The 144,179-nt window shown below is 32.5% G+C and overlaps 2 protein-coding genes across 4 annotated transcripts; one reads left to right on the forward strand and one right to left on the reverse strand.

The window, feature by feature from the left end:
- Positions 1 to 17,657: 17,657 nt before the first annotated feature.
- Positions 17,658 to 31,152, forward strand: CLUAP1 (Clusterin-associated protein 1; the record flags this gene model as incomplete). The annotated part of the gene is made up of 4 exons (XM_012944066.3): positions 17,658 to 18,053; positions 22,493 to 22,999; positions 26,079 to 26,516; positions 30,992 to 31,152. The coding sequence occupies 4 exons, from the start codon at positions 17,658 to 17,660 to the stop codon at positions 31,082 to 31,084; spliced, it is 1,434 nt and encodes a 477-aa protein (XP_012799520.2). The 3' UTR covers positions 31,085 to 31,152.
- A 3,143-nt stretch (positions 31,153 to 34,295) lies between these two features.
- On the reverse strand, positions 34,296 to 100,153 carry NAV2 (neuron navigator 2). 3 transcript variants are annotated; one of them, XM_051210749.1, is made up of 15 exons: positions 99,544 to 100,153; positions 69,253 to 71,805; positions 64,676 to 65,772; positions 62,729 to 62,778; positions 60,937 to 61,011; positions 56,523 to 56,606; positions 53,709 to 53,856; positions 51,962 to 52,155; positions 48,940 to 49,037; positions 47,402 to 47,628; positions 44,398 to 44,645; positions 39,742 to 40,283; positions 37,840 to 38,043; positions 36,879 to 36,950; positions 34,296 to 35,426 (listed from the first exon to the last, which is right to left on the reverse strand). In XM_051210749.1, the coding sequence occupies exons 2-15, from the start codon at positions 71,520 to 71,522 to the stop codon at positions 34,541 to 34,543; spliced, it is 6,195 nt and encodes a 2,064-aa protein (XP_051070768.1). In that variant the 5' UTR covers positions 71,523 to 71,805; positions 99,544 to 100,153; the 3' UTR covers positions 34,296 to 34,540. The 3 variants fall into 3 exon arrangements, with proteins under 3 accessions (XP_051070768.1, XP_051070769.1, XP_051070770.1); XM_051210750.1 differs by lacking the exons at positions 34,296 to 35,426; positions 36,879 to 36,950; positions 37,840 to 38,043; positions 39,742 to 40,283 and having other exon boundaries at positions 42,405 to 44,645; positions 47,402 to 47,935; positions 64,703 to 65,772; XM_051210751.1 differs by lacking the exons at positions 34,296 to 35,426; positions 36,879 to 36,950; positions 37,840 to 38,043; ... (9 more) ...; positions 69,253 to 71,805; positions 99,544 to 100,153 and adding exons at positions 55,386 to 55,625; positions 57,494 to 59,018.
- Positions 100,154 to 144,179: the final 44,026 nt, after the last annotated feature.

Genomic DNA, 144,179 nt, shown 5'->3' on the forward strand with positions numbered 1-144,179 from the left:
GAGTTAACTCTAGTAAGAGTGTTCTCATGCACTTCGGACACGGTAATGGTTACAATTACACTATTGATGGCACACCTTTTCCGCGCGTTCAAGAACACAAAAGCTTAGAATTGATAGTGAGTCACGACTTGAAAACAATTACGCATTGCAACGCAGTTGCTGCCAAAGGTTATCGTGCGTTATGTTCACTTCGCCGAGCATTTAAATGCTTTGACGAGGAGATATTTCGAATTTTATATCTCACCTGTGTAAGACCATACTTAGAGTACTGTATCCAAGCAGCTAGCCCATGTCTGATTGAGAATATTAATTCACTTGAGCGCGTTTGGCACATGGGAACAAAATTAGTGAAGGGTCTTTCTAGACTCCCTCACGATGAGCACTTAAGACACCTAAACTTTTTCACTTTGTCGTATCGTAGGGCGCGAGGTGACCATATACTGGCATTTTGTATCTTTAATTATGATTTAGGTGTTGATATAATAATAATAATATATTTCTGCATGTGCAGGTACACACCGTTTTTACAGGCATGATCTATAAATTACAACATTTGTTGGTTCGCAAAATGCTTCCCAACTTATTAAGTTTATAGTTGTTATAAAGTGAAATCGTAGAGCGCTTTCTGTAAACTATGACCTTGAGAGGACGCGTACGTCAAGTTTGCTCCAAACGTCAGAAGTTTCATAGCTGTGCTCTCAGAGCAAGATTCTGAAAAAGGAAAAAAGAGAAACAGAAGAGCAGCAAGGCACTTGGATATGAACGCCAAAGGTTGCTTAACATTGTGTAGTAGTGCGGACAGAGGTAGAATAAATTCATATTGTCTTGTTAGAGTGAAGTGAAGTCAGAGGCTCCATATTAGAGAATGTACTAATAAAGAACAATGAGTTGTGATGTTTAACAAGTTGGAGTAAGCTCACATGAAGGAAGGAAAGTCAAGGTTGGTACAAGGGAAGCGGTTTATTAGAGGGGTGTGTATATAGAGGGTGAAGTGTTAAGAATACTAATGACTTTATCTTTTGTTATCTAACTTTTTTCCTTTTTTTGTTTATCCAATGCCAGCCACACAATCCTAGTGTAAAAGTCCGAGTTAGCATGTTATAGGTTGTCTTAGTAGAATAGCTAATCCAGCATAATATTGGAAACATGAGTCTGAGTGGTGAGCGTCGGAAGACAATCTATATCACAGATTCGTTGACTTATTCTCAATCATGAGGAACCTGATACATACAGAATGTTCTGTCCCCACAAACACGGGTGGATTGGAGTTATCGTCCTCACCGTCAATGCTTGCTGGTCAGTAACTCCACCTTTTTGCTTCCTTCAGCCCTGATAATCTCGGAGGTCATAGCAAGAAGGTTTGTAGTGGCATTGGACCATAACCACACAATCCGCAAAGCTGAACATGAGACAACTCGGAAAATAGATATTCAATATTTAACACGGAGAAATACCTAACGATGGAGAAGGCGCGAACGATGAGTTGAGTGAATTAGAGTTGATCGAACGGCATGGCTCGGCCATGCAAGCGTGGTCCCTGCTGAATGTTATCTTATTTCTTCTATTCATATTAAATATACTGTTCTTTCTCTAGCCTAACCTTGTTCTACATCATGTATTGGTAATTGGTACGATACAGTGAGTTGGCGTAGTCGATGGTGTGACTTCCACGTAAGATCTTATAGATTAGGCAGTTATATCATGACGAATCTACAAATTTAGAATTAGGTCTTTTATTAGAGCAGCACTAATATCATAGTAGACCATAATTCTACAGGTTCACAAACTGTGAAGACTATATTCTGTAATAGTTCGATCTTGCATGTAAACTGGCATGCCTCATTTAGTAAACTGTTATCTGAGAATAAGTTACTATTATTATTGGTGTAGACGGACCTTCGACTTCAAGGAGCTGTAGTCAAAAGTTATGGTTCCTATTACGATGCACAGCTCCCTATAGGTTAAGTGACATGTTTATGATAAGTATCTATTGAAAGAATACTTAGCCGACCAAATTTAACAAAGTATCTGCAGATACCATTTCAAAATAAGAGGAGTGACGGACGTCGGTCTGCATAGTATTAAGTCTCAAAAATACGCAGTTATTGAACTGGTCTTTATAATCTGTGACACAACTGCTCGTTCGGATGTTAGACACACAGGTGATTACACTGGAAAAGCAAGTTTTGGCAGTTGTGTTGTGGCAGATTGTCTCCTTCAAGGAAGAATGACGCTTTTAAGTGGTGGGTATGTATAAAAATAGTCTGAATCGGTATTAGTACTGCTATAATACTAGACCTAACCCTAAAGTTATAGGTTAGTCATGATGCGACTATCTAATCCATAAGATATTACGTGAGAGTCCCATCATTGTCTACAGTGACTTGTCAAATAGTGAGAATCAGCAAAATAACGTTTAATATTTCTGAAGAACACATTGAAGGTGGGAAGTGGTTATGTGTTTGATGCAAAAACAATAAGTTATGCAGAGTGACAACGAATGTATGGTTGAGTCATGCCATTTTGATTAATTCTTCCCTCGTTCACCATTACCGTTCTACTTCAAGTGTTACATTTTGATGGTGAATCTTCTCGGTAATTATATGTTCAGCTTGGAGAATCGTGTGGTTAAGAACCATTACCTCTACACTACTCTCCCACCTGAGCCAATATGACATTGGCTCAATACCAAGTCGAGCGGGATTGTTGCACTCCGTAGGCTACCAAAAGAACAATAAAAATCCTTCGGGTATTGATAAACTGAAGGGTTAATTAAACACAAGGCGACAGCAAACGATCGGAAAATACATGTAACGATTCCAAAGTTTCGGTTAAATTATTAACGTGCAAAATCGAAGTCTACGTGAAGATTGTTTAGGAGTTAGATTAGGTGGGATTATAATGGTTGAGAATGATCTGGTATAGAGATATTTTATCAAGTCACTTTAAGATGTATAGCAACCCCAGTTGATTAAGAGCTGAACATATAGGCTGTAAAAGTATTTTATGCGCATAAGCAGGTAACAATCAATGTTGTGGAAATGTTGATATTGGTATTATCTTTGGTTAAATTAGATAGTCCGTTACATTATATGCCAGTATTCTGCTTGTATAAGTTGACTCCTAATTGCATCAGCAGGCTAATTGAAGGGATAGAAGTAAAACCGCACAGAGAAAAAAATCCACTTATGACCAAACTCTCATGTTTGACATAGTATCTTGAATTTTTTGATCAAACTACCCAGAGAAGAGATGTTGGTCAATCAATGATAATTCTGTACTTCGATTTTAGTATGGCTTTTGATGATGTCTCACAGAAACTTCTTCTTCTGAAACTTTCTTCATTTGACATACAAAATCCCCTATTATCTTAGCTCAAATATTTTTTAGCAGAACGTAGCCAAATAGTCCGATTTGGATCCTGCTACTTCAAGACGGTGAATGTAACCAGTGTGGTTATACAAGGAAGTGTGAATAGTCCATTACTCTGTCTCCTTTTCATCAGTGACGTGTGTTCGCTCTTTCAATATGGTAAACCTTTCCTTTTCGCCCATGACCTAAACGTGGTATATTCATTCTCTTCTCCCACTAAAGAAAACTATATTTCACTAGTAATCCATGAAGAACTGAACAAGCTGTACGAATGGACTGTTTCGTGGAATTTGCCACTTAATGTTGACAAAAGTGGATTTATTCACATTGGCCGCTGCCTTAACCTAAATCTGGCTTTACGCAAACATTCACTGAAACCTCTCAACACTGTTCGTGATTTGGGTTTGAGATATAGCAAGAGTTTGAACTTTTTCGAGCACATTGTATCTCAAGTGTCCAAAGCTAGAAAGCTCACTGGATTCATAATTATTCAGATAATTATACAGAAAATGTATCTTACCCATTTTTGAGTGTGGTATTTTGGTTTACAGTAATTGCAGGCATAATGACCTTATTAAAGCTGAAGGTGTTCAAAGTAGGTTCACTAAGGCTGTTTTGGGGTATTCCAACAACAAGGATTATAACTAAAGATGTGAACAACTCAAATTAGAACCTCTCTGGATCAGACGTATCAAATTAAACCTTGTCTTTATATACTGGCTTATTAACGGTATTTCCTACTCTTCCATATTCACTCTTGCATACTCCATGATATCATCCTACAATCTACACAATAAGGAAAATATTTTAGTGACTGCGAGGGCCTTTGAAAACGTACGTCAGAATTTATTTCGTTATTCGCTACTCAACCATGTGGAACAGACTGCCAGTGAACCTCCGTTGTAGTGAAACTACAACCCGGTTCAGATGTCTCCTTGGTAATTTTTTTCGAAAGTGGATTGTGTCACCTATTGAATATCAATGTGTTTAATAATGATTTATACAAACAAGGTCCATCATCTATCTAATTGACTGAAAAGCAAAGTGTAACCTTTGGAACTTTTTACGTCTAGTTTATTTTGCTTTATTTCTATTCATCGTAATATATGCTTATGTTCATATTTATAATTATTACTGTTATTAATATAATTATTGGTCCCTCAACACATAAGATATTCTTTTCATCTCTTCTTATCCTTCCAAACGTATTTTATTCCTAAACATTCAAAGTCTATAACTAAAAACAAATTATTTCACGGTACACTTAAATGAATTAACTTCTCAGATTCATTTTATTTTCACCACATATACATAAGACATAGAAATTTACATTTGATTATTCTTTGCAATTAATTGTGACTTTCATAGAATCATTCTGAATTATTATTGCATAAATGTTTACACTAATAACCGGTTTTACTCTATGTAAAATTACATAAATCTACATGTATTCATCCGAGTGCACTAAAATATTTTTTTTTAAATTGATGGTTTGCTTCAAAGGCCGATATTCATTATACTATCATTATCTTAGTTGAACCCTTTCACTAGGCTTTCTTTTCTTTTCTCTCTCATTTTTCCTTCTAAATAAATATTATTCTTAAGATTCCGAAGTTTGTAATTAAAACAATAACTTGTGTTACACTAAAATTAACTTCTCAGATTCGTTTTATCTTCACTGTGCATATATGACTCATACATATCAATGTTTGTTTAACCTTTGCTCGTAATTGAGACTTTCATAGTATCACTCCAAGCTATGACTCCACAAACACTCATCCTAACATCATATCTTGCTGCAATAATACGTTATTTTTCTTATTTATTTCGTTTTATTTTATTTTTGTTACTCAGTTGGTGATAGATAAATAGTCGGTTATTGTTGTTCTGTGTTCACAAACACGCTTATGAAACTATTTGCGTATGTCACGTCTCCTTTATTTCTATTCCTTTATTTTCTCCCTTTTCTTTGAAGTCAACTCATCATTCTTCTCAGTTACACAGAACCTGATTTATTATTACCATTCTATTATAATTATCACCTTTTTTTCCCTTTTCAAATATGACAAATATAATGCTAACATTATTGAAACATGTGTATTAATGCATTTTTGAGGAAACCCGAAATAGTTTCTTCACAACACTTATGTACCCATAAGATGTTTGTGAATAATAATAATGATGTGTTTCAGTTAGTCTGTCAAGTTTAATGCGACTTATTTAAGTGTAGGGAGATCTTATTGACATCATTCTTGCATTATGTGAAAGGATTTAGTGAATCTACTAATACATATGAACTACCATCAGAAATTCTCTCAATACGTAAAAAGTGATTATTATGTGAATTGAGGATATATAGCTGATGGTATTTATTTGAACGTGAGTGCATCCACGGAAGGCATACTCTAGACCCAGTGTACTGATGTGCAATGAACCAATTATTTATACACATACATACTGGTTGATAATGTATACAATTCAGTAGAAATTATCAAGTTTAAGATTGTGTGGCGTTGAGACCAACTGAGCTTATGTGTCACAAATATTGGTGACATAGTGTTGTACCATTCTTTTGGTTAAATCAGTTTTCGCAAGATGATAAACCGTGAGTGATGCCCACATGATTATCAGGGAGAACATAAGTTGTTACTATGGGGAGTATAACTCCTAATTAATGTCTATAATAATTACTTGAACCTTTGTCAACGTTGGGGTAAATTCGACAATCATGTTTTCAGTGTGCAGTAGATTTGCTCAACTGTTTATACTGATGATTTGCATAGATGATTGTGTTGCTAAACCTTCAATTAAACTGTCAAGGTTTCAGGATGTTTACTGAATGAGCAAATGATAGGGAAACAAACTGAAACAATTTATGTTGGATAAAGATAACCATGAGGAGATAACGCTACTTAATAATAATTACAAATCAGTTTGTCGACAGAATTGACAAACATTTACATCATACACTTATTTAATATTGTTACTTTTCAAGAGAATAATTAGATAATGAGTGAAATGAAGAGTTGGCTGACTATACTATATTATCATTTTGTGATTTTGAACAATAGGTTAAGGTCAGAAAAATCTTTGTTCTATAGTTTATCAAAGAAATTATTAATGGTGTTAGTTTTGTTATGATACTCAAGAATGTTATTTGAACAATGTGAAAAAATATCCAAAACTTCTAACTTTTCTATGAATAGCTTGAAATCTTATCAATATTAAAGACAGTTTATAAACAATTTTAAGAAGATAAAAAGTAGCAATAACATGTAACTGGAAATTGTCACCTCTTGATGTGAAGATATTTATTTGTATTATTTTATTTTAGTTAGTTACGTACTGATTACAAAAACTCAGAAAGTAGACCTAACATTTCATCCAATTATTATCTTTGTGTTAACAGAAATTCAGTTTGGATTTGCTTGAGAAAACTTTATGGTTGGTAAGCATTTATTTATTATCGTAACTCTCCACGTCCAAGTTCTTAATAAGAGACCATTCTCAATGTTTTGCTGAATAAAGTCAAAAACACTTCAGTTAACATGAAACAACTGTTGATACTAGTGTATTTCTGATTGGGTATGCGAATTCCCACTATTAAAAATCTATCAGGGAGAGATTGATCTAAGTTATTTCGAATCATTAAATAACACCAAAACAGACTTAATTTGAGACATGTGATATTCTGTCCTTCAGTTAGGTCAATGATTTGCTGCTAAAAGTTAGTGTTTTTCCACGTCACTATAAATACGTAATTCTAGTATTTATGTATTAAAGTGGGTGTCACATCTTATAATCAATGTTCATAAAAGTGGATTCAACATTATCACAAGTGTCTTTTTCGACAGCTTCCTCATAGCAAGTAATAGGAATATCAGCCACAGTTGGTTAATAACAATAAGTAGCTCAACGTAGAATTTCTTGATGGATAGAACTGGATCCATTCATTATGGATTACTGATTAGTCCAAAATGAAAGGGAATTTATAGACAGGCTAATAACTTTAATTACTTACTTACGCCTGCGACCTCCAATAGAGCATTGGCCGCCGACCAGCATTCTTCAACCCACTCTGTCCTGGGTCTTCTTTTCTAGTCCTATCCAATTTTTGTTCATTCTTCTCATGTCTGTCTCCATTTCCGGGCATGATATGTTCTTTGTTCTTTCTCTTCTCCTTCGGCCTCGAGGATTCCAAGTGAGGGCCTGCCTTGTGACGCAGTTGGGTGCCTTCTTCAATGTGGGTGCTATCCACTTCCAGCGCTTCTTCCTGATTTCTTCCTCCGCTGGAATATGGTTTGTTCTCTCCACAGTAGGTTGTCACTGATAATGTCTGGCCAACGGATCGAAAGTATTTTGCGTGGACAACTGTTAATAAACACTTGTGTCTTCTGGATGATGGCTTTCGTAGTTCTCCAAGTTTCCGCCCTATACAGTAGAAATGTCTCAACATCTGTATTGAAAATTCTGATCTTGGTTGACGGTTATTTTGAGTTACAGGTTTTTTTCACTTGTAAATATGCTGCTCTTCCTTTACCGATCCGCGCCTTCACGTGTGCATCAGATCCACCGTGCTCATCAATGATGCTGTCCAGTTATGTAAGGGCTTTTACATTCTCCAAAGCTTCTCTGTCAAGTGTGACTGGATTGTTGCATGTTCTGTTGTGTCGGAGAATCTTGCTTCTCCCTTTGTGTATGTTGAGACCTACTGCTGCTGAGGCTACTGCTACACTGGTCGTTTTCTCCTACATTTGTTGTTGCGTGTGCGATAGAGGATCTAGATCATCTGCGAGGTCTAGGTAGTCCATTTTCATCCTAGCTGTTCACTGTATCCTGTGCTTCCCCTCAGATGTTGACGTCTTCTTGATCCAGTTGACTACCGGGAGAAAGAAGAAAGGTCAGAGTAAGCGACCTCGCCTGACACCGGTCTTTACCTCAAACGAGTCTGTCAGTTGTCCTCCAGGCATGACTTTGCATTTTAATCCACCATATGAATTCCAGATGATATTGAGAATTTTCTCAGACACGCAGTAGTGTCGAAGAAGCCTCCATAGTGCCGCCATGTTCACTCTATCAAATGCCTTCTCGTGGTTAATGAAATTGATGTAGAGTGATAAATTCCATTCAGTTGATAGCTCCAAAATGATCCGTAGTGTTGCGATTTGGTCGGTACACGATGGATCCTTATGGAAGCCAGCTTGCTGATCTCGAAGTTGGGTGTCCGCAGAGTCCTTTATTCTGTTAACAACATCCTGTTGCAGAATTTTCCTTGTATTTAAAGAAGAGTGATGCCTCTGTAGTTCTCGCACTTGTTGAGATCGCCGTTCTTCGGTATATTGGCCAGTTTTACTTTTTCCAGCCTGCTGGTACTTGTTCTTCATCACAAATCATGCTGAGGAGAATGTTGGGTATCTTTACAGTCACTGCTACGTCTTCCTTTCCCGCTTTTCACTTGTCATTCCGGTTTACAATAAGTTCCAGAGAGCTTCTTTGTTGTATCACACAATTGTCTCATGTTTCCTCCTCTTGCAGCCTTTTCCGCCCTCACTGCTAAATCTTCGACATATTTGCATTTGTCGGCTCTGATGCTCCGCTACACATACTTGTTTGCTTCTGTACGTTGAGCTTGTGCCTTGACTTTCCCCGCTCTTGTTTGGCTGATATTGATTACTGCCTTCTTGTTCCTCCTTTTCTGAATCTTATCCAGTGTATCATGAGTGATCCATTCCCTTTGATGGTGCTTCCTATGGCCAAGAAACTCATGATATGTTGAAGTGGATGCCTCCTTGGTCCCTTCCCACTTGTTCTCCATGGTAGTTCTCTCTATTGAGTAAAACGTGAAATATCTGAACCTATTGCTGAGAGCCATCTGGAATTCGTCGAGTCTGTCACTATCCCAGAGAAAGACAGTATTAAACTTTTGTAGTTTCGTCCACCCCTCTGTCCACTGCTTCTTGAGTTCCAGTTTCATCTTGGCGACCAGCAAGTAATGATCTGAGGCTCTACCAGCTCCTCTCTTGGTTATCACGTCTTTCATTGTCCTTCTGAACTTTTTATTGGTGCAGGCATAGTCGATTTGTTTCCGTGAAGTGTGATCCAGGGAAGTCTATGTGTATGCGTGTGTGGATTTATGTGGGAATATGATGTCACCTATGAAAAGTTTGTTGAATGCACGTGGGTTTGCTAATCTCTCACCATTTTCGTTCCTTTCTCCCATTCAGTCCTTGTCGTCCCATGATGTCCTCATATCCGGTGTTGTTGTAGTGGCTGTGCTTCCATAACTAATCACCCTCGTACCGTTACCATATAACAATTCAACGGTGTTTGAAATCAAAAGGTAAAAAGAGGCAGCTACTACAGTTTATTATCGGATAATTCGGACCACACTGCAGAAAGGCAAAACGAATGAGCAAGCGAACTGTGATTGTAGTAGTAGTAAGTGCAAATATATATATATATATATATATATATATATATATATAGGGAAATGGATGAGTCAGCGAATAGATTAAGCAGTTAATGAAGTTGGCAGAATGAATATACGCGTAGGCGGTAAACAATGTCCGTTCACACATATTTCATACAAGTACAATAATAATAAAAGTACAACAGGTTGTTACACTGCGAATGACTTTGTCCGCTAAATAAGTTAGCAAAAGGGCTTAACTGAGTTAAATGAGAATAAACTCAATTGCACGTGAGTCGTCATATTGTCTATTCCAACTTTGGCATCTAGGTCTCCCATCAGAATGGTCAAATCCTTTGTTGAGGATTTCTCAACGGCTGACTGCAGCCTATTGTATAATTGATCTTTAACTTCTTCATTGTAATCGTCGGCAGGTGCATAGCATTGGATGGTGTTCATTGTTTTGAAGGGGTCTTTGATGGTCCAGGGTCTATAAGATTCTCATCCTATAACTGCTTTTTGTACTTGTTTGGATAGCATCAGTGTAACTCCCTTTTCTTCATTATGGTCGGAGTGTAACAGAAGGTCTCCTGAAGCTAGTCTTTGTTGTCTAACCTGCGTACAATGTGTTTAACTGATTCCATGCACCTCTATGTCGTATTGCTTCATTTCGAAGGCAACTTAGATGACTCTCCCGGTCTCCCATATTGTACGAGCAATCCATGTACCTAAATTAATGGTTAGTATGGTTGTCGGAAGGGACATCAGCCTTGTGACTTCCTAAGGAACTCGGTTTTCTTCATTAGACGACATAACTCTTCTAAATGACGACATTATAAACTCCAAGGGCAAAATTTAAATGATTTGAACTATTGTTTTTTGACTGGCGTTTTTTGGAGTATTAGTCTTCTGCGGGATGAGATCGCTAACCCCATGCATAGCCCTCCTCATTTTTCCGGGTTTAAGACCGCAGGTAGCTCCAGAGGGACCCCGGGCAGAGTTTTGTTATATAAAGTTGTTAAATATATCTATGTGAAAAACAGTTCTTGGAAGTGGTTTATGTGACATATATATGGATAGTCTTAGCAAAAATATGAACATGTTAAGAGGCGTTATAAGCATAGTAAGTCATTCAGCAAACCTGTAAAACCTGCCTGGAATATTTTCGGGATCTAGATCAATTAATAGACTTGATGTATATAAGACCAGTTGTGACAAGCAGTAATGATCTAAAAGCAACCAGATTGAACACGCGGTACTCTAACTGGTCCCTGGGTGTGAGTGATGCTAATGACTTTGTCACTTGGTTGATTTAGTAAAAATCCAAGAGTCTAGATAAACACTCGGCTTCCAAAGTATAAAAGTCCGAAATGATCCCAAGATTTTAAAAATGTTATAGCTTGAACTCACCGTAGGTTCCCGAAATATTGTCCTTGGTGTTTGGTAAAGAAACTCAGAAATCAGAAATTAGGTAGGCAGTGGTCGAAAAAAGGACATTGGAAGATAGTTCACGGTTTAAAATAGAGTAATATGTCAAATGGGAAAAGTAGACCAAGTATTAGATGCGGATAACGATTTAGCCGGGCATAAAAATGGTCGATTTTGAGAACTTTCCACTGGTAGGGACCGATAACATCCAGAGGCCTTGATGAGACAGGGCAGCCCAATCCACTAAGAGCTAGATCCCCTTTGGTTTTATTGATGATATATCACGCGAACTTAGTTTCTTTTTAAAGTGCAGGCTGGGAGATAGTATTTCACAAAAGGGCAATAAGTGTGCATAAGCAAATAAGCTAGAAATTCAAACGAGAGGAGCTGTCGATCGTTTGGGTTTACTGCAGTCCATGCTGCCAGGTAAATGAGGTCTTGTTCAATAAACTTAACGCTTGGTACTGGTGTTTAATCTTTGGAGGTTTTAATGCACTTACTGTACACTAGAAAAACCTAGTGATAGAATTACCAGAACATTTTTTGCAGATCCAATCCATTCATCATAAAAGCCACTCCAATTTCGAAGCACTTGCCATTAATATGAATCAAAGTTTTTAGAAATGTTGACAAACTAGTTCGATGAAAATAAGAACATGTATGAACTAATTAGTGACTATTCACTTCTGCTCTATAGGTGGTGTTCACTATTAGTAAGCATAATTGCAAATCCCACTTCAGGTTGACAACTGTTTAACAATGTACGACATTTTGACATCATTGTAAAATTTTCGTGTTCACTAGCCTCTAGAATTCACAGAAAGATTATTTTTGTTCGGAATGGTAACACTGCGATTCTAGGAAGACGTACTTTTTGAAATGTTTTTCTTAAACTGAACTATTAATACAGCTTTTACTTACTATGTAATGAATTTCTGACTTGCATTTGAAACTCCTGAACTAATGAAGTGTATGTTGTAGAATCCAAACTACGGTTTGGATAGAAGAATAGCCGACCGGGGACTTTAGACACGCGCCCTTTCCCGTCGAAATCAAAACAAGTAATCGGGTAAATAGCGGTTCTACAGTTCATAAATTTAAATGTAAATCGTTACCTAAACAAATATTACCACCCGGCTATTCAACCAATAATTGTTCAATCAATCAAATCTAAATCACAACAAATGAACGTTATTCTATCCTGACTGGATAGAACACACACAAAAGGAGGAGCAAATCAATATGGCTACCGCCAGGAACAAGTGTCAAGTAAAACAACACAGATGCAGTTCAGGAAGAAACACAAACTTAGTGAATGCGTAAGAAAAACAAAAGCTATAATAAAAAAATACAAGTATTGACAATTCAAATGTAATCAAAATACAACAATGTACAACTATGGGGATCAATAGGAACAAAGTACAAGTATATACATGGGGGGATTTTCACCAACACACAAAACCTTCAAAATGGATCTTACATATGTTGCTTTAGCCCGTTTGATTTTATATGCATGTATCGATAACAGTATATTTCTTATTAACAACCCATTACCTGCAATTCCGATGAAAACGATCTTTCCTCGAGCATCTGTCTGCTAATAATATTCGTGCACAGTATGGTGTTTTTCGTCGTCAACAAATGTCTTCAAACGTACAATTTTTAGCGTAATCCATTGTTGTCGTCGTGTGGTTTTTTATGAAAATAAAAGCAAACATAAGGGACGTTTGAGGTAAGTCAAAAGGTGAATAACAAAGCGTGCAATCAAGCCTGTATTAGAATAGTAGGCGAGTATTTAGGCAAAAAGCAAACAATTCGGGCAAAAGGGTAATCCACATTACATACTAATTTCGAGTTGTGAGTTCGACGTTAGCTGGTTGGTCACACCATTCCCTTCTAACTCGATTAGGTCCTCAGTCATTCTACATGGATCATTTACGTTCGTGATTTACATGCCGTTAATGTATCTAACTGTGTGTAAGTCAGGGAATATCGGCTGCGGCCTTTCAATGGATGATGTGAAAGGCTGGGGGTATATGGAATGTATTTTGCCGCTGTTATTTTCATATATAGTGTTTCGTGTTTTTCTTTAAGTTTGTTGTTTTAGCGTCTAGCTAAAAGGTACTTTGTGTACTAGAAGAGCATGCAGAGTAGAGTGATTGAGGAAGGGTGAGTAAAAGGGGAACAAAAAGGAATATGCATCGATGACCTAGCAAGCTCACACAATCCACCTATAATCGACAACAACCATCAATAACATAGGCCTCAGATTAAGACAATCTTGGAGTCAAAGCTAAAAGCAGATAGTTCAACCCGCCATGCGATTTAGTGATCAAATTATCTACTTAAGTCGAAAATTTCGTACGTTTTCAGTTTAGTTGCTTTTAAGTGCACAATATTTGTGTTTTGGATTCTACATGTCGAGTGAATGGTATCATGGTAGCCACTCATCTGAAATAGTTTTGTTACCCATTAATGTGTAGCGTGGCGTCGAGTTGAGGTTAACTATGAACACCGTTACCAAGAAACACGTGCCAAATAAATCAGAAGGCGAGGGTTGAACGTAACCAAATAAATCCATAAAATCCCCGAGAAGCCAAATATCAGAAGACAGTTAATGGACCAAATAGAGATATATTCGCTGGCGATCTCGTGGCATCGAAAGGATACCGAGATCGTGCCAGGATAGAAGCTTGGTTACAGAACGTAACCGAATTCGCGCGAAGTTACAATCAAAGTGTAAGTATAAGAATGGAAGCACAAAATAGCTGTCATTAGCACAGTCAAACAAAAGCACATTAAAACAAACACTGGTACAGTTGGTTATAATAATGATTGTTTTTAATAAACCAGTCGTGTTCTCGTGATAAATGTGAGTCACTACAAATGTGTCACAATAAACCGCGAGAAAATTATGGCTACCCAGGGAGGGGGATTGAGTGCGTTCAAAGTTTCATGGTTATCAATAGTATCTATGTTAGACAGAAATGAATAAAAGTCATGCTAAGCAAAGTTGAACCCATATGGGCACAAGAGGAAAAAGACATAAACGTGGTACATTCTGGCCCTCCTGCATCATTATCCCGCTGAACTATTCGTTTTCTTGATCATTTGGGATAAGTCGAAAAATAGCACTTTAGTTTAACCCTCTTCACTTACTCATTCCAGACTTATAAAGGTTACTTCTTGCTAGGCTGTCTATTACAAAAAACTATCTTCCTATAAATATAGTTAACTCTTTAGTTGGTTCGTTTAGTTGAGAGAAGCTGATGGGGATAGTATGTAGCGATTTATCAACTGACTTGAATATTTCATGTCTAGATCAAGTTTGTGAGTATTTTCTACACAATTTAACCAGTGCATAATCACATTAAATGCTCAGAGTTGATGATAACATGAGTTGATTTCAGAAGTGTACTGAACTCCACCGGCGATTCACTTTCATCTTACCTGTAGGTTCGATGAAATGGCTCTGAATTTGTGAGATTTAAAACTAAGATGGATATTGGTGCACTCCTTTTTCAACTGAGCTATTGTCGTAGGATGTAGTGTCTAGAAACTTAACCATTTGTTGGGTAATTTTTGAGTTTTTAAAGTGAACTCCTTTCATCATAGGCTTATCAAATAGGTAAATACAACCAAGCGAGAAACATCAGTCTTCAATATTATGTCTGACACAAATCTTTTACAAAGTTTTCGTAAAATATGACCTAATGACCTGCCAATTTCTACAGTTTGATGGAGCAATTAAGGCTGTTGTAGTGATTCGTTCCGTAAGTTACATTGTTAGTAACGAGTATCCAATACATAATCAACCACATTTCCTAGTGTCAGATTGTAATTTCGGTTCTTTGCACCATATGTAGACATTTTTCTAGTTGATAACACTTCCTTTCATCGGCTCTTTTTGAGGTCATGTATATTTTTGTTTTGCTGACAGTGTTTAGATAGTCACCTTGTCAGTATGACGCACCTATGGGGAAGCATTCACATTTGCTGTTGATTTATTTTATAAAGTTACCAATTTAGGACACTTTGTTGAACAGAGCCTCTGGTCATGATGTAGGTGTAAGAGAGTTTTCTTCCATTACTTGGTAGTGATTGGCCAGCAGATACATAAAATTGGGTCAGAGTTGTTATCAAAACTTTGGGGTACCTTTCACATAAATGATTGCCTGTGAACCGACTCGCACTTCGTTATGGACGGTTGGTTACCTAAGTAAGTAGATAAAAACACTCTGTCGAATGAAAACTGAGATCTCACAGCTGTTTCAGTGTATCCATACAACATTGTCTATTAGTCTCAAAACGAGCAATACACATTCGTCAATATAAACCACACATTATAACTGCAATGAGCTTCCTGAACAAAAGACTGTCATTTATCACCAATTTCCGTATATTTTACCCTTTGTGTGGATGAACCCTCGAGAGTGACAATAATGGAACCTGTAGTTTTCACGAGTGATAGGTTTTCAAACTGAACAAAGAAAATGTTTGTGTGCGTCAATCTCAACCGTCGAATGTTGTCAGTATCTTTGTGAAATTCAGATAAAATCGCCGTAAACAAATGGCTTTTACTCATGTGTAACTATTTTAACTCATGTTGACTGTATAAGAAAGTTCGTTTCTAGGCAAGAAGTAGCGAATGCTGTATTTACTTTTAAAAAAAGTAAATCCTTTAGTGAAAATACTGGTGTAAGTTTCGAGCCATGTATCCTTAAAAAAGCCATTTAGGAAAAAAGCACTACAACTTCATTAAGACAGGCAACAAAAGTCATTTTGGCTCATTTTCACCCGAACTCACAGTGTGTTTCCCCACGGAGTACGGCCTTACTTAATCTTACTTTGCCTTTAGTTCCTTTTCTTCATTCGCTTGGAACACGTTAAACGGTGGATTTTTCTTAAGCCCCTAAAGTTTGTCTCACTAGTGATATCTTAACTGTAGGTGCAGTTGCATATCAGTACTCTGTAACTGAGATGAAACCGTTGCAGTGTGTTTGAATTATCGATTAATCCTAGTCAGATTTCTCATCAAATTGGACGCATCCATACACTGGAGAACAGACCGCTGAACTTTTGCTAGCTTATAAAACCTCACCAGGTTCCTAGACGACCAGCGTGAATGGATAGAAAATTTACGTGGCTTGAGTCACGACTTAATGATCATATTACTTGCTTATTTTTGCCGTATGTCAAATATACAAGTCTTCTGATGACATTTCACCCATATCCTATGACCATCAAGAAAACGAAGTAACCTGGCTTCCAGGTTGTGGTGGGTAAGGCTAGACATCTATCGCGTGGTGTGACTCTGAGTTACTGTTGCGGGACTGAAGTAGTCAATTCGTTTACGTTCAACTCCGATAGTTTAGCATCTACACTTTATAGCTAATGCTAAAGAGGCAGAAGTCTCTATCGAGATAACTAAAGGGGAAGCATCACAGTCATCCGTCTGTTATGATTTTTGTGAATTTTCAGGTGAATTTGTTGCTGGGTTATTTGTTTGGACATAAACATATCACAGAAAAAGTGGGTGTAAACCTGCTTTTGATTTTGAGCTAAACAAGAGTTACCTAGAAAACAATATCGGTAACTAAACCACAACAGTACAAAGCTGTTGTGAATATCGTATAAGGAAGACTGACTTGCACAATACAAAACACAATCACCATTCATTTACAGCTAAGAAACGAAGGTCTATCGGGGGTTTCTAGGCAAAATGTCTAATTTCTTCACTAAACTAATACAGAAATACACGATGCACCATGTTTACATCAACAGCAGACAGAATACTCTTGGTATGACTCCAGTCAAGAAATCTAAAAATGTCTCAGATAATAAGGGTTTGACTAAGCTTTTGTTCATAACATCTGTATATTTGAAGAATGTCGACCCAGTCAAATCAGAAGGCATGAACGAAGGAAAACGAAGATATATATATTGTGTAGCGTCTGATATAAGCTGTCTAGTTGAGTAGCATGGCGTAACCAATTGTGATCTGGTGCTGATCCGTGACCCAGAATCCTCAGCTAGGTGTCCAGTAGAACTAATGAGGTCAACATCAACGTCAAAAACTTACCAAAGTATCTATTTTGGGGATTTATGCACCACCACAAACCTATTTAGAGTCACTTAGACTACTGAAGCTAAAAAGGGATTTTATACTTACTGGGCGCGATAAAAAATCTATAGTTGATCTATAACACCAAGAACCCACCTAAGACACGTTACTAGGTTTGTCTCAGCTTGGTTAAAAGAATATTGAATATATCAGAAGAGTTCGAGGTCCTTGATTTGATAACCTCATTGAGATTAAAAATAACTGAATTGACCAACATATACTATCTACCCTCTTACGTTTATACATATTTATGAGTGCTCTTTGTTTTACTTAGTTTAGTGAATATACGGTACTTTTTCGTATCGTGGTAACGACGAAGTTGAGATGTCTTTCCGCGAGATGAGGTTATTTACTGAAATGATGCGTTCCTTGGGATACCCGCGCGTCATATCTTTGGAAAATTTTCGAACTCCGAATTTCCCTTTAGTTGCGGAAATCCTCAGATGGTTGGTTTGTCGGTATGACTCTTATGCTGACTTACCATCACGCCTTGACTCGGAACAAGATCGCGTTTTGTTCATTAAATCAGTAACACGCTTGATTTTTACTAAGGCATGTATTAAACTGAACAGCAAAAGACTTTACCAGGCAGATGGATATGCTGTAAGGGAACTTATAAAAATAACTAGGATCTTATGTGAAGCAATGGAAAATAGCAATTCCGAGTCCAAAGATGAACAACATTGCCTCAATGTAACAGAAATCTTTGATTTTGATAAGGTGAGTAGTTTTGATCCTTTGATATACATAATTATGCGTGTACATATCAGCTAAGTAATGACGTACAGAGGATCTTAGTTATCAGAGCGAGGGCATAAATGTTGGTTCATTCATCGTCAAGCTCTTGGAGTGTTTGAAATGCGCTTCCATGTTTGTGACAGATTTTTCATTTAGAAGTGACCGTATTTCAAACTGGATCTCGAAAAATAAATATTCAGTTGTATGGATTAGAGTCTGCATGGTTTACACGAGACCATTTAAATATCGTAAATTGAGTATATTAATTTTTTTAGAAACAGTTTTAACTATCAGACGGTAATAGATGCCCAGCCGTTGTGATGTAGGCTTTGATGATAATACCTTCGAAATAAAGTAACCAACTGTGAGGCACGACCACTTTCTTTACTAACACTGGGTATTGGTGTATATACTTCCATTACCTTTTACGGACCACTTCCCTGAGTGCATATTTTCTGTTTTTGCCATCATGCTTAGTATATTGTTTAGTCTTACCTTGCTCAGGTTATTATGTTTCATCTTGTAATATATATCCCACAATAATAATAGAATGAGGCTTATCATTTTTCGTTGTGATTATATTAACTAGGCGATGGAACCATGTAATTTTTATCATCAGAAATATATAACGTTATGCATTTTATAGCTTCATTCAAAATTTATTTGTATAGATGAGTGGTGGCTAGCAGTGGAATACAGGAAGCGCGTCTCGCTCTATTTAGGACGATTCAAACAACTAATACAATATGGATTTATTTGAGGTTGCTTAAAGAATTTGCCTTTCACTTTTAAATTTTAGTCTCTAAACCATCTCCAGGTATATGAAGAAGTAGTACTCTTTCCAATAAATTTTCTCTAAGTTCTTCAGTTATGTAAACAAATTAGTAACACTGGAAGTGGTCAGGTTTAAGGCAAATGCATGTATGTCTATTTATGAGACTTTAGCAATAGATATTTTGTGTAACCAATCAGTTGCCTCACATATACATTCTCAAGTTTAGTACTTGGATTTGGTTAGCATTAGTATGTAAGGCTACTCTCTTGTCTTCAGATTCCTATTAAACACGATGCTTCCTAATTAAAATAGATTGTCCTTTAACTTTTACTACTAGCGTTTTAACAAGAATATAGGTTTGGTGATGTTACTGCTCAGCCTGTTTATTTTTTGTGTACATCATGTAGCTGACTTGATACATGATGTTACTTCTTTCTCATTTGCACACAAAGGTGACGATGACTTGTGACTTCAAGTACTCAAAAACTCAAGATTAGTGACACTGGTGAGAGAATGAGCAGGATTGCACTGGTTTACGAGCTCGTGCACTAAAACGAAACAGAAATAGGTCAGAAGAAACGTGTTTTACTATACAACACCACATGTTTGTTATACTGCTCAAAGATGGATAAATATGCTTCCAAAGTCACCATTGAGTCAACGCGTATCTGCGGTTGCAAGTATGTAAGGAAAAGAAAGAAACGAGTTTCTACTATGTTTACTGAACAGAGTCCTACAAACATACGCCTGAAAGGGAGTACAGTCTTCACAAGTGCAATCCCCCATGCATCTTTTGTGTAGTGAACATGAAGTGAATATTAGTAACGGATTTAAATTAGAAGGGAATTTGTTATGAATACAGTGGTCTTGAGTACTGTTAGAAATATGAGAGCGATTATCACTTCCTGGTTTCCTGCATCGTGGAAGGTTTCTTCTAGGGGTACCTGGAAAAGAAATTGAATTAGAGTTGGTCTTAGTGACCTGAGAACGTGACCTTAGTGCCAAAGGGATAACTGTTTGAAACTGGTCACACACGACCTTTTCGCGGGTAACTTTGTGTTAGCTCCGTACTTTTTGGGACCTTACCACCGGAGACAGATATTCGTGTGCATTCTAAGGGTCAATCTTTTCTAACCCCACACTTCCTTTGTGGGAAGGCACCATCGCTGTTATGCTAGTTGCCTGAAGGAAAAATCTTACTGCCGTCACACCTCTGTACAGTCAGCAGTACGACTTCACCATCGAACTTTGGGTTTGCTGCTTTTAGTCTTACCGTACTTCAATCGACCTGTCTAGTATGGTGGGACCTTGAGAAACGATTGTCTCAGCCAATATAGCCCCAATGATTCATCGAGATAGGCAAGCCCGACCACCACGTCAATGTGGCAGTAACGGTTGGCCAGCTATTGTAAGCAATGGTTAGAGACTCTGGGTGACATGGCTCAGAATCGATCACAATGGTGTAGGTGTATACACTTTTTGTCTTCTCTTAAACCGTGAGATTAAAATCACATTGTACTATTCTTTCTGCGAACTAATTTTCTCTCTCTGTATCGTATCCTTATATGAAGTCCTTGTTTTTACTACCACTGAAGTAACTGTTTCTATGGATTTGGTGTTCATTTTGTTGTGCTCATGAGGTATGACAAATTGGACCGATGCATATATGTGCCTGGTTCTACGTTGTAGCCTACTGGCTGTCTGAATAGATTTAAATTCACTAACATACAAATAGCACCAATTTCAATTACTTTTTCAAAGACAATTGTTATTAGACGTTTATTACCTAACCTATGCATACAGATAAAAGTGTGATTGTCCCTTTTCTGGTATGGTGACTGGGTATTCGTCAAATAACCTTTAATAATCTTTTTAACCATTTCTGCATTTTTCGTCTCAATGCTCATCTCTTACATAATATAATTGGTGTTCACAAACTGATTTGGTTTTGTTTTTAATCATGTCGAGTGATTACTTAATTAACAGTTTCATTATCTTCAAATGACCTCTCTTATCTTGATTATGAATAATAGTGACTATATTACCTATTATAATTTTCATTACTACTTCTCAGGATATAAATGCACATCGATTCTAACTGTTTGTTCATTCATTTTGTATCTTCACTTTGTCTTGTGATTTCGGTTATATTTTGAACGTTTATTTAAACTTCGAAAACTAAATTATCTTAAAAATTTGTTTATAAGTTTATTATTAATTGTAGTTTTAGGCTGTATGCAGCTAATAAGGAGTGAGATGGAATGAATTTGTTTTATTCTGTACAATTTGTTGTTCCTACTCATCCTAAATTTATTTATTTTTGTCTCAAGAGTGTACATCTACTCAGAATTTCTCGCAAGCTTTGTAAAATGTCATTCTACTTGTAATTTATTTAGTCGCAAGTTAAACACATTTTTCCTAATCATAGTTCAGCGACTAAGACACATGCATCTTTACATCGCAAGTTTGAATTCATTAAGGTTTACTCTACTTGTTATTCTCTCTAGCCCATACACATTTAACATAATCTACCACATGAGTTTCGTTTGTTTGACTGCTGCTCCTTATAAGAGTTTCTTATATAAAATTTGCAAATTATTTTGAGCTGTACGGTGTCACATATGTAAGAAGTAGGATTTAGATCGTAGCAACAAATTTAATTCCATTTTTATCTGACATAGATGACCTAAAATGTGAATAGAAAAGTATTCCAGCTTCGATTTTAATATAATGAACAAGACTGCTTCTATTTTCTTTATTGCTACCGTCTAACTAGAATAAAAGGTCCGATTTTGTATAAAAGCTTTCCTGATAGATTTTATTCAAATTGTATATCAATCATTAGTGATTGTTATTTACTGAGGAATTGTTAATAAATGTAGAATCATATTGGATTATTCAGTACAACAAAAACCTATTGAAAGTTAAGTGGGCGAAAGTTACTTTAAATAGATATGCGTTGTATTAGAAGATATAACATCTCAAACAAGAATATAGAATTATACTGACTATTTAAGACTCTCAGTAAAGCACATGCTTTCAGTACCCAGTGTTCTTCGTTTCACTTTTTCCGCTTTATTATATGTCTTTTAGTCACTCATGCTAAACAGACATTTATTTTTTGTCTAGAACATTTAAAAATATTTGCATGTAAAACAAACTCAAGTTAATATGAATATCAGTTTGTCAAAAACGTTTTCTTTCACAGTTCCAAAAGAAAATATTGTTCTATAGTACCTTTGTTTGAATTTTAATGTCACTCACTACTAGCAATTAAAATTTCAAACTTTTTCATGACTTAACAATCAAGCTATTTCAAAGAAAACCTCATTGGTCAAATTCGGACAGAGATGCATGAAACAAACAACAACGTAAATAAGTTTTTAGCATTTTGTAACAACAAATAGCTTTATTAACAGAAACGTGTTACCCAAGTCGAAATGATACAAAAAAACCAATAAGCAAAGATATAACAATGACTAACAGAATTAATTTTTATGGAGAGTTGACTAGAAATCATTCAGTCATATTATAGCTATGATAAATTAAAAGTCACATCCAAAAATTTATATTATTCACAACATTATAAAATGTTAATATTCGAGATTTTCATAATTTAACTGAAATCTACTCTTTGTTTCCTCAGGTTCAGCAACTTCAAGAGGCTAGAAATTTATGTAGTCAACTTGCATCATCTGGCGCTTCTTTAAATTCACTATTGAATAAAGAAGTAGATATTAAAGAATTACGTGAGACTTCGTTAAGACGTCAGATAGATCGAGAGTATGTCGAGGAATCTATAAAAACCGCCAAAAGTGCTATCAATGGTCAAATTGAAAAAGTGCAATCATCACTTGTTAATATCACTGCCGATGAAACCAATTTAGATATGAAAATTGAAAAGAAACGCAGTGAATTAGAACGTAATCGTAAACGTTTATCTACATTACAATCTGTACGACCTGTATATATGGAAGAGTATGAACAATTAGAAGAGGAACTATCTTCACTTTATACTACTTACCTGACAAAATTTCGTAATCTTACATTCTTAGAAAGTCAATATGAGTGTCTTCTGGATAATATTAATCAAAATAATGAGGATACAGAAATTACTCTTAAAACTATAGCTGATCAAGTGAAAACATATTCGGTAGGTCTGAATGGTTATGAATTATGTGCTTGCGCGTGTGTGAAAACAATAAACAGTTTTTTTAACAACATTAAGTATATATTTGGATTGAATTATTTCATGGTTATTTAACATGAATATGTAATTAAACAATCATATTAATATATATGTTTCCACCACATTGTGTGAAACTGATATTGTAATGGATCAAAATCTAAATTAACTCAGTTTCGGTGAGTTGAAATTTTGTCAAATCAATTGAATGTTAGCACCAAATATAATAAAATGATTATCCAAAGTCTCCTTTATGAGTTGGCTGGAAAATCTTTCCCAATATTCACAAACCATACGAAGACCATAAGCAACCAGCAGAAAGACTAACACAAAGATAAATAACACTACATTTCTTTTTTTAATTATTTATTTAAATATTTAATATCATACTGCACACTGAATTTCTCACTTCCTTTCCATGTCTAAGGTTAAAGTTGAAATATTAACATTTAGTGAGATTGAATCCAATAGATTTCGATACTCAACTGTAACTAGGAATCCATATATCTTGAACTGGAGGGAACTGAGATGCGTGCAGTCACTGTTCAATAAGTGTATTTAGTGGAAAACGGCAAATTATATGTAAAAAGCAGGAAGAGAAAGGGGGGAATAACAGAACTTTGAGGTAAATCTATCCTGATGAGTGAATAAGGGAAACGCTTTTTAGATGAATATATCGTTGTGCTTCAGAGAAACAAAGAATAACTAGACATTTAGACTGAAGCAGTCTACTATAATTTGGGAATATATGTTTCATATCTCTTACTACTTAATTACGAGACATATCTGCAGCATGGGCTACTTAACATCGTAGCTTGAGATTTGTCAATAAGCTTTTCAGTCTCTGAAAGTTTCGAATGGAAGCGCATAGAATCTGCTGCTGTTACAATAATGATTGATACAGTATTCACTACACTCAACAGTACAATGATTAAAACGGCTGCTGGGATTTAGTCTTTTCACACTGAGTCTTCAACTGTTTACTCTGATTACGTCATAACTCAGTATCTCTGCTGACTACAATTTAGGAAATAATAGCTTTTCGATAATTCTGTGGTAAAAATGCATACACCGTACGACTCACTAATGATACAGTGATGGTTTGTTCAATTTGTTTTAATTTGGGATCAGAATGATATTATTTACTACAATTATAAGCAGTCCTTTAAACATAGATTTTGGCAGCCTGGTTGTCAACATTTACAGGCTTCAGCTGTTTTTGAGTAAATAAAGGTTGGATGCAATTACAAAGTAGACTGAAAATACCAGGCTGTTTGGAAGATACAATAGCTTACAATTCAGATTGCCGAAACCACCACCTTGCTTCATTTTTGCGACACAAAAAATTGGGATAAACCAAAGAAAGGGCGCTGGATAAATTGATTGCTTACTGAACCAATTAGAATTACTCCATGAATCACATGAAGATTTATGAGATTACTAGTTTCTGGTTTAGATTTAAGCTGACTGAAATGTCCCTTCTCAATATGTATTGATTTTAGAGTATTCATAAAACGAATCCAGTATTTATAATTTTTGGTCGTACATTAGGGGAATTATTGACATTTCTATGGGACTGTAGTGTATAGCACTATGTCAAGCACACATGGGTCATTTCAGTTTTCGGGCAGACTAATATACCATTCTTCTTGTGTCACATTTTGACCTTGACAACTATTCGCTTATTAACCTTGATGTTTTCTTCTGAGCGTATGTAAGTATATAGCTTGCCTTATTCGTCACGCGTCTTTAGTATACTTTTATCTAACCATAAATATTCAGTCACACTTCATCAAATGGAGTTATCAAGCTTGCCTGCTCTGCTTTGCTTCGGTTACCTGCTTCTCTTTACGTTAACGTCTGTCTGATTAAACAAGTGTCTGAAATAAATTCTTCCAACTGAACTCGTGCTTGGCTTATTATTACCACCGTCGCATAAACGGTGTCCGCCTAGGTGTAATATACGGGGTTTAAATGGGAGATCAACAGTCCATTAGGGAGCTATCATAGTTTTCATCTAACTGTAAAACCGGGTATACAGTGTGTCAATGAATCCAGTTCTGGTGTTTGACTGTGAGACCTGTCCTCTTCTAGTTGAGGATGTTCAGCGGCCACTATCCTGATCATCACTGTCTCCAAAAGATTGCCGATATCTGACAGCAACAGTGCACATAATATTAGTGCCCGCAAAGTATATTTGGGGACGGTTGTGGAAACTCAATTGGTGCTATAATTTTGAAAAATGGGTACCGTTGGCCTGTGGATGCCTTAATAATGTTATCCCTCAGACCTCCATACTGCGTTATTTGCTTATGCTAGGAGTAGATGGATAAAGTAGAGAGGTGGTTAGTTTATGATGTCGGGCTATGGTATCAAATAAAGCCATACGGAACTAGATTCTGTCTTCCCATCACGGACTCCTTGCTGGATGATCCAAGAAATCACAGAACTTAGTGGCTTTTAGTGTTATCAAACATAGCTCAGAATAGAAGCCAGTTACGATCATGCTAGCTCTTCCTATTGTTTTTTTCATCAAAAGTAGCGTAACCCGTTTTTACTCAACGAAAGTAACCTTGACTGTATTTCTAGCTGAACTATATCTCTTATCGAACACTACTTGTTTGTTTACTTTAATTATTGACCATAAAACTTCTCCCTATTCCACTTCTTTGTGATGTTATCACACATCATGTGAAGCATTTATTTCGATTCCCGATATACCAAAGTGAGTATTTTTATCAGTAGACTTTTATGTCGACTTTTCTTGAATTTGTTCTTCTTCTGCATTTATAAGTTACTTCTTTACAAACGTTCAAACAATAGATACTTCATTAAGTGTAATAATGAAAAAAGTAACTAATGCGTTACAGTAAAGATATACATGACCAAATATCACGTGGAGACTAATGTGATACTACTACTCGTTTTTCCGAAGTCTCTATCCATAGGAAAGGTCCGAATTTGTAACTAGGTAATTCAGATTTTGTTCCATGAACTAATAAATTCTGTGTATATTGATAATCACTGTATTTTTATTTTCGTTTAGTTTAGAGATGAAAAGAATCAGAAAACTGTTTCGTATTGTGAAGATGAAAATACCTTTAAGAATCCATTAAATTTAAAAACTAATGCTGGAGAATATGGTAGCTTTGGTGCTGGGGATGATAACGATACGAGTGATAACGATGATATTGATGAAGATGATGATTCAGTCAATGATCAAGATAATCAAATTGAAAATACTGAAGATATCGTTGCAAATGATAATTCATTTCATCAAAGCAGTAATGGAAATACTATAAAACGTGGACTTGCAAGAAATCAACTCAAACCTGAATGGTCTCCTGGTCGTCAACGTATTTCAGGTGCGAGTTATCATGGTAGAAATCTAAGTTCGAATAACAGTGATGATTTTCAAATAAATGAAGGGAGTTATCGGTCTACAAATATGGATGAACCATTGTTAACAAAACGATCACAGAAAGTAAGTCCAAAATGAACTAAATTTATTTCTAAATATTAACAGTAGAAGTGCCATATTTAAAGAGATTAAAATATCACCTGAACTGGCAAACGGAACGGTTAGCAAGACAACCACAAGATAAGCTAAACTATTCACTGAGCCTCAGTCATTGTGACTAAAGAGGGAAGACCAGATTCAGACGAGGGGAAAGTTAATTACAAAACAGTCCGAAAGGTCGAGCGAACAAGCACACAACTCAAGTGTATATATATAGTACAAAAATGTCCTTGAGAAACGTAACGTCACAAAGTAGCGTACTAAAAGAGGAAACGAACTGGTGATATTTAGGGTCTTCCCAAGTGGAAAATACAAACTGAAGGTAAAAGTGGGTGCTTTCGGCGCGAAAATGAGAAGTTCAAATTTTCAAAATAAAATTACAAAAATGAGACGTTTACCAAGTGATTCATGGAGATCTAGCATCCCCCAAAAAATGTTAGGCTTTTCCTGTCGTCACTTTGGTCGTCATTTGATAGATTACGTAAACAGTGCTAACTATTTCAAGTTGAAAAATGTTTATATTTATCTAAATTACAGTTTGATAATATTGTGTTTATTGTACTATCAAAATTTAGCCATTCGAGTATATAAGGTACATATTATTTTTTTGTAGCTCTGGATTTTCAGTAAATCTAATTGATCATCACTGTTTTAAGTCCTGTTTCACTCACAATTTTTATGCAGTCTACTATCATCCATCAATATATCCTTTAGAAATTACTTATTTAATACTAATATTTTTATTGTCTCTCGATGTGCTAATTTGATGTATTACAACGCTAACCAATCCACATTTGTGTTGAATTGGACATAGTTCCATGAATTTGCCTCTTTTAGAAAACGAATCATTCGAGGTGAGGGTTAACTAGACTCTAATTCGCAACTTTGACTTTGCATCTGACTACAAACAAAAGTGAAGCGGGAATTATTATTTACGCTATCGTAATCCATGATGGAGGGTGTGTTTCGTTCTCTGTCTTTTTTACTGGCATGAATGAAAAATTTAAAGTTTTCTACGATGAAAATACCACTCCATCATGCTACGGACGTGTCAAGTGTAGCTTACTTAGTCATGATGAAAGAGAAATTATAACATCAAAAGTCATACCTCCAATTAATTATATGCTAGAAACTATTCCAAAATATCTACAATTGAGTGACTAAGTCAACGAAAACATAACCATCATTGCGGACTACGATACACTCAGATGATTTGACAACGTAGAGTTTATTGTGAGCCGACTAAGATAAAAAGAGTGTGTACTGTCATCTAAAATTTTATCTAACCTCATCTGGATATAAATCCTGTATAAAATCAGCATTATAATGGACCAGGATCTGAATAAAAATTGTTATTCATAGACTAGAATTTTTAGTCTATTGTTTCTATTGTTTTCGGAAATGAATTATTGATCAGTAAAGTTTATCTTAAATGAAAATGACTAAGAAATTGTGTAGTAATAGTATTTAGTACAATGAAGTCAGTCAAAAGTGGTTAATGACTGAAATTTAAAAACAAACATGTTTTTGGTGAATACTGTAATAATTTTTATGACTGGATAACAAATAGATCAGTATAGGAGAGTGTGAAGATTATAAAATGTTATTAATATCACGAAACAACCTAAGTTAGCTACCCGTTAAAAACTAAGAAGCATTAAACACTTGTTTAATCCTAGTATGGGGCTCCTCGGTTGTGTCCATCTATAACTCCATCAAGGATCGAACTCAGAATTTTTAGTCTCGTGCACTAACACTTAATCTCTAAACCACCTAACCAGGACTCACTGTCGTACATGTTTAACTCCATTAAACTTATTATGCTGCACAACTATCTTCCATTGTTAATAATAAATATATATTTTAGTTATATCCCAATGAATAATTTCGGTTATTTGTTTACTCTGAAGAAGCGGCTTACACTAAGTCACGAAACGCCAAAAATTCAATTTTTCTCATCACTGGGTTATAAATTAAATTACTACAATCTCTACAAAACCCCTCTATGATTATAATCACCATATGCTCGTTAGTGACTGCCTCCATGGGTTACTTCCTGGAGTTCTGGTGAGAAGCCGTGATCCGTGGAGTTCAACTGGGTCTACTGTGAGATAGTAACTCACTTAGGACAATGGTGGACGGCGGCGCAATTTCGTGGATTGGTTAAAGTTAGACATTAACACCGTTCAGTGCCGACTCAGTGGTCTGGAAGTTAAGCGTTCGCGCGTGAGATCAAAGACCCTGGGTTCGAATCACACGAGCGAGATCGTGGATGCGCACTGCTGAGGAGTCCCATACTAGGATGAAACGGCCGTCCAATGCTTTCAGGTTTTCCATGGTGGTCTAGCTTCAATTGACTAATGAACTCAATTATTACATTGGGTTATAACAAAAAAATGTATTTATTATTAACTTTCTACCCAATGCTCAATCTATTTGAAACTATCTTCCATTGTCTTCGGAGTCTTTGTTTAATTTTAAAGAGTTCAGTATTAATCCTATATTAATAATCATGACTGTTACAAGGATATTAATGAGCTATTATAAGTTACGTATTATTATCTGTTGGACATTAGAAATGTTGATTGAAAATCGATAATTATCAGAATTTAAGGTTTATTATTCTTTGTCTTCGAGTATCCCTGTTTTTTACGTTTCCGAAAAATTTATAAATGGAAAATCGGGATAGTTTTTAAGCAGTCCATTGTGCCGAATACAACAATTCCAAGTGTTCTGTTCATCTTCTAAAGTGTGATTAAGTCTTTCGATTCCATCTCCAATAGATCATATGTGAGTGGAAGTAATGTGATTCGAAGACAAAACAGCCTTGTATATTTATATGAAGTTATGTCCCACACATTTTATAAACTACCTCGTTACTGAAACCCAGTTAAACAGGATTCAAACCGGTGACTGGATAGTAATGCTTGGTGTTTTAGGAACATAGCTAAGACTCTAAACAAATGCGCAGACTAAAGACATATGGTTTACTTGAAATAATAACTGAACAGTTTCCAACCGCTCTTCAGAGATTTCCTTAAACGTATTCTTTCAAGGGAGATTTTTAACTATCTGTTTAGACAGTCAACGTTGATCATAAACACCGTAGAGCCCAGACAAATTATATATTGGCCTTAACTGTTATACTATAATAGCACAGAGGCAGAAAACTGACGATATTTATGAAAAAGAAGTAGATGTACTAGTAGCATTTATAAACATAGAGAATATAATTTAGAAAGGATGAATGAAATTGAGAAATAGACAGTATGAAACAGCAATAAAAACTTAAGCTTAAAAGACAGAGTGAACGAATTCCGATTTTCACAAATTGTTTTGATTCACGTTTGAACAAGAACTAGTAGAGTGCAAAGTGAATATTTCGATAAGCCAGATATTAAAGAGAATTTCTCTTATAATATTGAAAGTATACTGAGCACTGATCAAGTTTATTATTTATTACTATCATGTTTCATTTGTTTCATCTACTAATTCCAACGTAATGGTTAATCGTTAGGTCAACTGAGCTTTATTTTTATATCTACTTACGATTAATAACTAAAAGTTTTTCTATTACTACATTTTATAGTTTTATTTTGTCCAAACAGTGGCTTATTTCATTTTTAGTTCAGAAAAGGAGTTTGTTCTTCAGACAACAGTCGAATGATATCCTTTCTTTCCATTTATACCAGTAGGAAATATCTGTTGAATCTGATTGAGATACACTATTTACATACCTTTGGTTATTAATGATTAAGCAGTACCTTGTAAATTTACTAAAACCATTAAGTGTTTGGTTTTAAGCAAGATAGGTAGGTCAGTAAAAAAATACGTTGTTTCAAACAAATACTAAGTCAGGTAAAGGTTCGTTGACTAGTGTAGAGGGGAAACAGGAAAGACCTCAAAGTGATCATTTTAGGGCATAATTCATTTAAGTGATAATTCATATAAGTCACAGTCTATCCTATTTAAAAACTCTTTCTGACGTTTTTTTTTGAAGTGGAGAAAGTCTTAGGTTTACCGAGGTTATGTCATATAGTATTCGTATCTTGAGTTTAGTGGTATTAATTGAATGATTGTAGTCTTCCAACATATACACTTCCGCTTATTCTCCAGTAACTAACACTATTCATTTATCTAAACTCATTCGATATCCTATGACTTTCATACACTATTTAGTTTAAGGTAATCGCCTTTTAGATAAAATTTAATCTGCTATATTTTGTTATGCCTATAAAGCACCTTGTCTAATACCAGGTGGCGAATTTGTGACTATTTCTTGTAACTACCAATATCGCGGTTTAGTATCATTTAGGTTAGAAAACGATAATCAAAAATGCAACTGGTCAATAATCATTGTGTTTTATCTTATTATTAGTACCACCACTACTATTATTAATACTACTCTATTGTTCACATAATTTTGTTTAATTCAACAGGATAATTATCCAACAACAAATGTTGAAAATGAAAAGCAAACATATTTGAAGCATGCACTTCAATCTGAAGAAAATGAACACGATGATTTTTGAGTGAATTATGAATTTGCTAGTGATCTATTTATTTCCAAAAACTGTATAATAAAAAGTTATTACAAAAAGAAGCACTTCTAGTGTCGGTTATTATGTTTAGCCCATATACCTTATTCTAGCTTTCGGACAGCTCAGTCTATTCATCCTACTTGAGTTACATTCTGACCTTGTTAATTATTCGCTTATCAATCTTGAATGTTTTTATAGAGCGTAGGTGTGTGTACATTTCTTGTCCCATTCATCACATGTCTGTAACTTATTTTCGCGTAACTATAAATATTGATTAATGCTTGACTAAATGGGAGTTGGTCTACCAGCCATCTCCATTGCGCGTCGTTTTGCTTTGTTCTATTCTATCCGCTTTATATACAAAATATATGTATTCAGAAGTCCATTCTCGTTATTTAAGTTATTTAATTCCGTTATTGACTAACGCGATTTAAGTCGATGATTATATACGAGGATATGTGATAACAAACATTCATACGATCTACTTGGAGTCAGATCTCGGGCCATTAGAGTGGAGAGCCCTTTCGACAACATCGTCCGATCTAAATAACGACAAAATAAAAGGCCCCACAAAACATTATTTATTCTTCTAAAAAGTCTCTCTAATTGAATAACATTACTGATGGAAGTATAAAATCAGGTTAATTGTAAAGTATCTTCATTTCCTGTTGTTTATTTTGAGAATCTGAGATTCAAACAATCCCTGTCATTGTATAAACTTGATTCTTAACTGGATTTGAGAAAAAGGTTACATTTTCGTTAGTGTCTAAGAGAGGCTCAAGTAAAAACTAGAAATTCCTAAAAGTAATCAACAATATATTGGTTAGCGTTGACACGAGGACGCAGGTACATCCAGACAGAATATCCTGACCAAACTCAATATAAGAAACATGTTGAATAGTCTGTTGTTAGCCATTATTCAAAATGTAATGAAATATGGTAATGGCATCTGTGATGAGGGGATTACGTTAAATTATATGCCCTAATAACTAGAAACTTTCAAACTTTATATGGTTTAAGCACTTACTACAAAAGATCTGGTCAGTTAGAACATTTAGATCATTTCGTCCAAAGCAAAAGACAGGTTCAGTTTAATAAATACAACCAAAAGACGAAACCGCAGTAAACTGTTGTATTTTTTCAATTCGTGTTCACTTAACACACTGGAAGTAAACTTTTTAATTGAGAACGTTTTTACTTAAATTAAAAGATATTGAAGCAAAGGTTAATTAGTGTAGTAAAAACGGACACCCCATTATAAGGATAGACAGGGCAACTGATGTAAAAACAGGGTGGGGAATAATTGAGATGATAATTTCCATTGTTTAGAGAATCTTCTCACAATATTTCAAGTCTGATTGTTGTTAATAACGTTGATGACTGACAGAAACTGAAGGTTATGTTTTGCAATATATTGCTTGTCTTTAAACATAATAGTCTTTTTAGTCCAAGCACGATGAAATTGTATTAACACTTTCATTTTAGGGAAACATATTTGACAGTGCCTCCGCATAATGACATTTAAATGTTTAGTTTCACAGAAAATAAATCTCTGGATAGAACATTCGTGTTTTCTAAATATATGGCAATCCTCTTAAGTGCATATATTATTTCAGAGCTCATGATTCGCAATGAGGGCATTTAAACCTTGTCTGGTTGACTTAGCTTCAAATCATATTACCTTTTACTTCTCTAAAAGGGTTTTGGTTTTGACTAGCTTTGAAATAATACCTTCAGTCACATCTTCCTTTTTATTTCTTCAAAGCTTACGGGATGATAAATACACCAGGATTAAAAAGGAGGCTGCACAGTCAGACAAAACGCGTAAAGATAATGTCTTGCTTAAAACTGTTCAAGAGTATTTCATGCAAACAAAGACTGCTGTGCTTGAGGTGTATGTATCGAAAGAATTGTTTAAAAATCACAAAATATACGTGATCCGGGAAGGGAATGTATCATGTCAATATTATTCATTTCATATTTTGTCCAGGATGAAATCGGGTACAATAATGTGATCGAATGCCTTTTTTAATCATTTTAACATTCATAGACCAGTGAGCCAAAGAAGTCAGCACTGTTTTTGCTTAGTAAATAATCCTGAAGTTCATGTTTGTAGTATTGATATGTATCATTTTTAATTTACAGCCGAACGTAACATCCCACCCAATTAAAATGAACGAAATCTTCTTTTGTTATGATTTTTCTTCATCAATTTAGATAAGTGTTCAGAGTCATATCTAAATGAATGTGAAAATAATGACGTTCCTCATAATTCCTAATCATTCAGACACGTTGAGAAGTAAAAGTATCTGAAGAATGACTTTATCACAGGCTGATGCCATTTAAAACATCAGTCGAAAAAAGTAGAGAAGTTATTACCTGCTCTTCTGGGACTCCTCAGCAGTATGCATCCCCAACCCTTTACCGAATCAAAATAAGAATCTATAAGTCTTGGGTAAAGCAGATTACTATCAAACCATTGTGCTAAAATCCAGCTATCTATAGACGTTAGTGATATGATCTACCATCAAAGTAATTAAATAGGTTTTAGATTTACTAGTTATTGGTCTGCCCCCGATTGCTACCTTGTTTTTTAATATTTAATATTTATTCGTGAGTCATAGTGGTTATATACATATGTATCTACAACCAACTTCTACTTTTTCGGAAGTCACTCAAACTTCTTACCGCATAATCTTTACTTAAAATGACTTAAATTGAAGCTTGTTAGCTCTTCAATTGAGAACACATAATAGATGAGAGGGGTGGTAGTGAACTTTATTTATAAGACCTGTACCTTGTTTTTATTAGACGTGAATAGAATAAGTGTTTGCTGAAGATAGAATCGTGACGTAACTTTACGTATGGTCAAGTAACTGAGTGAGCTCTAGATGCGTTTATTTGGTATATATATATATATATATATATATATATATATATATATATATATATATATATATATATATATATATATATATATATATATAGTAACAAATCAAGGTTTTATAAGCATCTTAAAGAACATGAAAATGTTAGTTGTTTTCGGTCATCTCTTCCATATTTATTTAGAATAAAGGAAACTGACAAGCGTTTTTCACTGTGAGGAAACTATAACTGTTATAATTTTTTCTTATTCCAAGTCATTGATAATAACTAATTATTGTTATCATCTTTAATTTTGTTCTAAACGAAAATCAAATTGTGTAGATATATATTACTTACAGAATAAAAGTAATATTGCAAAGAAAAATTCTGAAAAAGCAATCCTTTTCAAAGTTGAATACTCATGATATAATTAATATGATATAAACCTTTAGTATTTAAGAATCTAAATTTTTACTAATGAAATAACAAACAGAAATCAAGAATGACATTGTGACTTTTTACATAAGATTCTGATTGAAAAGACAAGAACTTTTAATTATGTTTTATATATGTTCATTATTCTTACTTCACAGAAGTAACAGTTTTTGTACAATTGCCTCTGGTACGATTTTCATTCTTTAATTGGTAGGATGTTGTCGTAGTTAGTTGATTACAATCAGTTATATTGGCCCCATGCTGTTGTACATTATAATTGTCTCCCATTCCATACGGATAATGATAATGATTATAATAATTGTTACCATACATGATATTTGAGTTATTTTCAAAACAACTGAAAAGATTGTTGTTTGTTGGATTTATTCCATCTAGAATAATACCAGAATCCATACTTGTACGGTGTTGACAAATTTCCACGTCGGAATTACACAATGTGGACAACGTCAACTGATAATTTTTCACCATAGATATTGAATTCTGTGTTAAAGTTATTTTTGGTTCCCTAATAGATTTTGGAAAGTTGACAACTGTAGGATTCCATGGCCATGTTATCGTTATCCATCCAAGAATATTATTTAATGTTTTAAATATATTGTTTAAAGGTTCCTTTTTTGTCGGCATAGTAGAGGTCGTTACATTTTTTATATCCTTAAACAAAATAGGCACCAACATATTATTCCATAAGTCAAGAAACCAGTTTAATGACAGCTGTGAATGCATTGGACATGTTAGAAATGTTCGTATACCGAAAATAGTGAACTGGTTTGATTGTAGCAATGAATAAGGAATTTCATTTAGTTGATTCCAAAATTCAGTTAACCATGAAATCAAATGGTTAAGATTTTTATCTTCAACTTGTGTTACAAATTTATCCAAAGAATCTTTATCTTCGTTAAATCCATATGAAGAATAAAATTCATTAAATAAACGATATTGAATTAATTTACGGTTTAAGCTTCTTTCTAAGTATTCTTTTGCATCGTTTATATCGGACAAATGATTTATAACTCTGCCAATTGAAATAAAGGTAGTGGTTTTATTAATATGCAAAAAGGTTATACTACACATATCCTCAAATTGTACACCTTTTAAAGTAATGAAATGCAGCAAATTACTACTGTATAATAGTGATGCTTTGAAATAATTATTCCCAAGAAAAACAGCCATATGACATTAACGATTATTTCTGTAGAACAATTAGAAGACAGAGTTGGTCTGACCAACTAGCTGACTAATTGCTGCAAACGATTGTGTATTTAAGTGCAAATCACGATGTAACATAGTGGGTTGATTATTAATTCCCATGATAGATAAATCACTAGATAGCTTACTAGATAAGGTTATAAATGAAGAACAGATTTTTTTTTAAAATCTGAAATTGGTGTTCTATATCATATGATATTCTAGTTCTTAGTAAACAATAATATAATGTAATACCAACGTTGTGTAAACATGGTTATTTTAGATAAGAATCAGTGATGAACCATATTTACACAAAAATCTTAAGATTCGAAATTGTATTTGAATTTCTTGCAAGAGCCAAATATCAAAGGGTGTAAATTCCTAAAATTTATGTTAGTATGATACATATAATATTTAGGAATAGTGGAGGAGAATTCACTGCCATGACATAGCATAAATCTCAGGCTCAGAGCAATACTTATTACGATGCCAGTTGTGTTAGAAAACCTGATCAATAAGGTATGTTCATTTTTTATTTACTTAAAAAGCACAAGGAAATTATGTTACAAGCGATAGTAGGACTTTGGGGACTCAGGGTGTATAAACTGTCGTGTATTTGGTTTCTAAATCATTGTTCGTTAAGGTTATCTGGTCAAATAGTTGACGACAAGAAATTCAACTGCGTTTACTATTACACTAGTGTTTCAAGTGGGGAGGAATGAACTAGCTGTGTGTTAAAACACATATTTGAATGACTTAAAGAACAGTTGTACTTCAAAATCATAATAACCTTAAGTGTCAATTAACTTTCCTGTTTTATCACTAAATACTCAGTAGAAAACTTCCGTAAAAAAGCTTTTATAGGTTTTATGAATGTCTATAGAATTTCTCCGGAGTGGATACTTAGACTTTCGAAAATCGTACACCAATGGGAATTAAAATCTTTATTATATCATAAAAATATTTGTTCAAATTTCAAACTCAACGTGACAACCTTCATTTCATCTTTTAATGTCTTGATTTATGTCAAAATTTACTATTTCTTCATCATGTCTTATTTGTTTTGATATTTTTGATAGTAATTTGTTTAGTTAAGATCTTCATCATACAACCTGTTTTCCGACTAAGTGCAAAATGAAACACTTCTGGATTAAATATTTGCCTATGGAAGCTAAATATTGGTGAGTATTTAACACTAAACTGTGGCACTGCTTTTCCTGGAGAAACAGTATTGTGTAGCCTTCATTTGCTAAATGAATCATAAATTTGATGAACTCACTTTATCTGATTATCTATCAGAAACTTCTCAAGTTCTAAGTTACCAGTTCCACTAGTTCCTATAATCTTAGGACTAAAAGGAAAAAGAGTTATAATGTAAAGTGTGTTGATTAAAGAAAATGTGCAATGTAAATTAGATAATACAGAAAAGTAAAGATTTAAATTTTGATTATGTCTATCATTTGTGATTTATTGTTTTAAGTGTTTACCAAATTGCAATTTAGTGGGAGTTGATTTTCACCTGAAAAAATCTTGCCCCTGAAGACTCTTGTAGCATAAAGATCAGCATATGAAATGGGATGTCATTCAAAGGAATTCAGTGATAACTTTTGAACATGTAAGCAATAATATAAAACATAGTCGTTTTATTTATTCACTGACTATCAGCGTTAAAAAGGTTTAATTTAAGTCTATAATGGGAATAGCGTAGGCAATGAGTTAAGAGAACGACTTACTATATTTAGTGTTTACTAATTAGAATCAACATTTAGAGATTTGCAATTTAGTTGGAATTTTTTTCTTGTCGATATAGAAGAAAAAACTGGACTATAATTAAAAGTAGGCTAACTGTGCATTAATCGTTTCGACCGTCAGTAGATGGAATAAAAATTCGTATACAACAATAATTCAAACATCCATATAATTTGAAAATAATCCTATTAAAGTCTATTCCTTTATTTTATTATTTAATATGCAACATTCAACTATTTGGATATGATAATTTTAACTTGGTTGGTTACAAATTATTTGTTGTTATTGGTAGTATGTTGTCTTTTATGGATTATATTTAAAGTTTACAGGGAAAAGAACTTCAAGAAGTACTAAGTTACGATATTTACTTGATTAATTGTATGTCTAACTAAATTTTCAGTAAATATGAGAGTTACTAAATTGATTTAATTCTCATCACGATTACTTCAAAATTATAGAAATATTCTGGAATACATACAGCCTTTACTTACCAGTTCGAAGAAAATGTCAATATACTGAAAAGGTCTGAAAGTGACCCTTGAAAATGATGAATATTGAGTAAGTTTATTACTTCGGGGTAACCATAATTTGTGAATGAATTTAACTGCTGAGTTAGCGTATTCTTCAATTCTTTAACAGTTGTACTTCCATCGTGTTTAAAGCAAAAATTGTAAACTGCATTCTTTATATGTGGACTGAAAATGTGTATCATTTAAGAATAAAGGTTACATACGTGCTGCAAAGATTATAAGCATGATTAGTCAAATTAAGTTCAAGATATAAATCATTCCAGTGGAAAAATCATTTAAAGGGTTTGTCGAATTCCACAGACACAATTCACGATAATATTAGAAAGTAAGAATATTTCGGGTAAAGTTCATCAACCAACAATACGGACATTAACTTGACTGAAAACTGACCTAATTCGACGTAATTCTGTTGCGCCTCTTTGAACAACTCACTCATAACTTATCAAGGGTTTTTTTCAAAACATTAAATAGCACTGGGTTTAATTTTTTCTGATCTAACACAAATATTATACGTCAAAATAATCAGAGAAAGAAGTATAACGTGTCTGTGTACAAAATTCTTATCTGAAAACTGGGGCTGTTGAAGATCACCAAAAATCTACTGTGCAATGCACAAATGGATTTTAAATGAAATATGACTAATCAAATGACTACTTTTTTCAGTCTCTTTTACACACATACAAAGAATATTTAGCATACATACAGGAGTAATGGGGATCAGGGTTTTTGTCATACATCTTTTGATGAAAAATGATAGTGTTGCTCAATAATAATAGTAAAGTTGGAAGTTCGAATTATTGGATATCACGTTGTTAGTGTAAGGGTTAAGCTCACATTGTAAAATCGAAATGCATTTAAATTAATTCATGTCAAAACCTTGGAAGTGTAGTGGTAATGAGCCTCATACTGGAACAAAATTACTGTCTAATGCTCACTAGTTTTCAACGATAGTGTATATAAAGTTTGTTCGTGATGTAAATTACAATATTACTTAATAGTAGTAACTGCGTATAATTTATTTTCTTCCTTACGTATGTCTAAAGTTACATAAAATTACGTTACTCTATTGAAAACTATCTGAATAAAACAATTCGTTTATCTACGAAACTAAGATAAACTGTAATTGTGGGTAACTGAGATGAATAAATTTTATTAAATTAACCTCATTTTAATCTAGACGTGATCTGCCTTCTAAAATACTTGCAATATATTTTCACTAGAATGCTGAAACATATGAATGATGTCGTTCTTTGGATATGTCCCTATTTTTATTTTCCTTTCAACTTAAGATAGGATATGAAGAGCTTCCAGTGATGTTTCAGTCACCATTATCATATTAACTACAGGTAGTGTATACCTAGTGAATTTCATACATGTGATCTATTTTAAGACAAATAACGTTAAATGTTTCGCGCAACGTATGCTTATTGAACGATCTGTTGATAAACATCTGGTCTGTTTAACCTTGAGTTTTATTCAGAGATTATTGTTGGTCAATGTGTTTGACGTTTGATGACTTCGTTCATCACTCATATTCCAATACGTTCAAAGTTCCTCTCTTTTGGCACTCATGATGATTTTTTTCAATTAGACGTTGATATATTTTTAATTTTTGATAACAATTTGGATACTTCAGTTTCATGAATTTTTACGTAGTCGTCTTTGGATATCTGAACCTAAGTTAACCTAGTTCCTACCACTTTTATCGGATGAACGTTTCCTTTCCTCATATCAGTTTCTTTCCTTCTCTCTCTCTCCCTCCCTCTCTACTTGAAAGAGCCTTCGAGATCAGCACACAGAACGATTAATAATTTAGTTTTCATTATTAAAAACCAGTAGTCGTTCTGTACACAATTAACTTACTTTGCAACCAAAATTCTAGTTAAGTCGTTTACTAACTGAGACTTCCCAGTTCCACTTGCTCCATATATTATCACTATTGAATTGTCTCGAATGGTAGATAAGTATGTATTTAATGTAATCAATGGTATTAAACTTCCAAAACATACGTATTTTAACATTTCTTTTTGTTCAAACACTTGTTGATGTGGTGGTTTTTGATCTTTTTGTAACGGGAATTTCATTGTGCAACCTTTTAAATGAATTTGTATTGATAATGTATAATGTTTAGTGTCATGTTTATTGATCATATCATTTATCCAAACAATTGGGGATTGTGAATAAATTTGTTCATCTGTATATGGTGTAGGTAATAATATTGTACAAGAGATCTGCGACTGACTTTCAGTTGATGAAGATGATAAAGTAGGGGAAGTAAAGGATCGTACAATACTTTGTGTTTTTATTTCATTTTGTTCAGTGAATGTGAAATTTAATTGGTAGGCTTGTAGTTCAAGTGATTCCAACTGTAATTGATTATTAGGATCCAAGAAATTAATGTAATACTGTAGATTAAGAAAACAGTGTGATTGTATTGTGATCAGTGTGTTAGACATAAAATGATATTGTCAGTTAACATTACAATATTTTGTCTACCGAAGCTAACATATTCGTAGGTAATTAGTCGTTGTTTCTACGTTATAAAACTTAAATTACATCATGAAAACGTACTGAAACAATAAACTTCGTAAAGTATAAAGCATAGTTTGATTTTTATTTTATTCTGTGCATAATAATTGGTAACTGAAATGAAATTTAGACATGATTAACAGTAGAGTTTTTGTAAAGCTCCAGTTGGATAATGTAAAGGTGATGTGTACAAATTTTCTTACAACCTAGCATTTTTTCATAATTTCAATAATCATTGACAGAAATGTTTCCTAATCTAGATATTCACTTTAAGTAAGCAGTGGACATTTGACTATCTTTCTGTGGTTGGTAGATAAGGGACTTTCCATAACAATGAAATGGTTCCAACTAAACTGTCTAACATCAGGATTTTTAATTTACTCAAAATCTAATTCAGCTGTCTTGTCGAATAAACCAAATGCCGATTTCCTATATTTTTCTTCACCGACTAACATAAGATGGATCACTAATGGGAGGTACAGAGAACTAGTTGGTTGGTCCTTAGTGGTATGAAAAACACCAGGAACATGAAAAACCTTCAGGTTCTGCGTCTAAACTAGTGTATAGCCGTTGATGAAAACTGTTGAGAAGTACAAAAATGAATTATCAAATTGTTTGAAGTCGTAAAAACCATGTACAAAACGAACATAAAATGCACCAAAAAATGCGCTATGATAACTTTCAGAAAAAAAAGTAGCAAAGAATCACTCGGCTGTAAAGCACATGGTTCTGTCTTGCCTGTTTTACATTTTCACCGGACTTTCATGGCCTTTTTAGTTGTCGGATTTTCTCAGTTTTTAAATTTACCAAATAATAGACATGAAAAGTAAATAAGATGTTCTAGTCCAGTATAACATCTTAATGATAATGAATAAAAATACCAATAGTGTAAATCACTTTTGTTTGTTAGGGTAAGGTGAAGTTCTGTGAATTATATATATAGAACGCAACGCTACAGCAGGTGGTATGCAACAACATAAAATGGATTAGTAATGATAACGTTATTCAACTTTTCACTAGTTTTTAAGCAAGGTCACATACTCATACAGAGACTGAAATTTAATATCCACTATTAATCCAAAATTACATTTGTGCTGTTCTGCTTCTTTCGGTGGAAATAAAATTAAAAAGTTAGCAATTTATTGGTTCGTTTTGTTATCTTTTTTACCCTTTATCGGATCATTAATCCGAAACTGAAGTATACTTTTATGTGCTTGCAACTGTAGTTTTTATTATGTGATTAAGAATAGGAAATTGAGGGGCTAAACAAATTGAAAATAGGCTTTGTGACAAGAGTGTTAAAAAAGAGCTGAACTAAGTTGATTAGAAAACAGAGTCATGTTAGAACAATAACAAGCGAATTTTGGAATATATGCATAATATATCTAGCTACTTAAACTGATCGACAAGATTTGAATAATATCTATACGGAGCAATGCCAACAACGAATGAGTGTAAACATGTCATTTAAGCAGGATGTCAGTCACGTCCAAATAAGCTCTGTGATGATGTCTCTGACTGTAGGACTGAGTGTTTTAGGTTTATATATCTATAGGAACATCCTTTACGATAATGGTGCAAATATATATTTTGGATGAGCGCTAAACACTGTGATCTTAGTCACATGGGATTTTGTCAGCAACTTTTAATTGTATGATGCCTACTTCATTGGAGAATGTGAACAATAAATTATTTGAATCAGTGACTTATACGACTTGATGTTGCCTGAATAAAAATCTCATTAACTTCCTATATATTTGTGAATAAATACCTAACAACACTGAAGAGTTGTTTTACTCAAGATGCCAAGTAAAAATATTAAACTACTAAGAAGTTAGTGATCTATACTGTTTCAAATTCTGTGATAACGCTCAAAAGTATATCTCGAATTTGATTTGTAAATGGAATTTGTGTATGTACTGTACTTTAGGCACAGACAAGTGGATATAAAATTTATTTTCAAAATTCCTTGGTGAATATCAGTTCATAACAAAAATGTCCCTATATATTACAATTTTGTTTTGTAACTTTTTCAATTAAATTTTGCGTAGAATCTTAGTAATGTATATTTAGCTTAAAATTAATGCTGAAAGTTTCAAAGTACAGAATCTTACAGCACCTTTTACTAGGTAATTGACTGTTATTAAGGTAAGTCTACCGTAATTCAGTGCCGATGTTGTTATCACTCTTTTGAGTCCCATGTACCAGATTTCGAGGGATGTTTGGTATTTAAAAGCTGTCGATACTACTCTGTTATTTGAAGTAAAATATTTAAAACGGTGCCAAACTTGACACGATCATAAATATAATGTAAGCATCAATTTTCAAAGTATCACAGTTCATTATTTTTATTTCATAATATTGAGTGGTGATTTTTAAACCCTGTAAAATGTCAATTTTAAAGTAAGTACAGAATAACAAAGTAACTCTTAAAGTCTATCAGCTGCAAGTAATCATAGTAAGTCATGTATTTTATCTCTTCACTCATTGACACTAGTCCATAAGTAATTTAAGAAAACGTTTACTTTCTTAGAAGCTCATATCATTATGATACCTAACAATATATATATATGAAAACATTATCATTTAGATAGAGAAACTGTCGCTAACACTTTTCAAGATAATGGTAATAAGAACAATCAGTAAGTGACAACATCACGTAGTTCGTTGTTCATCAAATACATTGTTGACTCAGACAATTGGCAAAGACATTGCTAAATTGATGGAATAAAGGTTGTCAGGACTGAAAACTAGTTTGGGTGTATTTTTTACCAAACTGGTTTTACTTTATATTGTACTAAAATGAAAAACCAAGGTTACAGTAATAGTTAATAACAACTAAATGACTTTATCCTTCAGGTATTTAATCTGAAGCGAATGGTTGAATAGTATCTGTCTTAAACTTTGCCAGCCCTTAGAAAAATTAATTTTAATTCACAGTTATAGAAACTGATGAGAACTTATCGAAAGGAAGAGATGAACATTGTTTTTAATATAATCAGACTATATGTTCTAATACTTACTTATAAAGCAGAGGGACGTGGCAAATTATTCCACTGTTCAGTCTGTAATTTCATTATGAACTAACTTCAGTAGGTGAAATACTTAAGATTTATGGGATAATAGTGATGTTAGTATGGTTATTAGTGGGTGGTTTAGAGATTGGTCTTTTATATATCTGAAAAAAGCTGTCACCTGTTAAGTCAATCAACTTAGGGTTGAGACAGTACCTAATCGGTGATAGAGTTCAGCTGTGTCACAAATGGTCAAGACCGAAAAAAGAAAATTACCTTATCTTGACTAAAGTATCTTAATGTATTGTATGGCCTTCGATATCTGAAGTCTCATGTACTCACCACTCAAGAGTAGCAAAATAAGAAGCAAACAGCTATCTAGTACTCACTAGTTTTCAATAGTTCCTCAGTTGATATTTTATAGACCGTTTTCTTAACAAGGAGATTCACGTTTTACATTTTAAGGAGAATATTGTCCCAGGTTCATTCACATCTATTACTATTGAACTCGAAGAATTCAAGGATTTAAAAATTTCACGTAACCGGGACTAACAGCCATGCAAACTTGAAATTCAGTGATTATCCCTATTTGTAAGTAGTGCTTTAAAAAGCTTAAACTTGATCACATTCATTTGCTTAATTTGGCTTGACTCAAATCATAAAGTAAGTAGTTGAAAATCCTCTTATCTTTGTCATAAAAAACAGTTAACTAATGATAAATAACTGATCCCATAACTATGAGGGAGTTGATTGAATTCTTCTGTGAAAGAAGTTTTCACTTAATGTCAGTCATCATTTGTGCATAAAAAATCGATTAGTAAGAAAAGAATTTGTGCATTTATGCTTCGGATTTAATACCAACTTTAGCTGAACAAAAGTACGCTGCCAAAAGATACAAATTTGCAATTAACAGACGCAAGACTGTTTACACACTTGACATAATTCCAGTTTCATAAACAATGAAGCAATATTATACCTGAAGTAACTTTTGAAGTCGTTCATCTAAGTCTTCCCAGGTCATTTCATCCAATAGTCCGGTGCAACCAATCTTAAATGATCGAATACAATTTAACGGTGTATCTTCAGAGTTATTGTTAGCGGCTGGTTGGTCACGACATTGACTTGTGTTTGGAATCTTATCTAAATTTCTCTGACATATACTTTCAGTATGAACAAATACTTGAACAAATTGACACGAATCTTGAAAATGATGAGTTGATAAGTCTAGAATTAGAAAAAACCTAATACTGATGGAGACAATTATATGAAAAACAAATAAGAACTATCAATATTTTTGTTGGTCGAATTTGGATGAATATCACATTCTTACGTCCGTGTGGTAAATATTTGAAACTTCATTCATTTAAAAAATTTAGTTATAGTGATACTACCATGTATCTGTAGAGCAAAATGTAAATATGGTTGGCAGGGAGATATTTGAGTAAATAACCGTCTAGAAGACAACATACTTCTCACATCCTAAGACATAAGTGCAAGTATTGAACAATAATACATTTCATCTACATAATGATCGAAAAAAGTCAAGAACTGGTTAGTGCATATTTTGTTAAGTCTAATCTTTTCTAATCATCTATCTACATGGTATATTTCGATTTTAAATTGATACGCCATAAGTTTCTATATTAATTTTTCTTTTTTATAATCTGAAACGGTGATCTGTTGAATCCAATCATACGGAGTTGTATTTAACCTTCAAACGGCATAAATCCTCCTTTAGTTCAAGTACAGATCTTGAGCAATCAAATTATAAGCTTATAGAAGTAATTTTCCCCTAAAATAAGTTACAGTCCTTTCATATTCACATATAGTTGAATGCTATTTGTGAGCATTGAAAGACAAAAGCGTGAATGGAAACTGTTCTGATTGTTCTTTGATGTTCTGTCAGTTCTAATGAATAAATCACTAAAAAACCTTTCCGTAATAACATTGGCAATCTTTTCTCTATTTCATCTTTACTTAACTACTGTTAGTGGTTATAAGCTCTGAAAAGCGAATTCTTGAACTACGTAAAACAATATGACTAAAGTAAATTTCAGGATAAAAACCAGGATAACTCTTTGAATGGTTTGATTGGCTAAGTAGTTATATATATGTGTGACAAAAATGGTGTGTGAGCAGAAATCTAATCACTGTCCAACAATAATTTGGAGATGTATGCAAACATAAAATATGTCAATTAGGGATTCCTGTTGATCGTGTTTACCTATACAGAGCTCATTAATGATTGTCGATTATGGTTATTATTAATTCAAACAATCCAACTTGAAATCACTAATAAACAAGGTTAATTCCCACTTATTTTTCTTTCTATAAACAGTATAACAATATACTGGATATCCCATACAAAATTATTGAAATTGGTACTGATCTAAAAGAACTGACTTGAAGAATTCCGTTTAGTTCGTATTGAAGTTAATCATACTGAATTGTTAAGTGTAAAATAGACTTACTAGGGAGATAATACAATATTTCTCTCCCATTGTGCACATAGGATTATTCTTCACTTGTTTATGCATTATTTTATACTGTTCTTACTCCTATAAACCCATAGTTATCTAAAATCCACAATGCAACTACTGGAAATATCAGTTTACAGACATACAGACTCCAGCTGACACAAACATGTATCTACAAAAGTTATGCATCTTATATTATAAACATACAGTAATCCCCTCCTGTTTGTTTATATAATCGAAGATCAAAGTTTTTTTGTTTCCATGGTTTAGATTTGCGTTATACGGACGAGATTAGTGTAACGATTAAAACAAATGTAGTGAACGAGAACGAAAAATTACAGAACGTCTTAGTAAAATCTGAGAACCATACAGTAAATAATTCATTCGCAAAATGTTCATTAATTGTCTCAGACTTGATTGTTTTTGCATTTCCATAACAATTAACTTCTGTTCCCATTCATTCCTCCTCGATCTTCTTGACCTTCTGCTGCCAGACATTCTATTCCTGACTAGCGTTATATACTACTTATTTTGACATAATTAGCACACATCACACAATTTTTTGGCAGTAGTGAATGTGAATGCGTTTCATTCCATAACGAATATGATGCCATTTTTAGAATGAAATTGATGTCAGTACATCAGTAGCATATTTTTATTAATGTAGAAATCACTTGTTATGGTTTTGACTGATGGAAATATCTACCTAACCATAAGGCAAATGTCATTGTCACTATGGTAAAAATAATTATTCATCAATCTGCAGCATTCACTGAGTTATTACAACATTTATGAACAAAAAATGATTACATCTTTCAAGTTTGGCGTTTATTAATTTATAGTCGTAAAACTCAACAGCTATATTAAGGAATGAATGATGTTTTTAAAAAACCCGTTAATTAGCTACGTTATCGAGTGAATTTATCACGCCAATTAAGTTGATAAATTTATCTACAAATATCTAAATCCTAAACGAACAGTCATTACCCTTTTCAGTTTTATAAATTATTTTTGAGAAGTGAAAATAATACGTTTCTACGGGTGAATATTATTATAAATGAGATCTGTATACACTTATTACACTTTTTATAGGAGTATAATTAAGTGCGATTTTATATAATGCTATAATATAATCTGTTCAATCCCTTCAATTTATGTAGAAAAATTTGGAAATGAATACATAGTTTTGTAGGTAGTGAACAGCTTATAACGTCTATGAGAATAAACATTTATTCGAAAGATTTCTGGAAACCACGGATTATCGACATATTTTTATGTTTTCTGTAAAGATTTTCATGCTAAAATCTAAGATCCACGCCTTTTGAGATTTCTGTCATTGACCGCGTGATAAAGTGAAATAAGCTAAATAACTAGGCATCAGTTTAGAACAAGTTTCGGTAAGGTCTAAGTACCGTTTGTCGGCATTTGTGTCCAGTTATTTTTACCTAAGATTTTATTAGTCATGTAACATCATTTGTTCAATGTAAACAAAACAGAACGTACCATATAGAGAAACTTTTTTCTCTAATTTCACTGTGTATAATTCGTTGCGTAGCACTTCGTCTGGGTTATATTTCAATACGATCTCCTGGAGTTTTTTATTTCTGGCTTCAAGTAAATTCATTTGCCAACGCATTCGGCTAACTGTTAGATATAATCGATCCAGTTGTTGTTCACATTGTAATTTATGATTATTCTCAGTAACCTGATCATGCAGAGTAGATTGTAGACTGGAGAAAAGTTAAAAATTAATGTATTGAACAATAATTTGAGATTAAAAGCCATACAGATGAATTTGATGACTAAAAATAATTGATAATTTGAGATGAAAACCATGCAGGTCTATTTTAGAAAGGAAGGAAATTATGGATTAAATAGTAACTGTTTTGATATCAAAAGCATAATCCTGTTATTGAGTATAGTATTTATTGGGTCAGGAACTAGCAGTGTTTCACTAGAGCTACTATGTGGCTTCAGAGAGCTCACCAAAATTGTGACTTGGAGATGATGACTCAAACAGTAGTAAGTAATTGCTTCCTTATAAATGAAAAAAACAACATAAAAATCAGGTGCATAAATTTCTAAATTAAAATTAAGCTTACAGCTAACTTAATTTAAATTCAATAGGAATCATTACAGAAAATAGAGGTGTATATTAGAAATACTGAACGTTAAAACTGACAAGATTTTCTTTGTAGTGTTAACATCTAAGAAGACTTGAATTGTCCGGTAAGAACTGAAACTACTAAAGGTTTTTTGAGATGATTTAGTGAAAGCAGTATTGTTTACAATACTTTTGAGATCCCCATTTTTCGGTTATTGCATGTTTCATCTAAACTAAATCATTTAATTATTACTGACAAGTCTATTATTTTTGCAGTTATATATTCTGAGTTCTTATCTACTTATTCTGATGATACAACAGATTAAAGTATGTTTAATTTGAAACCCACAAATAAATGTGATATATTTTCTTCATGTTTCCTCGAAACAGATATACCATTAGTTAAAGACAACATTTAACCTTTAAAATTTTTGTCAAAATGCATTACAGTATACTGAATATGATCTTTGCTTAATCAGTCATTTTTTTATATTTTTGCCCGCTTTTTATCCATGAGATTCACTGTTTCACTAACAGATCATGGTAACTAATATGATTTTATATACGAATTTCATATTAGATAAATGGAGTGATTATAAAAACATATGGAGTTGATAATCGTTTGGTGTTACAGATTTAGAATAATAAATGCTGTATGGTGATTTGATTAAATTTAACATTACATTCACTTTCTTATAAAATTTTAGATTTACATAAATTATTTCCTTAGAATATTACATTAGCTCACTGAATAAAATGTAAGCAAAACCATGAAGTTAGTAATTTAACTTGACTTGCAAATTGTGTGCTAAAAAATGCGATTAACTACATGAAATTGTCAAATATTGATTTGATAGGTGCTGGGCTATTCTGTTTAATCAACCTTAAATATGACATACACAAAAAAGATATGATAACCAATGTAGAAGCTACTCACTTTGTGGTACTGTTGTCATTCATTAAAATTTCTGAATCATTTGGGCGTATGTTACTTTTCGCTCTTTTCTTGAACGCTTTGCTAAATGATGAGCGTAACTGTAAGTGTGCAACGGGATCAGAAACCAAACAAAATAATTCTAAGTGCAAACATAACTTTGTTTAGCAGACAGGAATAATATTTTGAGAGTATTTGGGTAAAAATTTTCAAATTCATATCATGGAATTTCACTGAAGTTAACGTTAGGTTTATATTCTACAAATATGTTGATAGGTGGTTACAGCTAATGATACAAATGTTTGAATACTGGTTCTCAAAGTTTTCACTGTCAAACGAATGATAGACAATTAGAAGACGTAGTTTATCAGAATTATGTGATACATTTGCGCAGAATCAGATGAATTCCAATGGTGAAATAAGATCACAGGATAGACAGACATCATCATCCATTGCGAAACATTTGATTGAGATGGGTCATAAGGCTGATATCAAATCAGCATTTGTTGCGTTGTACAAAAGCCTTCAAGGACGTATACTAAGGTTTATTGAAGCCTTGGCTATACGAAAATTGAAACCCCCTTTATGTGTTCAAAAACAATTTGTACTTACACTTAACCTACCCTGGTAGTACTGATTTACTATCCAGAGTGGTAATCACATTTGTTTTTGTGTACTTTAATATTTTTCCTTTGTTATGACTTACCCTTAACCTGTCTAGTTGACCTTTTAATTTTTCATATATAAATTTTCTTAACAAGTATATGTGTGATCAGATTGTTCGAAATGTATTGCGCAAATATATCACGTAATTCTGATAAACTACGTCTTCTCATTTCATTATCGAAATTTATCAAAGGGACTAATTGTTTTAGATAGACAATTAATTCGTGAATGAAACGCTTAAAAATAAAAATACTGCTAAGAAGGCCTCAAGTTATTTAGTTTTTGTTGATAAGTCTTAATTGCTTCCCTTTAATGATAACAGAAATATGATTTTTAAAACCCATATATCCGCACGACTGTTGTTTCCTGATTGGCTGTTATCGCTTTTAGTTTTCTGTTTTTCCTTTGTTCCAATGTCACTTTTCCTGTTAGGTGTGCATAGCTATTGTACTTCAATTTCAACTTCTAATCAAAGTATAAAACTATCCTGGAAGTCTCGCTTTCTCTAGGTTCTTATTGGTGTATTGATTATTAACGCTGAAGTTTTCTGATGTCATAAGTGGTACTATCGAGTTCACATTAGTTTCTATTCATATTAGAAACGTTTCAGTCGTTTGAAACTGGAAATTAGCGTAGGTGCAATTGAATTCCAGTTGTAAAATCTAATAAGCATATTGATTTACATTATATTTAAATGACAATGTTAACTGATTTGGAATGTTCATTTTTGTCAGTAGATGGGTGAGACAAATCAGGTATACAACGCTTAATATAACGTTGAATAACAGTCATGTCATGTTCCCCGAGAGCCCTATGAACCATAAGTTTCATTTAATGTACAGTTGGGAACATGCAGTTTTGGGAACTTCCAAACTTGAACCAGGCACCTCATTAGCACTTAATTTTAAATAGTTATCTAGCTGATATCTGTTTAAAATAAAAACTGTCTTTGAATTGTCTGAAAAGTAAGTATAGATATAGCTGGAACTGTTTTTGGTTATTGTAATTCTTTTCAGTAAATGATAACATAGGGTATTTCCTTTACGTCTCGTAAATAACGTATGTACAAAAAAGTTTTAAAATGTTTATGTTATTTAGAAGTGATAACTTAAACTGACCCGAACTAGAGAAACTATTCTCAAGCTATTCAGTAGTAGGAAAAATAATTTCAATGTCGAGTAAAACCCACTGCATATTAGAATGACTATCTGATCACTATTTTATTCACTTTGTAAACCGATTTGTTCATTGTGAAATTTCTTTCTCCAGTAACAGTTTCAGTATCGTTTCTGATGTTAGTTATTTAACTGCTAATTGATAAGCATTGTTTACTAACTAGAAAACTGAAGTGATTTTTATTTTAGCAGAGGTAGAGAGAATTAAGCTTCACATACTCACTACGTATCTTAATTTGTGGTATTATTCTTTGTAAAAATCCAAATTTGATATGATGAATATAATAAACTGTACGACGCAATAATCTACATGATACCACGATAGCACATAGGTCGTTTCGAAAGTTAAGTTATTGAATAGTGTGAACTAAATTTATTGTATTTTAAATCTATACATTTTTCTTAACTATTTCATTAATAATTATAACAATACTGTTTTTTTGCTCTCTTTTTATGACAATAAGTAGTATGTGTATGCATTGTATTATTTCATAAATACATAAACGTTGCAGTATTTGTGTTAAACCTCAACTAGCTTATTGATTGAAAACCATGAAATTAGTCACGGAGAATATTTGGCCTAAAGACCTTCGAGATCACATAAAATTACATTTACCTCAGAATTGGAGGAATCATTACCTGTCCAGAATCCCTATTTAATCATTTAGGGTAACTAGTCTACAGACAGTGAGGTACAACACTTTTCTTTTAATGCACGTTAAATGAAAACACATAGGGACAATTTACATGAGTCTTCAAATCGTTTTCCGTCAATTTTGACAAATTTTCAGCCATAACTAATACGGACGTCAAAGTGTGGAATTTTCTCTGACATTCAGTAAATTAGAATGCTAATTTGCAAATATTTGTCTTGTAAGTCAGGAATAATAGAAATATACTATATTGTATCATAAGTCAAATAAACTTTCAAGTGTTTACTATATTGCTTCTGTTAAGAATTTTCATGGAAAATCTTTCTAAGAAGTTTTTAGTTCCCGAATGGATGCTAGAAGTGTAACAGGACATTACTGAGGAATCCAAGGAGTAACAAAATAACAGACATTTTGTCGTCATTTTTGGAAAGCCATTTAAATAATGCTTGGTTTTACTCAACTATCAGTGATACAAAATAATGACTGAACAATCCAAACAAAAACAGCTTCATGGTTGAATACCATACGTACCCAATGTGAGTGTTTAACATATGACCTCTCGGTATCTAATGCTGATGGACTTCTACTAATTTGATTGGGATATTTTTCGTCAGATTTTGAGTTCATTTTCTGTTGCTGTTGTTGTTGTGAGTGAATTGAAGGATCTTGACTACCAGCACTTGTTCCGCTTGTAAAACTATTTAGACTTACGGAATCTTGAAGATCTTCAGACACGTTTTTCAAATGAGAAAACGAACAATCGTAATGATAGAGTTAAAAAGTATTTTCGGACTGATAAAAAAAATCAAATTTTATAGACCTAACACACCGAAATTAAATGAGAAGAGATTATATTTTCTTCAGTAAATAATTACGGTTATGAGATAATCACAAGCATAAAAATACACTTTTTTAAATGCATGACCAAACGTGTTCAAGCCTTTTAGTTGAGTCGCTCATATAAATCTTGCCCATTGGATGGTTATTTCCACCATGGACTGACCATCTGCAAAGTCATAGAAGATTATAGAGCACATAATTTAAATACAGGCAGGAAAAATCTACCATGGTATGTAACCTTACGAACCTAAAACCTTCAGGCACTCCAGCTCACTCGTTGATTTTAGGTTATTCAGTCGAAATCCGAAGTTCATTGTTACAACTTCGGTAAATATAACGACTAACATACAATTAATGTCAGCCCATGATGAAAACTAGATTCATATTAAACTCAGTCACCTTAAAACATCTTTATGAACATTAGTTTTTGTAGTTATTAGTAATTATATTTGAAAACAGATTTATTGGAATTTCATATGACATAATGTTTAGTGAAGTTAAAGTATATCACAACTGAAGCCATTTACAGTTGTTGGCAACGAAAGCTCGTTGTTCTTGGTCATTAATTAATGAAAGTCGAAAATGCAAACCGATTTTTTCCTGTTCCGTCCCCTAACTTCACTGTATACTTCGTAAGATGTGGGTGTATTTAGCCCAATTTTGTTTGGGACCATTAATTAGCAATATCTATGAGTGGCAAACAAATTTCCTCCTTCTCGTTAATTTTCAGTCTGTATCAGTTCTTGACAGAAAATGTTTTTCAAATAAAATTTTCCTCACCTTGTCAATTTGCAATGAATTTGACTGTTATTATGGTTCAGCACGAAAGAATCAATATCCTTTTCAACAGTCATTCAGCCACTTATTTCCTAAATCTCTAGTATGAATCCTTGATAGAGTCAATTAAATCATAAGTGACAATAAGCGACTTCAAATAGATTTAATAACTAGCAAATCGACCAATTTTTGAAAAACATCGCGGGATTCGAAATTTTCGGGCTCAGTTGCGTATAAAACTTAAAATGTATCCAAGTGAGAATTGTCATTTCATTTTTTGTGATTTTCAGAATCCTATGGCTTTTGTTGACCTTTGGAAAAAACTGGTACTTTTTCGTTTGCTTCGGCATTCGGTTTGCTCAAGCTAATGCTTATGAATAACTAATTCTTAGATTGTTATAATATGAGCGAAGTCATTAATAGCTTTCGTACAAAGAGACCTTTATCTACAATATTCATATATTGATTTATACAAGTCATCCCACTAAACTGTCATCATTAAACAACAAACGATCACTTAGACTTGATGAGTTTTTCTAAAATTCACAACTTTCTTCAGATAAATTAGGCTTCACTTTTCTTTAAACCGTTTATCATTTTGCAGCAACAAATGATTGATATTTAAATGACTTAAAAAACACCAAACTTATATTAAAGTTACCTTGATACATAGCATCAGGAAGTGTACGACAAGATGTTGATCTTGGCGGTTTGGGTTGAAAATGACTCGGAGAGCTGACCAAAGATTTACTATTCATATCATCGCGAAGTTGATTTATAATACTTTGTAGCTCATGTATTTCTGAATTCTATGATAGTAAACGTTTGGCACGTGTAAAAACAAAAAATTCATCAGAAACTGTGGTTGAGTATCAAGTAAATATGATTGATGTTTATTGTGCCTAAATATAAAATACAAGACTGGGAAGTTCATTTCGATTAATCTCAACATTTCCCTTTCTTGAAATAGGATATTACCTTGATAAACCTTTAGTCTATATTATTTTAAATGTAAACTTAAAAACACCAGATTTATTCCAAAATAACGTATCTTAAATTTCTTGAATGATTAAAAAGGAAGAGTTAGTCTGTTTTTCCTTAGAAAACCGAAAATATGTAGTCGCAATGTTTTAACAGCAATGATAATCTTTTTATTCAAAATCATAAGCTTCGATTCACTACAGGATCTTCGGTTAGAAATTTTTCTTAAAAGGTTTCGCAAGCTATATGTCTAATTGAAAAAGACACTTAAGTATCTTTAACATGATTATCAGAGAAAATATTATAACAAAAGGGCCATTTACAACGGCTATTTAACAGTTATTTATCTTCAACCACAAAATGGTCGTCCCGATAAATAAATATGAAGTTATTACTGATTTGTTTATTTTAATTTAGGTGAATGTTAGATTCCATAGATTATCTGGTAGCTTTCCTATTGTCCATATTGCGTATGTATATATCAAGAGAAAAATATGCTGGACAGTTTGTAAAATAACATAAACTACGATCATTAGGATAAAACTTATTGCAAATGAGCTCAGTAATTCTTTGTCGAGATAGGTAGCAAGTTGATTCCGATATTTAGATACGCGCTTTACAATCAGGTGGGTAATAATTGAAACAAATATGTTCCAGAGGTACTTGTGGTCTAACCTTTAAGCATCATTAAACTAGCATACTAATTAGGGGTGAATTATTCTTAACCATACAAAACAAGTATTGTTTAAAAAACGTTAAACAAGCATTTTCATTGATTTAGAAATGGGAACTGTTTGTCTGAAAGCAGATTATTATGTTTAAAGATAATTTTCGACATGCGAGAACCAGGAAAAAGAATCAGGAAAAAGTAACTTTGTCGTTTCGGGGTCTAGTGTAAGTCGCTTCTTCAGAAAATATGTAGGTAGCTGAACTGAATTAACACAGCATGACTTTATCACAAGTGTCAGTCTTTAAACTAATATGAGATCAAACACATGACTTTTAGGTTTCATGACAAATGCCTTACTACTAGATCATCAGATTACGATAAGTTAGTTCATGGTTTCTTATCTCACCCAACTAGTTAAACAAGACACACATATTTGACGCCAACACTGAATTATTGCTATTAACCGTGACTTAGTTGAACTTAGGATCTATTATTTTAAAATCCCATTTGAGTATCAGTAAACAAAATGAAATGTCCATCTATAGTACTACTGTGTACTTCGAAAGTGATCCCTATTATTCGTTGATGTTAGTTGAGACGCTATTAAAAAGCGCAAAGTACTAAACAACGGATTTATTATATTCGAGTGTTGAGTACAAAAAAAATGAATATCTTATAATTTATGGTATTTAATGGTTTTCTATAGAATGTCACTTTGTATTCAAATTTCCAACTGAATTCATTAATTTTATCTATATTGATCAGTTCGCTTTTAAAAGTTCTACTTTAGATCTTCGTCGTATCTTATTTCAAATGATCGATCATGCATTGCTTTACTTCCAACTAAATTGACAAATTGTTTAGGTTACATTCTGTTATATATTGGAAGGTACACTTTTTAATAGCTCACTAATTTCTCCATTCAAACTGTTTTAAAAAATAAAGATAATTAATACCACTAACATGTTTCCTATATAAAAAACGTTAGTATATCACAATCTTAACTAGTTCTTTTATGCTACTGATAATTAGATGTCGAAAAAATGTAACTTTAATTTAAACAGAAATTTTTCTTGATTTAGGTGTCACGAGAATTTTATATCAATGTCAAATACTTTAATAAAACTTTTAAATCTACAATCTCTTATTGGAAAGCTCGTGACCATGGGTAACTGGAACATCTATAACGTCATATTTTAGGTATTGTATAGATAAACGTTTTTGTGTTAAAACATTTTTTTAGAATACGCTTTCGGTAAATAATGATTAACTTTTGTGAAAAAAGCAGAACCCTTGAAAATCTATTACATTATAAAAGTTAAAAGTGTAATTCTTGAATTCTATGGAGCAGGGCTGGAACCGCATCCATTTTCCTTAAGTAAATATTAACTTCCTTGTTGACAGTATTTTCTGTCAAGGGTTCATCATTTTCAAACCAGTAACAAATGAAGTTGAAATGGAAGAGCTTCCAACAAAGTTTTAAAATCTCTTTATTGACAGGTAAAACCATTCTTTTGATTAGCGGAGATTATCTTAGTGTAATATCAGTTATTGACCATCTCTTTGCTAATTAGGTGATAATGATCTGTCTATTAATGGTGAGATTATTTAATCTTTCGACTCGAATATTATTTCTTTTTGATAGCAAGTTAGATCAACATAAAGAGCCATTATCTATATTTTTTACTTTAAATGGATCGAAGATAATACTCAGCAAAACAGTAAAACTGGTACCGAACCCTTGAATAGCAAAGACCAACAACTAGTTAACATACATTTTGTTCTCTTTAGAAAATTAAGAACGTAATTCTACTCTGAACATACCTTGAAGTTGTCCATGGCCTGAAGTTGTTCAAGGCGAACTACCATATTTTCCATAGTCTCCTCTAAAGTTTCAATTTTGCTATCCTATAAAAGAAATGATTGAAACGTAAAGACTATAGAAGAATTCGGTTTGATGCATTAGAAAAGAGAAAATCGAGATGAAAGTTTGTGAATGATGGCTTTGGCAGTGAGATTTTCTAAACTAGTTAATTTATAAAATAATTTATGATCTAAATTTATTGTAAACAGGTAAATAATTGGTAGATTTCTTATTATTTTATTTGTAGGATATATGTAGTTATACATAGAATATTTTAGAAATGATTTAGGACATTTACATCATGGAAGTAGAAACAACCACCGAAAGTTAAATAAGCATCGATCCAAGTATGAATACTTTGCATTCCGTTCATCAGCTCATGTGAAACACACATGGTATACTCATATAATGTCTATGTGGTGAGTTTGTGTAGTTTTAAGGCAATTTTGATCCGAAACGTATTCAACGCGGAAGTTATAAAAATTAAGGAACAATACATGTTTGTTCCACTAGTTTTTAGGATCCCTCAACGATGTAGACCTCAGAATTTACACAGGATTGATCCCGAGAGTCTAGAATTTTGAAATGAGGACTATACCTTTAAACTATAAAGTTAAAATCCGTGCATTTGCAATTACAAATTCAGCAGAATCGCGATCCAACGCTTTTGACGACCTTTATCATCGATGAGATGTATGAGAAAAGGAGTGTGTAATAAATTTTATGTGAAATTTTTTAAAATTAGAACCAACCAGATATTCGAGACTACAGCTAATATTTTTCTATGATGGATATATATATCATTTTATGAAAATGTCACCGTATTATATTAACTCAGTCTAAAATTACTCCCAAATCTATCAGCTCACTTCTTATAATTAACAGTACAATTTAGGTCAAAAACAATCAAAATCTTCTAATCAGTAATTACCTTCAGCATTTTTTCAGTCTCACTTTTGTTCCCATAATTCATTTCATTTGAGATGGTAGTTATATTTTCAAATTTTGATAAATTTGTTCTACTATTTATCAATATCGTTGAATTATTCTCATGTAATTCATCATCAGATAAACTTTTATCTGATATGATATATTTACTTTTATTAAGCGATCGGATAATTTGTTTTTTCTCATTAAAATATGATTTTTTCAATGATCTTGGTGAAGTTTGTTTAACTAGTTTATGACAATCATTACTTAAAATGTTATTGCTATTATTATTACTAATAGTATTATTATATGTTGTAGACTTTTGCCTTGTAGAAGCCAATTCTTGTCTAACCATACGTTCTGTTTCAATTAATCGTTTAGGCCTCAGATCATAATTTGATATTGCTGTATTTTGAACATGACCTGGTAATACTTTAGGACCTTTATCTATTTCCTGTGCAGTTTTCAACAGAACACACGGTGAAGGTAATCTCTTTGAATGATTTCCGTTATCAAATAAAGTGTTTGGGTCAGTTTTATCGAAATGATTAGCATAGTGTAGTTCATGATCATTGGGTTGTTTATGTAATGATCGTGACTTACGTTTAATGAATGATGAATTTTTTGTTAAAGATGTTGACATAAGGTCGGGATAATGTTGATAATTTGGAATGATATTACATCGAATATCATTATATGACACCGAAATTAGATTATTTGCATTATTTTCAATATTTCCATAGTTAGCATTTTGTTTAACTTTATATTCAGACGTTAAATGCTCATTTATCTTAATATATGGTGATACAAATGATTGTTCTGATCGTATTGAATCAAAATCAATTAATATATCATCATCAATCAATTTATTATGTTTTGGCGGGTCGGAATTTTTGCGTGTCCATCTTTGAGACTCATTTATTGTTAAATCAACTAATTGACCACGAGAGTGCTTTGTTTTAAACATTCTCTGACTGTTGATATCAGTTGAAGTGATTGTATGTTTTTGTTCATTTATATTAGAATTTTCTGAATATTTTTCGCAATCTATGCCACTATGCCAATCAGACGTGATCTTATCAATATTGTTAATAGTGTTATCATTACTATGAATTTTATCACCATTAGTGTTCGGTCTACAACTATGTTCAGATTCTGATTTTATCAAGAGATTAGATACTAATGGTTCATAGTGTGATTTTGTGTATGAATAAAAATTTGGATAAAATCTCTCCATTATTAAAAGTATTATTTAATTAAGTTTTTTTTATAAATCTGTATATGGCGTAATCCATTGTGTAAAGTAATAAATTTTACCTAATTATGTTATATGCTGTGGATGCAAAATGATGGGTAGATTGGTTAAATGGGACAATTTTCCCAACTAGTAATCACCTAAATATCATGGTAAGTATATTTCGACTTTTCTGTGTGTTTAGACTGCTGCATATGTCCATGATTGTGTAACCATTCATATTTTATTCACTATATTACATATCCATTACCTTTTTCCTTATCATCCAATGAATGAACGGCCTGCTAAAATTGGTCAGTCAACTTCGACTCTTTTCTTTCCAGGTCCACTTTTTTTCCCACTTTAATAAAGTGCAAAATTATGTGTTTCATCATAAATGTGTTTTATATGTTTAGGACTCTTATATCAACTGTTTATTCACCCAAACAACCAGTCAGTCAGTCCAGTAATCAGTAAAATAGTATTATCATATATCTACCATTAGTATGTCATCTTATATTAGCTTACAGCAGTATAAAGATTTTTACGTTTTTCTTTTTTTTCACTTGAACAACATACTAGTTTGTATACTTTAAAGTGATTCAGAGTGAATGCACCTAAAAGCTATTTTTAGTAAATGTGAAATTGACTAATATTTATGTTAACTTATACTGAATAAACTCTATTCCCAGTAAGTATAGATAGTTATGAAGTAATGCTTTTTTGGACATGTTTCTGTCCCGGCACGTGGTTTGACCATAATAATAATTTATGATTATTTTTAAATACTATGTACCAAGTGTTGTTAAAATATTTAGAACTAATGTGACCAAAATGTTCAAGTTGTAATTCAATATAACTCTATCGTAATTCAGAGACGTAATGGTGTACCTGATATCCAGAACTCATATGTGTTTATGAATTAATAAAAAGATGTATCTTTGCTTAAGAGAGGAGTTCGTCATTGATTAAAATAAACTAGACAAATTAATTGCCTCTATATTCTAGGAACTTAATGTGTCAATTTAGGCTAAATCTCACTGATGAAACCAGAAAAAGTTAATTATGAGATTTCAACTCGATACCTGGGTAGAACTGTGTTGTCCTTAATATCTGAAGATCTTATATCTGATTGCGTATGAGGTCTTGGGTGTGAATAAACTATCAAGGAATAACTGCGTTGATCTCCGTGATTTTCAATGATTTTCTGGATGACATCCAATCTGGATGAAATTGTCTTCAAGGTATAATAAACTAAGATAAACATATAGGTGGAATTTCTTAACTTTTGCATTTGAAGAAATATGTATTTAGTAGATACTCCTATTCTTAACTAATCTATATGCCTTAAAACGTAATAAACAACTTCAAATAATCATTTGTTCATAGCAATAACAGATTTTTTAGTTTTCGTGTATGTTAATATTATTATTTCATGCTTTGTGCTCACACAGCAGTGTTGCACTACTTTAAACTATATAAAGATTAGAAATAAACAGATAAAGCATGCTATAAATCACATAGAATATGAATAATACCGGCTGAGGAAATTACACAACAGTTATTCGTTGTAATCGACTGTGTAAATGAGAAAAATATATTACTTAAGCAAAGCTAAAATTGTTCTTCAGATAGTGTTTCAGTAAGATTACTGTAAAATAGTCCTATCTATTTGTTACAGTTAGCTTCAAAATATTACATGATATGCCTTGTTATTCAGGGTAGATTTACTTTCAAAAAACTATCATCTGATTGACAATTTTGTTTGTCTATAAGTCGTCATGAAGTTTATCAAAATATCCTCAATCAACATTAACTGGAGAATTATTGAGCCCTGATCAGTTATTTCATCGTAGTTTTGGACACAAATAACGTGTATCAACGACTCCACATAGGGATTCAAACCTATGTCTTCAGGTTCAGTGACCAGTATTTCTGAATAACCTACTAGTATCGTGCTGATTTCAGAACTCGAAGATTCTGGTTGGAGTCCTGTATGTTGTTCTGTAAGGCCACCACTATGAAATCTCAAAACATGATAGAACAAGTTTCAGACGTTTTATGTTTTTTTGCTGGTTCTTCATTTGAAATCAGTTTGTAATAAAAATTACCTGCCAAATCAGAATCATCGCTAAACTATCTAAGTGAACGAAGATAAGTTGAAAAATATATGGTGCAATTTTAGTATAAGAAAATCTACTAAATCTTACCTTCACTGATAAATGACTCGATAGGACACCGATATGATCTTGTAGACGTTTAGTTTCTTGACGAAAATTTTCAATCTACAATCAAAATTGCAACTTGATACATATGGAGGGTAAATTTATTACAAAGACGTTTTGTTCTTTATTTGAGTTATTATTTATCACATTTCCACATTTGTAACCTCGTGGAAATTAGAAATATCAGTAAGTAGCATTAAAAATACTTAAATATTGAGGTTATGAATCCATGGTTTAAAGCAATACATCAATATATGCTCCTTATTATAGTTAAGTCACATTTTCTTGTCACTCAACTCATAAATGGTGTTTCAGTTGAAAGCATCTTGACAATAATCACTAGATAATACAGTACAAGAGAAATGCAGTTGCCACTAAGGGTTAATTAGTATTCCATTGATAACCTATCAGTTGTCGATTAGTGACATATAATATTATACCACAAAACAATCTGACATTTTGGATGATTCAAGACAGTCGATATGAATCTTTAGACCTAGTTTCTTTTTTATTTCTCATCAGCAGGGAGTATAGCCAATCTTAGAATGACTGGTACACTCATGAAGATCTTAAACTTCTGTTAACTTTAATGCCATTTAAATTCACTAAAGATGATCCAACGTAGGGAAGAACTGAACTGTATATCTTTAAACCAAGAAACTATTTCTATTATAACACGTTTTCTGTTTTAAGAAATGATTGACATAAGACTTCAATTTTTCTCAGAAATTCCTTAAAAATACACGGTAAACTAGTAAATATTTGTTTTTTACGTAAACTGATGTTTTCCAGATGCATGTTGACAGTGTGTAGCATCATATCCAAATTAACAGTATTATCTCAAGGTAATACATGTATATGTTTTCTAATGCTGGTTTATTAAAATTTGGTATGATAACAGTATTTATACAGAAAAAGAATAACATACTTTTGTCTGAACTATACACATTTTAATCAAAATGAATTAGAAAGTAATCATATGATGAGAGACATAAATGTCATTTACTTTATACTAGCATATGTACTTGTATATATGCATTTATATTGTCAGTTCGTGGCTGCACATAATATTTATATTAGCAGTATTATAGTACTTATTCTACATATTGTACAAAAAGAATTGTAGTTTATACAGAAGGAGATATAATAATCACATACGGTTTTGTCTTTCAGACTCTAAAACCCACCTATTGTGTAGTGATTCAATGGGCTACCTAGTTACTTAAAACAACATAGAAAGGGGTTCGATCTTGATACAGAATATATTAATGAAAATCTAGTTGTTGAATTTACTTTACCTTTATACAAGGAGTTACATGAACTTTGCACAGTTTTATATTTTGAATATGAGATACTCATTCGCTTTGGTTCGATCATCTAGACTGAAATAGCTAGAATAAGATGTAATATAACGCTGGTGGTGTAATGCTGTGAGTTTTAGTTTTGATTAGGTAAATACTTAACATCATATGTCACAAAATAGCATTTCGCTAAGATACTGAAACGAACGTCTCAATCAAACACCTCATAGCGTCAATACAGCTGTTCTCTGATCTCCTAGTATGTTAAAATATGCATTTACACAAGTTATTTTAGTTTCCTACCGGTTTGCGATCGTCTTTTATTATCTTTGGTGGATAACTGCCTCTCATCTAACACGGTTGAACCCTAAAAGCAAGTAATGCCCTCAATCTCTCAGTATTCTTCAATTATCAATGTAATAAACTAAATTTATGATCACATCATACTGATGATGAAAAGCAGGATATAAACCCACCATTAAATCGGCACTTTTTATTGATGGGCAATTAAGAGCCGGAGCAGCACCTGAAAGAGATAAATTATGGATTCATTTGAAATCAATAAGAACATGAAAACTGACGATCGCTAGTGACATTAAACCACGAATTTGACTCATATATATGGATGATGTTTTTGTCATCATAAAAAAGACTCACAACTGACCAATACACTTTCATCTCACTTTAAATCTACGTACGAGAATGAAAATGAACACATTGAGCTACTATTTTTAGATTGCTTAGTTAAAAGGAATCTAAGTGGAGCTCTAAATCTAACCACCTACTGAAAACCAGTACACTCAAATCGTTATATCGACTTTGATTCAGGACAAAAATCTCTTTGTCCCTAAATCTCTTTATAACAGTAAACAAGATTATTGCATCTGAGGATGATAAACAAAAAGGACGAAAGCATATGCTTAACATCTTACGAGTTAATAATTGTCAAAAGTACAATCATAATCCGAATGAAATACAATGTATTGGCGCTACAGTTTTACCATACCGCCATGGTACAACAGATGAACTCCAACGAATTTTAAAACAACACAGAATTAAAGTACATTACAAAACAACGGACACCCTTAGAAATACTTCATTTCGCTTAAAAGACAAATTCCTATTTATGTCAACACAGAACTGTGTCCATAAATTAGGATGTGTCGATTGTGATGTTTTCTATATTGGAGAGTCATATCGCGAAATCGTGGCTCGACCCAAAGAATACTTTAGGTACACAAAGAAACCACCTAATAACTGGAAAGACTTCCAATTCAGTCGGCAATAGCAGTCCATGACATTTTCAGTAACCATCAAGTCAATGTTAAAAATATCATAATAATACAAAAAGGTTATTACAACTGCAAAGAAAGACGAGCAGGTGAAATGTTCCATATATTGTTTAATTCTAATACCCTCAATAGAAAAGAAGACCTTACTATCCATCCGACTTGAACCATCTATCCGAGCTTCCATCCTTTTGCACCACAAATGTCACAGTTTTCATCTATTAACATACATACATACATACATACACACAAATATACCAACATGTCTCACATAAATCACGTTGACTGGAGTGACATGACACTGACTTGGTCAGACATGTTTTTTTGATAGATCGTACTAAATATTTTTGCTTTATACCTTTTTACTATTTAAACATGTGTTAAATTTATTTATTTATTTATTCTCTGAAGAAATGGCTTATGCTGAGTCACGAAACTTCAGAAAATTTGAAAATTTAATTTTTCTACTCATAGAGATGTTATAAATATATTAACAAGTTATTGATGTCAGTTCTGGAAGTCCACATACATCAAGCAGAATTATGATATCAGTTGGATAACCCTTATTTAACTGCACATGCCTTTTACATAAGTGATAATTACGAGCTAAGGTAGATGAAAAACTAAGTTTTTTAGATTCATTATACAAGACTAAGCAGTCGTTCATCATATTGTCATAATTCAGAAGTTGGTACACCTGGAAAAGGCAACTAAACTTAAAATCTTAGTAGCCATAGCACATTTATCTCTAAACTAACGTAAATATGTATTTTGATACTCCCCTCAATTTTTCTCAACGCAACTATATTTTGGCTTGTTCTCCTTCATACTAGAAGCATTTAGCTGTTATCTTTATTTTCCTTTACTATATCGCTAAACATTTTAAAAACCTTAATTAGTTTTGTGTTGTAACAGTTTAGTCACCGATGTAAACCTGTTTGTTTATACGACTTAGGTAAATAGCTATACCGAGTAGATTACTGAACGGGATCAAACCTTCATAAGTCTGGATAATTTATTTTTTGACGTTAATAAGAAATTAGACTCCTTCACGAAATTTTAGAATATATCAATATGCTACATGTTTTTCACCAATTAGAAGAGAATTCTAAATAATTATATGAAAACATTTACCATTTAAATCGCCATTTAATAATTTACCACTTGTTCTGCATTGATCTAATTCAGAGTATGTATTGTGTATTCCTTTTCTCTGGCCTTCATAATGTGAACCACCGGATTTCGCAGTTATATCGTTCAGCGAACCCACATTGACCATCATGGATGCAGTTGGATAGGGCAATTTAACTTGACTAAGTGGTCCTGTACCTATAGTGCAGTTTGTAACTCGGAGAGAAGTTTTGTTAATTGCGTCGTGGTGATTACTAGAATGTCTCAGTCGACCTTTGTTTTCACTATGAACAAGATTCTGTAGACTACAGAGTCTTGGCCATTTTATTTCTTGTATTTGCATCATGCCATCGATTTTCGACGTACATTGCAAAGGGCTTGAAAGTTCACGTGTCTTCAGGTTTATGTTATTTGGGGCCAATAAACGCTTTTTATTTTCATCTAACACATTAATAAAAGGTGCTGGTTGTGTAGACATTATTGGGGCTACGGAAGCAATTGGAAGTTTGCAGTTGTTAGGATCAGATAATGGTTTAAACTTGCGCTGGGATGAAAATATGGCTTCTGTATCCGAAAAGTAACCAGGCTCTAAGCACTTTCCTGAGGAAACCACATTGTTAGTCAACGAAGTATTCGGATTAATAATATTCACAAACGCACCCGACACTTGATCAGGTATAGCTTCTGATAACTTTTTGTCTAATTCCAGGGCAATTTCAGCTTCTGTCAAACTTTCACGTTTTGGTATAGGTAGTATTAGTTCTAGTGCAGCATATTCACTTTCAACATCAGAAAAGTAATTCTGATCCCAAGAGTTATCTTCTAAACATGGATCACAACTCAGTTTAGAAAGAGATGACAAAAGTAAGTCGGGATCATTTGTGAAGTCGGCCGGCTTATGGTATGGATTCTCTGCTACTACACCCGGCAAACTTTTTGACAAGAGGGATATTTCAGGTTCACTAGTAACTACTGATGATTTAATTGGTTTAATATCAGGTGATTTCTTCTGATCACCAACTACTTTTTCTGATGTGATTAAACTGAACAACTCCCTGGGTCTTGGAATAGCTCCACTTTGGCTGAACGGTTTAAAGTAACTGAGATAAGAAAGAATAAACTAAATGAAAAACACACCCAAACAATTTTCCCTTGAAATACAAACAGAAAACTAGAAAGTAAACAAAAATATTTAAACATAGTGATCATGTCATTTCAAAAGTTTTGGGGTGCTCTGTTTAATTTATTTACCAAATGTGAGACATTTTTAGATAGTCCGAATTGACTAATAGATTTAATTAAGTCAAATTTTATACCTGTTAGTATAATTTATGATTCACAGACAGAATTTGACTAGCTCCAAGAACTAGAGAGAGAAGAAATGAGTGGAACTTCATAACCAACTATTGTAATCATGTACTTCTGAAGAAGATCAGTCGAATGGATATAGCTCCATGTCAAATTTTCAAGTGTCTTGGATCCCGTAGAAAGCATAAATTCCCTCAACATTGCCGACACAATATGTTGATTATTATCAATTAGTTTAATTCCAAGGTCTTCGTGTGAATATTACTGATAGAGTAAATTCCAAAAGGCAGATGGATAAAGTGGATCATTTGCAGTGTAATTTCTAAGATCTAATTTCATTAAATAGTCACTAAGGTTTGGTTAAGCTATGACCCCCAAGGACTCTTCGTTTCCTAAACGTTATTCTTCTTATGTTTCAATTTGGCCCATTTGACGTACACAAAATGTCTAACTGATGCTAGAAGAACTTTATGAGTTGCTTATTGCCTATGTTCTAGCTTATAAATATATTATCTAATAAAATCATTGATAACTTTTTTATTGTTGAGGGGATCTAATCAATTCCTCAAAAAAGTCCGGAGGGGGTATGAAAACTCTGTGAAGCATTTTGTTTAATCAGCACTGAATAGAAGTTTCTCAGAAACATATAGAAAGTGAAGAGTCAAGTGTCACATTTCTCGTCGGATAATCACCTATCCTGCTACTATATTAAGCATGGTTCCAAAAACTTCCGGAAGCCCAAAGCCATCTGAAATACTATCAATATCCTCAATTTTCTGTGCATAAACTAGCCTTAGAGTAAGGGATTCTTTCCATATTTCGCACCTTTTTTCTTGAGTTCAAGTTGCCTGTAGAATTAACCTGAGGTTATTAGAAGCGTTTAGGAAGCCAATTCAAGAGTCCAGTTTTAAGGCTTATAACTTATTAAGACTAGTTACCGGGATAAGAAAAAAGTGTTACGGCTTTTCTCATTGTCGTAATCTAAATGTTCAATAGAACTTTGATTTCAATAGATTAGAATGAACTCTTAGTCATTCTATTAAGTTTAAATTTGCTTTGGTTGTATGTTGAATTCTAACCTAACTGCTCTCAATATCTTATAAGTTATCAAAACTTATTCACTAATTGAGTGGCTTTTATTCAATCCGCAATTATAATGACAACTAGTTTAAACTTAAAGACTAGATAAAACTTTTAAACATTATGACAGCCCTATTCTACTACATTTTTGGATGACTTCCTTAATTATTTTCATTACCAATACTGAATACTTATACTCTGAACTATGTCACTGCAGCCTTATTGATGTTTAGTTTTTAATAGTTTGAAAAGCCTTTCTTTCAGTTTGGGTGAAAAAAATGTTTTTATAAATACAATTATTTACCCAGTTCAAAATTTGCAATAGTATATTTTTCGTGCGGATATGAGCTACTCACTAGTAGTACGTTTTGTCCAAGACAAATAATCATGTGGTAAATTCCAAAAATCTAGTTAGGTAGGTTCCATTATTGATCATGACAAGATAAATCTCTAGTTTTAATACTTAGAATCATGAGGACCAAAAAACGTAATTTTTCCCTCTCGTCTCGTTATGTCACATTTAGGTAAGGTTGTTTGAGAAAAGTCGATAGTAAGTTACCGAGACTTTAAAACTATTCGAAATTTTAGCCACATGAATTGACTGATATAATATCAGGCTATGAATTTTTGTATGAGGAATCATGAGCACAACTCTAAGGAACTCTGAATACTTATAAACAACTTCACTTTGTTGAATAACATCTGGAATTTGGTAATGAGTTCTTAATAACCGTTATACTTTATGCAAATACCATGTACAATAAAGTAAAATGTTCAAGTTATGTAGAAATGTGAAAATAGGGTGTCTTTTATTACATACAGAAAATTAGCAGGCTACATAATTCTAACTATAAAATGAAAGGTTATTGAAAATAATATTATTCGTTCATATATTACTGTTTTTGATCAGATCGTCTTCAGGATTTTCTCTAGTATACATGAATACTTTTTTGAATTTTTTTAAACTTCTATCCTTAAAACTACAGTTCAACAGGGATGTGACTAGTGATATCCCGCATGATACATTAGCAAGTGCAACGGATAGGATAATTTATGCCTTGACACTTTCTAATAGACCAGTGTTATCTACTTAAACAAAGGATAATTTACCTGAGTTTGCCTCTTCGACATCCATCTACAAATTCAGCTGCTCCTGCATAAATAGCTATGTGGGGTATACCACTAGGCAGCTTAACCAACTAATCAGTGAACATCTTCCAGCTTGGTCTCGAAAGGACCAGACAAGGATAATATGTAGCTCTGTTTTGCCACATCTAGTTGGTAGTACATACGATGGATAAAATCGAATCATTTCTAGTGATCTACGTATACGTTTATTTCCTATATCAAAAGCTATAGGAATCGGACCTATAACCCTGGTTTATGTGTCCTGAATAAACAATCTTATTAGTTTTTTTATATCCCATAATTGTTTGCTATTTTTCGCCTCTTTCAGTTCATCTTCTTCAATATTTGATTATTTACACAATTCTTATTACGTAATTTGAATATAGTTTTGTGATTGTTTTAAGTCTGTTGATCCAAATTTCACCTACTTCCTATATTGGGCTGTTGACTTCATATCACTACTAGTACACCTGTCTTCTTACTATCAACTTGTACTTTTCACTTATTATGTGTAGTTATGTAATTTATTTCATTGTGATTATTGACTCATAAATTGTCTTCATTGGTTTAATATTTTCACACTAATATTCATGTTAAAGCCTAATGACCATTGAATTGAAAATTTTGTTCACTTATATGCGTTATAGTTTTTAAACGCTTAAGATCATACATCCTCATGTTTGTCTAATTTAAATATTTTGTAGAGACGAATCATAGTGTATTAAAATTTCACTTTTCGACATTACAATAAAGTTTGATGAATATTGGGAACGAAATCCTAAGAAAAGTTCTAGGATCAGGTAGACAACCACCTGAAGCATGGTCACGAAACTGCGACAAAGTTGACTTAAGAAGTTACGCAGCGACGTGACATTGTGACGTCTGTGTAACCCAGATTAAATCCAAAGTAGTCTAAGTTTTAAACCATAGTATAATCAGTATTATTCACAGTGCATTTTCACTATTTGCTTGATCTGTCCTATCTTAGATTTTTAAGAAACACTGTTTTCCTATTTGGGTATTCATGGATCTGTGAGAAAACAGAAACATTTCATTCAACTTACCTATTCATTTCACGTGTATCAGTAAGTTGTTCGAGTTCATTACATGTTATCTTCAAAGATGGTTCGTCATAAAGAATTGTTGATTTCCCGTTATCTCTTTTAACTTTACTTTTATCGCAATCTGAGATAATAACTGATGATTGGTTGTGGCATATCTTGTGTTGTTGGTCATTTGAAAGTTTCAACTGCTGATGACTGTGATTGTGCTGTTTATTCATTTTGTTAGAAATATACATCTGATTTAGTTGATTACATTGAATATCATCGATTGTTTCATTTGATCTAGGTGGTTCTAATTTAATCAAATTATCTGGACGCAAATCTTTATTAATATTACAGTTATGATTATAGTTGTTGGCATTATTAAAAGTAGTAGTGTTTGTTTTATTTGTAGCAGTAGTAGTAGTAGTATCAGTATCATTATGTATTTTGACATTCATCGTCTCACTTTTACTAACCTCATCACTAGTTGAATTAATGAAGATTTTATTCGGACGTTTTGAAATCATTGCATTTGAAGAACTTGGCGTAGAATAAAGTCTAGAAGCATTATCACACAAATGTTTTGTTGATTGAGAAATTTTATTTAATGAATTTACATCATGATTAAATTTAAGTGAAGGACTCTGTGAATCAAAGTCATCGTTTTGCGAAATAACTGAAGCAACTTCCTTGCTTGATTGACATATCAACTTTCCAACTGTTTTAGGTCTCTGGGTTCGTTGGATTGTACTGAAAGCTGGTTGTGAATCAACCATCTCTGAGGAAGTATTTATTTTAGGCCTATCCGTTAATTTTGAAATGCTTGGAATACGTGAAGATTTCGATAATGATATTCCTTGATTTGGTTTTTGGTGACAGTTTGAATCAAATATTGGTTCTTTATCACATGGTATTTTACAGGTAGATACCCATTCATTAATCCCTAAGGATGGCATAGGATTATAGGCATTTGGATCAGAAGGTGATGTACAAGCGCTATCTTTAGAATAAGATGAGGAAGATATTCCACTATCGCAAAATGTCCTATCATCTCCAGCAGATAAACTAGATGCTGCAGAGTTGGAATTAGGTAAACTATATTTTTGTTTAGTTTTCTGTTTATGCGTGATTTGAGAATAAACACTTTGTAACTGAGTGAATTCATCTAAATCATTGTTAATATAATTGTCATGAGTTAAACTTTGTTTATTAGAGTTGAATGCGTCTGCAGGATCTGTCAAGTCACACAATCTCGCAACACTACTATTCGTTAAAGCATTTATTGGGAGTGGATTAGTTGACCATATAGGTGTATTGTTACCTGATGTAGCAAGAAAGGAGGTGATATCTAAATGGTCGGTTCTCTGTGAAATAATACTTGGAGAAATTACATTTTGTAACTCATTTTTCTTGGATGAAGATTGTGTATTATTATCATCTTTTATCAATTTATTAGCTTCATGTGATTTTATCTGTGAACTGTTTAGTTGTGGTTCATGAAGCTTTTGGAATTCAGCATTCTTAGCGTTTTTCTCTTCGTCTTGTGGTAATTTTCTTGATGGTGTTGAAGCAGATCGTGCCTGAGATACTTTAGTTGTTTCATCTGATATTGACTGAATCTTTTCCTTATATTTGTTCACTACCGCTGCATATTTATATGATTCACGTGCGTTTCCCGTTGCATTATAATTCAGAAAATGTGTTTCCTTAGCAGAAAAAAATTTCACAGGGCTACGTTCTCTGATATTTTCCCTACTCGAAGTTCTTGACGTACTTTTCTTTGGGTGAGATGAGTGAAAATATGGAAGATTAGTTTTGAATTTCTCGTTTTTAGAAGTATTATTACTATTATAAGTAATATTCGGAGATACCAAACTTGTTGGAACAGTAACATTTTTATTATTGTTATCAAAGGTTCCACGTCTTTTCTTGGAATAAGACTTACTGTTAAAATCCTCTTTTCTACCTATATTTGAGCTTAGAATTGTTGGTCGATGTGAAGAGTCTGATGGGTTAGTATTTGGACCTAGGCTTCTTTGATCATGTAACATGGGATTTGACTGGTATAGCCCAAGTGATTGAGGTCGAATACCGAATTTTTCATTTGGGACCCAGGAATAACCTGCTGGTGGGCGTTTACCAGTTTCTGTTTTGAGCATGTGAATTTTATTGAAGTGATTATTGGGAAATTCTGAATGGATCCTGTTATGGTTATGATTTTTTACGGTCAAAGTACTTGTGTTTGCGATTTCATGCGAACTGACTGAGTTACTTATTCCACATAGCATATTGCAATTTGAATATAAAGAATTTAGATGGTTTAAAACTATAGTATTTGGCTTATTGGATAACTAAGATCAAGATGAGGTGCATTCGATGATCTGCAACTTAATGAGCTTTGCTCGACGATATATATTTGAGTTAAACTGACGGCTGCATAAATTCCATTATTTTTAATTATGCAAACTACTTGTAAATAAAAAATATTTCAATGAGTTAACTGATGAGAATGACGTTGCTCAGTAAAGTTCACACCAGTTTGATTTTCACAGTGGGACTCAGGATATTTTACTGAAACATAAAAAATATGTTTATAAAATATAATCAATTGGTTGAAAGCTAAAGCAAAAATCAGTGTAAATTTTTGGCACATTCTGAGCTCGCGTTGACAAACATTCAGCTGAATGGAATCTGGAAGGAACTGACGGTTCGTTATCTGATAATTATTCGATAATGAACTTTGTCTTACAATATTTAAAGTAATAATTATTTGTAATTAATTTTAATAAAATTACGTTAGTCACATTTTTGAAGAGCACATACGTAAATTTGTCAAAATATTTTGTCTCGAACGACATTGATTATAGTCAACTACAGAATTCAGTGAAACCGATAATACATTAGGTTTTAGATCTGTTTAATAAATCACCTAAGAACTACTACGTTGCATTGTATTCAGAACGTCATTTAAAGGAGTTATGGTTCAGAAACAGAAACCAATAATGTACATCTTATTGACTATATTATTTTCTCGTAGTATGGCCCGGCCCTATTTTCTGTATGTTCTATCAAGTTCCAGCGTCAATTAACAGTATGTGACTTTAAAAAAATATGTAGAGGTAAATAAACATTCAAATCTGGTATTTCGAGATAGTAACGTTCATCGAAATTCAATCTCCTTACGTACAAATGCACACATTATGAATTACTGTCAAAGTGTTGTCATCCGATGTGATATATCACTGGGCAAGATAGTCAACATGCTATCTGTGTTTCTCACTGGTTTTAGGCTAATATAAAAATGAAAATTGTTTTTGAAATTTGATAAAGATATGATAATTAATTGGTTCAAACAAGGATGTTTAGAAGTAGACTGTTCAGATTATCATTATCGTGAGTTGTGGAGTGCTCCCTGTGATTCTATAGTTATAGATAATGTTAGTTTGTGATGAAAAATTATTTATGAAGTATGAAATGGAGTACTCTGAAAAGATTATGTTTAAAACTAATGTATTAACTGACACGAATAGTAGTTTATTTAAAAGTTTCACGTATGATGCACTATATCTTCAAACATTAACTTTTCTCGTTTATGATCAAAGGAGTTCATGGGGCAAATCTGCTGACTTATTATTAAAGTTGAGGGTCGCGTAGCAATCTTCATATTGGTTCATACCTGGGTTTTAGCTAAGCAAATCGTAAACATAGAAAACCAAACAAAATTGGAGACTCCTTATACAGAACATCTGTATAAATTTTTGCTGTTGAACATAATGCATGGAAAGTGGATAAAAATGAACTTAAGTAACTGATGCATAGTTAGTACCATGAATTAAGTGAACAATAATATTCTAAAAGCTTACTTCATATCAATTAAGACTTTGGTCTTAATGCTCACTGCTTCAATTCAACACATATAGAATAAGATTTAATGTCAAAACACATTTACAATTATTTGAGCGCAGAATGACAAGCTCCGTTGAAAATTACTTTAATAAAATCCCATCAATGAAAGAATACAGTCACATTTCTTCTACATCTTGTTACTCTTTTAACTAAAATATTTTACTGTTTTCGTCATTATCTCATTTGTCTTCTTAAGATACAACTAATAAATCCATATCTAAAACCCAATCAACTCAAGCTCATTTAAAAGGACATATACATATTTAAGAAATGACTGATATTTCACACTACAATGGTTCCTAGTTTTCCTAAACGTTTGATGTTTCATTTTAATGTAAAGAGGTAAACTCTATTACGTTCATTTTAAAAATTTTTGTGATTTTTTTGAAATATCTGAAGAAAAATGTGATTCCTTGTTCATGGATGTAATTATTTTTCACCATGCTTACTGAAAAGTTAATATTCTCCCATCTTGATACATTGTATCAACAAACTAATAAAAGACTGAATATAAAATTTTGTAGACAAAATATCTTGTACTTCCTTCACTAGTTATCGCTTACTGACATTCTAATAAATATTTTTCCTTTTGTCGAAAATAGTCACAAAATATAAATTTATTATTGAAATATCTAATTCATAATTTTTTTCGTTTTTCCTCTCTTGTTCCGTAACAATTTAGTCTGTTCGTTGACGTAGAAATGCAAACATCAATGAAACCACTTTGTTTTCAACACGAAATAATTTTTGTTCACTTTTCATTTACTGATGTGTTTACATGTGTAAATATAATAATGTTATATGATGATTTTAATGTTGAATTTTTTTACTATAAGTCGCTGATTTGAAAATATATTCTGTTGGTGGAGCTTCTCTGGGATGATCGTTTATTTGGATTAAATCTAAGGTATTCTATTGCGACAAGAAGTATAGTAACTTTTTCAACTACTCAACATGAATTTAAAAGCTCTTTGTTTACATTGTATTACATATAAATAATTATATATTAACATTTTAGGATATACCTTTTGGTAATCATTACAAATATATTAATTGAGGGGACTTTACTAGACTACCCTAGTATTTTTTTTGCACATTACTCAAAGTAAATCTGCAAATTAACATTTTGATACTAAGGAAAACTGGATGAGTTAACTAGGAGATTTATTTATCTGAGAACATTTAAGTGAGTCTGTTGGAATTGATAAATAAAATTTATCAATACGAACAAAATTAGTGTACAACAAAAAACGAACTACTCGGTTATTTTGAAAAGAGCAAGAACAAAGATTCTAGCAGAATAGCATGAATTCATTTTATTTCGTAGGTTCTCGTCAGCTGCTTACAACCTGTGATATTTAAAAATCATAATTGCATAATGGATTTAAATTGCTTACAGAATATTGTAAATATATACCTAATGTGAAAGAATATTCTACAACATTAATTGTGACAACAGTTCAAAAATGGGTTAGAAACAATTGATTACATAATGAATAAACATTGATAGGAATATAGTGATTAGAGTTCAGTTGAAAGATTATTAATTTGAAAGACGGTTGAAAAAATAAAATAGAGTCAATGATGTAATAAATGCAAAAGAGAAAAAAAACAAATAAATAAAATAAAATGAAATTTTATGGTGTAGTGAAGGAATATTTGTCACCAGGGCAAGGAAAGATTAACCACCGTCTCCTTTTGAATACATAGGTCAGGTTTTGACGCCTGATGGCAATGGCTTCAGCAAACTTCAGAAGACTGGAGTTTGGCTGCTTACTAATCACCCTAAAGGATTGTAAGGTATCTACCTGATGTCCTGTATCAAGGAGATGTTTGGTGATCGCACTGTTCAGAGTCTTTCTTTCCCTTGTTCTAAGACTTTTTGGAACAATCCTTTAGGGTGATTAGTAAGCAGCCAAACTCCAGTCTTCTGAAGTTTGCTGAAGCCATTGCCATCAGGCGACAAAAACCTGACCTATGTATTCAAAAGGAGACGGTGGTTAATCTTTCCTTACCCTGGTGACAAATATTCCTTCACTGAACCTTAAAATTTTTTTTCTTTTTTTTCCTCTTTTTTCTGTTGTATTTATTACATCATTGGTTCTAATTTATTTTTTCAACTATCTTTCAAATTAATAATCTTTCAACTGAACTCTAATCACTATATTCCTATCAATGTTTATTCATTATGTAATCAATTGTTTCTAACCCATTTTTGAACTGTTGTCACAATTAATGTTGTAGAATATTCTTTCACATTAGGTATATATTTACAATATTCTGTAAGCAATTTAAATCCATTATGCAATTATGATTTTTAAATATCACAGGTTGTAAGCAGCTGACGAGAACCTACGAAATAAAATGAATTCATGCTATTCTGCTAGAATCTTTGTTCTTGCTCTTTTCAAAATGATAAAGGGAACTATGTGTATGAAACTACTCGGTTATGTTTGTATTCTGTAAATGCTTCACCTTTTGACCATATTTTTAATATCTATTCAGAAAGCCTTATAGCATGTACGTAAATTTCCACTTTCCGGTCGCCAGATGATTATTTAGGGCTTAACAACCTATTAAAATAGCACTGATAATATATTATTTTTAGAACGGTAATTGTAAACATTTATATCACCACTTACCATAGTATATTATCCTAACGGTCATAAGTGATAACCAGAGAGTACTTTCAATATTGTTTAACATTATTGTCAAGTTATTCAAAAACAGACAGTCTCAGTGTTGTGAGAAGATAAATATAATTAGTTGAGTAATTAGCTCCTTATCATGTCAACTGATTTCCTAAACAATTATTGATACAGTATTAACGGTATTCATTTTCAAAAGTCTACATTTCCTGTATTCAAATTTAACTTGATTTTCAACACAGTTTCATGATATGTAAGTGATACGAATAGGACATTTCAATCTTTAATAAGAAATGAATAACCGTTAAAAAACAAAGTCACTGTATCATATAAGTTGGTGGTGTATTACTCCAGTTACTAAGCGTAGGCGATATAAGTACAAAAATATCTACTGGAAAATTCCTACGCATGAATATAATAAACATCAAGGATCTCACCACAGTTTTGAAGTGGTGTGTGGTTATAAACGACTTCAAACAAACAAAATTTTAATTTTACGATATATGCCTATTTCTTATTATGAATCAGTCAGTTTACTTAACTCAAACTGATTACTTGTAATATTCGAAACGTTAGTTTTTACTGCGTTTTGTCATGATTAGTAATGAAACTTAGAAGTAATGGATTAAAACATATCCACTACGAAAATAACTGTAATTATTGAAGAAATTATGATTGTATGAATGAAAACAGTTTGTTCTATGATACTTTCATTGTGAATAGAACAGCAGTATGGTCTGATTGGTGTCATAAAGCTGAAAAGAAACTTTCAAAGAATGACCAATTGACAGAATGAAAATTATAAAATGCTTCATTTTAATTGTTTAACCCACCTGGTAAGTGAACACATTATCTTTCTATTAATAAAAAATGTGTTATATTTATTTTAGTGAACCTAAAGAAATTCGAAAAGCACAGTGATAAGAACTTTAATTTGTAAATTATTATCTACATGTTCAGACCACTTGGACAATCATATTAAACTAGGATCTACTGTTAGCTTGCCACGAAGATTACCTTTAAATTAATTGCTATTGAGCGCTCAGTAGTAATAAGTTTCAAAATGTGTTTCATAAAACTGTATTGGTAAGCCTTGACTTGTGTAGCAACCAAGTGGAAAATAAGGTAGGACCTTACGGATTATTTTGGATGGAAATAGCACCGTAGCACAGAATTGAGTATTTAGATCATGAAATATTTACTCTATGGCCAAAAGTTTTCTAATCTGGAAGTCCTGACCCAGGATTCAGTATTGTCGTGTGTGACTGCTACTAAGAAATCCCGGAGTAGAATGAAATACCTGTCCAGTGCTATTTGTGTTTTTGTTATTCTGCGGCTTATTTATATCCATAATTTAAGTTACGCTTAATATTCAAAATCTTTATAGAATCGTTGTAATAAACACCGTGATGGTTATGAATAACTTGTAACATTTGGGGTACTTTCGAAGTTTTAATATGGTACGACTAAATGAGTATAAGCAGTACTTACCCATAATAAATATATTGACAATTATTTGGAAATATCATGGAGAATATGATGGGTTATACGTTATGGATGTAGAGTAACTTTCATTGCCAAAATAGTAAAGTTAATGGAGAAACTTGAAAAAAGTTTGCCCTCTATATGCAAATGCAAAAACGCTGTTGATCAATACAATCGATATTCGTTTGGCAAATGTACTATTCGCTAAATGTTTGTTTCAGTGCAACTGACGACCATATTTATCTCTTTATATACTTTAGTCGAATCTTTAAAATAGCTTCGGAATTACAAATCTGTATGAATCTGGGATTCAATAATAGGACAACAGATCAGGAAATGTTACGACTGAAATGATATCATTATTGTAGACTTAATTCAGAATGCTTAATAAATTTTCGCAATCGAAATCACGAGTCAATGTAAGCTAGACCACCATTGAAAACCTAGGAGCAGTTGAAAGCCGTTTCGCCTCAGCATGGGACTCATCATCAGTGCACGTTCACGATTTCGTACGCGAGACACGAATCCGAGACCCTTGGTTACGCGCGCCAACACTTAATCTCTAGACCACTTGTCATGAAATATAATCGAATATACTTGGATGATATATTGGCTACTGAACAAACAAATCATATGTATAATGTCGAAAACATCTGATATTTCTCTACAAAGTAATACCATAAATCTTTACTTAGTCTATTCTTTTCATACTTCTTTTCTATTTTTCATTTCACTTCTTTTCTTGTCTATTTGAGCCTACAAGTTTCCTTGGTCTTTTGTAAATGACAATTGTCAGATGTTTAACATTCATCAAGTATTAAGAAAAATCTTTATTTTAACTGCCTTTCCAACTGCTAGAATATCTGATAGTTTTCATTTCATTTCTGCATTTTTAATTATGCGACGCCAAACGTGTCTCTCTCACGCTATTCTATGTTGTTTTACTGTTTTGAATAATACAATTTTGTTGTAACTTTATATTAGATTGGTTTTGACGTCACCAGTGAGTTTTTAAAATGTTCTGGAGTAAAATTAATTCAAATTATCCTATTAACTGTTATGTCATTTTTCTATTAGTTTTTATGTAATTAATAAATAAGATTCAAAACATACTCTACAAAACAAGTGATCTGTCTAATTTATTTATACGATGTTAGCTAAAATAAAACTTAGCAGGTAGTAGGTAGCTAGTTTATGACCACACACTCACTGAGGCATATCTACCTAAAAGATGTGAAAGCTCTTTTGGCGGTGAGGCGTTTTTAAAAATTATTGAATCGGTCAACTATTTGTCAGTAAGACGTGACCTCGGTTTAAGAACCCTTTAAAAGGATAAAGCAAAAATTGGTTATATCTCTAGTTAGGAACTCTTTAGGAGTAAGGATCTATATATCGACGAACAAGATATATGCGATGTCTAAATAAATTCACTCAGTAGGTTACATTTTGAAGTTCATACGAGTTTTGATAAATTGAAGTGAGCATTTATGTATCTATGAACAATGATAAGATAAACACTTTAAATGAATCAGTTAAGTAAAAACGTTTTTTAAAGGGAGGATTTATACTTATTTAATTCAACAGATAAAATCTAAATATTTATTAAACAGGTCTGTTAAATGATGGATAAATTAAAATATTCTATCCATCCTTCTAATAAATAAATGTGTCGATATTGAATGCAAACTACATATGAAGTCAATCTATGTGATAGTGAAGTAATTTTATATGCATGTAAGTCTTAATTATCAGTAGTTTTTCTATTAGTTTTTAATATTTTTATCAAAAACATTCACGTGGGGATCACTCGAAGTTGAATTACAGGTTAGCGATTCGTCTCAATTTTTCTATGATGTAAAGATGTAAACGAGCTATTGTTTTGCTTCGTTTTCATTGTCTGACTTCTAATCTAATTAGTATGAATTTATCATTAGATGACACTTTATGGTGATAAGGAATATTTTGAAAATTGATGAATCCTTAATCGTGTTTGCCAAGAATTTAGCAGTGGGATCTTAAATAGTCAATGAGATCGTCTTTTAGATTTTTTGGAACAATAAACAGAATGGTGTCTAATTAATTTTTAAACATTAATGTCTAGGAAAATTGCTAAGTGGTTATAATATCTGAATGTTATTTATGAATAGTCTAGTTTGTTCTTGCTCTTTTCAAAATGATAAAGGGAACTATGTGTATGAAAAGTCTAGTTTTTGTTGTTCTCAGCTATTCAGGTTGCAAATAATGTTACCTTTCATTTTGAGGTTTAGAAGTTGATTGCTGTCAACTAGTCACTATGCATACGTACATACGGTTAAATCCCATCAAAAAATAAAATATACCAGTTAGCCATGTTATTTGTTTTTTGTTATCCGTTTTTCATAGGCAATGGAAGTCTTAATTTTCAAAGCATTTTACTAACATTTTACAAAATATACTTAATAGCTATAGGGGAATTTTAAAAAACCACCGTTCAAGTTAATCCCATTAGCTTTATTTGTTTCTGCTAATAAGATCAGTTTTTCGCCACTTTAATAATGAGTTTCTGTCTACAGATTAGAAAAATTAAAAGCATCTTGACACTAAATACTTTCCATTCATATACACATATAAACAATCTCATTGGATAATACAATGCGACCAAAATTTATGTCAATAGTACACTGAGAAAAGTTTGCCTACTAATGAGCGAACACTGAGATTTTGACTTTATATTACTTAAGGATATCTGAATACATTTGTTATTACAACTCACATTTGTGTAAACTCTACATATTTGTTATCACTTGGTATTTTTAACTAACCTACAGGCTAAATAGTTTTAATCCAAAATTAACATGACTCCGTATATTATACAAAGATGGTATTTTATGAATAACATCGAAGAAAATGTCATTTCAATGTCAGCCATCGTTCGGTTTCATTTATGGTGAAAAAAAACAAAGATACGAAGAAACGCTAGATTGATAAATGTTTGTAAAACGTGATTTTGTTATAAGGAGACCAAGACCATTGAAACAAAACTTATACATAACATGTTATTTACCATAAATAAAAAAATAACCACATTAGCTTTTGTTCTTTCATTACATATCTCATTTCGTATCTTGGTTTTTTTATAATTAATTTCAGCTGCATGATTATTGTGGTATTACACTAACTCGTTTCAATACTAGCTGAATAATTACCTTCAGGTTTTTATACCAGATGTAAGAATTTGGAAGATATCCATTTAATGGACTGTGTTATGCTGACAGATGATGGAATTTCATATACAAGTGCCTCATCAAAATAGTTTGTCCTAGAAACAATATTCTTCTGATTAAAATATGCTAAATAGCATAGGAATTAGTGATCTAATACACAGTTACCATAGACAGTTATGACAGGTTAACATCTTTGATACAAACTATGGTTCTTACAAGATATTTGTCTAATACAAGACACAAATTTTACCTCCCAGGTTCAATATCTTCACAAACAATGGGAAAAATATAGTAATGTGAAATGTGACGTCATCCACAAACTTTCACAAAGCATGATCAATGTGAACAAACGTTTTTAATTAAGCTCAGTAAACTATTTAAGGAAACTGAATTCCAAACACTGATTTTAAATAAAATCGGTCATATCACTGAGTGACGGAGACATTGTGTAGTTCATGCATTTCTGGACGTTTCTTGTTCTCTAAATTAAGTGGTTCAATTTCAAGTCTCTCATTAGAGTTCTGGACAACATCATCATCAGAACTGTTTAGTTAATCCTCAATTTTTGAATAAGTCTAATCTGATGACTCTGTTAGCAAATGGTTGTTTCCGGATATCCCATCAGCTTCACTGGACTTTGTATTCTTGTTAAACAATTTATTCTGTTGGTCTTTGACCACGTGATTGGTTGACCTCTTCCGTATAGGTTGGTAAACAGTATATACATTGGGATGTCTACTGATTGCAGATTGACCCATCTGCAATTCTTCGGCATTTTTTAAATTTTAGAGTCTTCAAGATTGACTTTGTATCTTTGGATCTTGGAGCGTGTTGATATAAGTGCAAGCGTGTTGCTTTAATAGGAGTTTGTGTTTATGTGCAGACTGATAGAGGCAGGTCCAATTTATTTATTGTTATGTTTGTCACATTTGGTTCAAATTATTTTTTGAATGATGTTGCATTCATTTCCTCATTGCGCCGGGTCTTCTGATACCAATAATATATATATATATATATATATATATATATATATGCTTCTCTTGGTTTATGAATAACTTTGATTTCAAAAGGTTTCGAAATTCTTTTGGTGATTTGAAGAGTTCCTCATTTATTATAGAACTATTTGCTTCCTGGTTTCTAGAGATGAAACGAATCTAGGGAGATCTCTAGGACAGCTCACAGACTCATTCAAAGTAAGGTAAGGTTGCTTGCTCTCACCATTTCTATTTCTCCTGGCGATCGACTGGATCATGAATACGTCAACATCTGAGGGGGAAGCACAGGACACAGTGGACAACTAGAATACAGCTGGACGATCTAGACTTCGCAGATGATCTAGATCCTCTATCGCACACGCAACAACAAATGTAGGAGAAAACGACCAGTGTAGCAGTAGCCTCAGCAGCAGTAGGTCTCAACATACACAAAGGGAGAAGCAAGATTCTCCGACACAACAGAACATGCAACAATCCAGTCACACTTGACAGAGAAGCTTTGGAGAATGTAAAAGCCCTTACATAACTGGACAGCATCATTGATGAGCACGGTGGATCTGATGCACACGTGAAGGCGCGGATCGGTAAAGGAAGAGCAGCATATTTACAAGTGAAAAAACCTGTAACTCAAAATAACCGTCAACCAAGATCAGAATTTTCAATACAGATGTTGAGACATTTCTACTGTATAGGGCGGAAACTTGGAGAACTACGAAAGCCATCATCCAGAAGACACAAGTGTTTATTAACAGTTGTCCACGCAAAATACTTTCGATCCGTTGGCCAGACATTATCAGTGACAACCTACTGTGGAGAGAACAAACCATATTCCAGCGGAGGAAGAAATCAGGAAGAAGCGCTGGAAGTGGATAGCACCCACATTGAAGAAGGCACCCAACTGCGTCACAAGGCAAGCCCTCACTTGGAATCCTCGAGGCCGAAGGAGAAGAGAAAGAACAAAGAACATATCATGCCCGGAAATGGAGACAGACATGAGAAGAATGAACAAAAATTGGATAGGACTAGAAAAGAAGACCCAGGACAGAGTGGGTTGAAGAATGCTGGTCGGCGGCCAATGCTCTATTGGAGGTCGCAGGCGTAAGTAAGTAATTAAAGTTATTAGCCTGTCTATAAATTCCCTTTCATTTTGGACTAATCAGCAATCCATAATGAATGGATCCAGTTCTATCCATCAAGAAATTCTACGTTGAGCTACTTATTGTTATTAACCAACTGTGGCTGATATTCCTATTACTTGCTATGAGGAAGCTGTCGAAAAAGACACTTGTGATAATGTTGAATCCACTTTTATGAACATTGATTATAAGATGTGACACCCACTTTAATACATAAATACTAGAATTACGTATTTATAGTGACGTGGAAAAACACTAACTTTTAGCAGCAAATCATTGACCTAACTGAAGGACAGAATATCACATGTCTCAAATTAAGTCTGTTTTGGTGTTATTTAATGATTCGAAATAACTTAGATCAATCTCTCCCTGATAGATTTTTAATAGTGGGAATTCGCATACCCAATCAGAAATACACTAGTATCAACAGTTGTTTCATGTTAACTGAAGTGTTTTTGACTTTATTCAGCAAAACATTGAGAATGGTCTCTTATTAAGAACTTGGACGTGGAGAGTTACGATAATAAATAAATGCTTACCAACCATAAAGTTTTCTCAAGCAAATCCAAACTGAATTTCTGTTAACACAAAGATAATAATTGGATGAAATGTTAGGTCTACTTTCTGAGTTTTTGTAATCAGTACGTAACTAACTAAAATAAAATAATACAAATAAATATCTTCACATCAAGAGGTGACAATTTCCAGTTACATGTTATTGCTACTTTTTATCTTCTTAAAATTGTTTATAAACTGTCTTTAATATTGATAAGATTTCAAGCTATTCATAGAAAAGTTAGAAGTTTTGGATATTTTTTCACATTGTTCAAATAACATTCTTGAGTATCATAACAAAACTAACACCATTAATAATTTCTTTGATAAACTATAGAACAAAGATTTTTCTGACCTTAACCTATTGTTCAAAATCACAAAATGATAATATAGTATAGTCAGCCAACTCTTCATTTCACTCATTATCTAATTATTCTCTTGAAAAGTAACAATATTAAATAAGTGTATGATGTAAATGTTTGTCAACTGCTTTGTTTAACTTGGTTACAGAAATTATTAGGTTAATGAGTTTTACCGGTACTTGATAAATAGATTTAAAAAAAGGTTATTTTCACTAAAACTTTATCTAATTTAATAATTTAAACAATGTCTCCTTGTTGTATAACACTTGATTAACCCGCATTTTTATCTATTTTGTGAAGTCACCAACTAATTGACTTATGGTTTAAATACTTATTGGAATGAGATAACGGTTCATTTTAAATAAATGTTCATTTAGCGTGCAAACATTCAATCTCACCACTACATTCAACTATATATCAAGGGTCGTAATCATAAATCTAGCCAGATTCATGAAAATAATGCAAGACATTTAAATAAACGAATAATGAATAAATATTTCGTTTGTATAACAAATGTTTCAATAAATAAACGTAGTCTATAACTAATTTAAGTGTAATTACTATATTAAAATAACCTTAAACTAGTGTTTCTTTTTAATTTAGAATATCATTTGAAGAAAGAGTATGGAATAGACATCATCATCTTAGAATAATTTTCTTGTATTCGATAAATGAAGAGGCAATCGCACTCAAATGGTTCATGATATTTAAATGTGGTTATTTTTTTAACTTAAATTTAATTTGCGTTCCTTCTAGTCGTCAGTGAACATAAGTAATCAGGTGTATAAAGAAATGTGCAAAATAATGCTGCAGCAGACTATTCAACACAGAAATGTTATCTCAATGTTAAGAATTTGATAAGATTATGAAATGAAGTGCTTTCAATAACTAGTTTAATTTCTGAAACGAGAAACTTAGTATATGATTTTACAATAACCTTTTGACGAGCTATGTATATAGTCCTTATGTGCTAACGATTTATTACATTTATTTACATGGGATTCATTCCTTAGAGGGAGGAAAATACCACTAAGAGATTGATTAAAAGCATTTTTCAGGGAGTTAATGATCACTGAGAGGCCTGCTTATCTTCTTGGGTTCAGCTATTAGATAATGTGCGTAACATGCTGAAACTGCATTTCGTTAGCTAAATCTGATCATTTATTACCATCCAGTACTCAACTTATTGAAAACTCACATGAACTATTCCCTTAAGCTGAGAGGCAATAGATTATTCTTTATTATCAATCCATCACTAGGCACTGAAAACTCGACGTGAACCTGATGATATAATAATAAATTAATTGCGCTAAGTTCAGGATATCAAACTCATCATTGTTATCCTTATTGAAATAGCTATGATTTCAAAAAACTGAACATAACATTCACGTGTTTGTTTAAAGTGAATGTCCCATTTATGTTAAAACAAATAACTGACATTAATTTAATTATAAATGTTTCGTTTCATTAATTTATTGCTTGCTGGAATTTGAGAATGTGATGTTAGTCCTACGTGTATTATGGACCTCTGAATGGGAAAGTGATAGTATTTTATCAGTTCGAACTTTAGTTATCCTGATTCTGACCGCTGTAGGAGCACCAGTTCACACATTATCATAGGCACACTACATTGACAGACTGTTCATTACCTAGGCTTGAAGTATATATCTATTATTTTCTTTTGGATCTAATTATCACAGTATAAAATTTAAATGAAATCATATCGGGTCATTTTATTTCTTCAGACTGTACTGTACGTCTATGAATACTGAAGTACATATTATTAAAACAACCTGCAAAAGAAACCTGACTGTCATGTGAATGAAGTTACATGTAGACTGGAATGGTTTGTAATGCTAACAACAACTGTTGACATGTAAATTAAACAGATAACTCTAGGAACTCAATAAGAAGTGTAATCCTCGTCTCGGTCTTTTTCAAAAGTTAACTAGCTAATTCATTTCTTCTATTTCCTATATGAAAGGTTTTCAGTTGTTTGGTCAGTAGACAATTTTTTGAAAAGGTTAATAACTATGTCAAATTTACTAAGAACATTGACATTATCACTCTTTTGTTGTTTCAATACAATCATCACAATTGATTAACCTAAACATTTTTTATTTCTGTTAGAATTGTACAACAGTATTTCACAATGTTTAACAGCAAAATTGTTTACAGTGCTAATTATAATTTTGTAATGGCACAACAACATAAAACGTGTCCTATGACATAAAAAATACATAGATTAATTAGTCAATAGGTCCATTTGATTTATTTCTTTATCGATGACCCAACATATTTGTTTTCTTTGTTAGTTTAAGTAAATATTCATTAACAATTAAAAAGTTAAACCTTCAAGCTGAACAAACCGCTTTTGTATATTAAAAATCACACTTACATACATACATTCATTTACTTAATGTTTTTGTAATCAAATAAGCTATAAATAACTGATTTTCTTCGAACTGAAAGCTAATTAATAAATAAAATAGAATTTTGTTTGTTAGAAAGTTCATCAATAACTAATAAAGCTCACTTAGTGTACTATATTTGATTGCAAGCTGTACATCATTGTTAAGAAATCTTACTAAAATCTCTATGTATTCTGAGTGAATTTGTGTTTGTACATTACTAGCTAATCACAAGGTTATGTAATTGATCAATATTAAAATTCATCATATAAGAACCAGTAATATCAGTGTGACTGTCAGTTTAAGAGTGGGCAAAATTGTGAGATTCTGATGATTAAGTTAATGAATCGACGATTGATGTCAGAGATGATCAGAGATGGTTACAGATAACGAAGGGCTCACCAGAGTAATTATGGCTAAGGGAGAATATATCACCAAAGCTATGGAGCTACTTGAGGATGCAAACGTACACAAGCTAATGGACGAAACTCTAATCAAAACGCAGGACAACCAGATCTCTAGGACTGCAAATAAACTCGTTAAAGTCGGAAAAAGAACTAAACAGAACCAATAGCAAGTGAAATTCGGTGAACCAGTTTGCCATCAATATTCAGTAAGACAAAACTACAAAAAGCAAATATCCCGTTAAGCCTAATCGTATCACAATCTGGAATCCTGAAGTTGCGATCTTTCAAAAGAAATTTCAAGAACATTGTAACGTTTGGTGGATTTATCCATACACTATATTAAACCTCCCAAACAACTCGTAAATAAGACTAAAGACGTTTTGTAAATGATACCCTTCGACCCCGAAGCTTTATTCAACTTAGCTGAAGCAAACTGTCTCGCACCTTAAATAAGAAGAAAAGAATGACAGTTTTCTAAATTAATGGCTATCTATCCAGACTGATCAAAAATTATATTTCACACTGTCTGACAGGAACTATATCAAGTGTGAAGACCAACAAATGGATTAACTTTCTATATATGCGGGATTTATTGGAAATTACACCAAGATTGTTGAAGCTGTTTGGAATAACCGTAGAACACAAGTCAGCAAAATTACTTCAGTCAGTCTAATGAGAACCAAAGGATGATATGACAAGATAAGAAAGGCCGAACATCACCAAAACGTTTCACGACTGAGCAAAACACTATCGAATAAAGTGGCTGCCCTCTTCATTTTCCTCCGCATGAATAACAAGTGATTGTAAAGCTACACTATTTATCTTTCCTTATATCAATAAACATAGATAATTATGGACACATGTACGATTGGGCAAATCTTGAAATCTTGAGTAGAGGGAAAACAAAGTGAGCCAGAGAATTTTTAGAAGCTGGAACTCAAGTCAATCACATATACTACGAACTAGCTTCGTTTGGAAAAGTAAAATATCGAATCCACTTGTCCAATTACATCGTATACATGATTGCCTGAATAAGCTAGTCAATTTATTTTTCCAACTAGTCGTACATGTCTTCTGCAAGATTCATATAATCCTTCTAGTTTGATCTAGATATATATCGACATTTCTTTATTATTTTATGAAAATTTGCGAAATGTACGTCTATAATTTTTGAAAACAAAGTATACCTTCCTTTTTTATATCCATTTTTTTAAATGATAAGAAAGTGTTGATAAATATATATATAAGTCGAAGTTGAATCTTTTCATATGATCACCTCTATGAATATATTAAATTTGTGAGCACGTAGTACTGAATATAACTGGTGAAAGTGAACTAGTTCTGTAAATAAAATTTACACCGCTGTAACTAAGACGTGTTTTTTTTTCAATAATCTTATGAAATACTGTTCAGTTCAATACAATATAAGGATGGTTGATCATAGTTTTAACGATATCTCAAAACAACATTTATATGAAATTTGTAAACAACAAGGTCAAAAGGTATTCCATAGTCTCGAAATATGCGAATGATACATACAATTTGGTAACAGTAAAACGTTATACGAAGAAACATATATTGTCATCATTGATTTAACTGTCGTCTAAAATAGATACACATTACGTAGGCTGCTTAGTTATGTGGTTGACTTTCATCATACATAAATTGTAAAGTTTCAGTTTAGCGTATTTTCTATGTATCGTGTTAAATGGAATACGAACATCTACATGGTAAAGTCTGGTTATCACTTTTCAATTGTAGTATCGAATTCGGTCACACGACAACAAGGTTTACTTTCTATAACAAAACTGAAATTTAATAACCCCAGACATGTTATTGCGAATAAAGTTAATTTACTTCCAAACTAAACCAGGTTAAAGGAAAATCATGACACTTTTCCATGGTTAATTTTTTTTCAAAAACTATGTGGTTTCGATTTCTTCGCTACCGTGAGTTGTATTATATTTCACCGATGATTGTTTGGTTTTTTAAAGTTTGTAATGACTTTTGATATTTGTTCTTTGTGAAACCGTAATCTATTTCTTAATCATCAGAACTGAGATGTGCTATTTTACTATGATGGCTATTGCTACGTTTATGTCTTAAGTCTTAGTTTTGATAACATAGTGGTTGATATTAGATTTCACTTGGTTTTCGAAATATTGAAATTTACAAAACGAATGTCAATTCTCTGGTCTTGATCAGTTGTTATTTTCATTTAAATACGGAATTTATCATTTCCACAAACAATCACTTAATGAAATTTGATAAATCCAGGATTATTTGTGATATTTTAGATGTTGAAGAATACAAATAGCTTAAGCAGATCCCTTTGGTGTTTTTGCTTCCATTCTGTTAGTGGAACATCGTTCTTCATTTTAAACACTATATATTTTCTGTGTTTAGTGGAAAATTCTTCAACGAAAAAAGAGGTGATTCAAATAGCCTTTTATTGAAACAAAGACTTAAATCAGTCATCAACAAAACGTATTGCGCAGCAAAGGTCACTATCAAAGAAAGAACAAGGTGCATGCTTCATCCAAAACCTAAAAGACACGAAAACGATTGTGTCACATCCCACTATGTTTACCAATTTAAGTGTGTGTGTGGTCACACATACACAGGGAGGAGCAATCGTGATCTCAAAATTAGGGTGTGTGAACATGTACCAAAATGGTTGCAGAAACAAATACACTCGAGTGACCCAATAAGAACAGAGGATAAACATCCATCATCCTCTATTGCTAATTATATAGTTGAAACAGACCATAAGATTGATCTAAACTCGGCTTTTGTGGTTTTGTATAAAAGTGTAAAAGGGAGTATACTAATTAACTTGGCGCCCAAATATTGTGAAACTATTCGTTCAAATTTAGACGAAAGTTCTTATTTATGGAGTATACTAAGGTTTATTGAAGCCTTAACCTTAAACCTACCCTGGTAATATTGACTTATTATCCAGAGTGATTAGATTTCGAATTGTGTTCACATTATTATTATTACTTATATTATTATCCTTATCTCCTCTTACACCATTTCCAGTCTAGTTGACCTTTTATCTTTATATATAAATGCTCTTAACAAATAAATGTGTGATCAGATTGTTCGAAATGTATTGCTCTAATAAATCGCATAGTTCTGATATTTTTCGTCTTATTACATGATCGAAATTCATCAAAGGGACTAATTGCTTTAAAAAAATTATTAGTGTAAAAGTGTAGTCACTTCTAACCAATACAACTTATCTATGAGAAATAAGATATGCATGAAATTATCTTCAATAGTTCTGTTTAGAATGGATTAAACAGTATTAGGTATCTAATACTCAAATAGATCCTGTTAGTTCTAATTGTATGTAGATCAATTAATGAAAAAAGTTTGTTTTTAATGTAAAAATTAAGGATATTATTAGATTCGATTTCCTAAGTTATTTCAGATAATCATTATTAGAATGATTCATTGAATAACAAACAAATATACCCATATACACACAGATAGAAGACCGAACAAATAACAAGAGAAATTCAGCATCAAAATATATAAAATAGGCTGTTATTTTTTGACTATTGCAAACCAATTCACTTGTTGCATATTATTGTTAGACTGCAGAAACTATATTAGAGGAAGCAATATCTTGCGCATATTTTATGATTTTCCTTTTTCTTACACTTCACACTTAAGGATATAATATTAAGTACACGAAAACATTAGCTATAAAACTCTAAGCATAAACTGGTTAACACATGTGTTGGGTCAGCACTCTTAATTAATGTTGTTTGTTTCTCAGTTTACTAATATGTACATTTAATATAGTGTACCTTTGTAGAATGAATCAGAAAAACAGATAGCATTTTAATTTTTGGAAATACATTGATAAAGTGTATGGATCTAACTATTTATGCAAGTAGCTGCTTTAAGTGACTCAGATATTTAGTGGTTATGCTTACAAGTTAGTTACAGAAGAGAATAAAGCAGTGAACAATCGTTTAGTTGCAGTTCTTTGTCACATTAACCACAAAGTTTAGGCAGTCTCTAAAGGCCAAGTTCTGATGTTATTAGGTAGATGGTCAAACGCCAGTTTGCCTTGGTTACGGTGCACAGTCACGTGATTTTACGGTAACCAGTTTACTTCAGAGGATAAAAGACTGAATCACATCAAAAAACAAAATGTAAGTTATTACAAATGAAGTTTATCATTAAAATCATCTCTCGTATAGATTTCTTTCCACATTACGGTAGAAGAGCTATTCAGTACTTTGCGGCTTTCACAGATTTCTTAAATGCATAGCATTTACTGAAATTTCCTCTCCTTTCTTTGTACATACTATAATAATGTGATAGGGTAAATTTGAATCATCTGTTTGTTTTTCGTTAGTGAAATTTACAAAACACTCACATAGATGGCTTATCATTTGGATACATAAGCATAAAATACTTTAAGTCTAAGCCAGAAAACACTCATTTGGAAAAACATGATAGATCCGCATTATTTGTATTAGTTATATGTAGGCAGTGTTTCAATTTTCTAGAATAATGATGATTTTAGAAATATTATTACTTCTAATAAGTATCACATAATAACGAATTGAGACTTTGTTACAGGATCAGATTAAACTTTGGATACACTGCTATAAGGTGAGTCAGACGTAATTAACATACAGCCTGAGGTAGATGTATATCAACTTAAGGTGCCACATCACATTAGTACATTAGTCACTGGAGAGTGCATGGTAATTATCAGTATGGAGGTTGTGGAGACGGTTGAATATTAATAAGAACACTAATCGGTCCAAGTTAGAATTGATTGAAGTTAGGCTTGTACTCCATCAAGTCCCAGCTCAGTGATCAAGATGTTAAGCGTTCAGGTACGACATCGAGGGTCTTGGGTTCAATCTCCAGTGAGGCTGTGGATGCCCGCTGCTAAAGGGTCCCATATTAGGACAGAACAGCTATCTAATGCTTCCTAACTTTCAGTGGTGGCCTGGTAAAAAACCAATTCGTGATGCAAACTAACAAAATCAAATACAGAGAATTTTGAGCCACAGACACCAATCATTGTTCAAAAGTATAGTAAAGTAAACATTTATTGAGCAGTTCAATAAACATGGTCCTTTAATCTGTGATTCACATCTCTTGATTGACCAAAACCGAGTAAACGAAGTGTAGTTAGGACCCGTCGTCCACTGTGTTTGATCAGGTACTGACGAACACGAAGTAATGGATAGATGTTGCATGCAAATCTGAGAGTAATACATAGATTTCAATCATGGACATTGCGTTTTTGTGGCAGGGACTTTGTCATTAAATCGATCAATCGAAATCGCATGATCCACGCTTTCAATTCCAGCTTCACTGTGACATAATTATGGACTCGATAGGTTTCGTTGATGAGCTACCATCTTATCATTGACTTGACCGAATCCTCGATTCACCTCTAGTCACTTAGAATCTCGGAAACTCCTTTATGCTTATTGATAGTAGGTTGGATTGTTGGTGATAGCAAATTATAGAACTAAACAACTACGTAGCCTGTAGATTCCGGTTTAGAGTTATGGGTGAACTCTGTAGTGCAGTCTTAAACTTAGGTGATATAACTATCTGCCATTGTCTATCCTTCACCGATTTTCTACAACACGAATTATTATAATAATATTAGTGAAATTGTACTGTTTCTCAGCTTTCGAATTCATCAGCACTCCCTTCTTGGATCTAACGTGCTATTAATAAAATTAGTAATTATCTAACTCATAATAATGAATCTTTCACTGAGAACAACTAGAATGTGAAAATAATTAATAGTTTTATTTTGCAAAAGTGCTGAATAAAATCAAAGTTTTCATTTATTTACCCTGCTTGTGTAAATACTTGATGCTGTTATAAATATTTTATATTATAACGTCAGCAATTTTAATTAACAAACATTATTTTGATACTTTATAACTAATAACTGGTTATTCCCAAAATAAAAATTAAATTTGCACCTAATATTCATTCTGATCAGTAGTTGAGTGTTTTGCTAAATTTAGTGCTGGACTTTTGAACTTAATTAAATATCATCCTGATAATTAATAGCAAAAAACCTGATTGAATACTAGTGTTGGGTCAGTGTTTAATTTACCTCCAGTTTACGTTTCTGTGTTTCCTTAAATGTCAATCTTAACACTATAAAGTGATTTTTTTCAAGAGCATTTTATAACTTATAGAATGTACTGTACAATACAATATGGCCTACTTTCAACTTGATTTACCCTTTCACTGTATCAGTAGCTGAATAATCTTAACGATTCCAAAAAGTGTATAAATTTTTATTTCGAAGTTTACTGTATGGATCTAGAGAAAAATCTTTCTTTGTTCTAACCAGTAGGTTGGTTCAAGTATCTAAGTTGTAAAGTATAGGCTATTAAGGAACCATTTAACATACTGGTTATGTGTTACAACAATTTCCGTATTCAAAAATCTGTCATTAGACATACTATAGCATTTCGAACAATAATTATTACAGAAGATTGATATTACACTAGAACTTCAATCAAGACAATTTTAAAGGAACTTATGTCAAGAAACCTTGTGTCCGTAATAAATATTCTGACTGTATGTTCGAATCGGTTTCATATGCTCTTCTAATAACCTCAGGTTAAATATACACAACTTGAACACGATAGAAAAAGCGCGAAATTTGGAAAGGACGCTTTACACCAAGGTTAGTTTATTTACAGAAAATCGAGGGCATTTATATCATTTCAGATTGTCTTGGACTTATTGAAGGTTCTAGAACCCTACTAAACATAGTATCAGGATAGGTAATCATCCAATCAAAAATGTGACACGTGACTCTTCAATTTATCTATGTTTGTGATAAAATTCTATTCAATACTGATTGGATAAAGTGTTCCTCAGTGTTTTCAGTGTCCTTCAGGGCTTCTTCCGGATAATATCATGGGTCACTTCAACATCTCCCTCTTTTCGAAAGATAAGACTTCTTCAGGTCTATTTGCAGCTTGATAAATGGAGTTCGTCGGCGTACCAACTTTCCTTGTGTCCTACAACCATGAACTTTTATCCTATTCTTCCCCATTATGTCTCTGGAAATTCCTGTCACTCGAGTATCTGTAATTATCTCCAGTAGGAGACTCACTCGCCTACCTAGCGTGTTCAGCGTCATTTTTTCTCTATGGATTCGGTTGATGTGTCTAATGCACGTTCCGAACGTCCCATGAACTTTGTGCAAAACGCTTCCCACCCTCTTTTCAATGACTCCAGGTTCCCATCTTATTTTCCCAAGGTATGACGTAATGATCGCTTTATCACACAAATTAAAGCTTCGGATATTTTGATTTTACCTGTATCCATCCGCTGTTTCAGGTGGAAACATGGAGTTGAATATAGTTCGAATAGTTCTTCCAAACATAACTTCGGCAGGGGACCTTCTATCTGGGACGGTAGGGTTGGGTATGGTTTAATAGGCTGCTAAGAATTTCCTGATTGGTTGACTTGTCTCCTCATACCTCCTTTCAGTATTGCTATTTCAAATGTGTCAACAAGGCTCTATGCCTGTTCGTTCCATTAAGGGTGATAGGGTGGAGAGTGTATTTGTGTAATTCCATTATTACCGAAGAAGTGTTTGAATGATTCCGGAGTGAATTATGAGCCATCGTCATTCATCAAGGTCTCTGGAACTCCGAAACAGCTTAACATTTCAGATAACTTGCCGATTGTTTCACTGGTTGTGCGCTTGGCCACAACATAGATTTGTGGCTATTTCGTGGGTACATCCACTAAGACTAAAAACATTTTTCCTTGTACTGGACCGGCCTCTCCCAGGAACTATCAGACATTTTCCATTGTTGTGGTTCACATTTCTTTGGATTGTTGGCTGCTTGTAGGAATGATGAACAATTGTGGCCTCTCATTTTTTATGTCTTGATCCATTGTAGGCCAATAAGCATAGCTTCGAGTCAACGATTTCATTTTGTTGATACCGAGATGGTCGCTGTGGAATTGTCTCAAAACATTTCGGCCTAATGTTTTTTGGAACAACAGTTCTGTCACCGAACATAATATATGAATCTTCAATCATGAGTGGGTCCCGCCGGCGAGGGCGTTGTAGCAGTTCTCCTTGAGAACGACTATCTATTCGCTTGATGAGAAGATAACCTTTAACTTCTCTTAATGACTCGTCCTCTTCCGTAACTTCTTTGATAGCTTTGAAAGTAATTGGTAGACCATAGACTACGTCTTCCAACACTCCGTGAACTTCTGTTTTCGTCTTAATTGCTGCTACTGGTGTGTCTACTTCACGTTTTATTTGTGAACCAATCAGTCTAGACAAGACATCAGCCCTTGCAAAATGCCAACCTCCATACAACTGGCATGGGGATAAGGGCTTGTCGATGTCATTGCGTTAATTCTGCGTATAAAAATCGTCTTAGAAAATAGCACATTTTTGACTTATATATTATATAATATAATTATATAATATATCCTTGTGGGCCAAGGTAATTTTACATTGGTTTTCAGGAGAACCAGACACCATCCGGACTTTCATGTAAAAACCCAAACAGTACAGCTCAACCTCGTTTAGCAGGGGAACCAGACACCGTACAGGCTTTAACGCTACAATCTGAATAGTACAGCTCAATCCTGTGGCGCAACCACACAGGTACCAAGCACCCTGGTAGACCAACATATTTTTGACTATTTATCTTCAATCGTAAAATTCATCAATTAATTTTGCCCCTGCAATCAGCTCTTTTATGTTGATATATTTGTTATGTAAGCAGTTGTTGAGCCTTTGTATTTATTGAATGTATAGAAATTTAAAAAACCTATTGCTTCACAATACTTTGGCACACAAACCTCTTAAAAATATGCCCATTACCATTTACACTGATTTATTCATACCTTTTATAGGTTAACTCTGTAGACAAATCATAGGCTGATTTCTTTCACAAACTTACTTCAAATGAGGAACTATTGAAAGCTAGTAAGTATTTTACAGTTATTCTTTTTTAAATTCCTTACTAATAGACATCCAAAACCGACCACGATAACTCCAATTTTGTGGCAAGCATGTTATATGTAGACTATAAGGTTGATCCATTATTTCAACTTGAATCAACTGATGATATAGCTTGATAATCATTTGCAAACCTCTCAACCAGAATTTATGAGCATCAAGATTTTATGCTATTCGCAAGGTAATAATCACATAATACCTACATCCTAATAATTTTCTGACCACTTCAGAAAAACAACTTTGGAAACATGGTAAATCAAATTAGTGATCACTTATATAATGTGTGACACAGTATGAGTGATGATTTTTTAATGAACACTTTTGAGACATTTGTTTAAACTGAGCTGATACGGCAAGTTTTTGACCAGCATTAGTAAAAAATTACGTCAAGTATTTAACTACCCCATGCAGAGACGAATCGAGTTTTATGTTGGTCATTTAGATTAAACTAGCTGTTCACTTGAAGTTTTTCAGTTGGTGATTAACAATAATCTCATATAATTGTTCACTTTTCGTTTTCTCTTGGTCTTTTATAAATTATATTCAAAGAATGACCCTGATATAGAAAAATTCAATATTTATGTGATTTCATTATTTTTTACATTTAGACTGAAAGTAATTAAATGTCGATGGAATGCATAAGATATTTTGTCATTATCTCTCTCACTATACCCTGGATACTATCTTTTGTTGTAGTAATAGGATACTTTAAAAACTACAGTCCCTCTTATTACATAATAAATTGTACGTATATATTAGAGACACTTTATTATATTTCATCATCCACTAACAAATTAGAGCTGTGGATAAAAAGATCATGTTACATAACTAATTGCCAGAATTCTTACCCTCTTTCGAGACTGGTGTAACTTGATTAAAGTCATAGATACATAATTTTGTAGGTTAGAAACATTTGGTGTCGAACTTGTCAGTCTTTAATATATCGTCAATCACTCACACCCTAAAACATTCTATACCTGGTCATCTAAGCTATCTGCCTCCAAGCCAAATTCTGTCTTTGGATTCCTACACCATTCAGTGTAATCTTGTGTTGTGTTCTTCACCGAGAAAACAATGATTAAAAAAGATATCCACGTCTTTACAGTCTGTTTAATCTAAACTCATATAGGTGTTATATTTAAACTAGGTATTGCTACTTTACCAGCTTGATGTTTCATCATCTAAACACCATATATCTAAATAATAGTGTAATAGGATTTTTATCCGTATTTTATAAAAACTAAAATCATGCTTTTTGTGTAAATACTTACAATCTGTCTTTTAAGGCCATGGTTGATTATTTAAACGATTGTCCTGATCCGCTTTCATCTTAGCCGGTAGTGTTACTTGCCAAACACGCTTCAGGTTGTACTCAAATATAGCCTAATATCTGAAGTAATAAATCAATTTATCTAATATAATCATAATAATAACTGTAGGACATAATTTCTCACTCACTTTTATAGCTGACAGTTGTAGGTATAAACCATATTATAAAGTATTTATTTGATTACCCTCGGTCATATGACGTAAGACACATTTCATAGTAGCTATTAAGCTTTTGAAAAGAATTAGCCATATTTGTTTTTGTTATAATCTACGGCTAACTAATGTAGGATCATTATTATTACTTTAATTAAAACTTGTATATTCCACGGATAATACTCAGGTATAACTGATGATATATAGTCAGTTTAACAGTAATTTAATTGTAAAAAAATATAAAACACCATAATGTCGACGATTATATTGATTATTTCTCCAATACCTAAATTTAAATTTAAAATTGATGCTTTACAGTTGGTCAAATTACTTTTTTTTAAAAAAAAGAAATACTCGCAATCGATTATTTGACACAAATTTTACTAAACAAATCAATACAAAGAAAATATTCACTTTTCGTCATAAAGTTTCAATTTGGATTCTTATGGGGAGAAATAGCACGTAAACATCATAACTAGAGTTGAACTTAATCATTTCCAATAAACTGAGAATTAGGCAAATTGTTTACAGCATGTTGTTTACAAACGTCAAATTCGTCTAGAGATTAGAAAATTGTATTTGAAATAAACAAGTCACGTCTAAAGGACAATGATCCCAGAACAACCTACGTATAATTTGAAAAAAAATCTGGATTATCGTAATATTAATAGCGTCGAAATTAAGTTTCTTATCACTTTTTTTACAGTAGACTGGAAATTGACTTATTGATAATGTACAGGATCGTATGAGTTAACTTTCGAACTCGTTTTATTCTTATTCTTCCAGATTAATTTAGAAAAAGCTCAGAGGATTCAACAAATGAATAAAATGAATATCTGTGAGGTAACAGTTCTTTTACTCAACACAATTCATTCACGTTATTTATAACTGACAAATAGTGGTATATTCCCCTTAAAATTACATGGATAGGAAAAGACTAAACACAAACGTGAGACTAATAAGAATGCACTTACAAAAACCTTTGATATTTTACATTCAAATTAGACTATGAAGTCTGAAAATTCTGACCAATACTATAATGATGACAGATCTACTGATCGTAATTTCATTGATGCATAGTTAACAGAAAAATAAGCGTTGACCACTTGAAAAACAAGTTTTGTTGGATAGTAATTTTTGTATGTCTAAAAATCATGCAACAGCTTGGTTACGAATTGTTTACTATATTTGTGCATAAAATAAGATCAAATAGGTTTTAATGAAAATCACTGAGTTGTAATTACACAATATTCAAACCCTTCTGATTAAATTGAGATATACTATACCAGTAAACGAACATACTCAGTAACATGTAGTGTTAGATACATTTCGAAATGTTCAGTTCATAGTCGATTATTAAACATTTGAAAGTATTTCAGTGAAATTTATGCATAAGTTTAAATAGGTATAACGAAATCAAATTATCTACGATCTATAATGTTACAATCAAGCTATTTGGTATAAAATAAGTAAGGCTTTTACAAACATTCATCTTTGAGTTTTGTTGAGTCTACTTCTCAGTGTATATCAGTGAAGTAAGAAGATATCAATATATGAAGTTCATCAGTAGTTGTGTTACCGAATTTATAATAATAAGATTTTTATTCAGTAAAGCGTAAAGATTAAGGGATTTTCGACAAAAATACAGCTATTTGTTTGTTACTTTAAAAGAATTTTTGATATATATCAATGATAAATGGATCAATATCTAACCTAGTAATCTTTTTTTTCCTAAAACATTTCGATGGAGATAAAGTAGTTAGCTCAGTGTGTTTAGGGGATAGGTAGAGGAAACTTTGATACCATGAGAAATTGACAAAGTCCCATAATATGGAATTCAATCTATCGCATTATACGAGCTGTTTAATAATTTAAAAATAAACCCAACGATTCCCTAATAACTACCCATTCGCCTTACATAAAATGATTAGTTTCAACTTAAGTTTGATTATCGAGTTTGAAAATAAATTGACAAAATCAACTGTAGTTGATGGGTAAATACAGACATACCACTCGATTCAAAACCATCTTGAATGATCGGAAGCACTTATAAAGATATTCCCGTCTTGAAAGCCATGTAAGTTGTCACCTGTCAGTTCGCTGTTCGATTATAATATATCTATTTCTATCATCATGAACAGTCCAGACTAAATCGGTGAAATTTCATTACGATTGACGACTAGATAGAATGATATTAGTCAATACTCTATGACCGATTAGCATCAAAATAATTGTCAGTGTGTAAGTGAGGAAATCTACCGACCACTTACAAGTTATTGAGAAATATACATTTAAAAATAAAATATACATATAAACAATTAGATAGTATATAATAACTATGTCTAAATTCGTGAACGATTATTTTGTATTTCGCAGTATGATGTAAATGATTTTGTAAAAATAATTCCTGTAGTTATCGAAAATTAAGTCAGTGGGTATGTTGTTTACAACGTGCATCCGCTTTTATTCATCAATTCGCAAGATACACGTGAAACCTCATAAATGTAGCGCTATTGACCATGATGAAACCAATATGCATATGAATCGGATCGTTGGTTTTTAATATCATACATAAAAACACAGAAACCTTGTATATTGAAAATTTTCACCATGTTATGAATATTCAAATTTTGAAATCGACCATATACATTTTTGCAACATAAAACAACATTTTTAGTAAATATAGCAACTGTGAAAACTTACTTCAAAGAGTATTATCTTCTTTTGTCTGAGTTTATTCTATTTTATGTTGGTTATCGTTATATCAGTAGTATATATTAAATAAATTCAAGTGTTGTTATTCTAAATGCTGGTTACAAATTAAATTCTAAGTAGGACATGACCCAGGTACACATAAAATAGACATTATATTGTGTTGTTTCATTTTTTTTCTTCTTAAATGAACATAAAGACATCACTTAAGATAGGAACAAGTTTTGTTCATATTGGTAGTATTGATAGTAGAATAAATAAATACTTAGACTTTGAATATATGATTGTAGTGTAAATTCATTTTCCCAAATAATTCATAGAATTATCTAATCTGCCATTTGATTTTATTGTATGTGTAGGTGAATATAGGTATAGTGTAATTTCATATTATGCATATTTGTCTATACATGACTCATTGTGATTAAATATTCCGATTTGTTGTAGTCATTAAAAACAATCAAAAATGATTACTGACGATCATGATGTGTTATATCTGCCTTGATCAGGGTAGTAAGAATGCCTTGTTGAAAAATTCGATTCGTTTCTATTTTTTATATATGGACATGTGTGATATGATACATATTGTCTGTTTGTATGTGTACATAGGTAACTAAATATATTCAAATAAATCAAGAATCAAACTTTTTTGTCTTACCTGTTTAACCAATCTTTTTAATTCGTGGGGGCGAAAAAAACTGTATTGGATGTTCACGAGTAAAATACTGATCAACAACTAAATTTTTTGTTTCACTTACTGAAAATAAATCAGTCAGAATTATGTATGTGTAATAGTTTGGCTTGAATAAATGAATAAAAATTCTGCTGTAAGATTAATATGCTTACTGATTATAATGCATTTTGATTAAACTTTTTAAATTTAATTCGTTGAAATACTCCATTGTGAATTACTCTCATCCAACTAGCTGTACCTCAGTCCCACTTAGCTGAAGAAAGGGGGTTCTCTCAGTCACTGTTTTTAAATCCCACTACAATTGTTAAGAAAGCCATCTTTAACTATATAAGCAAACCAGCTTAATTTAAGGTAACATCCCCAAGATTTGAGTGTGGAATTTATAAAGTTATAATAAGTATCGGTCACCTAATGAGTAACTTGAAAAAGATGTTTTCACAAAGTCCTTAGATTGGCCTACATTCATGAGACAGAGTATATAGCACTATAGTGGCAAAGAAATAACACCAACCAACACAGAGAACTTAATGGATTGATGACCTAAGTTAATAAAAGTCATTTCTTTTTCATCTGCTATTCGTTTCCCCAAAGCGATTTATGTTTGTAATAGCGCATGGAATAACTGTGGCACCTAATGCTTAAAGATGACTAAGCAAATTTGTATGGTCATTTATGATCCTCAAAACGTTGTTCTTTTAATTTCATTCATTCATTTACGTACGAATCTATAAAAAACAGTGAAGAAGCTATGTAGAGCTATTTATGAAACTATTCATATGCTCATAAAAAGCATCGAAGTTTGATCGGCGAAGGATAAAATTTACGGATCTCAATGTCATCTTACGAGTAGTTAGATTCCTGGAGTATAGTTCACAGAATGCGTTGTGCTTAGTTAACTGCAAACCTTGTTGGATACATCTTTATTACGTAACTATAATGAAATGAACACCTCAGGGATTTGATTTGTTTCCGTTGAGTTCATTCCAGAATGTATTATCGTTCAAAAATTGATTAAAAAAACTATAGTGTTATCATAAACTTATTTACTTCCAATCGTATTGTGGTTTAAATGATTGAGAACCAAATTGATTCAATGTAAGTTTTTTCTGTTTTCATTTGTTTGTGTTATTTATATAGTGGTTAATGAGTTCAATCAATAGTTTGAAGTAAATCAATTCAGTACTGAACTGAAAAGTGTGAAATTTTTAATTAAATTGTTTCTTAATATCTCGTGCAATCTACTTTCCTCATAGGTTATATAGATAGATATCGTCTTCTATTACTGGATTAGAATTAAAAATTTCAAAATACTTAATCATTAGATTCATGATACAACTTAATGAAGCTTAAAATGCGTTCAAGCTATCAAAAAACTAAAATATTTGTAATATAACACGACAATCAAAGGTTTCCAAACGATTATAGTGTATATTGTTTACCAATGTCCCTAAATTTTTTAACTTCGTATAGTTTAAATGTGATGATGGTCACGATAAAAGAATGAGGGGGGGGGGTGTGGCATATTGGACATAAAAGGTATTAACACATGGTTGATTGAATTCTGCTTGTTTGAGTCATGTGTTTACTTATTTTTTGCAAACGTAAAATAACACAGTAATGAAAAGGAAATAATTACCGTTTCAGTTTTTTTTGAGGTAAAAAGTTAACACTTTTTGAGTCCCAACATAGTTTTACAGCCTTAAATCAATAAGTTACTAAGTATACATTTTTTGGTTAGTACGATCCTTCGTAATGACCTTTTATTGACCAAAGGTATAAAATTTAAGTTAAAGAAACTACTCTTATCAACTAAAGTAAAATGTATTTCATAACTCAAGTTTATCATTAAATTTGGATTTTGTTTGTCTGTGGTCTAATGGCAGTCAGTGTAGTAGTGAGATGGGAGACCATCTATTCATACGTAGAGCTTCAAATATTGATTAGTCTTCAGTTTCCCATGACTGCGTGTATATATTTGTATAATAGGACGGTACGTCTGTTTACTGAATTCCATGTTTCTATGATGAATCTTGATTTTAGTAGTAGGCAGATATAGTGATTTACGATTTCTGTTGCGTGTTGTGGCAAGTACTGCCCATTGGTACCAATTTCTCTATTAGGATTCCGTAGAGATGCCTAGTAATTACTTTAGTGAATATTATGTTCACTAAGTGAATCATGTGATTATGAGAAAACTGCTAACTGAAAAATTATAGGTGCTATCTGAAAACTTATTTTATAACTGATCACTATGTAATCATTTACACATGGATTCCAATTGACCTGTAGTGAATATTAAGCCTAACTCCGCCTGGAGTCCCTCGGGGGCTACTGTCGGTCCCAAGCCCGGATAAAGGAGGAGGGTTGGGCATGGGGTTAGCGTCCTCATCCCGTAGAAAACTAACTCGCTAAAAAACGCTAGCCAGAAAAAATTATTCAAACCTTTTAAACTCTGCCCCGGGAGTCAGAAGGTCTTCATTTAGAAGAACTATGACTCCTCATGATGAAAGCCGAATTCCTTCGGAAGTTACGAGGCCGATACCCCTTCTGACAACCAGAGCGATCATTTACTTAGGCACATGGAGTGTTCGTACAATGTGGGACACCGGGAGAGCCTTCCAAATTGCTGCAGAAATGAGAATATACAACCTAGATGTGCTTGGGATCAGTGAAACACATTGGACGCAACTTGGACAACAACGACTAGCTTCAGGAGAGCTTCTGTTATACCCCGGCCATGAAGAAGAAAATGCTCCACATACACAAGGAGTTGCATTGATGCTGTCCAAACAAGCACAAAAGGCACTTATAGGATGGGAACCTCATAGACCGAGGATCATCAAAGCCTCCTTCAAAACAAAGAAAGAGGGCATTTCAATGAACATCATCCAATGCTATGCGCCTACCAACGATTACAATGAAGACGCTAAAGATCAATTCTACAATAGGCTGCAGTCAATCGTCGAGAAGTGCCCAACAAAGGACCTGACCATTCTGATGGGAGATTTCAATGCCAAGTTTGGGACGGACAACACTGGATATGAAGACATCATGGGACGACACGGACTGAGAGAAAGGAACAAAAATGGTGAGAGATTTGCAAACCTATGTGCCTTCAATAAACTGGTCATGGACGGAACCATATTCCCACATAAGCGCATTCACAAAACCACATGGACTTCACTGGATCACACAACACAAAACCAAATCGACCATATTTGCATCAACAAAACGTTCAGGAGGACGATGGAAGACGTGAGAACCAAGAGAGGAGCTGATATAGCAGCACATCATCACTTGCTGGTCGCCAAGATGAAATTGAAACTCAAGAAGCACTGGACAACGGGGCGGACAATATCACAAAAGTTCAATACGGCTTTTCTTCAGGATACTGACAAACTCAACAAATTCAAGATAGCCCTCAGCAACAAGTTCCAGGCCTTTCATGATCTACTCAATGGAGAAGGAACTACTGTGGAGAGCAACTGGAAGGGGATCAAAGAGGCAATCATTTCAACATGTCATGAGGTCCTGGGCCACAAGAAGCACCACCACAAGGAATGGATCAATATTGATACACTGGATAAGATTCAAGAAAGGAGGAACAAGAAAGCAGCAATCAATACCAGTCGAACAAGAGCAGAAAAAGCTAAGGCACAAGCTGAATACACAGAAGTAAACAAACAAGTGAAGAGGAAGATCTAGCAACGACGGCGAAAAAGGCTGCAAGAGAAGGAAACATGAGACAACTGTATGACATAACAAAGAAACTCTCTGGAAATCACCGTAAACCGGAGCGACCAGTGAAAAGCAAGGAAGGCGAGGTAATCACCAACATTGAAGAGCAACGAAACAGGTGGGTAGAACACTTCAAAGAACTCTTGAATCGACCGGCTCCACTGAACCCACCTAACATCGAAGCAGCACCCACGGACCTCCCGATCAATGTTGGCCCACCAACAATTGAAGAAATCAGCATGGCCATCAGACAAATGAAGAGTGGCAAAGCAGCAGGACCAGACAACATTCCAGCAGAGGCGCTGAAAGCAGAAGTAGCGGCAAGTGCAAGGATACCCCACATTCTCTTCAATAAGATTTGGGATGAGGAACAAATACCAACAAACTGGAAAGAAAGACTCCTGATCAAAATACCAAAGAAAGGCAATCTCAGCAACTGTGATAACAACAGGGGCATCACTCTTCTCTCAATACTGGGAAAAGTCTTCAACAGGGTATTGTTAAACAGGATGAAGGACTGCGTAAACGCCCGAATTCGTGACCAACAGGCAGGATTCCGTAAGGATAGATCGTGTACAGACCAAATCGCAACTCTACGGATCATTGTGGAACAATCAATTGAATGGAATTCATCACTCTACATCAACTTCATTGACTACGAAAAGGCATTTGATGGCGTGAACAAAACAACACTATGGAAGCTTCTTCGACACTACGGCGTGCCTCAGAAGATAGTCAATATCATGCGGAATTCCTATGATGGATTAAACTGCAAAATTATGCAAGGAGGACAATTGACAAACTCGTTCGAAGTGAAGACCGGTGTTAGGCAAGGTTGCTTACTCTCACCCTTTCTCTTTCTCCTGGTGATCGACTGGATCATGAAGACGTCAACATCTGAAGGGAAACGCGGGATACAATGGACATCTAGGATGTAGTTGGACGATCTAGACTTCGCAGATGATCTGGCCCTTCTATCGCAATCGCAACAATAAATGCAGAAGAAGACGAACAGTGTAGCAGCAGCCTCAGCAGCAGTAGGTCCCAATATACACAAAGGGAAAAGCAAGATTCTCCGATACAACACGGCATGCACCAATCCATTCACAATTGACGGAGAAGATTTGGAAGATGTAAAAATCTTTACATATTTGGGTAGCATCATTGATGAACAGGTTGGATCTGATGCAGATGTGAAGGCGCGGATCGGCAAAGCAAGAGCAGCATATCTACAACTGAAGAACATCTGGAACTCAAAGCAACTGTCAACCAACACAAAGGTCAGGATTTTCAATACAAATGTCAAGACAGTTCTACTGTATGGGGCGGAAACCTGAAGAACTACGAAAGCCATCATCCAGAAAATACAGGTGTTTATTAACAGTTGTCTACGCAATAGTCTTCGGATCTGTTGGCCAGACACTATTAGCGACAAACTACTGTGGGAGAGAACAAACCAGATCTCAGCGGAGGAAGAAATCAGGGAGAAGCGCTGGAAGTGGATAGGACACGCATTGGGGAAAGCACCCAACTGCGTCACAAGACAAGCCCTCACATGGAATCCTCAAGGCCAAAGGAAAAGAGGAAGACTAAAGAACACATTACGCCGAGAAATGGAAATAGATATGAGAAAAATGAACAAGAATTGGATGGAACTAGAAAAGAAGACCCAGGACAGAGTGGGTTGGAGAATGCTGGTCGGCGGCCTATGCTCCATTGGGAGTAACAAGCGTAAGTAATTATTTTATTGTAACCAGGCGAATGGTAAAATGAAGCATGCACTAAGAGCCTAGAAAACCCTAGATCATTTTGATAGTTTCATGATTAACTAAATGTAACATCCAGTATTTTTAAAGTTGCGGATAGTTTTTGGATTAGTTTAACGACTTACACCAGTCACAAAACGTCTGAACACAATGTTTGGGTGATAACTACAGTATTACATAAACGTGAATATTAAATAAACAACATACAAAATACCTAGATATTTCCACTTCTAGGCTATATAATTAGTAGTTTATACGAGAGTTTGCACAACCAAATTAACAATGTGCCAAGCAATTAAATCATTATGGAATACAATATGCTATGGATACATAAGGGATATCCACACACACAAACAAACAATAGTACGCTAACTTTCGTTAGACTTCAATGTTATTGGCTGATAAATGAATTATGAAATCTGAGTCACATGTATTTTTTAGACAAATTTTAATCACAATTTGTATAAAGTTCTTTGTTTATATGTAAGTAGTTTCTCAATATAAAACCACTCACTTTTTTATAAGTCATTCTGTCATTTGACATTCGAATTCCGGTAGATTGAGCTAATAACCCAGTTTAAATGAATAATATTTACTTGGTCGCTCTATTTATATCAATTCAACCAATCACTCGCTCATCGTAATCATATAACGTTAATTCTATCATTGTTATGATAGAATGATAAAATGTACTGGCGATAAATGGATCACTTACTATAAAGGTGAACTAAATTTACCATGTGTTTACCCTAGAACTTTAGAAAATCTTTCTAATTACTAGTTATTAACATCCACAAGTATATGGTTTAGTTGGGTGGGCCTTTCCAAGAATTGCTAAGTCTGTATCAAATTTTCGTCACACACTGGAATAAGTTAACTCTAACTAGTTACTCATACTAAAATACAATTTACTAATAGTGACATACAATAGTAGGTTTTCGATAATACTGAATTATTTATACAATTTATGTATTTTCAAGTGTATTATTTTTATTTTTTGCATAAGTCCCTATGTATGTCTTTCTTTTCAGCTATAGGAGATTCGAATATTTGTATAGTTCCCCAAAACAAAATCAAACGATCAGAATGAAGAGAGGAATGGATAAGAGAGAAAGCTGCTCAGTAATAAATCACAAGGAAAAAAAAGCAAATTATTATTATTCTAAATATTTCGTAGATAAAATTACTAGTAAATTACTGGTAAAACAAAGGGTTTTTTTATAGATTAACTCTACCGCTGACAGTATTCAATTTTAAGGCATGAGTCATAGTTCATCATGCCTCTGAAAAGAATCCGTTTTAATGTATGCTTTTAAATCAGTTAAAACACTACGATACACGTGAATCATTGATAAACAATACTACCAACATCTGTTTAATAAAAAGACTGATAACGATAAGTAGTTTAATGTCAAACTCATGATACATTAGTTACTAAACTATCCTTGTAGAAATAAAGAATATTAAATAAATCTGAATAAAATTATCCATAAATCAGTAGCACATAAGGACAAAACTAGTCTTAAGTGCTTTTATTTTATTCATTAAATCAGTGTCCTGACGATGGTCACTGATATGCAGGATCTCACAATATTCTTACGTTAACATACAAGGACTTTATGAGATCAAATTTCCGGAATTATTTCTAATAGACACGTTTTGATTTGACAAAAGTTTGGACAGTTTTTTTCAATACGCGTACATGCTAGGTCCTGAGACTTATAGAACTAATTATTAACAGAAGTATATCAAGGCACTGGTACACGTGTGTGGACGTGATATCTGTATGAGTAATGTACGGATATGAAGGAATCTACAATTGATTGATTACTGAGTAGCAACCAATGCTATGCTTGTTAAGTCTTTTAGGGCTGATTGAATTTCATTAGTCTAAGTGACTCGCCATCGTGTGTATTATTTTGAAATGTTAACTGTTTGGATGTCTAGGGTTTCCTATCAACTGCCTACAATCACACTGATAGTTAGTGATGGTATTGACAACTGGTTTTATTCCATTTATTTCAAACAAGTATACTGAAAGTACAAAGTTAATATTGATTTCTATTTTGATGCATTATTGTTGCAGGCAATTTTAAACCAATTCTATTTATTTTGGAACTATCTCAAACAAATTACTTATGTTCATCTGTTTCAGTCTCATATTTATCGTTCCCATACATAACAGAATAATAGCAAGAAAAACAGGTTCTCACACTACATTTTATGTACATTTTAAGAAATTACTTTAACTGAAACGTCAAAAGTTATTTATTTTACGATATACTGACAGGAATCTTTTTCTTTTGTAATAAACAAAAGTTAATGTGTATAACAACTGAAGACTGGTTGACAATTGAACCTATGTACAAATACATGTACTCAGAGTACATAATGCTTTCATCTTGATATTATTGGTATTTAAGTAACCCATAGCAATTAGTTTGTTGTAAACAATCAATTTGCAATGGAAATTTTTATATGAATATATATGTCTCTGATTATTTCGTGCAAATAATAGAATCTTTGCTAGGATTTCGAAAACTGTTTACATTCAATTCCAGAAACTTAACTTTGAACTAAAATAATTCTGGTTTGTTTAAAAAGGATAGAATTTAATTTTCAATGACGTAGGGGCTTTCACATCACTTCATAACAAGACTAAAAACATTTTCAACTATATATGAATACTTGAAAGGATTAACATAGTGTATTGTAAGTTAAGAATGAACTATCACATAGAATAATCAATGTAACTCATTTACAAAGTAACTTTTTATGTCCTAGTCCATCATCAGTAACATTAGTTTGAGAGTGGATGATTCGACGTGTCGGCTCAAACAGAAGTAGGTAAACTCAAGGTTGATTGAAGTTAGAAATGCAAACCACTGTATGTCACTTCAGTAGTAAATACGACAATATCACACTTGGTTTATAATGTTTATTGTGATATAATTGGGGCTGAACGAAAGGACAAGTGAACATATTTATTGTAGTGAAAGTAAAATGAATTATATCACATCATATAATGCAACGTAACTACGAATTTGTGTAAATATAGTCTTCAGTACATGGTTAATAAACAAAAATAACCGAAATCATGACGCAATATGGCTTATTGTTTTGATTTGAAATAGCTTATAACTTGGAGATTGTGCTAGTGACATTTCCAGCTAAGTGATCTGACGATTTTATCTAGATCCTGAGTGTTTTTTAATAATAAATGTTCAACATTTGTGTTTGTTACTTTCCATTACTTACTTGGAAACATTCAGTAGCATTACAATGTATTAAAATCCACTTCGAATATGGTGACTCACTGATGAATATTGTGTGAGTCTGTTATCAAGCAAGGTAATTCTCATAATTCTTCATATACCTACAGTCAGAGGGAACACAGTTTTGCAGACCAGTTGGTTATCGTATATAACTATCCAGTGAACATTAATTGACAAAACCAGGTTACAAAGGACTTCAATTCACAGTGTATATTATTTAACTAGAAAAGAGTACAGAAAATGGTGTCAACTTGTTATTTTAGACGTATTATTAATGTAAGTAAATAAATAGTTCGTTCTCATCATTTTTAAAACTACGTAGTAAACTATGCAGTTTAATATACTATTTGTACACATGAAACAGTCTTCCTTCTATAAATATGATCCATAATGAAAATAAAATTAACACATGAAAGCAAGAGAATGTTATGATGATTGAAAGTTTTTAGAAATTTCTCGAATACCAGTTTATCAAACTTTAAAAATTAGGTTTTAAAAAGGAAGCATTGGGCTAGTGTAAGTGACAGGACTGCATTATATATATATATATATATATATATATATATATATATATATATATAATTTTAGGTTAACTACAATTAAAGATAATTTTTTCAGTTATTGGTCAGTAGGTTTCAACTTCGGATTTTAATTACGAATCAAATAAGTATTCCTTAATTAAAAAGCAGTCGATTTATTATCAGATAGTGTTTGTTATTGATTTTTCTAGTGAAAATACCTCCGTTAATCCTATTTATTCGTGATTGACTAGAAGTACAGTTCATAAATAACTTGAATGTATATTTACAATGTAAACCAGATATTTTAAATTTCATTAACTGCTTTGTTCCAGTAGCCACTGTTGAGCTGAGTGACCATAAGTTATGCTCTGATTGTCTAAATACTAGTTAATCAGCTCATTAAACCCTAGTCAGTAACCTTGATTCAGATCTATGATTGTATGCCAATTTAATCGATTATTTTATAACTCAACGGAAGCTTATCTTTAAATCTGACTGCTCAGAGAGTAAGTGAATGTCAGATTTAAGTGTATACTCGTTTAACTTTAAAAGATTCTAATTTACATCATTTTGACAACCTTTTCAAGTAAGCAACAAAAACAAAATACTCAATAAAATATGCAGTTTTTCAAAATATTTTGTTTAAAATATTTTACTTTAAAAAGCTTTAAAATTTTTCGATCAGTGCCAAATTATGTATGGTTCTTAATGTCTACACTATACTATGCAATTTATCATTTATTTGTATGAGTGGTGAGTCATTCTTATTCAAATGAATGGAAGAGCAATTATTCATTGAATGTCTACTGTTGATAGCTTTCAAATGAAATATTACTCCGATAATATATACATTGAGAAAATTCTCTTATCAATGAAAAATAACAGTGAAATTTGATAGCATACAATACAGCAATAATAATAATAATCATATGTTGATGAAATTTGGAATATGGCTGAATAGTTTCGAAGTGTTTGTAACACTGAAATTCAGGATGTGTGTTACGTACAATAATCATGTACAGTCTTTTGAGCATTATTCAAACCTAAGCATTTATCATATTTAAATGTGCTGTGATGAAACTGAATGATCACCAAATTTTTCTAGCAGACTTGTTCAGTCTTGAAGTTTTACTGCATCTTTAGTTTGATTGTTATTCTGACCAGGGATTTTTACATAAATCTAGACGTCATCGTTATGGAGAGCTACCACGACCATTCATATTTCAAACAATAAACACGTAAAATAATATCAGTTGTTATACAAAGTTGGGATTTTCATAATCACAATTTTTTCTGTCTTAAAACTTCTCTTCTGAATATATTTAATTGAGGAACTATCAATCGAATTCAGGTTGCACGTTTAGTTCTGTAAGATGCTCGGGTGAGTGCACTTATACCCGTTATTTTAATGTCAAATGATCATCCATAATTTTACTCTTTCGGTGTTTAGGAAATATATGCTATTAGTTAATGATTTTGTCGTTGTGTTGTACCGCAAAATTGATGGAGCAGCCATAGGTAGCCCTCTGGGTCCAGTGCTGGCCGATATATTTATGGGAAACGTGGAAAATAGAAAGCTTAAACATTCAATCAAAGAAACCACACTCTGCTGCATGTATATTGATGACATATTCCGTGTCTGCAACATTCGTCAGCATTCTTTGTAACTACTCGGTCTGTTTAACTAAGCACACAAGGATATAGATATTACAATAGAGCATGAAGCAGAAGATAAATTCCATTTCTTAGATATTGGAATTAAATGAACCTCAGACGGCACATTACAAAGACATATCCACTGCAAAAATACCTGAAGTGGAGTTTATCTCAACTACAACAGTTTCTGTCCAATCAGTTACAAAAGGGACTTTTACGAACCATTTTGACAGCTCTCGTAAACTTTGCTATGAGGAAAGCCTGGAAGAGGAACTTGCCTTCATTACAAATTGTCCGCAAGAAAATGCATATCTAGAGAGATTCATAGAGAAGTATGTCATAACCAACGTCTGTGTAAATATGATACAGATGAAAAGAAAACCCTTCTCTTCTATTTGTCCCTCAAAGGAGATGAAATAACTGGGATAATTAACCACAGAATAAATTCCGCGTTCAAGGCGGCTTATCCGTCAGCCAGCCTGACGACGTTATTTGAAACGAACTGCTCACTCAAACAAAAGTTGAAGGGCTCTTCTTTTTCGGTACCTCCAACTTCATTTACCAGTTTACATGTACGTGCCAAAGCATATACATTGGAGGAACAAAGAGAAGAGTACATGTTCACACTTCCGAGCATGTTCCAAAGAACTTGAGACTGTGAGGCTCAGTGGCTCTTAACAGCGCAATAGCTCATCATTTACCTGACATCGAGCACAACATTAACATTCCTTAAGCCTTAAAAATTATTAGCAAACAAAGAAGCACAGCATCCCTTCGGTTTGCTGAAGCAAGAGCGATGAAAAACTCAAATCTAATATATGTATCCAACAAAAGATGGTAATAAACCTATTACTACCTTGGTAAATCATTTTTCGCTGATTGAAATCATGAGTCAATTGAAGCTAGACCACCATGGAAAACCTGGAAGCACTGGACGGCCGTTTCGTCCTAGTATGAAACTCCTCAGCAGTGTGCATCCACAATACCGCACCCCGCGAGATTCGAACCCAGGACCTATCAGCACACCGTTGGACTAGTTGGTCTAGTTGGTTAAGCGCCTGGCGCGAGACTGATAGCTCCTGGGTTCGAATCTCGCGGGGTGCAGGGTCGTGGATGCGCACTGTTGAGAAGTCTCACACTAGGGCGGAACGGCCGTTCAGTGCTTCCAGGTTTTCCATGGTGGTCTAGCTTCAATTGACTCATGATGTCAATCAGTGAAATTTCTGAAATCTCCACAAAACCCCTTCTGATAAAATCATTTTTTGGTCATGAGTTTTATTTTGTGTTCATTTTGTTATGTGGTCTTCCCTTACCGAATTCTTATTTTATATACATTAAAATCACCCCTTCGCTCAAACATTTCCATTCACTTAGTTCTCTTAAGTTATGTAAACTCTTCAAATCCTGTTCACTTATTACGCAACCCATCTTATCAGTTTTTTAACCCCAGGAATCTTATGTAAACCCCTTATAACTTCTAAAATTATCACACAATTTATCTTATTTATTTCTGAACTTCACTTAATTAATGCGTCACCCGCCCATAATGTTTTGGGGATTCCAATATATATATAGTATTTATCATTCTAATTATGTTCATTCATCTATGTCAATTGTTTCACACTATATCTTACTTCAATGTTAACTTTTAATACATATATAGTTGTAAGCAGCTGATGAGAAACCACGAAATAAAATGAATTCATATTACTCTGCATCAGTGTTTGTTATGGCTTTATTTAATTTATGAAGAGAACCAATTGAATGAAATTAATGATTTTGTATTTCCCCATTTTTTGATATCCTAAACAGCAGTCGTCCACTAGTTACCAGTATTCAAAATACGCTGAATAAGTAAATGTGACCAGTTTAGATGCACGCGCTCAAACAGAGTATGCATCAACAGAGACCCATGAACAGTAACAACTGGAAATCTATGAAATAATAAAATATAAAGAAGTGTTGTCTTTTAATTTACTTTAACTGAGCATAGAGTTAGAAGTAACTATTCCTAACTAGTGTACATCTCGTTTCAGTAATTATAGCTGAGCTATATTTTGTAGCGCGTATTTTCGTCTCACTATCCATTAACACTACAGAAAAATCTCTTCACTAACAAACTTTTTATATCATATAAATTACTGACGTCATACAATTTTTTTAGGTTCAGAATATGGAATCTTTCACCTCAACTTCAGATGTTTGCATTTAGGGAACAAGAATGGTTAAAACATAAAACACATGAACAAATTTAACACAACTAAATTGTAGCAGAAAGTAATTTTTCAATGATATTATATAATCATCATAATGTACGGCGATAAATGTGAATAGTGGCTGAAAATTTCTTCTCTTCGGTTTTCAACGCTTGACAAATTAAAGAAATACATTAGTTAGAAATCAAAATGGTATTGAAACAATACTTTCATGATCTTTTTGTTTACATTATTCTGTCAGTTTGTGTTAATCGGTGAAGAAACTATCTTTAAATCATATACATTCTAACCTTTATATTTTTAACACTGACCTAATAACACACTTTATTGTATTACTTTAACATTTTAGTGTTTATAACCGAACGAAAATTATGCCTTGCTGATAGTCAAAATCATTGAACTATGTTACATATGATTACAAAAATGTTTTTTATAAATTCAGTTATACTTTATATATATATATATTTATTTATTTATTTATCATTATTTCAATCCCACTGTTTTGTTGCTTTTTTCCATCAAATCCGCTATACTGTATCGAATCTCGTGTTACCATGTCTAAGATTTCCATGAGTCATAGATTAGAAAAGTATTGAAAAGAAATATTGGAAGAAAATTATAGTGTCTTGGATTTACTAACTAACCGGTTAACCAACTGTTCAAGTATAAGATAATGGTAACAGGTGAATCAACCTGTTTTGGGGTCACTTAATTATAATTGATGACTAATGCAATGAATTTATAGTTATGTATAAAATGTAAAAAGCAACAAATTCATTTACCAGAGCATAATTTAATTCATAATACAGAAAATGAAAGAATAAGCATCGCCAAAAACAAAGTAAATTTTGACATATTCATATACCATTTCATTATGCATAACATGAAAAAAATATTCATTTTGCTTACCCTGCAGAAGAATTAAAGCAACGTGTTAATTAGGAAGAATATATAAGCCTTTACAATTTTTACATGTAGTTTTCATCTGCTGTCTTCAATTTTCTAAATAAAGATTTCGATCAAATTGGATTTCGGATTTAGTTCAGTGAACACGAGTTTAGTGTATTAGACTAGATCAAATTTTATGAGAACGAGGTAAAATTATGTTATGATCAATGAGAGATCATAAAAGCCTAGTCAAGCTCTTATAAAATCTTGAGTCATTTCCAAATATTCCACTGTTCACGTCAAGTTGTCAAGATGATTAACAGCAAGCTCTCAGGACTCGTTGGTACATGAGTAATTGGGATCTACGGCAGATTACTTATATTCTGTTTAAATTACGTTTTTTTTAAACCTTTATTTCTACCTTCAAACATAACTTCATCGAATAATTAGTTTGCTGTTATATGGTATACACATACTAAAAAGTAGTAACAGTCAGACGAGAGGGAATTTATTGATTTTCTACACACTAGGCAAATTGCAGAAATCAAACAGCTTGGTGTAAATGTTTGATCATTATATGAAAAATATTAATTGTAATTTCCAATAAACTATACTATCCAAAAATTAGACTACAGTGTATTTTATAGAGAAGTCCCCCTAACCGATTCATCTCGTTTGTCATCTTGTGACTCACATATTTAAATCTTGGTTGGGTGCTGTTTCGGAATTCAGTCATAACTTGAAAGCAGTGTTTCATTTTAAACTGGTATTTTTGAAGGGATAAATTAGATGACCTCAAAAAAGTGTGTTGTGCATAAGCATTGTGTATGGACTCGAAGATGTGACTTATCTAGTAGTTCTAAGTTGGGAGAAAATCAACTGTCCAATGCTCCCCAGTTTTCAATATTTCTCAAGATGGTGTCAGATTTTTGTTCAAATCTATTTTCATATCTTAAATCAAATTCAATCACAATTTATGCAATGTAGGCTTTGTAAACTGTATTCACACAACTACAGAAATTTAAGCAGGTTGTATTGTTCTTATATTCGGATAATTTGTACATAGCTATTGAACTTATAATGGAAATAAACCCCATAAATATTAAAAATTCTGTTACTTTTCATCCCTTCGTAGTATTCTTGTTGTTTCATATATTTTCCATCTTAACATTTCCAACTTTTTACTTTAACAACTTTTTCTTACCAAACATGCATTAGTCAACTGAGACTAACTTTTTCGTACAGTCATAGACTTTTTCCTAACCTGACCATAGGATGAATAGTAATAAAGCTTTGATTAATGTTAGAGATTGCAAAACATCGGTTTCTAATCCAGATGTTAAATGCCATCGTATTCATTGCAAGACTCACGAAACTCTCAGATTCGAAATGAAGTTAGATCATGTCTACAGATTGCTTAAGAATCCTGTTCAAAAGTGTAATTACCTTCCATTGTCCCCACATTTTCAGTCTCCAATTTATCTATTTGCTAAGAAACTATTGTATTGTCGATAGTGCTGTTGTGGTCTATTACGCAATTACTAATGTAAAGAAAAGATGGGTTGTTTTTTAATGTTTTATTCATCACATGATGTATGTCAATCACATAAAGTTTATACACAGTGGAAGGCTGCTTCTACGATGTAAAATAGAAGTTTGCATGTTTTTAAAACATACCAGACAAATGTACTGCTGGTGTAGTGTTTTTTAAATTATCCAAATTTTAATATATGATTAATGTAAATCTCCCGTTCTATAGAAAACACTATGGCTGTCAAACGTCATACTAACAACATGAAGTAGTCCTTAAATGAAGATGGTTATGTTATGGATTCCACCTTTTGGCATTTAACTGTAATTTAAAATCAATAATTTCCAATATTAACTTTTGTTATCGTTGTTGTTGTTATTAATCAAATAGTAATCTAAGTCTATTATGTTTACTTCTGGTGTAAAATGATGGTACTTCAATAGTAGAAAAATAAGATATTGTTCATTCTTATTATGGCTAATTTCTAATATATCTGTATATTTATAGTCTAAAATTACACCTGACTGGTAATGAATAGTGATCACCACCCGTTTTTACAGATGAGCAACTATCAGTAGCCCCTGTGAAAGCTATTTTCATTACAAACTGATGGAGAATTAATAACTGTGATGAAAAATTAAACAAACATTCACAAGCTATCCAGCTAAACATGGTACAGTTAAATGTACTTGAAGGTAAGAATACAAATGTTCGTGCGTGATTTAAATTGGCTCATTTATGAATATTAAACAATTTGCTAGTAAATGACTGGAAATTTTTTTGATTCCAATTGATGGAAGTAATGAATGTTCCCAAGCTAATTATAGTATATCAAATTCACGAAAGCCATAGACGATTAAGATCAGTCTTTTATAATAAAAAGTTCAATTACTAGAATAATAGTCAATACTACCACAATATAATACTCGAGAATATATTTCGATTAGTTGATTACATTGAGCTATATATAAATATGGTAATTAAAAGCCAAAGTCGAGAGAAATATTTTTAAAAAACTAGTTTCCCATCAAGACTCTGCACTAATATATAAGTTTTATAATACCGAATCGATGTTTTCTCTCCAACAGATGTGAAAGATGTAATAGATCTAAAGCTAAAATTGTGTAATTGGTTTATGGAGCAACATTCCTAACTTACAAGAATGTATCGATTGAGCTGAGATTTCATAGTTAGGCATTTTTCTTTCAAGTTCTTTCATTTATGTCAGTTATCCAAGTAGAATAGTTATCATGAACAGTCATTGGTATTCCTTATTATAGATATATTTGACTATTCAGGTCACCTAATTTTAACCATTGACTTTTATTTAAATTTTGTACGTAAACATTTATACCAAGCTAGAACCTCATACTATACCAAATATAAGTATTCACTTCATGGTCGATTTCGAATCATGTTTATTCTATAATAATTTGATACTAAAGGATCACTATGTAATATAATGAAACTCAACTACCAGGTTGGCCTTCAAACTTAACTAAGTTCATAAAGTTTATTTATGAGAAATAAAAATAATTGCTTATAGTTGATAAAGCTCAAAGGATAAAGAGAGAAGTGGTTATCTTTTATTCTTAAGAACAAGTTCACTCATGGAAGCAGAATGCTATAAGTCCATTTTATCTTCATCGTCTCACATCAACTAACTGCAACATTAACATCACATGGACGGAACTTATGTATTCATAGACTAAATAATGTTAAGTTGATTTCTTGTATAAGTAATTAAATTTTAGTGTAATCGAAGGGAAGTTTTATCATTCTTACTACACGAATTGATCGCATATTGAAGTGTTTAGATATTTTCAACTTGATTACTACCATACTCATTTACGATGTACTTTTGTTTAGCATAAACAACATTGAAGAATAGAAAATAGGACCTTAGTAGCTACTAACTTATCAGCTGATTTAAACGTTCCAGTCCTACAAGTTGTCAGTCTTCAGTTATGGCAGAATTATAAGTTCCAACAAGCTTGTAAATACATTCCACTAATTTGTTTAAACTAGCATAAACCTGGGTCGATAGCTTCTTTTTGATGGTTTTAAATCAAGCATAATTCAAATTGCAGATTCTATGTCATTCATGTTCCTATAAGATACATAGTTTTCAGTTATTTGAAGTTGCTTTTGATCACTTATGTTTCAAAATAATTTTGTTTTGCTTTTCTGAATTACAGGGATAGGACTACATAAACCAATGTGGAAGAACATAGAATAAAGACTTTTCAGATCCCTACAAAGCTTTAATGCCAAAAAAGCTTGTATTCAGATTTATATTCATATACTTATTTGTTGCTAGACGATGAACATAAAACACTCATCGAATTCACGTGCTTTACAAATACAGACACTTTAAAAAAGTAACAAATATAATGTGGAAAAAATCTTATGGAATTTCCGAGCAGAAAAAATCTATGAACCATAGATAATTTGACAAGAGGTCAAAAGAAAATAAAACTTGCCAACTAAATCTACTTTAACATAGAAATGAAAGATCATTAGGGGTATCATATATGAGTAACAGAAATGTCTAATAATTCAGTTATAAAATTTAAAGTAATACAGAGTCTTTTTATGACAGGAGATGGGATTTAAGGTGTACTTTTCGTACTATATGATAACTGTCGATTGAATAAACATATATCATGCATTCCTATTGAAGCATCACCTGACCGCTTATAGCTTCAAACATCAAAACCTAATCTATTCACTTTCGTTCAACAGATACCATAATAACAGTCTCATTGTCCTACTTTCTCAAGGTTTACACAGTTTTTGTTAATTATCTTGGTGAATCACAGGGCTGAACTGTTGCATTGAAACGTCTATGCGTATAAGATGGAAACAATAAAATGTATTTCATTTTTAATATTATAGATGTGAGGCCTTTTAAACTTTCGATATCCATTATGGATCTTTTTGAATGTACTAATTATCAACATTTTTTTAAAAAGAAAGTTAGACAAATATAGGAATAATGAAGCTACTGAAAATGATTGAAATTGAACATGAGTATTTACTCCGAAATAATTGGAATTTGTATTATAATTAAACTAATGGTATTAATAAATATTTTAACCAAATTTTATTTTTTGTATATTAGAAGTGGGAAATTTAAAAGCTTTTAACTATAATCTTAAGATTAATAACCATTATTCTATGAACTGTAGATTCAGAAAGAGTTTCAATAACAATAAGAAGAAGAAGAGAAAAGTTTTAGCCATTTTATAATAGAGAATAATAAGAATAATAATAAACATTAAATAATAACATTAAACAGAAATGGTAAGTGGTTTTGAAAGTGTATCTTTTTAAGCTTTCATATACACAATAAGTAAAATATATATGATATATTCACCAAGCAAAATTGTTGATACACATTTTGACGATATCATAAAATGTATTTATTTAGTTTAATTCATAGAACACATTCATATAGTATCATGAAATACTTTTAATATCCACTTGGACTATGTAGATTAGTTATAAATAATTTATTTAATTAAGATTGGGTTAATCAACTTTTTTCCTTAGTTGTTTGGCAGTATCTACCTAATTGTTGTAAAATCAGAAAAAAAGTAGAATGATAAATAAAATCTATTGATTTACATTGACAATTGAGTTGATCAGATAAATCAGAAACAACAGTCTATCTTATGTCAGTCAATGACTAAATATTACTAAGTAATTGAGTTCGCATAAACGAATTATTAATATAAGCACCCAAATAAATAGATATCAAACGATGGGTTTTTTCTGGCAAAATAACATATTTAAACACAAGTTATTAACAGGAGAAAAAACAACATTAAATGTCGGTTTTGCAGGACACCAACTCTCCAGTTAATTAAAACTTGAATATTATGCCCGATTCTTACTAATCAAACTAAATGACATATCACATTCCAATCATTTAACTCTAAATATGATAAGCTATTGTAGCTGAGACAGTAGGTAACATGAAATAAGACCTCGGATTATTATGAATCTGAAGTATGCTTAATCTCAGAGGTCGGAGATTTTCCATTGAGTCTACTGGAAATTCAACGTATTTTAGCCTGAATACAATCGACGATAGCTTTATCTGCCAAATAAAAACCGTATTCTAGATCACCTGATAGGCATTAGTGCTCATATCTAAGATCTGGATGAAATTGTTGGATGTCTATTTCGATAAAGTATAGCCAATTTAGTGTCTAATAGGCATCTGACCCTTATGATTTAATTAAATAGGTAAGCTCATTGAAACGTTTTAAGACTTGTTTTACACCAGCACCGTAACCAACAATTTTCCAAAAACCCATATATTTCGATGTTTGATAAATTTGCCGTCGAAACCAAATTAATGTTAGGAAATTGGTTAAATCTATTATAATATCTAAGGATCTAGGTAATATTCCTTGAAAGCTAGCCAGTATCACAGTATTCAGAAAAGCAGTATTTGTTGCCAACTGTCTAGGTAATTTTAAACAAAGTAATCTGTTGCTTGGTCGTATTAATCCTTTAACATGTTGAATATCCAGAAGTGACTTTAAGTACTTTAGGTTACATTTCTGTACCTGCGTTAGCTTGTCCAACTTTTAATACAAGATCAACAAGGTGAACAAATAATGCTGAGAATGACTTTTGTCCTACATATCAGAAGCACATTATCTTAGATATTTCATTCACTGATAAATGAATTTTATGGACGAATCAATAATAAAGCATTTAGTTGTGATGAATTTAAATGAAATTACCATTTTTTTGGAAACAAATTAAATTTACGCCTAGTTATAATAGAATAAACTAGAAATCCATTCAGTTTTATTATTTTCAATAAGTTTTATGTTTTGAAGAAATATTTTTGATTGATAACAAGAAATCCTCTTAATTATATGGATTTTAAGTGATAACCGTTTATAAAGTTAATTAAATTAAAGGATTTATTATACAATACAATTGATTCTTCACAAGTCCCCAGGACTGATGGACAAATGGGTTTTACGTTGTGTAGTAAATTGAGAAATTTAGTACGAATTTATTTCAAAATGTCATGTATTCGTATAAAAGAAGATTTAACAATGTCATAAAATTCATGTTCATATTTGACCGGTGCGGTGAGAATTTTTTTTTTCAATTCCAGTAACCTTGTAAGGTTGATAGAGGTTGAATTAAAATGCTTCTTCACTGATTTATTGGAAGCCTAATTTATGAAGAAATCTCTTTCTCTCCATATATATATGAAAGAAACGAGCATAATATATGAACCAGTAATTTGCAGGACTGTCCAATATGTATTCCAGTAATCACTCCTATCAGAAAGAATAAACTTCAAGGTATCATATTATAGTTTGAATAACATGCTCAATAATGTAAAAAACAGTTATCATCTAGTATAAACATTAATCATGATATTAAGTATTTAAGAAGTCATTTACCATCTGGAATCAGCAGGATAGTGAGTAACTTGACTGAGGTTCAATTGTGTACACAAGCACTGGGACGCAGGAATATCCATCTACTGAGTCCTATATAGGACAACATTCGAGTCTTCAATTCTACTGCTAATCAAAATCCAAGAATATACCCATAACTGCAAACGTGTAGAATGTAGTTCGTCAGAACATATTGATTATTTTCAATATAGTTCAATATTGATTCAATATTGGTTGAAGTTGTTTTGCTGAATGCTTCTTACTACTCAAGAATAAATAAGTTAATAAAATTAATTATCTTTAAGGAAATAAATTGGGGGTAAAAAAATATTATTTTCACGTTATCCTTTGTTATTTGAAAAAGATCTGTTCACGAAGCACGTGGTATATTACGTAGTCATCATCACAATTTATCTTTAGTTCTTGCTTCAATCTTAATATTTTTGATAATGATAGATTTTTAATTTATTTTTCTGTAGCTATGTTATTATGAACTTATCTCAGAAAGGGATGCATGATGTACTTTATACAAACCATCTTCATATAGAGATCTGCCTGTGGAATATTATTGGAAAATAAAAAATTAATTCTTGTGTGAAAAATCGATATCAAATAATACCTAATCATAAATTGTACCAGCATCATTAACCCAATCGTTGGATTCGCATTTACTCAGATTACTTTTAATGCTATAATCAGAATACTTGATTTCTGAATGATTGAAAATCACACTTGTAAAAATGTAAGATTATATTCACCCGAATGGAATCTAAATTAATGTTGAATCAAAAACAATGATGAAACTACCAAATCATACCTGTAACCTGGTCAACAGTTGATAATAGTAAATCAAGTTATGAAAAATTAATTAGCAGACTTCCTGGCTGATTTCTTATAATTTATGAAGAGAACATATTTGTTGCAAGAAATTTGAACTATTAGAGAGAAACATAGTCAGTGAATGTCAAAACTAATCTAAAGGGTTTACATAATTTGTTACTTCATCAGTTACAACATTTTAATAAAATAATAAAATATTCATAAAGGAGTGAGTCACTAGCGAGTGACCAACTTCAAGATGGATGTCCGAAGATTTAGTAAGAGGACATAATTAATGCAGTTCAGTTATGTCTTTTGTGCAATGGTCATTACTGATAACATTATTTACTTTTCATATTATTTGGAATGAATATAGTTGGAAATGTAGATGATGAGATTTTGTTTTATTTGCTTCATGATAAATTTCCCTTAGGGGTACCTTGTAAAGGATTTTCAAAAGACGATTATCTGAAAGTTACAAATAGTCTCAAGCATGAAATCAAGTGAACCAATTGGAGACTATTCTAGCGTGAAACCGTATAGAGATACAACAATTTGGTGAAAAAAAACAAATAAAATGATATTTCATGAACTCAAATATCTAGAGCTATTTCTTTATTCTACTTTCGGATAAACGGAATTTCAAATTCCTAATAAATCAGTAAAACGGTTTTTATTATTAAACAAGTAGACTGAAAATCGATTTGCACAACGGCTGATAAACAAATAAAGAGAATTATTAATTTATTTTGTATTGGTTGTTTGTCTTCCCAGTGATGTTTAGAACGGAAATTGATCAGCCTCTTATTGGCATATGTGCATCCTGTGCGGATCACCTCGACATTACCTTAAATCAGGACTCAGTAGTTAAATGGATAACGTGATGGAGGTTGAAGTGAACGGCACTGTGTTCTAGTCTCGAAATGAACATCAACTCTGGGACGCAGGAACATTCAGCTGACGAGTCTCAATTAGGACAAAACGTTCGTCTTGGATTCCACTGCTAGCGATCATTCATCTCTTCTTGAAATAAAGAGAACATTTATCTGAAGTTGTAAAATAAACCGAAAGTTGAAGATTTTATCATGCTGTAAGTATTGAACAAACTGGTGAAATTATTATCAAGCCTATGATGGGTTTAACCACTAAAACAAAACAAAATTAATGGAAAATATATTCCTGTATTAAATTCTCTTAATTAGAATTGATCTAACAAGTGAGAAATAAAACCTATGGCATTCTCAGTAAACTACTCCATATTTTCTTAATTGTATTAAGAATATTCAGTAAAAATATACGATAATGCAAGTCGATTAGTCATTAAACATTTACTTAAGTGAAACGAACAAGTCAGTTTTGAATGAAATTTAACTCAAATAGATTTCAATGGTTAAGATCATGAGTCAGTTGAAGTTAGACCACCATGGGAAACTCAGAAGTACTGGACGGCCGATTCGTCCTATTGTGGGACTCCTCGGCAGTGCTCATCCACGACCTCGCCCCCTGCGAGATTCGAGCCCGGGACCCACTGGTTCCGCTCACGAGCACTTAATCACTAGACCACTGAGCCAGCATCCAACGGTGTTAATGTCTAACTTCAACTAATCCACGAAATTGAGCGACAGATCCACCATTGTCTTCAGTGAGTTACTATCTCACAACAGACTAGGTTGAACTCTTTATTTGAAAACATGGACATAACTGTTAGATAAAATGTAAATGGTCAAAGAAGAGTTCTTCTTTTCTCAATATTATTTGTCACTTAAAACTGTTATTACATTTACTAATATACTTAATACTGAACATAATCAACAATTGATGACAATTTATTATATTTGAAAAGTGTTATATATTTATGAACAAGATGAAATAAAATTCAAACGAATTGATGATATTTTGATGGCTTTTCAAACATAATATTCAACAGATATTATTGACACATTTCCATGGTGTTTATTTCTCTTCTCTTTCTAGATTATTCTATTGAACTGGTATATTTTTAGTTAGTTAGATCAAAAACAACAATAACAAAAAAAGAAAACAATGACAGTTGTTCTTTGCTTGTATCAATTTAATTTGACTAGCAGGCACAATATTAATAATTACAAATAATGCTTCATATTACATAGTATACATGTTCAAAATACATTCATACATAATTATTTAATTCAGCATTTTCTAACCCACTTATAAATGAAATAAATTTATACTTTAGTCTATAATCTTACTATCAAACATTCAATATAAAGTAAGATTAGATGAAAAACAGTTTAACTGGATTACATGTCAATCACTTTTCAGAAATCTTATTAGAGAGGTTATTTTATTATTATTTTTTGTTTAAATACATAGTTGTATATTTTTAGATATATCCATAAACCGGTTTCTAAGATTGAATATAAAACTCCTTCATTGTTACACATGAAGATAATTTCAATATTTCTATAAACTGTGGAAGTTTTTTTCTCAATAACTGGTTATGAACTAGATTACGTTATTTCTAGGAATGAAAATATTCTGGGATGTTTTATTTATTCATGTAACTTGAAAAGTAGTATTCTAATGGATATAATAACTTGTATATTCTTTACTATAGTTTAATTTAGTAAAGAGGAAAACTATGATTTGGTATGTTTTACGGAAATTCAGATTATTATATCTAATTATTGAAAAACACTTTTATATATAACTTGTTTCTTGTTTCGAAATGATTAAAACATCGGAGCATAGATATTTATTCAGATAAATTTTAGTTAGCTTGGTTTGAAGTGTTTATAATGACTGACTGCTATTAATAAAACTCTTAATTATATAACAAAAGTATTTACCTCTTCTTTTCATGTTACTTAAACAGAGTTACTTGAAGTTTATTCATTCACCAAAACAAAACTCATACTTGACATATAAACTCCTAGTTGAATACCTTATTCATAATAATTTAATTCAAATACAGTTTTTATAATAAATTGGAACCAACTAATAAGATGTTGAGTAGTCGCAAACTAAGACAAAACAGTTGTCAAATGATTTTTTAGCTGATACACACTTGTAGTGTCCAGGGTGTGTATCAGTTTGGAGTCGCATGTAAATCTCGCAGATAATTCTTATCACAATAGATAAATCTTAGGGACTAAAATTGCCATTATTCAACAATTTTTGCGAATATAATATTTACTGTTAAGTAACAATAAGTAGTATAAACATAATAACTGTTTTTATTCCAGACGGTCTAAGATACTTAAAAATCCTCAGGATATATCATTCGCCTCGTACACAATGTTTTGAAATTGATGACTTAAGTAAACTAATTCACCCTTTAGACACTTAGATAACCAATACACGTCAAGGTTTTACTAGGATTTGGTATTATGAGTGATTTGAGAGGAATAAAATAGACTAATAACATAACTTGATCAGATTATGTTAACGAACATTTATACAATATAAATTACTTGGCAATTTTTTTGTTATTTTCCTAAAATAGCTTATCCAGGAATATCACACTACAAAAAAGCACTAAAAGTCTGTACTGTTGGGTTTTAAATAGTTCTCTAGTTGGTGTTTTATATTAGTAAAAATCTTTTTCAAACTATTTAAACCCTCATTTTGTACTGATTTTAAAACTACATGCATGTGCTTCTTGTCAATAATACCACTAAATTCACTTAAAATTGACTCATTCCATGGCCAAATTAAAGTGTGAAACTTTTTCTAAACAATCGTTTGGTAAACAATAGTAATTTTTGAACATTAGTACCTATGATTATTAAACAATCATGTGTTTTAGTAAATGAAATGACATGAAATTCAAAAGCAGTGGGTTGACAGACTTGTTAGTACAGACCCTATACTACATTGAATAGTTGGTAACATGATAGGTATCCCGACCGGGGAAGCAAATTTTGACGAAGTAACCATGTTATGAGAGATAATTATAACATGATTACACGACTCATTATGAATTGGGACAGTTAGGTTTTGGAAATATTAGTGCACTAATCCATGAAAACACCATAAATATACCACTTGAATGAATTTTACCGTTAGGCTGAAAAATACCTTGTTCATTTGTCTATTCGTACAATATTCATTTAATTTGAACTGTTTATTATGCGACATCTCTTTTCCACTTTATAAATCTTTCAAAGATGACTATTCTATCCGTTAACGTTAATTCTATAAATGTTTGCAAGACGGTTAGTTAGAGGTAAATGTAGGATTCTAAACAAGCAGTTTTCATGCTGTTTGCCAAAAAATTGAGATACTCCTAACTTAAAACTTCTCCGAACATTAAACGTAGATAATTTTATATCATTTCCTTGAAATCCAGCCGTTTCAGTAGTCACATATTGTGTAGTAGATTCGCTTAAGAAGCTGAAGACCACTAAATAAGGTAACTACAAATAAGTATAAATGTATTTCCAATATCCTTGAAAGTAGGATAAAAAGCAATACGGTAAAATATCAACGAAATAATACGATAAAACGTTTTTAATCATGATAAAGATAAACAATGTCTAGAATGTCAACTTTCAGAGAAATTTGGTATTATTTTATAGCTGTAAAAGAGCACATTTCAAAACAAATATTGTCATTAGGTTTATAAGGATAAATCATCCAGAATAATTTCAGTTTAACATATATTAGAATTTCATTTACTGAAACAAGTTAATATTATAATCAGAAAGGGGATTTTATGGATACTATAGTAATTTTAACAGTTGAATTCATAAGTCGTGGATGCTCACTGCTAAGGGGTCCCATACTAGGATGAAACGGCCGTCTAGTGCTTCCAGGTTTTCCATGGTGATTTAGCTTTAATTGACTCATGAGTTCAACTATTAAAAATTAATATTATAGTGATTGAAATAATTCTTAGCATAACGTACTCTACAATTGTACTTGATAAGTATCTGTTTATCTTGTAAAACTATTCGAATTGGTGTTGATATACCACTTAGACGATCGGCAGTTGAATCATTAATAAAACTAAAATATTTGACCTGTGATTATAGCTGGCATTTATGTTGTGTGTTTTTTTCAGTCAGTATCATTAAAACAACGAATAACAAAGTAAACTAAGTAAGGAGTTCATTCAACACAGCATGGTGTTTCGAGTATCAGTTATTGTCGAACTAAATGGTTTAAGTCATTCATTATTTTTAAGCTGAATTCATCTGTGATGTACTGAAAATATCGTTTAAATTTCTAGTTTTAATTGTTAGACTGTCTTCAATTTACACTTGTTTGTTGTTAATTGTTACCGCTAGTTTTGACCATTAAAATATAAGTGAATACTGTATTTAGACTCAGTAGTCTTTTTTGTTCTTATCTTTGATGATAGACACTTGCAGTAATTATTATCTTTAAACCTATTTAAAGTTGAAATACAAATCTGTCAACATTATAACATAACTAATATCATTCATTATATATGACTATCTTCATTTAGGAAATGTTTCATAGTAATTATTTATTTTGTTTAGCAACAAAGTCAATGACGAGAAACATTCATAAACAATCAGCTTTTTCGTTTTAATCATTCAATGTCTTTTATGCAAACGATTTCTGTTATTGTACATAATTTAACATTTATCATACCATGAAGTTAATCGAAGACACGTGTAAATATCAAACAAAATGACGTTCCAAGATAAACGATAGTAAAACACGTGAATATAACTTCACTATTCATATTGATTCTCATCTTAGTCCTACATTATTTTCTAACAAATTATCAAAGTAGACAGCAATCCAATTCGTGTGTAACAACTAACAGATTACAAGTCATTAATCTAAAATTCTATCTATTTACTCGTTTAAAGAAGAAATTAATCTGAACAATGATAATAAGTGTATATACTTAAGGCCTTATCTATGCTTTAGTCATATCCATGTCTGATTGAAACTGGAAGAGAAGTGGAGAGATTAGGATTTGAGGTCATTCACATAGATACTGGAGAGTTATTGATATTAATGTGATATTAGTCATCTGACTGAAAGACAGAATAAAAATGTTTATTATTATTACTATTGTTTACTCAAGAAGATAGTGTGTGTGTGTGTGTGTTTGTGTGTAGATGTGTGTTTAATTACTACAAAGAAAGACGTTATCGTACATCATATTATTTGAAGAATAATTGTTTACTTTATTTGTATCCACACTGTTGGAAAATGTTCTTACAAACTTGTGACTATCAGTAATATATAGTTGTAAGGCTGACTAATCAACATAACAACAACATCAGATGGGTTTTTGTGGAGATCTTAACCATTGAAATAACAACAACAGTTCCAATGAAGTCTTTATGTAATGGCCAGAAGAGTAAGATATTATAGAACGTTATTTTGAACGTACCTTCATTCAACTATCTCTTTCAATTGCTAATAGATTTTATGTGGTTGCAACTCCCATTCCTTATCGAGAACTGTAATTGATCCGTCACTTATTGCCATATATGCTCATGTTTAGATATACACAAGACGAGTAATCTAGAAATAAGCTATAATATTTATATTGGATTGAGCAAACCAAATTTCTGATATTAAAAACTTCCTATCAAACATCTAATTGTAAAATCATCCGAATAGAAATTTATTGTAGTCTATAGATTCGTTTCGAGATTTTGAACTGAAGAAAACGTTAAATGTGGTTAATCTAACAATGAATTCTTTCTATAATTTCTATCTTGACTATAACCACATAAAGACTTTTAAAGGGTTAATTATTAGTAGCGAACTAGGATAAATGTACATAAAGAACCAGAATTATTTAGTCTGTTTGGAAAGCAGTAAAATAAATCGTCAAGTGAAAGGTTTTTTTCCAATGAATTGTTTGTTAATCAGCTTCCAAGTATATTAACACTTGAAATTAATTTGGATCGTTAGATGAAGGTTGCAAATCATTGAGCAGTGAACCGTTGTTTAGTGTAAGTGTGATACACTTCGGTAATGAAGAATTAAAATATCACATGAGATAAAAAACCTGTGATCGCTAAACTACCAAATCAAAGATCGTGAATCAAGTGCTTTTTTTTAATTTTTCATCAATCAACTTAAAGCGACATTGTGTAAACTTGAAATAAACGTCTTTAAAAATACCTTACATGTATTTGACGAAAAAACAGGTCTAACAAGTTTACTATATTTTCTAAGTCTGTTGATGTCTTTATGACATCACTTAAAATTTTAAAAGTAGTGCTTGGTTGATTACTATGTTAGTGAATTGTTACCATAACAACAATTTTTGAGATTAACAGAATTTATATTTTAAGAGTCCTTTCGTTTATCTTGTAATTTATCGATTGATATAGAGGTGATAATGACAAAATTTCAACCTGACATTGCAGTATATTTAAACCAGGAGTATGAGAAATTCTACCCGACTTTAAACCATTTTCAATACTTCCAAGGGTCATCCAAATATAGTTTTAAAATCATTTAGTATATCGTGGGTGACTCATTTGATTCTTTGTATACTTGCTAAAATAATCGCTTCGTATATTTAAAAATAGTTTAACTTTCAAAATCTCTGGAAGATGTATTGTATTTTTGACCTTAGAGATGGTTTCTAAACTCTGTCATTCTTCGTGCTCATAGGAAACTAACCTGGAAAACAACACTGAGTTTATTATAACTGATGTTTTCTGTCACAAGTAAATTAATCTATGAAGTGATACCACATTCAACTGAAGTTGTAAATATCGGTTCATACGATCAAATTTAATTGTTTAAGGATTACAGTACTTACAGGAGATAATATTCGAAGATAGTGTTTGATAAACTATTATTAACGCATTCACTACACGTTATCACTGTAAAAATTGAACATATTTGTTATCGTATGGTTATGAGAGTGAAATTTTTGAAAACAGATGTATTCAGTTGGTCACACTATTGTATCATGTTTAAGCAGGTTTACTTATATAGGATGATCAACGTAAAACTGATTTATATAAGTAAAACATAAATTCTTTTTAATGACCTGCATTGATTATAGGTGAAGCAAAAGTCGCGTTTAGGAAAAAGTCTTTAACTAGACAGTAAATATTTACTGAGTTCTGGTGAAATACTCGGTATCAAACTATGGGAATCAAGCCACTGTAGTAAAGAAGAGACAATAAAGATTTTACTGTCAATTTTAGTACATTACAAAATAATCTCATTATATTCTTCGGCTTTTTTTAATCCGATCTATCCCAACTTAATATATTATCTTTCAATAGAGAGAATATCAGTTTGACGATCATCAGTTATGTTTAGTTGACCTATGATATTGACACTCCATCTTTTTGTAAATATTTGTTTATTGAATATCCAATTATTCTTATATTGAAGAAAATCTGACAAGCTATGTCATATTAATATTTATCCGATACTTCAATAAGTTCTTTGAAAAAAGTACATAAGCTGTACTGTACACTCGACTGGGAAAAATGTTGAAATGAGGAAACAAAGTGAAAGTCCTTTATCATAAGACTTTTCGTCAAATCAAGGTTACTGAAAACACTAGTAGATTCAATTTGCTTTAAAAGGAGTATGAACACAATTTATGTGAACAGTTTATTCATGAACAACTTGTAGACTAAACTTATTGTTACATATAGAGAATAAATGGTAATAATTCACTTGACATTGTTTTACTTGAATCTTCCCATTGATGTTTTAGGACTGAAATTGATCAGTCTCTTATTGGCATATGTGCATACTGTGCGTATGCCTCGATATTGCCTTAATTTACAAGCATTATAAGCAAAGATGGATAGTAATCACAATTGATTGATCACTGGGTGGTGATCAATCTCATGCTTGTCTAGTCCTTATTAGTGCAGATCGAATGCTATCGATCATGTTGCAATGTGGCCACCAGTCTAGGTGACTCGACACTGCGGGCACTATGTATTGAGATTAGATGGTGGTTGGAGGTAGTCAACAGGAAACCCTGGACCCGAGTGAACATCAACTCTGAGGTGCAGGTATATCCAGCTGACGAGTCCCAAACAGGACGAAACGCGCGTCCTGGATTCCACTGCTAGCCACTATCCACCTTTGCTTATAAATGGTAATAATTCGAACTTCATGGCGATTAGACCTGATTATTCAAAACTCGTTTCATTCTTGATAATTGCCTTATTATTTAAAGTTACTTTATCTGTTGTTTCTCGGATTATCATCTTATCTAAAAATACCCAATAAAGTACTTAATTTTATACGTTATACATTTAGTTATTCTCTGAATATCCTGCCCTTTCAGTTATCCATTTTCAGTAGTACAGTAATGAAGAAAATTTTTCTGTTTGATAAATTGTCGAATTCATTCAACTTTAATATCCTTAAAAGTTACTGTAAAAGATTCATTTTTAAACAAAAATTCCTGATTACATTGTAAGAGAAAGCTGCAGTGATAGCAATGAATGACTAAATTACTGAACATATGTCATCTGAATTTAATGTATACAGTTAAATTACTTCTAATGGTTTTAAAAACTAATTTCACACAATTTTGATAACATAGAACTTTTCAAAAACTTGGTAAGACTACTTAGTGAAAGTATTGGTTCGTTTTGATTTACTTGTTATTTTGCTATTTATATATGTTGTCTTCAATAGACAACATGATTTCCGAATTTCATTCTATTCAGGAATAATTACTAACATAATGAAAAGGCAAGTTGTATCATATAAAGGTTAGAAGGAGAGACAAATATTACACCGCACATGAAAAAGAAGAGACCAATCAAAATCAAGCAATCCATAAATAAGAGAAACAGTAAATTAATGCTCAATGATCTTCTCTCTCCCCAAATTTCTTAAATAATGGGAGAAATAAAATATTAAAAAAAGGATGTATGAACTCTTCAAGATTCATTAACCCGTATAAATAACGAGACCTAAAGTTGAGCATTAGCTTCATTTATTAAAAACAACAACAATCAATATAAACTTCAACAAAATTTAGATACAATGAACAGTGGAACCACAAAAAACAGTGATTACCAATTCCCTAAATTCATCAAGTGCACACATCAAAATTCGTCTATATTTTACACAGTAGAACATATTCATCAGCAGACTTTAAACAATCCGCGAAAAAAAATACAGGCAACAATGAAGAACACAGTTCAGAAGGCAGCACATCAACTAACGTCCTCTACAACATCAATGTCATCATTATGCGCATCATCACCTAATCCACATAAACGTGTAGCTGCCAATTTGAGGGAACGTAAACGTATGCGTCTGATCAATCATGCATTCAATGGATTGCAATCTCATTTACCCAAGGAATTGTTACGTCCAAATACATTATTGAGTAGTATGAATTCAAAAATATGCACTTCCTTTATACATAGATACCGAAATTTTAATGTAGAGTTAAGCAACAAACAAGTCGATAGCCAATTCATAATGCAGTCTGTAAATCCAACAAGCTCATATTTTCACAAGGAGACCATTTCAAAAGTTGATGTGTTAAGGGCTGCAATAAACTACATTCACATACTTGAGGAGATTTTGGACGAACTGAAAACTGAACATTGTCCTGGAACATGGGATAGTGCTGCTGATCAGATGAACCCACGGAAACTGGACTGTAAGCAGTCAATACCTAGTACATATCATGTTCGTTGTTTATGTTCGATCAGACATTCGAATGAAGAGCGTGTGAACAAGTACCACAAGCAGTTAATGGGTGGTACAGTAATCAAGACAGGTGAGATAGAATATTTGATGATATTTTGAAATATTATTAAATAGGTGTCAAAAGAAGAGCGTTAGTAATAAAACAAAGCATCTGAAATATTGCCTCAATAATTATCAGACCCCTAGCAAAGACTAGTGAACTGGAAACAGGAAAATCAGGCTGACTTCAGACCTGGTCGTGGTTGTATTGACCACACATTCACCATTCATTAGAATTTAGACCACAGGTGTGCTTATCAGCGTCTAACAATGATAGTTTTTCTAGACTTAAAAGCAGCATATCACTCAGTAGACCGGGAAGCAATGTGGCAGTGTCTGTCATACAAAAGTGTACCACAGAAGTACATAAATTTTATGAAGCGTCTTTACTGCAACACTACTAGTCGAGTCAGAGCTTACGGAAAACTGAGATCTGAATTTGCGATCACAATGGTGTCCAGTATGGCAGTCCACTATCTCAGTTTCTGTTCAATTTCACTATAGACCTACTGTTCGAAATAACGTTCTCGTCGTCCGAATTTCCAGGAATCCATCTCCTACCAGGAGGTCCACTTATCGACTTAAAATACGCAGATGACATAGTCCTGTTTCGTGAAAACGCTGATAAAATGAAGAGTCATTTGGTAGCACTGAGCAACAGTGACAGCATGTTTGGAATGCATTTCTTCCTCTCTAAATGCAAGTTGTTGCTTCAGGACTGGTCTGCGTCAACGTCCGAACTAAGGATAGGGGTGAAGTAGCCGTACGCATCGACAACTTCACTTATCTTAGAAGTCTGATCAGACCTGATGGGTTGATGTCTGAGGAAATCTCTGCACGAATTGAAAAAGCTCGTTTGGCTTTTGACAACCCACACAACCTATGGAGAAGATGAGATATCCGTCTATCAATTAAGGGACGAGTATACTGCGTGGCAGTTTAGTCTGTTCTAATTTGCGGATGTGAAATGTGGCCATTCAGGGTAGAGGACACTCGTAAGTTGCTAGTATTTGATCACGGATGTCTTAGAAATGTGGCCAGCATCTTGTCGTGCTAATGAGGTGTGGTAACTTGGACTGATGCATATATGAGCCTGGTCCAATGTTGTAGCTGACTGACTGGATTCACGTACATTTCAGTAAATAACATTAATGGAGATGCTTGAACAACACTTACGACCGACACTTCTCTATTGATTTATTACATTTGTCATTTTTTCGTATGCCTCTGACACGCTTCTGATAGTCATCTGTCCTTGATAAGACAGCTATCAGTAGAGACGTCTCGTTCACAGTTGCATTAAAATAGTCCATTTATAGATGCATTCTAAAAGGATACTCTGAATTCAGGTTATCATATAACAGTGGCTAAAGATCAATACATGTCATCAAGATTCACTGAAGTCTCTTCATTCAACTACGAGACAGTTCATAAGCTTAATTACAAAAGAATCCATTAGAATTTGTCGTTCACAATATGCAAATATGTATAACACAGTTCCAAACATTTAACTTTGTTACAAGTAATTTGTTCACAAGATAGGGAATAAGAGGCAGTCAGAAATTGAATCTCTTAGACAAACATGTGTTTCGGAACTCAAATCGATTGTGTAAATATTCACTAATAGTTTATGATTTTAGGGAATTCATGTATTTGGATATTTAGCAGAACGGCTGGTGCAGAAAACATTTACAACAAAAACACTTTGTTAACTAGTGTCACATTGTTTCATCATGTGTATTTCAGTAGAGTCTATTGTCTGACACATTGATGAAAACTTCTTAACAAGTTCGAATAAATTCTTGAGAAACCTAAAGTCAACACCGACATGTGCAGCAGCATCAAAAGATTACTATTCTTTTTCAAAATGAAATGATGTCAGTCGTGTATTTATTGTTTTACAAACATGATTCACAATCGAACACATGTGTAAATAAAGCAAATTATCACATTTATATTGGTCATCACAACGTCGTTAGGGTTTGATAAGATAAAGCTGAAATAAGACAAAGTAACTACACTTCGCACACAATAACAATAGTAGTGACAATAATATGTGAGTAGTGTGGGGAGAACTCCAACATTGTGAAAAGAACAAATCCGATAACAATGGTGTTAACATGAATTCAAATGACCGGTCATAGCAACTTCAGTATATGTTATGATATCGTTTGGAGAGAACTAGAGGGTGTGATTAGACAAAATATTTGCCTTGTTTCAGTATTCCGATTCGTAAAATATTCTTTGTGAACAATTGTAGATGGACATAGTACTTAGCTTGTGTGATTAGATAAGAATGATTGCCAATTTATTGATACACGTGGGTTATAACAACTCTCGAACAATTTTAGCCTATCATAATTGCCATCATTTTCATCCTGGGCATGAGTAGTTAGAAAACTGAATATCTTTGAGTTTAAACACAGTCTAATCACTAGGAAAGACGAATTCCTAGTGAATACTTTGTTGTATTTTGTGGTTCGACTTAGTCACTAATACATGCTATTGTTTGAGCAATCGGCTCTGTAGACGAAGGAGACTAAAACTGTATCAGAATCTTTATTATGGAAAACCGAATAATAATGCTTGAAGCTCATGCATATTTATAGACTATCATTTTGGCAGGAACACATTCTCCGCTTCCTAGGTTGTTGAATAATTCACTTATCAATTATAGTTCACCCACACTCCCACCTGTCACTATGCTGTCTTAAGATCACATGTGGTCTATGAGACCTGTCTGCATTGTGAAGCAACATTATAAAGTGGGTGAATGCTGATAAATCTTTTATTGGTTAATCCAATAAACATTTCAAATATTGTAATTGCGAACGATCTAACTGTAACTTGCCTGCATTGAATTTGTCGGACTTCTTATCATCCACTTAACCAGCTTTGTGTTAAAGATAATATGCTGGTAGTTAGTTTGTGACTGTCTTTGGTTTGTTACATGTATATCTGTTGCACACAACCTAGAAATTAGACGTCAGTCTATCAACTACACTAATCGAAATTAAACATGAGGTTGGTTTAAATGAACATTTTTGGGACAAATGTGATAACATAATTCCAGTGTTCCTACCGACTACCTCCAATCAACTAGAATCTCAGAATAATACACGTGGTGTTAAGTCACTTAGATCAGTGGTCACATTTCAATTCGATCGACAGAATTATTTCAGCACTAAAGGAATAGATAAATCCAACATTGATCGCCACTCAGTCACCAATCAACCGAGTTGTTTTCATTTATCTGTCACTGAGCAATAACCATTATCATTTTGTCTGATGCTTGGCAGAGGTCGAATTCTGTGGATTGGATTTCCACATGGTCATCAGGTTGTGCAGCTTGATATTACAATGAGGAAACATGAAACAGGTTCAAGGCTTCATGCTAACTGTTTTCAACCACTTAGCGTCAAACTTTGTGCATCATGATGTAGAGTCATACTCAAATAAACATAATACAACATCATTGATACAATTCCGTCAGCAATGGTAATCAAAAATAACATTGGTCACTAATTTTTGACCAAATATAACAACTATATTATTTAAAACAATTAGTCTCTTTATCGAAACTATATTATTACTATTATTATTAAGTTTAACAGGTTCAGTTTAATATCGTAGCAGCTCTCTAGTTGTTAATTATTTTCCTTTAACATAGGTGCAAATTCTTTGCCCATATTTGTTAGCTGGCAACGGGAATTCCAAAACAGAACAGAAAATCTAACACACAATGAACAGCCTTTAGATTCTACCCCGTACGAAGCATATTCAAATGGCGTCAAAACGTCTGAACCCAGTGCAGCCAAAATAGACGAGTCAAACGACATTAGTCACTCAATATATAGGAGAATACAAAATCCTCAGCATATAATTCGATGTAAGCAAACATGGTGGCCAAAAGTACAAAACGTACACACTTCTGTAAATAACTCAAGGAAAATAATTCAGTTTACTGATTCATATGAAAATAAATAAATATTTCTCGTAAAAACTAATATCTCTTAATTCGATTATCTAATTTTATTTATGTTTAAGATCAAACTAGTGTTTTTCTATAAAGGGACATGTTTTATCTAGGTTTTGATGATAAAATGTATGTTTGATCAGACTGATCAGCGAATACAAAACTTCTATGCGATGCACAAAATACTCTGTTTACACATCTCCAGATGAACATGAATATACATAGTTTAGCCATTATTTAGTAATGCTATAATCTGGAGTTACTTTTCTTGAACAGCTGTTGAGCATTGCATATCTTGCTGTAAGTTGATGGTTTAGATATGTAAAACAAGTAAACAATTTGAGGAGAGTGAAAATTAATAAATTTATGACAAATACCGTTAAGTTTATTGAACCACTAATAGTTTTGTGATATGATTATGGGAAAATATTGCAGAACACAAATAAGACAAACACAACATAGTGTAGAACTATACAAATCAGTCAGATATAGATGGAATTAAAGAAAAATTGTGTCACTGTTATCAGAAAGGTTATTAATACAACATAGAGATATGTAACTTTAATTTTACAGATGAAGAGTGTGAGTAACAACAAACATTAAAGTTGTTTATTAAATGCAGTAATTCTAGAAAAATGTAACGATTAGAATAAGCGTTAACAGGTTAACTTAAATCAACTTGTCATGAATTATCATGGTACGAAACTATCAATTGACTGTGTCAATGGAGGTCATATCAAATTGTGAATTATTGTACAAGGGATTACATTTTTAACTAATTGTCCTCCCACTTCATGATAGGATCCTGATGGAATTATATACACATTTTACGTAATTTGGATCAGTTTATTCAACCCGACAACTATATCATTGGATTAACAAAACAAGTGTCTATCTACTAGCTTATACAGAGATTACTAGAAAATGAGGCAAATTGTGACAGATATTGATTATTACCCTTTTCTATGTCAAAATGTAACCAAAACCAACGAAACGTGGTGGGATTATTTTTCAGAAAAATCTTGTAACCACTACTTATTTGGACATAAGAACTAATAAAGTGAATTGATATAGAAAGGTCAACATATATGGAAAACTAAGACACTATTTAATCACCTTGGTAACAAAACCATTTTCTTGAATCGTGTAATGATTTAGTTTGGAAAATATAATGTTTAGGGATATATGTATATCAGTCATGGCATTTCATATGTGCATTGACACGGTGAGTGGGAACTGTAGTATTAGAATGACATAATTTCTGATATTCTGACTTTTGTGAGTAAATCGGTTAAAGCTACTACGAAACATTTGGGGAGCTTGATTCCAACGTCATTTTTAATGAAAAACTCTTAAACAACACTCAGTCGTAGTCTATTATTCTGGTTCAAAGGCTTAAAATCCGAGTTAACTAATAGAATTATTGAAGGAGATGATCATTAATAAGGTGGATTAATGAATTTAACATCTTCTTATACTTATACAGTTGGTAAGTTGTTGAGCACAGTGAAGAGTAATATGTTAATTGACACATTACTGAAAAGAATGTCACAATGTACAAAAAGATGTTTGCTTTGAAGTTCTCAAAAATGTTCAAATATGTCTATACTTTAAATAGTAACGTTAAAGTAAAATTTCATTGGGAGTCATTCAGAAGCTTTTAAATGCACAAGAGTTATGTCAATGGAATTGACCGATAATGGCTATGTGGTAATATCCTACATGTAAACTAACATGAACGGTTAAGGTATTCATGTTTGTAGGCTTTATTTCTCTGTATTCATGATGTAAAATATTTTATAACTTATTACAACATGACGAGTCCACTTATCAATAAACTATTCCAGTTAATCAATAGTCAAGAATTACAACTACTGAGTATCAGTCTTCAATACAAAAATAATGTTGTGGATATGTCGTACTTGTTTTGATTTATTCTTTAATCGTTTGCAAGTGAAAAATCTATGCGAGTCTTGTTCATTGTTGCCATAGTTTCTATTCATAACTCTGAATAAGCAGAATTTTCCAATAATTTATTAGAAAGATTTATTTTCCTATAATACCAGTATATCTTGAACTTGAATCTTCCCTATAATTGGAAGATATACTTGAGTTATTGATAGGTCAAATCATTTTTTGAATAGCTGAAATGCCTATTTTGTTAAACGAAGGAATACTAAAGTATATTTCTTATATTGGCAATCACTTATTCATCATATGTCAGATTTAATTGACGTCATTTGCCAATAATTTCAAATAAACTTGTGTTAATTCTTATCTTTTGTGTGCTCTGTCAACCTATTTATCTCAGCTGTTATTCGGTCTAACGTTCACAGAAAATTAAATAATTTTATAAAATTCGTATAAATATCAACTTCAATATACGTCTGTTCAAATTGTAGCTTAGTGTCTGAACAGCCAAAAAGGAATGAGGTAATATAGCGTGAATACGGAAAGCAGATAAAATTACTTTATTTTTACGGGAAAATATTGGACGCATAAAGCTGAGTTAACAATGGTTTTCCTAACAAAACGGTTTTCTAAGCAATATAAATCCACATTTCAGTTTTGTCTACTTACAATACGATCAGTAGACCATTTCATATTACTAAAATATCTTCCAATAATAGGGAAGATTCAAGTTCAAGATATACTGGTATTATAGGAAAATAAATCTTTCTAATAAATTATTGGAAAATTCTGCTTATTCAGAGTTATGAATAGAAACTATGGCAACAATGAACAAGACTCGCATAGATTTTTCACTTGCAAACGATTAAAGAATAAATCAAAACAAGTACGACATATCCACAACATTATTTTTGTATTGAAGACTGATATCTCAGTAGTTGTAATTCTTGACTATTGATTAACTGGAATAGTTTATTGATAAGTGGACTCGTCATGTTGTAATAAGTTATAAAATATTTTACATCATGAATACAGAGAAATAAAGCCTACAAACATGAATACCTTAACCGTTCATGTTAGTTTACATGTAGGATATTACCACATAGCCATTATCGGTCAATTCCATTGACATAACTCTTGTGCATTTAAAAGCTTCTGAATGACTCCCAATGAAATTTTACTTTAACGTTACTATTTAAAGTATAGACATATTTGAACATTTTTTGAGAACTTCAAAGCAAACATCTTTTTGTACATTGTGACATTCTTTTCAGTAATGTGTCAATTAACATATTACTCTTCACTGTGCTCAACAACTTACCAACTGTATAAGTATAAGAAGATGTTAAATTCATTAATCCACCTTATTAATGATCATCTCCTTCAATAATTCTATTAGTTAACTCGGATTTTAAGCCTTTGAACCAGAATAATAGACTACGACTGAGTGTTGTTTAAGAGTTTTTTCATTAAAAATGACGTTGGAATCAAGCTCCCCAAATGTTTCGTAGTAGCTTTAACCGATTTACTCACAAAAGTCAGAATATCAGAAATTATGTCATTCTAATACTACAGTTCCCACTCACCGTGTCAATGCACATATGAAATGCCATGACTGATATACATATATCCCTAAACATTATATTTTCCAAACTAAATCATTACACGATTCAAGAAAATGGTTTTGTTACCAAGGTGATTAAATAGTGTCTTAGTTTTCCATATATGTTGACCTTTCTATATCAATTCACTTTATTAGTTCTTATGTCCAAATAAGTAGTGGTTACAAGATTTTTCTGAAAAATAATCCCACCACGTTTCGTTGGTTTTGGTTACATTTTGACATAGAAAAGGGTAATAATCAATATCTGTCACAATTTGCCTCATTTTCTAGTAATCTCTGTATAAGCTAGTAGATAGACACTTGTTTTGTTAATCCAATGATATAGTTGTCGGGTTGAATAAACTGATCCAAATTACGTAAAATGTGTATATAATTCCATCAGGATCCTATCATGAAGTGGGAGGACAATTAGTTAAAAATGTAATCCCTTGTACAATAATTCACAATTTGATATGACCTCCATTGACACAGTCAATTGATAGTTTCGTACCATGATAATTCATGACAAGTTGATTTAAGTTAACCTGTTAACGCTTATTCTAATCGTTACATTTTTCTAGAATTACTGCATTTAATAAACAACTTTAATGTTTGTTGTTACTCACACTCTTCATCTGTAAAATTAAAGTTACATATCTCTATGTTGTATTAATAACCTTTCTGATAACAGTGACACAATTTTTCTTTAATTCCATCTATATCTGACTGATTTGTATAGTTCTACACTATGTTGTGTTTGTCTTATTTGTGTTCTGCAATATTTTCCCATAATCATATCACAAAACTATTAGTGGTTCAATAAACTTAACGGTATTTGTCATAAATTTATTAATTTTCACTCTCCTCAAATTGTTTACTTGTTTTACATATCTAAACCATCAACTTACAGCAAGATATGCAATGCTCAACAGCTGTTCAAGAAAAGTAACTCCAGATTATAGCATTACTAAATAATGGCTAAACTATGTATATTCATGTTCATCTGGAGATGTGTAAACAGAGTATTTTGTGCATCGCATAGAAGTTTTGTATTCGCTGATCAGTCTGATCAAACATACATTTTATCATCAAAACCTAGATAAAACATGTCCCTTTATAGAAAAACACTAGTTTGATCTTAAACATAAATAAAATTAGATAATCGAATTAAGAGATATTAGTTTTTACGAGAAATATTTATTTATTTTCATATGAATCAGTAAACTGAATTATTTTCCTTGAGTTATTTACAGAAGTGTGTACGTTTTGTACTTTTGGCCACCATGTTTGCTTACATCGAATTATATGCTGAGGATTTTGTATTCTCCTATATATTGAGTGACTAATGTCGTTTGACTCGTCTATTTTGGCTGCACTGGGTTCAGACGTTTTGACGCCATTTGAATATGCTTCGTACGGGGTAGAATCTAAAGGCTGTTCATTGTGTGTTAGATTTTCTGTTCTGTTTTGGAATTCCCGTTGCCAGCTAACAAATATGGGCAAAGAATTTGCACCTATGTTAAAGGGAAAATAATTAACAACTAGAGAGCTGCTACGATATTAAACTGAACCTGTTAAACTTAATAATAATAGTAATAATATAGTTTCGATAAAGAGACTAATTGTTTTAAATAATATAGTTGTTATATTTGGTCAAAAATTAGTGACCAATGTTATTTTTGATTACCATTGCTGACGGAATTGTATCAATGATGTTGTATTATGTTTATTTGAGTATGACTCTACATCATGATGCACAAAGTTTGACGCTAAGTGGTTGAAAACAGTTAGCATGAAGCCTTGAACCTGTTTCATGTTTCCTCATTGTAATATCAAGCTGCACAACCTGATGACCATGTGGAAATCCAATCCACAGAATTCGACCTCTGCCAAGCATCAGACAAAATGATAATGGTTATTGCTCAGTGACAGATAAATGAAAACAACTCGGTTGATTGGTGACTGAGTGGCGATCAATGTTGGATTTATCTATTCCTTTAGTGCTGAAATAATTCTGTCGATCGAATTGAAATGTGACCACTGATCTAAGTGACTTAACACCACGTGTATTATTCTGAGATTCTAGTTGATTGGAGGTAGTCGGTAGGAACACTGGAATTATGTTATCACATTTGTCCCAAAAATGTTCATTTAAACCAACCTCATGTTTAATTTCGATTAGTGTAGTTGATAGACTGACGTCTAATTTCTAGGTTGTGTGCAACAGATATACATGTAACAAACCAAAGACAGTCACAAACTAACTACCAGCATATTATCTTTAACACAAAGCTGGTTAAGTGGATGATAAGAAGTCCGACAAATTCAATGCAGGCAAGTTACAGTTAGATCGTTCGCAATTACAATATTTGAAATGTTTATTGGATTAACCAATAAAAGATTTATCAGCATTCACCCACTTTATAATGTTGCTTCACAATGCAGACAGGTCTCATAGACCACATGTGATCTTAAGACAGCATAGTGACAGGTGGGAGTGTGGGTGAACTATAATTGATAAGTGAATTATTCAACAACCTAGGAAGCGGAGAATGTGTTCCTGCCAAAATGATAGTCTATAAATATGCATGAGCTTCAAGCATTATTATTCGGTTTTCCATAATAAAGATTCTGATACAGTTTTAGTCTCCTTCGTCTACAGAGCCGATTGCTCAAACAATAGCATGTATTAGTGACTAAGTCGAACCACAAAATACAACAAAGTATTCACTAGGAATTCGTCTTTCCTAGTGATTAGACTGTGTTTAAACTCAAAGATATTCAGTTTTCTAACTACTCATGCCCAGGATGAAAATGATGGCAATTATGATAGGCTAAAATTGTTCGAGAGTTGTTATAACCCACGTGTATCAATAAATTGGCAATCATTCTTATCTAATCACACAAGCTAAGTACTATGTCCATCTACAATTGTTCACAAAGAATATTTTACGAATCGGAATACTGAAACAAGGCAAATATTTTGTCTAATCACACCCTCTAGTTCTCTCCAAACGATATCATAACATATACTGAAGTTGCTATGACCGGTCATTTGAATTCATGTTAACACCATTGTTATCGGATTTGTTCTTTTCACAATGTTGGAGTTCTCCCCACACTACTCACATATTATTGTCACTACTATTGTTATTGTGTGCGAAGTGTAGTTACTTTGTCTTATTTCAGCTTTATCTTATCAAACCCTAACGACGTTGTGATGACCAATATAAATGTGATAATTTGCTTTATTTACACATGTGTTCGATTGTGAATCATGTTTGTAAAACAATAAATACACGACTGACATCATTTCATTTTGAAAAAGAATAGTAATCTTTTGATGCTGCTGCACATGTCGGTGTTGACTTTAGGTTTCTCAAGAATTTATTCGAACTTGTTAAGAAGTTTTCATCAATGTGTCAGACAATAGACTCTACTGAAATACACATGATGAAACAATGTGACACTAGTTAACAAAGTGTTTTTGTTGTAAATGTTTTCTGCACCAGCCGTTCTGCTAAATATCCAAATACATGAATTCCCTAAAATCATAAACTATTAGTGAATATTTACACAATCGATTTGAGTTCCGAAACACATGTTTGTCTAAGAGATTCAATTTCTGACTGCCTCTTATTCCCTATCTTGTGAACAAATTACTTGTAACAAAGTTAAATGTTTGGAACTGTGTTATACATATTTGCATATTGTGAACGACAAATTCTAATGGATTCTTTTGTAATTAAGCTTATGAACTGTCTCGTAGTTGAATGAAGAGACTTCAGTGAATCTTGATGACATGTATTGATCTTTAGCCACTGTTATATGATAACCTGAATTCAGAGTATCCTTTTAGAATGCATCTATAAATGGACTATTTTAATGCAACTGTGAACGAGACGTCTCTACTGATAG

Source organism: Schistosoma haematobium, chromosome ZW, assembly GCF_000699445.3.
Source record: "Schistosoma haematobium chromosome ZW, whole genome shotgun sequence".
In the NCBI taxonomy this organism is placed as follows: Eukaryota; Metazoa; Platyhelminthes; class Trematoda; order Strigeidida; family Schistosomatidae; genus Schistosoma; species Schistosoma haematobium.

Bases quoted from the DNA above. Each gene is read 5' to 3' on its own strand.
- NAV2 (XM_051210749.1), bottom strand. From the start codon at position 71,522: ATGCTATGTGGAATAAGTAACTCAGTCAGTTCGCATGAAATCGCAAAC. The intron at 49,038-51,961 runs GTACGTATGGTA...GCACACTTACAG, and splicing joins ATGTTAAACACTCACATTGG to TTACGCTCATCATTTAGCAA. The intron at 44,646-47,401 runs GTACGTTCTGTT...TTCTAATTCTAG, and splicing joins GAAAAAAGTTTCTCTATATG to ACTTATCAACTCATCATTTT.